The sequence below is a fragment of the Oncorhynchus mykiss genome, chromosome 3 (genome assembly GCF_013265735.2).
Source record: "Oncorhynchus mykiss isolate Arlee chromosome 3, USDA_OmykA_1.1, whole genome shotgun sequence".
Lineage (NCBI taxonomy): Eukaryota > Metazoa > Chordata > Actinopteri > Salmoniformes > Salmonidae > Oncorhynchus > Oncorhynchus mykiss.
This window is the reverse complement of record NC_048567.1, coordinates 18330572-18474750: the sequence shown is the minus strand read 5'-3', so window position 1 is coordinate 18474750 and position 144179 is coordinate 18330572. Positions and strand designations below refer to the sequence as shown.

General features: G+C 42.9%; 4 protein-coding genes across 7 annotated transcripts; 1 reads left to right on the top strand and 3 right to left on the bottom strand.

Annotated features, from left to right (window-relative positions):
* Nucleotides 1–87931: 87931 nt before the first annotated feature.
* Nucleotides 87932–115673, bottom strand: LOC110511603 (tRNA (guanine(10)-N2)-methyltransferase homolog). Its single transcript, XM_021592456.2, has 13 exons — nucleotides 115296–115673; nucleotides 115026–115091; nucleotides 113507–113580; nucleotides 113272–113353; nucleotides 113086–113178; nucleotides 112781–112915; nucleotides 112330–112486; nucleotides 112139–112219; nucleotides 111438–111602; nucleotides 111169–111250; nucleotides 110842–110976; nucleotides 102141–102261; nucleotides 87932–88459 (listed from the first exon to the last, which is right to left on the bottom strand). The coding sequence occupies exons 1-13, from the start codon at nucleotides 115371–115373 to the stop codon at nucleotides 88307–88309; spliced, it is 1422 nt and encodes a 473-aa protein (XP_021448131.2). The 5' UTR covers nucleotides 115374–115673; the 3' UTR covers nucleotides 87932–88306.
* A 63-nt stretch (nucleotides 115674–115736) lies between these two features.
* Nucleotides 115737–121230, top strand: LOC110511626 (actin-binding Rho-activating protein-like). 2 transcript variants are annotated; one of them, XM_021592469.2, is made up of 2 exons: nucleotides 115737–115996; nucleotides 119872–121230. In XM_021592469.2, the coding sequence occupies exon 2, from the start codon at nucleotides 119936–119938 to the stop codon at nucleotides 120449–120451; it is 516 nt and encodes a 171-aa protein (XP_021448144.2). In that variant the 5' UTR covers nucleotides 115737–115996; nucleotides 119872–119935; the 3' UTR covers nucleotides 120452–121230. The 2 variants fall into 2 exon arrangements, with proteins under 2 accessions (XP_021448144.2, XP_021448139.2); XM_021592464.2 differs by having other exon boundaries at nucleotides 115739–115992.
* A 201-nt stretch (nucleotides 121231–121431) lies between these two features.
* On the bottom strand, nucleotides 121432–125126 carry LOC110511644 (histidine triad nucleotide-binding protein 3). Of its 2 annotated transcripts, none has more exons than XM_021592478.2 (5): nucleotides 124750–125126; nucleotides 124321–124438; nucleotides 124114–124180; nucleotides 123435–123561; nucleotides 121432–122627 (listed from the first exon to the last, which is right to left on the bottom strand). In XM_021592478.2, the coding sequence occupies exons 1-5, from the start codon at nucleotides 124885–124887 to the stop codon at nucleotides 122580–122582; spliced, it is 498 nt and encodes a 165-aa protein (XP_021448153.2). In that variant the 5' UTR covers nucleotides 124888–125126; the 3' UTR covers nucleotides 121432–122579. The 2 variants fall into 2 exon arrangements, with proteins under 2 accessions (XP_021448153.2, XP_021448150.2); XM_021592475.2 differs by having other exon boundaries at nucleotides 124114–124183; nucleotides 124750–125115.
* A 779-nt stretch (nucleotides 125127–125905) lies between these two features.
* Nucleotides 125906–131424, bottom strand: LOC110511665 (nuclear receptor coactivator 7). Of its 2 annotated transcripts, XM_021592485.2 has the most exons (7): nucleotides 131289–131424; nucleotides 130634–130751; nucleotides 128954–129100; nucleotides 128429–128581; nucleotides 128187–128282; nucleotides 127916–127989; nucleotides 125906–127522 (listed from the first exon to the last, which is right to left on the bottom strand). In XM_021592485.2, the coding sequence occupies exons 1-7, from the start codon at nucleotides 131312–131314 to the stop codon at nucleotides 127387–127389; spliced, it is 750 nt and encodes a 249-aa protein (XP_021448160.2). In that variant the 5' UTR covers nucleotides 131315–131424; the 3' UTR covers nucleotides 125906–127386. The 2 variants fall into 2 exon arrangements, with proteins under 2 accessions (XP_021448160.2, XP_021448163.2); XM_021592488.2 differs by lacking the exons at nucleotides 130634–130751; nucleotides 131289–131424 and adding an exon at nucleotides 129824–130028.
* Nucleotides 131425–144179: the final 12755 nt, after the last annotated feature.

Below are 144179 nucleotides of genomic sequence, written 5' to 3'. Positions count from 1 at the left end.
ACGGGTGCCAGTGACGTGGGTTCTGCTGTGATGCTCTGGTTGCACAGCCTTTCCTCTACAGGGAGCCAGGTTTTCTCACTTATCCTGTACTTCGTCAAGGTTTTTCTAAGGTTTTGATCAATAACCATGGACATAGTTTACCATGGTGTACTGTCGATTTAGGGTCAGATAGCACTGCATTTTGCTTTGTGCTTGTGTTTCCCAATAAGTCATTTAGTTTTGTTTTGACTGTGTTGTAATTTGGTTTATTCTGATTGATTGGATGTTCTGGTCCTGAGGTTTCAGTGTGTTAGTAGAACAGGTTTGTGAACTCAGCCCCAGGACCAGATGGATGAGTGGACTCTTTTCTTTGCTCTTCTTTTGGCATTGCAGGGCTTAGTAATGATATGAGAGGGGTCACTGTATTATAGATGTTTCCAAAACTGAATTGCTTTTTTGTTTGTTTTTATTATTAGTGGATATTGGCCTAATTCTGCCCTGCATGCATCGTTTGTAGTTTTCCTCTGGACATGTAGGAGAATCTTACAGAACTTTGAATTCAGGATTTCAATAGGTTGTTAGTCCCATTGGGTGAAATGTTGTTTTGCAAGTTGATCCCACACCTCGCTGCTATAATGTGCAATTGCTTCAATGACACATTCAATTAGTTTTAGCCCAATTTTAATATGTATTTCAATTTGAATTCATTTTTTAATGGCATAGAATGTCCTGTGTGCTTTCTTTCTAAGTTCATTCACTGCCTCATTTAGGTTTCCAGTTGAGCTTTACTCTCTCTCTCTCTCTCTCTCCCTCTCTCCCTCTCTCCCTCTCTCCCTCTCTCCCTCTCTCCCTCTCCCTCTCTCCCCCTCCCCCTCCCCCTCTCCCTCTCCCTCTCCCTCTCCCTCTCCCTCTCCCTCTCCCTCTCCCTCTCTCCCTCTCCCTCTCCCTCTCCCTCTCCCTCTCCCTCTCCCTCTCCCTCTCTCACAGGGAGTGGCAATTGAATGCAAGCTTCCCACAAAAATGTATTGTTAAAACATTTCTAGCCTGGATGTATCTATGGGTAACAGGGTTGACGTGTTGTGCTCAACCCACCAGACAATGACCAAAAAGAGTAGAACTAGCTCACCTGCGTTTAGTCTATGATTTGACAATTAGATCTTCATTGTTTCTTTTGAAACAAATATTTAAAAAGGAATAGTTTCACCATATTAAAATGAGAGTTCAGTTCATGTAACAGGGTCAACCTTAAAATGAGAGTTCAGTTCATGTAACAGGGTTGACCTTAAAATGAGAGTTCAGTTCATGTAACAGGGTTGACCTTAAAATGAGAGTTCAGTTCATGTAACAGGGTTGACCTTAAAATGAGGGACACTAATCACATGAAATAAATAATCATCTTCAGAAATGACTTTATCAAAGCAGCAAAATAACTAGGTCTTTACAAATGTGGGTATCAAGTGGGTTAAAATCTTCCTAGAAGTGACGCAAGCTTGACAGAGGGATACAGTGGTTCTTCCTTTAAAAGTTGTGGTGTGCTGCAGCACAGCTTGCAGGGTGCCTCAGAATTCTATGGCATGTTATTTAAGTGTCAGCCATTGTTGCCAGAATGACACAATTTACCACAATCTGCCACCATCTACCACAAACTGTCGCGGCATAAGCTCAAAACTTATAAAGGAAGAACCACTGTATGTCAACATTCTGAATTTTGGCACTGTAGCAAGCCTTTTTCATATTCAAAATCAGATCTGTTGAATTCTCCATGTAGTCTATATTAAAGGACACTTCCTGTCACACTCTCACCTTAGTTCCTTTATTATGTCTTTGTGTTAGTTTGGTCAGGGCGTGAGTTGGGGTGGGTAGTCTATATTAAAGGACACTTCCTGTCACGCTCTCACCTTAGTTCCTTTATTATGTCTTTGTGTTAGTTTGGTCAGGGCGTGAGTTGGGGTGGGTAGTCTATATTAAAGGACACTTCCTGTCACGCTCTCACCTTAGTTCCTTTATTACGTCTTTGTGTTAGTTTGGTCAGGGCGTGAGTTGGGGTGGGTAGTCTATATTAAAGGACACTTCCTGTCACGCTCTCACCTTAGTTCCTTTATTATGTCTTTGTGTTAGTTTGGTCAGGGCGTGAGTTGGGGTGGGTAGTCTATATTAAAGGACACTTCCTGTCACGCTCTCACCTTAGTTCCTTTATTACGTCTTTGTGTTAGTTTGGTCAGGGCGTGAGTTGGGGTGGGTAGTCTATGTTCTTTTTTCTATGTAGTATTTATGTGTGTTGGCCTGGTATGGTTCTCAATCAGAGGCAGGTGTCATTCGTTGTCTCTGATTGAGAATCATACTTAGGTAGCCTGTTTTCCCCATTTTAGTTGTGGGTGATTGTTTTCTGTGTCTTCACCACATAGAACTGTTTAGTTGTTGTTTCTGTCTTTCACTTTGTTATTTGTATGTTCGTGTTCAGTGTCTTTTCATTAAAAATGACGAACACTTACCACGCTGCATATTGGTCCGATCTGTCATACTCCTCGTCAGAGGAAGACCATTTTTTTTACACTTCCATTTAATATAACAGGCTGTTCAATTCAATATTGGTGCACAATTTCTACTTGTCAAAGGGCACTAATTTCATGGCACTTATTTTGTGTAAAGTACATTTCTAGGTTCCATCCCAAATGGTGACCTATTCCCTATATAGTGCACTAACTATGAGCCCTGGTCAAAAGTAGTGCACTACAGAGAACAGGGTGCATTTGAAACCTAGTCTAGTCTAGAACAGAACAGAACAGAGCCCATAACTGTCCATCTCCGTCCATTGTTTTTCACCATATGAAAACAGAGAATGTTTTAGTGCAAACTAAACCCAACCGACACCAAAGTGCTGCCAGTTTTTGGTGAAAGCAGATACACCGTTGTGTTTTGTTTGGCAGACAACTCAACCCATGGCTCCATGGCCAAACATGTTCTGTCCCAGCCGAGAGAGAGAGAGAGAGAGAGAGAGAGAGAGAGAGAGACACGCGCGCGCACACACACACAGGCATGTGTTTGCACGCACACACTTTTTTCTCTCTCTCCAGAGTTCAGAACCCTGGGGAGCCTGGGCACACTGGGCTTCAGACTCACAGAGAAGTCTCCGTCTAAGGAGGACAAGAGAAGCGGAGACAGACCGAGGACATCCTTGTCGTTAAGCAGTAGAGTACATGTAAAACATGCCACTTAGCAAAGGCTTTTATCCAAAACGTGTACGTTGTACTAGTTTGAACCCGTGAACCCACAACCTTGGCTGGACCAGCAACTAGACTAGAAACCACCTACCTAAACACACACCCTCAGTACTCCTCACCCTGAAAGACATTTCATGTCATCCCAGCCATGCTCCCAGCAGATGTTGGGCAGGTGTCTCTTTCTTAACAAGCTGGGCATGAAACCACAAGCACTCTCTGAAATGTGTATGGCTAGCATGGAATAAATGATAAATACAAATTACCATGCAGACGAGAAAGGGGCTGTGGTTTGTTACTCACAGCAGCCCCATGGTCGAGACAAACTGAACACTGTACTTATGATGCTCTTCAGAGAGATGCATCCAGAATGTATTCTTTACAGCCTTGTTCAAAAAATGTATTAAACAGTTTTTTCCCCTTAAATTGTCCCCCCCCCCTACCCCAGGCAGCATGCCCTCTGGAGAGCCCTGCTATTGAGGACAGTGCAATTGCCATACCAGGTGATACAGCCCAGCAGGATGCTCTCAATGGTGCATCTGTAGAAGTTCATGAGGGTCTTGGGGACCAAGCCAAATTTATTCAGCCTCAGTCTGTGTGAAGGGACAATTTTAGGTTGTCAGTGATGTGCACGCTGAGGAACGTGAAGCTTTTGACCCTCTCCACTGTGGCCCTCTCGATGTGGATGGGGGGCGTGCACTCTACTGTCTCCTGTAGCCCATGATCAGCACCTTAGTATTATTGACATTGAGGGAGAGGTTATTTTCCTGGCACAACTACGCCAGGGTCCTCACCTCCTCCCTGTAGGCTGTCTTGTCATTGTTGGTAATCGGGCCTACCACTGTTGTGTCGTCAGCAAACTTGATGATTGAGTTGTAGACGTGTGTAGCCACGCAGTCATGGGTGAACAAGGAGTACTGGATTGGGTTGAGCACGCACCACTGTGGGGCCCCCGTATCGAAGATCAGCATGGCAGAGGTGTTGTTGCCTACCTTCACCACTTGAGGTCGGCCCGTCAGGAAGTCAAGGACCCAGTTCCACAGGGAAGGGTTCAGACCCAGGACCCTGAGCTTAGTGATGAGCTTGGAGGGCATTACTGTGTTGAAGGCTGAGCTGTAGTCAATGAACAGCATTCTTACATAGGTATTTATCTTGTTCAGGTGGGATAGGGCAGTGTGCAGTGCAGTGGTGATTTCATCATCTGTGGATCTGTTCCGGCGGTGTATGAACTGTAGTGGGTCTAGAGTGTAAGATGGAGGTGATATGGTCCTGAAATAGCCTCTCAAAACACTTCATGATGACAGAAGTGAGTGCTATGGGGCGATAGTCATTTAGTTCAGTTACCTTCACTTTCTTGGGTACAGGAACCATGGTGGACATCTTGAAGCAAGTGAGGACAACAGACTGGGATATGCAGAGATTGAATATGTCCGTCAGCGGAACCGCATCGGCGGCTCAATGTTGTTTTCCCCGAGGCAGGTTAAATAATGTTTTTAGTTTATCTGGGAGCGAAGTGTCAGTATCCGTGACTTGGCTAGCTTTCCCTTTATAATCTGTGACTATCTGGAGTCCCTGCCACATACGTCTCATGTCTGAGCTGTTGAATTGCGACTCCACTTTGTCCTTGTACTGCCGTTTTATCTCTGATTGCCTTAAGGAGGTAATAGCTGGTCTATTTCTACACATTCATGTTCCCGAAGGGAGGGCGGGTGGAGGGCCCTCCCTTCGGCAAGGGAAGTCCCAGAAGGGAGAGTAGCAATGATCAAGAATTTGTGATGCGCTTGTAGCACAGGAGATGTGTTCATGGAATTTCGGTAGCTTTTCCCTCAGATTTCCTTTACTAAAGTCCCCAGCTACAATAAATGCGGCCTCAGGATATGCGGTTTCCAGTTTGCACACAGTCCAATGTAGTTTCTTGAGAGCCATCGCGGTGTTGGCTTGGGGGAGTAATGCTGTCGGCATTTGATGGTGAGGTATTCCAGATCGGGAGAATAAAACGACTTGAGTTCCTGTACGTTACTACAATCACACCTTGAGTTGTTAATCATGAAACTAACCTCTCTGCCCCTCTGTCCGCGCAATAGACGGAGAACCTTGTTGGCTGAATGGATGGGGACAATATATCCGGACAGAGCCATGATTCCATAAAACAGTCCATTATGTCTTTCTGGAAGGAGATTCTCGCACTGAGCTCATCTACTTTATTGTCCAGGGACTGAACTTTAGTGAGTAATATACTCGGAAGCGGTGGATGGTATACATGCCGACTAGGGCCCCACTTCTTCTTCCTCTTCTCCGGTGTTGACGTTTTGGTGCAGCCCCGGGATGAATAGAGCTCCCTCGGAAGTTCAAACAAAGGATCCAGGTCAGTGAAGTTAAATTTCTGCTTGAATTTTCTGGTGAGTGACCGCCGATCTAATGTCAAAAAGTTATTTTCTTAAGGGCACTGTACTGCAGCGCTAGCTGTGCCACCAGAGACTCTGGGTTCGCGCCCAGGCTCTGTCGTAACCGGCCGCGACCGGCAGGTCCGTGGGGCGACGCACAATTGGCCTAACGTCGTCCGTGTTAGGGAGGGTTTGGCCGGTAGGGATATCCTTGTCTCATCGCCACCAGCGACCCCTGTGGCGGGCTGGGCGCATTGCGCCCTAACCAAGGTCGCCAGGTGCAGAGTGTTTCCTCCGACACATTGGTGTGGCTGGCTTCCGGGATGGATGCGCGCTGTGTCAAGAAGCAGTGCGGCTTGGTTGGGTTGTGTTTCGGAGGATGCATGACTTTCGACCTTCGTCTCTGCCGAGCCCGTACAGGAGTTGTAGCGATGAGACAAGATAGTAGCTACTAACAATTGGATACCACGAAATTGGGGAGAAATAAGGGGGTAAAATAAAAAAAAATAAAAAAATAAAGTTATTTTCAGCTCTGGGTAATAACACAAGAAACGTTCCTAGCAAATAATATAAGAGTTTTAAAAAACTAAAAAATGTAATGCTGAAAAGTTATCAAAGAGCTAGAAATAGGGTGACTGTGTCTGTTGGCGCCATCTTGTCATTATCCTCTGTCAGTGAGGTAGTGACCGCATTGTCTGTCTGTCCTATTTGCCTGCCTGTCCATCCGCCTGCCTGTTCATCTGCCTGCCTGTCTCGGCCTGGGCAACCTAACCAACAGGGCAGAACGACCAACCAGGCCGAGACATGGCAGGGGAGCTGACTTCTCTTCTCTAGTCTCTCTTCACATCTCTCTCCGCGTCGCTGCTGTTTTACGCCATTTAGTTGGAGCTTGGAGGAAGAGGCTTATAACTGCCAGACCCAGTCAGGGGCCATTGGACCCACAGTTTGTTTAGCCATGAGTCATCTTTAAACAGCGCTCAGGTGCTTGCCTTTCTCCTCCTCCTGTGCTTTACCCGCGCGGCACTGCATGGGATCTCTGCCAATGATGTCATGCGTATAGGCCTTGTATGCTGAAATGCCCCCACCAATTTTTTTTTTTTGTCAAAATAAATTAAATATGACTTTTTTTCTATGGTAACCAACAAGGGGTTTATGACACATTCACACCCACCTAACTGTGATACTATCTGAAGCCTTGGTGACTATACAGCACAGTTACTGTACATGTTGTTCTATTGTTGTGTTAAACATGGTGGCCAGGCTTCATTACTGTATGTGTCTTCATCAGGCAGTTTAATGTTAAAATGTTACTGCCAGAGACACAGATTCACTCTTACAGTGTCATCTGAATGTGAGGTGGCCCTGACTGTGACCTAAATTGACCTGAATCTTTAGCATTTCACCTGATATCAGCCCTGTGTCAAATCCTTATTTCAAATATTTGAAATACTTAATGTGCACTTGATTTAGTATACAGACGTCATACTTTTAGAATTATTCCATTGGCCTCATTGTGACTCACTCTGTAAATCAAGGTCACCTAAACTATTTCAAACATTTGAAATATGTATTTGACCAAGTTCAGTATGATATCAACAACAACTATTTAGTGTGTTGTTCTTTTGGCATACTGTAGTTCTAGAGCTTCTAAGATTCTAAAACTAGTTCTAAAGCTCCATAGTTCCATTGCTTCTACTCATTAATCATATCTGGGAACCTTAGTCAGAGTTACAGTGGGGCAAAAAAGTATTTAGTCAGCCACCAATTGTGCAAGTTCTCTCACTTAAAAATATGAGAGAGGCCTGTAATTTTCATCATAGGTACACTTCAACTATGACTGACAAAATTAGAAAAAAAATCCAGAAAATCACATTGTAGGATTTTTAATGAATTTATTTGGAAATTATGCTGGAAAATAAGTATTTGGTCAGCTACAAACAAGCAAGATTTCTGGCTCTCACAGACCTGTAACTTATTCTTTAAGAGGCTCCTCTGTCCTCCACTCGTTACCTGTATTAATGGCACCTGTTTGAACTTGTTATCAGTATAAAAGACACCTGTCCACAACCTCAAACAGTCACACTCCAAACTCAACTATGGCCAAGACCAAAGAGCTGTCAAAGGACACCAGAAACAAAATTGTAGACCTGCACCAGGCTGGGAAGACTGAATCTGCAATAGGTAAGCAGCTTGGTTTGAAGAAATCAACTGTGGGAGCAATTATTAGGAAATGGAAGACATACAAGACCACTGATAATCTCCCTCGATCTGGGGCTCCACGCAAGGTCTCACCCCGTGGGGTCAAAATGATCACAAGAACGGTGAGCAAAAATTCCAGAACCACATGGGGGGACCTAGTGAATGACCTGCAGAGACCTGGGGCCAAAGTAGCAAAGCCTACCATCAGTAACACACTACGCCACCAGGGACTCAAATCCTGCAGTGCCAGACGTGTCCCCCAGCTTAAGCCAGTACATATCCAGGCCCGTCTGAAGTTTGCTAGAGAGCATTTGGATGATCCAGAAGAAGATTGGGAGAATGTCATATGGTCAGATGAAACCAAAATATAACTTTTTGGTAAAAACTAAACTCGTCGTGTTTGGAGGACAAAGAATGCTGAGTTGCATCCAAAGAACACCATACCTACTGTGAAGCATGGGGGTGGAAACATCATGCTTTGGGGATGTTTTTCTGCAAAGGGACCAGGACGACTGATCCGTGTAAAGGAAAGAATGAATGGAGCCATGTATCATGAGATTTTGAGTGAAAACCTCCTTCCATCAGCAAGGGCATTGAAGATGAAACGTGGCTGGGTCTTTCAGCATGACAATGATCCCAAACACACCGCCCGGGCAATGAAGGAGTGGCTTCGTAAGAAGCATTTCAAGGTCCTGGAGTGGCCTAGCCAGTCTCCAGATCTCAACCCCATAGAAAATCTTTGGAGGGAGTTGAAAGTCCTTGTTGCCCAGCAACAGCCCCAAAACATCACTGCTCTAGGGGAGATCTGCATGGAGGAATGGGCCAAAACACCAGCAACAGTGTGTGAAAACCTTGTGAAGACTTACAGAAAACGTTTGACCTCTGTCATTGCCAACAAAGGGTATATAACAAAGTATTGAGATAAACTTTTGTTATTGACCAAATACTTATTTTCCACCGAAAATTTGCAAATAAATTCATTAAAAATCCTACAATGTGATTTTCTGGATTTTTTTTCTTTCATTTTGTCTGTCATAGTTGAAGTGTACCTATGATGAAAATTACAGACCTCTCTCCTCTTTTTAAGTGGGAGAACTTGCACAATTGGTGGCTGACAAAATACTTTTTTGCCCCACTGTATGTGTTCTGTCTGTGTTCTGCGGTATGTTAATGAAGTGGGACAACTATGAGAACATACTACAACTCTCTAGAACCCTTGAGAACTCTACATACTCTACACTCTACACTCTACACTCTACATATCCAGACCTCTGGAGTGTCGGTCGTTCAATTCATGGTCGCCGCTGGTTCAACCTTTCCTCAGGACTCTACTAGGCACTAGGCTAGCTAAGGTTCGGTTTGCTGTTAAAGAAATCCCAGATAGAGCCAACCTCTCTGTTCTTCCCTTAAAAATAGCCTTTAAACAAAAGGTCCTCTTGCCTGGCCAACATCAACATCCAATAAAGCTCAAAGATAAACATGGAGCAGGCTCCGTGGCAGAGTAGATTTCATCCCCTGGGAGCCACAGCCAAGTCTCCTCCATCTGCTCAAACACAAACCTGCTGCCTGCGTTGCATGGGCTTCACAGTGAACTAATCCAGTCTTAAATAAATGGTACCTGGACCTGAGTGTGTGTTAATATGTGCTCCAGGTTGGTGGAATTCTGTCTGGTCATGTCCAGGTTTAGGGTTGTACCTTACTAGATATTGTCTGGTCATGTCCAGGGTTAGGGTTGTACCTTACTAGTTATTGTCTTGTCAGGGTTAGAGTTGTACCTTACTAGTTATTGTCTGGTCAGGGTTAGAGTTGTACCTTACTAGTTATTGTCTGATCAGGGTTAGGGTTGTACCTTTCTAGTTATTGTCTGGTAATGTCCAGGGTTAGTGTTGTACCTTTCTAGTTATTGTCTGGTAATGTCCAGGGTTAGGGTTGTACCTTACTAGTTATTGTCTGGTCATGTCCAGGGTTAGGGTTGTACCTTACTAGATATTGTCTGGTAATGTCCAGGGTTAGTGTTGTACCTTACTAGATATTGTCTGGTAATGTCCAGGGTTAGGGTTGTACCTTACTAGTTATTGTCTGGTAATGTCCAGGGTTAGTGTTGTACCTTACTAGATATTGTCTGGTAATGTCCAGGGTTAGGGTTGTACCTTACTAGTTATTGTCTGATCAGGGTTAGTGTTGTACCTTACTAGTTATTGTCTGATCAGGGTTAGTGTTGTACCTTACTAGTTATTGTCTGGTAATGTCCAGGGTTAGTGTTGTACCTTATTAGATATTGTCTGGTAATGTCCAGGGTTAGTGTTGTACCTTACTAGATATTGTCTGGTAATGTCCAGGGTTAGGGTTGTACCTTACTAGTTATTGTCTGATCAGGGTTAGTGTTGTACCTTACTAGATATTGTCTGGTAATGTCCAGGGTTAGAGTTGTACCTTACTAGTTATTGTCTTGTCATGTCCAGGGTTAGGGTTGTACCTTACTAGATATTGTCTGGTAATGTCCAGGGTTAGTGTTGTACCTTACTAGATATTGTCTGGTAATGTCCAGGGTTAGGGTTGTACCTTACTAGTTATTGTCTGGTAATGTCCAGGGTTAGTGTTGTACCTTACTAGATATTGTCTGGTAATGTCCAGGGTTAGGGTTGTACCTTACTAGTTATTGTCTGATCAGGGTTAGTGTTGTACCTTACTAGTTATTGTCTGATCAGGGTTAGTGTTGTACCTTACTAGTTATTGTCTGGTAATGTCCAGGGTTAGTGTTGTACCTTATTAGATATTGTCTGGTAATGTCCAGGGTTAGTGTTGTACCTTACTAGATATTGTCTGGTAATGTCCAGGGTTAGGGTTGTACCTTACTAGTTATTGTCTGATCAGGGTTAGTGTTGTACCTTACTAGATATTGTCTGGTAATGTCCAGGGTTAGAGTTGTACCTTACTAGTTATTGTCTTGTCATGTCCAGGGTTAGGGTTGTACCTTACTAGTTATTGTCTGGTAATGTCCAGGGTTAGTGTTGTACCTTACTAGATATTGTCTGGTAATGTCCAGGGTTAGGGTTGTACCTTACAAGTTATTGTCTGGTCATGTCCAGGGTTAGTGTTGTACCTTACTAGATATTGTCTGGTAATGTCCAGGTTTAGGGTTGTACCTTACTAGTTATTGTCTGGTCAGGGTTAGTGTTGTACCTTACTAGTTATTGTCTGGTCATGTCCAGGGTTAGTGTTGTACCTTACTAGTTATTGTCTGGTAATGTCCAGGGTTAGTGTTGTACCTTACTAGTTATTGTCTGGTCAGGGTTAGTGTTGTACCTTACTAGTTATTGTCTGGTAATGTCCAGGTTTAGGGTTGTACCTTACTAGTTATTGTCTGGTCATGTCTAGGGCTAGTGTTGTACCTTACTAGTTATTGTCTGGTCATGTCCAGGGTTAGTGTTGTACCTTACTAGTTATTGTCTGGTCATGGTTAGGGTTGTACCTTACTAGTTATTGTCTGATCAGGGTTAGGGTTGTACCTTTCTAGCTATTGTCTGGTCAGGGTTAGGGTTGTACCTTACTAGTTATTGTCTGATCAGGGTTAGGGTTGTACCTTACTAGTTATTGTCTGATCAGGGTTAGGGTTGTACCTTACTAGTTATTGTCTGATCAGGGTTAGGGTTGTACCTTACTAGTTATTGTCTGGTCAAGTCCAGGGTTAGGGTTGTACCTTTCTAGTTATTGTCTGGTAATGTCCAGGGTTAGTGTTGTACCTTACTAGATATTGTCTGGTCATGTCCAGGGTTAGGGTTGTACTTTACTAGTTATTGTCTGGTCATGTCCAGGTTTAGGGTTGTACCTTACTAGTTATTGTCTGGTCATGTCCAGGGTTAGTGTTGTACCTTACTAGTTATTGTCTTGTCATGTCCAGGGTTAGTGCTGTACCTTACTAGTTATTGTCTGATCAGGGTTAGTGTTGTACCTTACTAGTTATTGTCTGATCAGGGTTAGTGTTGTACCTTAGTAGTTATTGTCTGGTCATGTCCAGGGTTAGAGTTGTACCTTACTAGTTATTGTCTGATCAGGGTTAGTGTTGTACCTTTCTAGTTATTGTCTGGTCATGTCCAGGGTTAGTGTTGTACCTTTCTAGTTATTGTCTGGTAATGTCCAGGGTTAGTGTTGTACCTTACTAGTTATTGTCTGGTCATGTCCAGGGTTAGTGTTGTACTTTACTAGTTATTGTCTGGTCATGTCCAGGTTTAGGGTTGTACCTTACTAGTTATTGTCTGGTCATGTCCAGGGTTAGTGTTGTACCTTACTAGTTATTGTCTTGTCATGTCCAGGGTTAGAGTTGTACCTTACTAGTTATTGTCTGATCAGGGTTAGTGTTGTACCTTTCTAGTTATTGTCTGGTCATGTCCAGGGTTAGTGTTGTACCTTTCTAGTTATTGTCTGGTAATGTCCAGGGTTAGTGTTGTACCTTACTAGTTATTGTCTGGTCATGTCCAGGGTTAGGGTTGTATTTTACTAGTTATTGTCTGGTCATGTCCAGGTTTAGGGTTGTACCTTACTAGTTATTGTCTGGTCATGTCCAGGGTTAGTGTTGTACCTTACTAGTTATTGTCTTGTCATGTCCAGGGTTAGTGCTGTACCTTACTAGTTATTGTCTGATCAGGGTTAGTGTTGTACCTTACTAGTTATTGTCTGATCAGGGTTAGTGTTGTACCTTACTAGTTATTGTCTGGTCATGTCCAGGGTTAGAGTTGTACCTTACTAGTTATTGTCTGATCAGGGTTAGTGTTGTACCTTTCTAGTTATTGTCTGGTCATGTCCAGGGTTAGTGTTGTACCTTTCTAGTTATTGTCTGGTAATGTCCAGGGTTAGTGTTGTACCTTACTAGTTATTGTCTGGTCATGTCCAGGGTTAGTGTTGTACCTTACTACAGTGCCTTGCGAAAGTATTCGGCCCCCTTGAACTTTGCGACCTTTTGCCACATTTCAGGCTTCAAACATAAAGATATAAAACTGTATTTTTTTGTGAAGAATCAACAACAAGTGGGACACAATCATGAAGTGGAACGACATTTATTGGATATTTCAAACTTTTTTAACAAATCAAAAACTGAAAAATTGGGCGTGCAAAATTATTCAGCCCCTTTACTTTCAGTGCAGCAAACTCTCTCCAGAAGTTCAGTGAGGATCTCTGAATGATCCAATGTTGACCTAAATGACTAATGATGATAAATACAATCCACCTGTGTGTAATCAAGTCTCCGTATAAATGCACCTGCACTGTGATAGTCTCAGAGGTCCGTTAAAAGCGCAGAGAGCATCATGAAGAACGAGGAACACACCAGGCAGGTCCAAGATACTGTTGTGAAGAAGTTTAAAGCCGGATTTGGATACAAAAAGATTTCCCAAGCTTTAAACATCCCAAGGAGCACTGTGCAAGCGATAATATTGAAATGGAAGGAGTATCAGACCACTGCAAATCTACCAAGACCTGCTGTCCCTCTAAACTTTCAGCTCATACAAGGAGAAGACTGATCAGAGATGCAGCCAAGAGGCCCATGATCACTCTGGGTGAACTGCAGAGATCTACAGCTGAGGTGGGAGACTCTGTCCATAGGACAACAATCAGTCGTATATTGCACAAATCTGGCCTTTATGGAAGAGTGGCAAGAAGAAAGCCATTTCTTAAAGATATCCATTAAAAGTGTCATTTAAAGTTTGCCACAAGCCACCTGGGAGACACGCCAAACATGTGGAAGAAGGTGCTCTGGTCAGATGAAACCAAAATGTAACTTTTTGGCAACAATGCAAAACGTTATGTTTGGCGTAAAAGCAACACAGCTCATCAGCCTGAACACACCATCCCCACTGTCAAACATGGTGGTGGCAGCATCATGGTTTGGGCCTACTTTTCTTCAGCAGGGACAGGGAAGATGGTTAAAATTGATGGGAAGATGGATGGAGCCAAATACAGGACCATTCTGGAAGAAAACCTGATGGAGTCTGCAAAAGACCTGAGACTGGGACGGAGATTTGTCTTCCAACAAGACAATGATCCAAAACATAAAGCAAAATCTACAATGGAATGGTTCAAAAATAAACATATCCAGGTGTTAGAATGGCCAAGTCAAAGTCCAGACCTGAATCCAATCGAGAATCTGTGGAAAGAACTGAAAACTGCTGTTCACAAATGCTCTCCATCCAATCTCACTGAGCTTGAGCTGTTTTGCAAGGAGGAATGGGAAAAAAAATTCAGTCTCTCGATGTGCAAAACTAATAGAGACATACCCCAAGCGACTTACAGCTGTAATCGCAGCAAAAGGTGGCGCTACAAAGTATTAACTTAAGGGGGTTGAATAATTTTGCACGCCCAATTTTTCAGTTTTTGATTTGTTAAAAAAGTTTGAAATATCCAATAAATGTTGTTCCACTTCATGATTGTGTCCCACTTATTGTTGATTCTTCACAAAATATATCTTTATGTTTGAAGCCTGAAATGTGGCAAAAGGTCGCAAAGTTCAAGGGGGCCGAATACTTTCGCAAGGCACTGTAGTTATTGTCTGGTCATGTCCAGGGTTAGTGTTGTACCTTACTAGTTATTGTCTGATCAGGGTTAGGGTTGTACCTTTCTAGTTATTGTCTGATCAGGGTTAGTGTTGTACCTTTCTAGTTATTGTCTTGTCAGGGTTAGAGTTGTACCTTTCTACTTAATGTCTGATCAGGGTTAGTGTTGTACCTTTCTAGTTATTAGATATAGCATTATTTTCTTTGTGTCACTAAAACACAGTTTTAGTTTGCGGTTTGAGTATGTGATTGTATTCATAGCATGTGTTACAAATCTCACCCACCACACTGATTTACAGTTAGGGAGAGTCAGATAGTGGGAGGTTTTAAAACGTCACTTTACGATCTCACTTTCATAATGTCTTTGACATTGAGCCAAGTGGACGCACAACAGGTGTTTTCTGTCATCACAAATAGTGGAAAACGGTTCCAAGGTAAATATACAAGGTTCATAAAGTAAAGTATCAGTTGAAGAGGAAAACATGAGAGGTCCATCTAATAACATATTAAACTCCAGCTACCAGCTGCCAACTGGAACAACAGCACCGTCTAAAACAATTTCATGTGTGTCCTGGAAAAATGTGATAACTTAGGGTTTGGGTTTACTCTGTACTAAACTCATTTCAATCTCACAGGATACAGAATGAGATTTTACATTTGGATTATTTTACAGTCCTTTTTATGGGTGAGTGCTGGGTGTTTGTGTTCAAGAAGCAGTCAGTCTGAAGGCAGGCATCCATGATGATTGCCAATAACTGACCCTGTTCTATATTATAATGACCCACTGCTGTAAGTGCAACTGCAGCTGCTGAGGCATATTACAGGTCAGCTGCATGTGTATGTGTGTGTGTGTCTCTGTGTGTGTTTGTGTATATATCTGCATGTGTGTGTGTGCGTGCATATGTGTGCATCGGTATGCATGCGTTGGTGTGCGCACGTGCGTCTGAGTGTGTGTGTGTGTGTGCGTGAGTCTGTGTGTGTTTGTTTCCGTGCATTTCACCAATCTGCTACTGACCTGTCGCTCTTTGCCAGCACACATATGTTTGGCTGCTGCCCTCTGAGACAAAGTCTGGAATCTGGTAAGATAAAAATAAAGGACGGTGCTACATGCTCAACAACAACTGTATTCTGTGGATCTCACAGATAGTATAGGGGAATGGTATGGGACACAAGTGAGAACTCTACTGTAATTGTTCAGTATTGATTCCCGTTTCCCCTCTCTCTATGTTAGACACTGAAAAACCACTACAGTAAATCCTCTGTTATTGCCTACATGGACACCAACCATGTGGGATGTGAGTCAGTGTATTCCCTAGAATGTTCTAAATAACAACATTATTCCATTCACAGTATTATAGTTGGTGACCTCACTGGGGAGCCCTACACACCTCCAGTGGATCTGTGTGCATCCCAAATTGCAACCTATTCCCTTTATAGTGCACTACTTTTGACTAGAGCCCTATGGTCAGCAGTAGTGCACTATATAGGGAACAAGGTGCCATTTGGGACGCATACTAACTAATGGTAGATGACATCACAAAGAAGGAGAATTTGATTACACTGTATATGGAAGCAGGCAGTGCAGATCTGTGAGCCCAGCGCTGCTGGCCATCTGGACAGAGAGAGGCAGAGGCAGTAGAAATAAAAGGGTCAATTCAATAACATGAATGTGTGTGCGTGCATACATATGTGTGTTTATGTGCGTGTATGTGCACGTGCGTGTGTGTACGGCTAGTCCAGCGCGCCCTGATAAGAAGTTAACCTGATGAGGGACCTGCACGAGGCCAGAGAGGTTGGTTGATAGATGGGCTGGGTGTAGGTATTTCCACAAATGGAAAAGAAGTGTGTGTGTGTGTGTGTGTGTGTGTGTGTGTGTGTGTGTGTGTGTGCGTGCGTGCGTTTTCGTGTTTGTGTGCGTTTGTAAGGGAAAAAGAGAAAAGAAGAGAGTGGAGGAGAGAGAGAAAGAAAAGGAAAGAGAGAGAGAGAAAGAGAACGTGGAGGGCAAAGAAAGGAGAAAGAGAGAGATAGAGTCTAGATTGATCTCCACTTCTGACCACAGAAAACAAAAACAGGATGCTCTAGAGTTACAATGGGTCACTCAGTGTTTTGTCATTGTTTGTTTGTGTCTCCCCTTTCACCCACCCCCCACTAAACCACTAAAACGCCAAAATATGCTTTGCAATGTAATTCAATAAAGCAGTATGAACATGTTTGTGATATGTTGATAACCACAAAGGGACGTTGACTGATCAGTGGATATGGAACCTAAAAGTAGAAGAGAGAAGAGAAGAAGATGGCGCCAGAGGGTAGAGCTGCCGTCTCGTATCTGCTCTTAACCAACTATGTTATTTTGTTTGTTTTTACGCTTTGTTTGCAACTTGTTTTGTACATAATGTTGCTGCTACTGTCTCTTATGTCTCTGGACATAACCCGGAAGCTTATAAGTTTTCACGCTATGCCCTCTGACGAACCATCAAACAGGCAAAGCGTCAATACAGGTCTAAGATCGAATCGTACTACACTGGATCCAACGCTTGTCGGATGTGGCAGGGCTTGCAATCTATTACAGACTACAAAGGGAAGCACAGCTGAGAGCTGCCCAGTGACACGAGCCTTCCAGATGAGCATAATAACTCCAATGCTCACTTCGAGGCAAGTAACACTGAAACATGCATGAGAGCATCAGCTGTTCCGGACGATTGTGTGATCACGCTCTCCGCAGCCAATGTGAGTAAGACCTTTAAACAGGTCAACATTCACAAGGCCACAGGGCCAGATGGATTACAAGGACGTGTACTCTGAGCATGCGCTGACCAACTGGCAAGTGTCTTCACTGACATTTTCAACCGCTCCCTGTCAGTCTGTAATCTCAACATTTTTCAAGCAGAACACCATAGTCCCTGTGCCCAAGAACACTAAGGTAACCTGCCTAAAAGACTACCAACCCGTAGCACTCACGTCTCTAGCCATGAAATGCTTTGAAAGGCTGGTAATGGCTCACATCAACACCATTATCCCAGAAACTCTAGACCCACTCCAATTTGCATACCGCACCAACAGATCCACAGATGATGCAATCTCTATTTCACGCCACACTGCCCTTTCCCACTTGGACAAAAGGAACACCTATGTGAGAATGCCATTGACTACAGCTCAGCGTTTAACACCATAGTGCCCTCAAAGCTCATCACTAAGCTAAGGACCCTGGGACTAAACACCTCCCTCTGCAACTGGATCCTGGACTTCCTGACGGGCCGCCCCCAGGTGGTGAGGGTAGGTAACAACACATCCGCCACGCTGACCCTCAACATGGGGGCCCTCAGGGGTGCGTGCTCAGTCCCCTCCTATACTCCCTGTTCACGCTTGACTGCACAGCCAGGCACAACTCCAATACCATCATTGAGTTTGCTGATGACACAACAGTGGTAGGCCTGATCACCGACAACGATGAGACAGCCTATAGGGAGGAGGTCAGAGACCTGACCGTGTGGTGCCAGGACAACAACCTCTCCCTCAACGCGATCAAGAAAAAGGAGATGATTGTGGACTACAGGAAAAGGAGGACTGAGCACGCTCCCATTCTCATCGACGGGGCTGTAGTGGAGCAGGTTGAGAGCTTCAAGTTCCTTAGTGTCCACATCACCGACAAACTAACATGGTCCAAGCACACCAAGACAGTCGTGAAGAGAGCACGACAAAACCTATTCCCCCTCAAGAGACTGAAAAGATTTGGCATAGGTCCTCAGATCTTCAAAAGGTTTTACAGCTACACCATCAAGAGCATCCTGACGGGTTGCATCACTGCCTGGTATGGCAACTGCTCGGCATCTGACCACAAGGCACTACAGAGGGTAATGCGTACGACCCAGTACATCACCGGGGCCAAGCTTCCTGCCATCCAGGACCTCTATACCAGGCGGTGTCAGAGGAAGGCCCTAACAATTGTCAAAGACTCCAGCCACCCTAGTCATAGACTGTTCTCTCTGCTACCGCACGGCAAGCGGTACCGCAGCGCCAAGTCTGGGTCCAAGAGGCTTCTAAACAGCTTCTACCCCCAAGCTATAAGACTCCTGAACAGCTAACCAATGATTACCCGGACTATTTGCATAGTCTGGGTAGCCATTTGAGATCGAGAGAGAGAACAACAACAACATACCTTAGTGAGAGAGACATAGAGAGAGAGGCCTTCCAATGCAATCCAATAACTAAGTAATCAAAGGCACCTGAATCGTGCTCCGTCTAATATCCCTTCAGAAGAGAAGGGTAATAATACAAGCTCTGTTATTAGAGGACAACCTCCAAGGAATTTACCATCATCATCCAGGGTCTGCCGAGGGTCACCGGGGTATAAACACTTGTTATTGCTACTCCTCCACAGTCTGATATGTTTTGTCTTTTTTTTCTTGTTGAAGGAATCAATGTCCTCTGAACCATTCAGAACCCTAATCCTGGCTTGGATCATGAAAGAGACGGCCTTTGATACTAGTAAACCCGTTACAGACATGGTGACAAGTAATTATATAAAAAACATTGCTATTGGGGCTCCCGAGTGGCACAGCGGTCTAAGGCACTGCATCTCAGTGCTAGAGGCGTCACTACAGACCTTGTTTCGATTCCATGCTGTTTCACAACCGGCCGTGATTGGGAGTCCCATAGGGCCCAGCGTCGTTAGGATTTGGCCTGGGTAGGCCATCATTGTAAATAAGAATTTGTTCTTAACTGACTTGCCTAGTTAAATAAAGGTTAAATATATATATATTTTAAATGGTATCGTCTCCCATGGTTCTCTTCAATGAAAATAATTTAGGAGAGTAAAGTAAATCCACTGTGAAGTATTTTGTACGGTTGTACCATGATCTGATCTCACACAGAGTCAGTGTGTTGCGGGATGGGATCCGAGAGAGAATGAGCCAATAGCAGGGTCTGTTCTAGGTGTGTTTATTTGGGTCTGATCCGCCCCGGAGCGTTTTACTAAGCTCCAGACGAAAGCCAGGTCATTGAGGGCATTGGCTTACACCATTACACCAGCAGCACATGATGTGGTCAAGCATCACAAGGCTTTACCTGGCTACGACCCATCCTCTCTATCCTCCTTGGCTTATGGAAAGACAGAGCATTGTGTTCCGTTTCTTTCTAATGCATGTCACACCCGTGTGTGACATAACAGTATGTTGTAACACAGGGAGGTGGGCAGCAGGCCATGGTAATACTGCTGACTCTGTGAAATGGACAAGAACGTTTAGACCTCTAGTTGTGATTAGCAAGTCCTCAGATCTATTACCTCCCCTCTCTCTTTTTCCCTTTCTTTCCCCCTCTCTGTCATTCCCTCCTTCCCTATGCAGTCCGTTTGACTGTACTGTAGCTCGCACTGTGGGCCAGCTGCCTTCCGAACACCATGTCCAATTTAAATTCTTCAGCGTTTTTATTCAGTTATCTAATTGAATCTGCACTGAGTGGGTCTTGGGCACTGGAAGAGTATTGTGGGTGGACAAGCAAAACAAATCGAGACCCCAGAAATGCCAGATTAGAAGCAGACCCTCCATGTGGCTTTTGTATGGAGCAGAGTAGAGTATAGAGGAAGGGGTGAAACATAATCCAAAGAGCCACAGATACTTTCTCTCTCTCCCTCTCTGTGTTGTGTGTGTGTTGCTGTGTGAGTGTGTGTTCTGCATCAGTATACATGTCTCTCTTCTCAGCCAAAAGGAACAAACCAGCGATGAGAGTAAAACCGAGCTGAGCAGAGCAGAGAGGTGGGCATTGTTAACAAAGTACCACAAAGGGTAGGCCTACAAACGCTTCAAGTGCAGGCAAAGTGCTGCCTGCTGACTGTGTGTATGTGCCCCTTCTGGATTGAGCCACTTCACCTTGAAGTGCTTCAGCACATATCCAGCTGTGTAAACACTGGATGTGTCAGATGAACCCTAGGACTTAGTGCCCTGCATAAGGGGATCTGCTAAGGAAACAAACAAACAACTGCAATTTTAACCTACTATCTGCTGTGGTGTGGGGGTGTAATCAGATTAAGTGTGATTTTGGGTTTTTGTGGTCTTTTTGTTCTCCCTCTCAGCCCCGTTACCTGTCACTGCACGGGGAAATCTTTCAGAGAAGTCTCAGGGATCAACTTTGATTTTCGTGCTAAGAGTTCAGAATGATTGACAATTCACGTAATAAAGTTTCCTATTTTATTTAACTTTTATCCAGCAAGTCACTTGAGATGAATTATATATATTTTTTAGAAAGACTTTAAAGCGTCCTATGAAGTTGTTATTTAGGTCAATTATAAGTTTTGGGATGTCATTTTGTGGAGTGTGGCTCATCTGTACACCCTATGAGCCGAGCATAGTTACACATACATAGGGATCTCTGTTATTTCCTTGCCGTTGTCTAATAGACCTAAAGCCTCAACAAGTCAAATATGACCAAAGACCTCCCTCAAGACTTCCTCAAAATCCCAACTATGACCAATGAGAACAGGGATAGAACTACAGTACACATGAGTCAGCAACTGATGCAATTAGACAAATACAAATACTTCTCCTAACAGTCTCACAAGAGACGAGATTTTATAATCTACATTAAATGAGGAAAAACAGAAAATAAATTCAACCTCTACAGGTCGAGTGGGAAATAGGAAAATACAGAATAGAACAGTCTGTACAGGACCTATGTAAAACCAGTGTGTCTATGTATGTGGATGACTCAACACTATACACGTCAGCTATTACAGCCACTGAAATGACTACAGCACTTAACAAAGAGCTGCAGTTAGTTTCAGAATGGGTGGCAAGGAATACTTCAGTCCTAAATATTTCAAAAACTAAAAGCATTGTATTTGGGACAAATCATTCACTAAACCCTAAACCTCTATTAAATTTTGTAATTAATAATGTGGAAATTGAGCAAGTTGAGGTGACCAAACTGCTTGGCGTAACCCTGGATTGTAAAATGTCATGGTCAAAACATATTGATACAACAGTATAATAAAGCGCTGCTCTGTCTTCTTAACAACACTGTCAACAAGGCAGGTCCTACAGGCCCTACATTTGTCGCACCTGGACTACTGTTCAGTCGTGTGGTCAGGTGTCACAAAGAGGTACTTGGGAAAATGACAATTGGCTCTGAACAGGGCTGCACGGCTGGCCTTTAAATGCACACTGGGTGCTAACATTAATGATATGCATGTCAATCCCTCATGGCTCAAAGTGGAGGAGAGATTGACTTCAATACTTTGTTTTTGTAAGAAGTGTTGACAAGCTGAATGGACTGAGTGGTCTGTTTAAACTACTAGCACACAGCTCGGACACCCATGTATACCCCACAAGACATGCCACCAGAGGTCTGTTTAAACTACTAGCACACAGCTCGGACACCCATGCAAACCCCACATGACATGCCACCAGAGGTCCCTTCACAATCCCCAAGTCCAGAACAGACTATGGGAGGCACACAATACATAGAACCATGACTACATGTAACTCTATTCCACATCAGGTAAATGAAGCAAGCAATAGAATCAGATTTAAAAAATGGAACAGCGGGGACTGTGAAGACACACACACAGGTACACACACATGCCAGCACACGCACTACACACAGGTACATTGTAATATTGTTGTATGGTGGTATTATACATTTTGTATTGTAGATACAGTATACAGTGGTGTAATAATGTTATATGATGTACTGTTTTATCTTTTGTTTAATGAGTAATGTAAGTGCCTCAATGTGTTTGGACCCCAGGAAGAGTAGCTGCTGCTTTGGCTAATGGGAATCCATAATAAATACAAATAAATACAAATAGAGACTTCACAAGAAATGGAGGCTCTGAGACTTTTAGGAATGGAAGGCTGTATGAATCATATCCAGTTGATCAATTCCAGTATTGGCTGTCAGTTGGTCACTATGGGGAGTCAACGATCAATCCTATTCACCTGAAACAAAGTGAAGTCACGCTCAACGGACCAATCGATGCCGAGCCTGCACTCGGAAGCCCTACCTTCCTGGCTATAATACAGGGGCTGACATACATTTCCTAAATTCTTCGCACTTCTGCTCGCCTGAAGGAAGAACGTGTCACGCAATTAACAACTTTTTAAGAACAAGAAGGCTACGAGATTCAGCTCTAACTTAGGTTTCTGTTAGTGGGGAGCGAGTACTCGTCCCCCTAGATGTTGCAAGTTTTGGGTCTTGGTATCAGTTTTTGTGTTTGCTAAAAGCAAACTACTTTCTGCTCTGCTTGTGTAGCCAGTGCTCCCTTACTTGAGTAAGATGGTCAGTGGTAAGAGTAAGTTCAAAAAGGCTGACTTGCCGAGTTTGAACTGGAGTTGATAGGGGTGTCATCCCATACGGTTTCTCTTGCAGTGTTCGTAGTCTGGATTCCAGGGATGACTCTGGTGGGTTGGCTCTGGTGGGTTTTCAGAGTGTGAATCAGATGACATCCGTCTGTGGGAGTCTGATGACCCGGCTTTGGATTTGGTGGGGGAGAGTGAACCATTCGTGTTAATGCGCCTTTGATGGAGCTGTGTCATAGGGCGTCAGATCACCTGGGGGTAGATTGGCTGTCTACTCCCCCGCAGCAGAGTTACTCCAGGTTTGGGGGAAGGTTTTTTACCTTCTGTCGCTGCAGCAGTGGAGCGCCGCTTACCCCTGCTTTAAAGATTTTGCAGATGAGCTAAAGGCAACCTGGGATTCCCCTCATTCAGCCATTTTGTTTGTTTGTTAGCACACTGCCGATGGATGGCGAGCTATTTAGCTCCAGAGGCTATCGAGTGGGCTAATCCTAGCACAGTGCTTCTGAGTAAACAGTGCTGGTTCTCAGCGGATCAGTTGGACGAAGTGTAGCAGGCTGAGGGTGAGGCGGTCCGGTTGTTGAATGTGGTCACCATGCTGCAAATGTATTATATCGATGTAGATGTACGCTGTCCCGGATTCCTGAGAGGCACAAGCAGATGTATTTTGATGAGCCAATTTCGCCAACAAGGGCAACAGTGCTCCCAAGTGGCTTGGTCAATGTGGGAAACTGGTTACTGGTTGCTGAAGTCCCCGAACCCCATGTGGGCCAGGTATCAGAACAGAGCATGTGCAGTTTCACCATCAGTGATGAGGACGGTGACGTGGGGGTATGGTTTACAGTTCACTGTGCGTCCTCCTCCTTTTCGTGGCATCATTATGTCAGTGGTCCCTGAGGTCCTAGCGCCTCTTGAGAGATAATATTTCCCCTCTCCTTCAAAAGCAGGATATTCGGGTGGTTCCCGTGTCAGAAGTACAGAGTGGTTGGGACAGTCGGTACTTCTTTATTCCCAAGAGAGATGAAACATTGCATCCCATCCTGGACTTGTGTTTAAAACAAGCAGCTCAAGGTTTGCAAGTTCAAAATGTTCACACTTCGCCGGCTATTGCACTCGGTTCGTCCCAGTGACTGTTTCATGCATATTTTCATGTGGCTATACATCCTCCCCACAGAAGGTTTCTGAGGCTACATTTCATGGGTGTGGGTTATTGCCCGCACCATTTCTATGGTGGATGGAGGTCAGAATATTGACCTATCTGGATGATTGGTTGGTCATAGCGAAGGAACAGGTGGAGCTCCACACTGCCACGCTGGTTTCCCATATTCAGTCTCTGGGGTTCATAGTGAATCACAAGAAATGTCGTATGACTCCGGCTCAGCGCATTCAGTTTTTGAGTGTCGTTCTGGACTCAGTTATGAATCATGCGTTTTTGTCCCAAAAGAGGTGGTTTGCATTCCGGCTCTGTCTGGCATGGCTTCAACTGGGGCACTCGGTGCCTTTTCACTTGTACCTGTGGTTATTGGATCTGATGGCCTCTATGATAGCTGTGGTGCCTCTGCACATTTTGTTGATGCGTCTGTTTCTGCTCTGGGTGATTGCTACACGTCTGGAAGCCTCTCGCCACTGCCATTGGTTGCTCAAGGTATCCCCGTCGTGCCTAAGGGCATTGACTCCTTGGTTCTCATGGCCAGGGTAGTGTCCCGCAGGGTAATTATGACAGATGCATTCTTACTGGGATAGGGAACGCTGTGATTTGGTCAACAGTGCAAATGGCATTGCATATCAATTACCGAGAGCTACTGACTGTTTTGCTAGTGCTGTGGTGTTTCCTTCCGATGTTGGAGGTGTTAAGGTCCGTTAATAGGATGGAGGTGGGGTACATCAACAGGGGTACATCAACCGTTATTTGCTCATAAGGACCAGTGTGCATTTCCTGACGCTCAGAGCGATGTCAATGTAGGTGCGGATCTACTTTCCATTGGGGATCCTATCTCTACGGAGTGGAGACTGCACCCCTCGGTGGTTGCCCAGATACTGTAAGGGACCGGTTCAGCAGGGACTACATAGAGCTTTACGCATTGCGAGAAACTGTGCATTGTTGACTCTTTTTCTCAATGAGGGATCTGGGAACTTTGTTGGCACGGATGCTTTGGATTATCAGTGGCCTTGGACCTTACTCTATGTGTTTCCTCCGGTGGACCTGATTCAGGCCACCGTGGAGAGGGTCCGTCAGAAGGGTCTGTTGTACTAAGCCTATGGCACCGACCTAGGACCTGGCTTTGGTCCTGGAGGCTCTGTTTGAGCCTCCATTTAATCTACTGGAGTCTGTGTACCTGAAGGTCCTTTCTTACAAGACTGCCCTGCTCATGGCCTTGGCATCGCCCAAGCGCATTTGGGATCTCCACTTACTATCAATACACCCTTCATGTTTGGAGTTTGCGTATGGCGACTGTATTGTATGTCCCCATAGTATGTTATACAGTGACCAACTGAAAAGGAACATACAGATATGAATATCCATGTACAGTTGAAGTCGGAAGTTTACATACACCTTAGCGAAATACATTTAAACTCAGTTTTTCACAATTCTTGACATTTAATCCAAGTAAAAATTCCCTGTCTTAGGTCAGTTAGGATCCCCACTTTATTTGAACCTCTCTTGGGCAGGGGGCAGTATTTACAGGTCCGGATGAAAAGCGTGCCCAAACTAAACTGCCTGTTACTCAGGCCCAGAAGCTAGGATATGCATATATTTGGATAGAAAACACTCTAAAGTTTCTAAAACTGTTAAAATTATGTCTGTGAGTATAACATAACTGATATGGCAGGTGAAACCCTGAAGACAAACCATCCACACAAAAAAAACATTCTGCCTACTACTGTTTTCAATGGCTGTCACTTTTATTATAAGGCGAAATCCTCCCAGATTGCTGTTCCTAGGGCTTCCACTAGATGTCAACAGTCTTTAGAAAGAGTTTCATGCTGATTTTTTGGAAAAATTAGCCAGAAATTGTAGTTTTTCTAGGTGGCTCCCATTTTGGCTGTAGTGGAAGAGAGCGCGTTCTTTGGTATTTTTCTCCGGTAAAGACAATAACGATTCCCCATCTTAAATTGTATCATTTATTTATGTATTAGGGTACCTAAGGTTTGATTATAAACATTGTTTGACTTGTTTGGAAAAGTTTATTAGTAACGTTTGGGATTCATTTTGTATGCATTTTGATGGAGGGAAACTGGGTGGGTTATTGACTGAAGCGCGCCAGCTAAACTGAGTTTTTATGGATATAAAGAAGGACATTATCAAACAAAAGGACCATTTGAGATGTATCTGGGACCTTTTGGAGTGCCAACAGAAGAAGATCATCAAAGAAAGGTAAGGCATTTATTATATCGTTATTTCTGACTTTCGTGGCACACCTGCCTGGTTGAAATATGTTTTTCATGCTTTTGTATGTGGGGCGCTGTCCTCAGATAATCTCATGGTGTGCTTTCGCCGTAAAGCCTTTTTGAAATTTGACACAGCGGCTGGATTAACAAGAAGTTAAGCTTTATTTTGATGTATTACACTTGTGATTTTATGAAAGTTAAATATTTATTATTCTGTAGTTTGAATTTCGCACTCTGCAATTTCACCGGATGTTGGCCAGGTGGGACGCTACCGTTGCACCTGCCCATAAGAAGTTAAGAATTTAAAATGTCAGGTAGCCTTCCACAAGTTTCCCACATTAAGTTGGGTGAATTTTGGCCCATTCCTCCTGACAGAGCAGATGTAACTGAGTCAGCTTTGTAGGACTCCTTGCTCGCACACGCTTTTTCAATTCTGCCCACACATTTTCTAATGGATTGAGGTCAGGGCTTTGTGATGGCCACTCCAATACCTTGACTTTGTTGTCCTTAAGCCATTTTGCCACAACTTTGGAAGTATGCTTGGGGTCATTGTCCATTTGGAAGACCCATTTGCGACCAAGCTTCAACTTCCTGACTGATGTCTTGAGATGTTGCTTCAATATATGCATATAATTTTCCCTTCTAATGATGCTATCTATTTTGTGAGGTGCACCAGTCCCTCCTGCAGCAATGCACCCCCACAACATGATGCTACCACCCCGTGCTTCACGGTTGGAATGGTGTTCTTCGGCTTGCAAGCCTCCACCTTTTTCCCCCAAACAGAACAATGGTCATTATGGCCAAACAGTTCTATTTTTGTTTCATCAGACCAGAGGACATTTCTCCAAAAAGTACGATCTTTGTCCCCATGTGCAGTTGCAAACCGTAGCCTGGCTTTTTTATAGCGGTTTGGAGCAGTGGCTTCTTCCTTGCTGAGCGGCCTTTCAGGTTATGTCAATATAGGACTCATTTTACTGTGGATATAGATACTTTTGTACCTGTTTCCTCCAGCATCTTCACAGTATCCTTTGCTGTTGTTCTGGGATTGATTTGCACTTTTCGCACCAAAGTACGTTCATCTCTTGGAGAAAGAACCCGTCTCCTTCCTGAGCGGTATGATGGCTGCGTGGTCCTATGGTGTTTATACTTGTGTACTACTGTTTGTACAGATGAACGTGGTACCTTCAGGCGTTTGGAAATGGGTCCCAAGGAAGAACCAGACTTGTAGGGGTGTACAATTTTTTTCTGAGGTCTTGGCTGATTTCTTTTGATTTATCCATGATGAGGCACTGAGTTTGAAGGTAGGCCTTGAAATACATCCACATGTACACCTCCAATTGACTCAAATTGTGTCAATTAGCCTATTAGAAGCTTCTAAAGCCATGACATCATTTTCTGGAATTGTCCAAGCTGTTTAAAGGCACAGTCCACTTAGTGTATGTAAACTTCTGACCCACTGGAATTGTGATACAGTGAATTATAAGTGAAATAATCTGTCTGTAAACATTTTTTGGAAAAATGAAGTGTCATGCACAAAGTAGATGTCCTAACTGACTTTCCAAAACTATAGTTTGTTAACAAGACATTTGTGGAGTGGTTGAGAAACAAGTTTTAATGACTCCAACCTACGTGTATGTAAACTTCTGACTTCAACTGTAACTACTGCTCCTTGAAGGAGGGAATGAGGTAGAATTGAGGAAATGTATGCAAGTATTATAGCCAGGAAGGCTGGGCTTCCGATGGCAGGCTCGGCTTACATTGGCCCGTTGGGCATGATTTCAATTAGCTTCATGTGAATAGGATTGGTCATTGACTCCCCATAGTATGCTACACCTCGTTCCATCTTTTAGGGAACAGTAGTTATATTCATAATTGTATGTTTGCAGAGAGTTGAGTGACATGTCTCCAGACCTGACACGTATGAGCTCAGATACATCACGAAGACAAATGGCTAAAATCACTGCGGCTGCAGTGTGTTAGCAATTGCCTGCTGGGTTTCAATGAACATTTCAACATGTAGAATTGTCGGGAAATTAACAGAAAATGACGTCTGCTATTGTGTACAGAGGTGATAGGACGGCCACTCTCTGCTTATGACCATTCATCTTGGTGTGTTTGAGCTCTATGTGTAGTGGTGCCCACCTGGTCCAACTTGATTCAAAGTGAGTGGGACTATGCCAATATGACGTGTGGAGGAGTTATAGTAAGCACCCACTGACTGCCCTGTTCTGTTCTTTCCATTAGGACTCCTCCGTACTGAATGACTGTGTGGTGTAGAGAGATTCACTGGACAGGCAGGCAGGTGGTAGGTGGGGTGGAAGGATACTCAGAATACATCTACCATACGTCACTCTCTGATGATGTCACCATCTCACACCTGAAAAGAGCCAGGGGTTGTGTGTAAGAGAAAGAGAGAGAGAGAAAGAAAGAATTAGAAAGAGAGAGAGAAAGAGAGAGAGACAGAGAGAGAAAGAGAAAGAAAGAAAGAGTTGTTGAAGCCAACTGCTGCCCTAGTTTCCCCTCATCATGCCAGTGACCCAAACTGGCATGCCTCTTAGTCCCCTCAGAGGTGGAAGTTCCGTTAGCTCACTGCTCTGTGACTCAAACTTCCCCTTACAGCAGAATTATGATTTTTAACTAATATAATAATATTAGGCCTCCCGATGGGATGGTAAAGGAAAGCAGTAAAAAACGAAGGTGGCAGATTTTTCTCTTTTTGACGGATATCTTTGGCGATCTCTGTGCCTGTGTTCCTAGCCTGCTCCTTCTTAGGCAGCTGGTCACTTCTCAATTCTCTCTTACACACTTTTTGCCACACCCTGATCTGTTTCACCTGTCCTTGTGCTTGTCTCCACCCCCCTCCACTGCTTTCCCCAGTCTCTCTTTTTCCTCGCCCTCCTGGTTTTGTCCCTTGCCTGTCCTGACTCTGAGCCTGCCTGCCGTCCTGTACCTTGGCCCCACTACTCTGGATTACCAACCTCTGCCTGACCTGACCCCGGGCCTGCCTGCCGTCCTGTACCTTGGCCCCACTACTCTGGATTTTCGACCTCTGCCTGCCTTGACCTGTTGTTTGCCTGCCCCTGTTGTTGCAATAACACTGTTACTTCAACACAGTCTGCACTTGGTCTTACCTGAAACCTGATAGTACGAACTGGCCGTGACTGACCCAGCAGACTAGGACCAGCTCTGCAACACCATCTCCTCCCAAGGAGCCCTCATTGGTAGACATGAGGAGATGCTTCGTGGTCTGATGGAAGGGTTCCAGGACGTGGCAGAACATCATGACCTAGCAATGACGCTTTGCGGGAGCAATTCTGTGGGTTGCCTACTAGGCAGTCTACCATGACTGTAACCTTCCAGTCCCTCAGTAACCCGGCTGGTAGCAGCGTCGTCACCCCGGAGTGCTACGATGGAGATTCCCGAACCTGCCTGGCCTTTCTCTCTTAAGTGCTCTCTCGTTTTCCAGCTGCAGCCTGCTTCGTTCCCCTCGGACTGCTCGACAATAGCGTACATTATTATGTCCGGGAGGGCACTTCAACAGTCTGCACTTGGGTCTTAGTTGATACTTTCTCCCTCTCTGTCTATCTCTGTCTCTCTCTCCATCCTGCGACATACCGTATCTCGCCTCTCTGTTCCACTGCAACCATATTTCACACAGAGGTACATCCACTTCATTCTACTAAAGAAAACACACAGATGGATGAGCTGCTCAAAGATGGAGATGTGAACTTATATTGTGAGTCTCTTTCCTGCGCTGCTGAATCTGACGATGGGGGTCATCATTAGAACTTAACTGATGGAATTCATAGAAGGCATTCTACAAACATTCAGTTCCTGCCGCACCTCCCCTGGCTCTCATTAGAAATGAAAAACTGGTTCAGTGCTGCACCATTTCATCTAAGTTGCCTTTTGATAAGATACATCTCTCCCCTAAAACTAATGCAGCTGCATATCCCCTAAACAGTTACAGGACAGATAAGGGATGTGATTTGTATGTTGGAGTGAGAGCTGCATGAGGGAGATCACTCTGTCTGTGACTTTGTAGATTCAGTACCATCGCCCTCTACTGGACATCTGATCTAGGATCAGTTTAGCCTTATACTGTAAATCACAATGAATAAGTTAACCTGGATCATTCTTCCAGGCCTACCTGCCTCTACCTCCCCACAGGTGAACAAACCCCACCCTCTAGAGCTGCCTCGGCTGCACAAACAATCGTGATGATGAGAGGTGAGGTGGATAGATAGCAAAGTAAGAAAAATCAAATACATAGGAAAAAATGGTGATACTTAAAGATAGACAGAAAAGAGAGGTCTGGAAAAAATAACATTCTTGTTTTTTTTTGGAATGTGTTATCAAAGAGGTGCTGGCTGGTTGCCCCTCCATGGTGAGGTCCAGGAGGCAGAGGTGTATACGTAGAGCAACGGAGGCCATGTTAGGTCTGAGGCCATGGGGGATCAACCCTTGACTGGCCAATTAGCATTGACAGTGGGATTAGGGTGGGATGACTCCCTGGTCATGTTGTCTGATACCGGTTTCCCCTGAACTTAGAGACATGGGATGCGTCCCAAATGGCACCATATTCCCTATGTAGAGCACTACTTTTGACCAGGACCCAGAAGTTCAAGGTCTGTGAACTATTTGAACTATGATAGACCTCCGTATGGAACATTTTCTAAAAGGAAAATAAAATAAGAAATTGTTGAACCCCGCAGGTGTAGAGCAGCCTCAGGAGAGGCACAATAACCATTTAGTTATAGGAGTATGGAATGACAAATATCTGACAAAACTTTACAAGGCTGGCCATCCAATACTTGCCTGTTCAACAGGAGAGTGAAATATTGTCTGACTGAACTCCCCTGTTTGAGAGCTGACTTGGTGAGGCATCTTAGAGATAATGACACCAGTGTTGTCAATGGCTCTCTGCCAAATATTTTGTTTTTCACCCGAGGAGAGGGAGGGAGAAGACACTTTGTACGGTTACTCAACCGTGTGTCAGAGTATAATGTATTACCCAAGCTGAGTGGCACAAATGGTTTATTAACAGGTATTAAGTAATAGGGGAAATCCAAATACATGCGGGAGGGTGAAGATCATTACTGTAGACATCCTGAACTGATACTGCCCATCAGAAAGCTAGTGTACACAGCACACTACACACACATTCTTCAGGCGTGAAATACCACTACAGGTTTTGAATAGAGCAATATTAGGGCTAGATTCAATCTGTAGCGCAAGATCCAGACTATAGCGCAATTGAAATGTAAAAGTAATTTCAGATTGAGCCGTGTTATGCAACATTTAGTGTGAACGCAGTCTCCGCGAATGCAGGAACATTGCCTTTCCATTTCATTTGCGCTGTAGCGCAGATCTTCCACGCTAGAGATTACATCATGGCCTTAGTGAATAAGAGTTCATTACTGTACTTCAACCCACCAATCCCCATTTCTGATTTAGCTCCCATTTCCTCATTCCCTATCACTTCATTTAGAAGTGTATTATTCCTCGCTCATTAATGTTCAATGCAAACATACACTATTTGTTTAATTTCAATGCAAACATATTTTTTTTGCACCGAATTACCTTTACTTTTAATCAAATAAGCCTCCCGTCATCATGAAATAGAAAAAAACTCTGTGTGTTAACTTAAAACATGCCTGGATCTCTGCTCAGTGTTAACGTGACTGATTTGGTGTGGGAACCGGGACCGTTCGGCCCGATGTTTAAATCTTCAGAGGCTAAAAAACACATTCAGCCCCATATCAAGGTGACTGACTTCCCGGGACCAAACTGGGCCAAGACCGAGATCGAGCCAGAGTAGAAGTGGAGGCCAAGCTAGAACAGCCCGGGCCAGAGACTCCAACTGATAGACAAGAATAGGAGAAAGCATATGAAAGCAATCAGATTTTCAAGAGCAATATAAAGAACTGTAAATACAGTTAAAAACCTGTTGGATTTTGTACCCTTGGATTAATTCATGGTTATTATGCAACAACAAAAAAATCACACAGATTTGTTAGCATTTTTTTTAGATAGATAATGTATTCATTAGCTTGTCAAACAATTAAAAAGTGTCAATGTAAATTAGGGTGATATACAGTGTTAAACTGTAATTCATGCATGTTGGTGACTCTTTTAAACCTTGGCAGGTACAACAGCAACTCAACAGATAAGACAAACATAAAAACCACCAGGAACTACAAATACCGGTCCAGAAGGATGGCTATAGATTACAGAACTGGGGCACACACTTGGGTGTGAGTGTACAGTAGGCCTAAGCATCAAACCAGGGCCATACTCGACAGGAGACCATGTTTGGTCCCCACATGCAGTCATTCATCTCTTGTTCTGATAAAACAAAGCCCAACCAGGGGGGACATTCCTAACGCTATGGAATGATTTACCTCGGGAATCCATCGTAATCAGTGCGCTAGTTCAGACACACAAGGGGCTATTTCTCATCCCCTGACAGAAGAAAAAAAGCATGTCCAATGGTGTGAAAAGCACTCGCTGGTGTGACTAGAGCGGAGCTGCTTACAACAAGCCATGGGAGTTCTAGAGCGGAGCTGCTTACAACAAGCCATGGGAGTTCTAGAGCGGAGCTGCTTACAACAAGCCATGGGAGTTCTAGAGCGGAGCTGCTTACAACAAGCCATGGGAGTTCTAGAGCGGAGCTGCTTACAACAAGCCATGGGAGTTCTAGAGCGGAGCTGCTTACAACAAGCCATGGGAGTTCTAGAGCGGAGCTGCTTACAACAAGCCATGGGAGTTCGAAAGAAGAAATATTTGAAATGCTAACAGGAGATTGGACATGACATTTTTTTATTTCTCCCATTAGTCTGGGCTTGACACTTTTCTAATGAGAGTTTTGATTGCAGAAACAGTGCATTGCTGAAGAAGCAATGCACTGCCCATGATTAAATTCATATGCACTTGGAAACCCAATCCAGCCAATCACTGAAGGGGTGCCCCTAAAGAGGAATGCAACGCAATGCTGCTGTCCAACCCAGAACATTCTTGGGTCTTGAGCTCAGACAAGCAGCATTATACAGAGAGACAGCGAGAAAAAGAGATGGAGGAGGAGAATAGTTTTTTTTTCCAAACGTGTTTTTGTAGCAGTAAAGAAACTAAAACACCAGAGCAGTTTTTAATCAGAGCTTCAACATTGTGATCCGACATGTTACCTACACAAACATGAATCAACTTCAATCTGAGAAAACTAGTCACATGCAACAGAGAGTGTAACGGCTGTTGGTGGAAGAAGTTGAGGACCAAGATGCAGCGTGGTAAGTGTTCATCATTTTAATGGTAAAAGCTGAACACTATCAAACAAAGTAACAAAAGAGAACAACCGAAACAGCTCCGTCAGGTGCAACACACACTAAACAGAAAATAACTACCCACAAAACCCATGTGGGCAAGAGCTACCTGGTTCTCAATCAGAGACAACGACAGACAGCTGTCCCTGATTGAGAACCATACCCGGCCAAAAACAAAGAATACAAAAACATAGAAAAAGGAACATAGAACGCCCACCCTAGTCACACCCTGGCCTAACCAAAATAGAGAATACAAAGCCTCTCTATGGCCAGGGCGTGAAAGAGAGTCAATGGTTGAGTCCAAAATTACACCCTATTCCCTATATAGGGTGCCATTTGGGACGCATCCCAATGACTGAACCTGAACCACCCATGGTCTTCAGACAGAGAGGTAGCTAACTTCATAGCTGTGTTATTCAGGACAAGCCCAGTGATATGGCCCTGTGTTATGGAGCCACTCTCCAGAGAAGGATCATCAGAGCTATATCCAAGAAGAAGCCTTAATGATGAAGCCTTAGGAAATGCACAGGACTGAGAGGCTAACGGGGGGGGGGGGTCTGGTAGAGACTATAAATCCAGGTCTCTGGTGTGTTAACCCCCCCCCCCCCCCCCCACACACACACACACACACACACACACAGACCCCCTACGAGCTAGCTGTGCCATTCCTCGCCTGCACCCTGGATTACACCAGGAAATTGTCTTATTTCCAGCGACTCATCCGTCTTATTGCAGCCTGTCACGAGATTCTGCAGTGCAGGGGGTCTGCAGACTGACTCTGCACCGGCGGTCTTTGAGTGCACCTCTACCTACCAGCACTGACTATGAGTTAATGTACATATAGGCCAACAGCAACACAGTACTGTATGTCATGCTGCAACTCTATTTACACACCCTTCCTAAAGTCGAGGTATTACGTCGGGGAACTAACAAAGGTCAGGCAAGGTTGCTCATCATGAAACCATGATCCCGAACAACCTCCGCTACTCCAGAAAACAGCTCAGCTCCTCAGTGATGTTGCCTCTATGTCCTCAGTACTCTAAATACTGCATGGAGCCGGTGGCATCCTGTTCCTGCTCTCCTCTCTGTCCACACAGGCCTTGTTCATGCTCTTGACTGCTGAGTTAATTTGGCTCTGGATGGAGTTTGATTTCAGCTCTTAGTCAAGTAAGGGCAATGGGCCTGAGTAGTAATATCTTTCTACCTCTTATTCAGGGTCCAGCTTGCTGTTTCAAACTGCATAATAATATCCACCCACCCCCCTTAACCAGAAAGAGGCACATAGCCCAGACACACAAGTATGTACACACACACACACACACACACACACACACACACACACACACACACACACACACACACACACACACACACACACACACACACACACACACACACACACACACACACACACACACACACACACACACACACACACACACACACACACACACACACACACACACACACACACACACACACACACACACACACACACACACACACACTGCAAGTGTCCAGAGCACTTCGGAACCCCATCCAAAAAGTTTTCCTAACAACACTAATGATTTCAACAGAAAAAAATCTAGCAGCTTTTCTTGTGCATCTGCATCATAGCCATTTAGGTGCAATTTAAATCTATGAATACCTCATTTTCATAATTGGAGGTCATCGCCGGGGCGTCTCCAACAGCTGGTCCTATAGCAGAACAGTGTCTTCAATGGAAGGAAAGCTGAGAGGCATGGTGGGTCTTCCATCATACCAGAGTTTAGCCAAAACCTAACAACCCGACTGAACTGATTAAAGGAGAGGTCCCTGTTCACCCTCTCTCTGTCTCAGTCTCAGTCTCAGTCTCAGTCTCTCTCTCTCTCTCTCTCTCTGGCTCTCTCTATCGTTCTCTCTCTCTCAGACATTATCAGAGCATGGAAACTTCAGAGCAGTAAAGCAGGAAAAATGGCAAGTGGCATTATGGAAAGAAGAAATGTCACTTTTCCCCAAATGCTGTTGTGTCCTGAACTTATAGAATGCAGAAGTGGTGTGAGCCATGGTCCTCATCCCACACCTGTACAATAGAGGAAACAGAACCAGTACCCCTGGAGCAACAGTACCAGCCATCCTCAATAAAGAACAACAAGGGAACAAATGGCTGCCTGTGAGCAATTACACAATTATGAAACACTAAACAAACAGAGCGGATTTAGTAAACTCTCATTAACCTGGGTGTGAATGATGCCCTGAGAGAGAGAGAGAGAGAGAGAGAGAGAGAGAGAGAGAGAGACAGACAGACAGACAGACAGACAGACAGACAGACAGACAGACAGACAGACAGACAGACAGACAGGCAAGCAGGCAGGCAGGCAGGCAGGTAGGTAGGTAGGTAGGTAGACGGGTGGGCATCAGTTACTGTGACCAAACAATACAGACAGGAGTAATTTGTGACTCCTACACTATCGCTACAGTTGAGGAGAAGGTTGGCCTGTCATCCAGTTCTAGGAGCACCAGGAAAGGGAAACCAGACACTTTCACGGCTTCCTTGCAGGATGCGGCGGATTGTTTTCATGTTCAATCAACCATCAAATTCTGTCGAGGCCATCTCAGTGCAGAAGGAGAACAAAAGGACTGCGTCAAGCCGCCACTCCACCCCTGAGTCTTGCGGCTTATAAACATTACGAGATGGTACAGCAGCACTCAGATGACTTCCATAGCTATTGCAAAGCATTGTTTCGACTGTGAGGTAGAAAAAGACTGACCCAATATTATAAGTCATACAGATGTGGAAACAAAATGTTAGTGGGGAGTAATGGATGTGAGGACTAACACTAGTGTTCAGTATTGTATAAGTACTGAAGGTCCTAAAGTCCACACAGGCAAACAGGGTCTTGGGGTACAGCCAAGCAGATGCTGACAGGGTTTCCTCTGCACAAGGGTTTAGTCAGGGTGTGGACATGAAGCTAGTGTTAGGGTTATGGCTAGGGTTAGGGTTGAGCCAGGGTGTGGACATGAAGCTAGTGTTAGGGTTATGGCTAGGGTTAGGGTTGAGCCAGGGTGTGGACATGAAGCTAGTGTTAGGGTTATGGCTAGGGTTAGGGTTGAGCCAGGGTGTGGACATGAAGCTAGTGTTAGGGTTATGGCTAGAGTTAGGGTTGAGCCAGGGTGTGGACATGAAGCTAGTGTTAGGGTTATGGCTAGGGTTAGGGTTGAGCCAGGGTGTGGACATGAAGCTAGTGTTAGGGTTATGGCTAGGGTTAGGGTTTAATCAGTGTGTGGACATGAAGCTAGTGTTAGGGTTATGGCTAGGGTTAGGGTTGAGCCAGGGTGTGGACATGAAGCTAGTGTTAGGGTTATGGCTAGGGTTAGGGTTGAGCCAGGGTGTGGACATGAAGCTAGGGTAAGGGTTGGGGTAATGGCTATGGTTAGGATTAACCCTAGCTTCATGTCCACATCCCAGCTCAACCCCCTAACCCTAATTCTAACCCTAATCCTAACCCTAAATCCTAGCTCTGTGGTTACAGATACGATCTTAATTTGATCACTGTTTTGTTGCTAAGAACTTTACTGCACCACAGGAAATGCAGATTAACTTCGTGATTTACATAAATTCCCTGAAAACCGACATTAACACACGGTTATATTAACAGTATTGCACTTTTCATGTAGCCTACTTTTGGCTGATCAAGCAACGTTATGGACTAATTGTTCAATTCCTGCTGCAGGATTATTTTGCTGTGACAATTCAGGTTACTAAAGAAGGAAATGTGCAGTAGCAGGAAGCTGCAGATCAAACCAGGGGAGTTCATACAGGAAGTCAGAAGAGGAGGATGAAAAGAGATTTCATTATTTCTCTCTCTTCCATCCTCTCTCTCTCTCTCTCCTCTCTTTCTCTCTCTCTCTCTCTCCCTTTTTATGACCTGTGGATTAGCCCCCTGTAAAGCCGCGGTGCACCATCCAGTCTGGGTTTCCGTTCACATTCCACCAGGGTCCAGACCTTCTCCACCTCCAGTTCTATAAAGTCCAGACAGCTACTTCACTCCGGTTAATTAGACCTCATTACCAAACAGGCGCACGTACGTCCATCTCTACCAGGCCACTTAACACTGCTGCTATTGTTACCATGATACGCCCACAGATACAACGCAAATACAGGCTACCATTGCTACTCTACATGGCATGCTCACACATCCACAGGTACGATGCACAGGAATGGACTAAGACATAGAGAGCAGGCCCCCTCTGTCTCTCTCTCCCTCTCACACAAGCACCATGTAACAAACACACAAACACTCTGTTTTGGGAACCTGATGACTAAGGCTGAGTTGTTCAGTGACACGTAAAAATAAAACTCACATAGACAATCATCTACACACAGACACACACACACCATGTGAACAGTTCAACATTTACTGCGACCACTTCAGACATGATGTGTCAATCAGCCTCATTATTTTCATCATGCCCGTCATTTCATCGGACACGCATACACACAGTCACCAAGCAATTGACTGTTGTGGAGTCCATTGTGAGGCCACATCCTGAACGCATTCCATTATTAGCACCAGGAACAGCAGTGTACCACCCTTTGATGTGTGTACGTATGTGAGTACATGCCTGTGTGTGAGCAGGATCCCCACACCAGAAAGCCTCTCTTTCAAGTAGATTTTTAAATCACGATGTCAATATCTCCACAAAACAAAAGTATATTTGTTGAGCACCTGTTACTGTTTATTGCTGTCATTAGCCAGCTATCTATACAGAGGTCATGAGTATATTGCATCTGGCAGAACTTAATGTAGCACGCCAACTACTGTAATGGCAAGTAACCATAAAACCACACATGTAGTACTTAATATCCAGCTCACTTTGTTCCGTTAAAAGCAGTTTAAGAAGTTCAAAAGCACCATTACAAACCCGGCCTTTCTTTATAAAGACAATAAGCCGTATATAAACATGCTGGTTGGGACTGTTGTGGTGTCTGTCTGAGCATTAAAGTGGTGAGAGCTGCTCTCGAACAGTACTGTAATTTACTGGAGAACAGAGAGACCAACTGGACCTCATCATCATCAAGACCTGGGTTCAACTACTACTGAAAATCTTTCTAATACTTGAGAGTTTTGAACATTAGTCTACCTGGAGTGCCCGGTGGGTGGGGTTTGCACATTTAGGACTTTTGTATTGGTTCTATTGCAACAAGCAAGCTGAACCAAGGACAGCTAAAGTATTTGAAGGGATTTCAAATAGTATTTCAACCCAGGTCTGATCATCATACCCTAGTTTCTAAAACACACAGGATGACTTTCAGATGGCAGGGCAGGGCCATGACACAGAAGCTCGTCACTCTGTCAGTAACACCAACAGACAGTGTGCCACTGTGGCAGGACTGGGTCATGTTCAATAGGGCACAACACACCAAAACATTCTCAAACCGAAAACGACAATCAGCATTCTTATTGGACAATATTTTTTTTTTCATAAATCTCCTCTCTACTGTTTTCTCTTACTGCACACAAGCCAGTGTTGGGGAGAGTGGGTTGAAAGATTTTTCCCTACACATTTCATATTACATATCACAGAAGGGCGAAACCTCCAGTCCTATCAATGGCTCTGATCAGCCTTGTAGTTGTTGGATAAGACTATCACAGGTAATAGACTGAGAAGTTAAATCCATGGTCCCCGACCAGCATCCTAAAAAGTGGGTTGAGGCAGCACACGTACATGCCATTGCTAAAATCCCCAGCTGCTTATACAAATCCATACAAATTCTATCTCACATTAACAGATGTTAGGCGGGTATTTCAAATTGCAGAGTCTTGCACCTGAAAATAAATTGAAACAGGTTTTCTTTGAAAACTACAGCATTCTTTTCAGTGGGAGCAACAGAAGAAAAAACAACAGCTAGGTATACTATTCTTTCTTGGTCTCCCAAAACGCAAAGTATGTGAAACATCTGCAAAGAATTTTCAGAATTATAATTTAATTAATTAATTAATAATAATGGAGCTGAAACATTGCCAGATCTTTGATTCCATTTTAATGGCACATGTTTCATGGTTTCTATTCATTTATCTGGGCTTTGGCAGTGGGCAGTGTTGTTCAAATGAAAGAGAGTTGCCTCAGGGTATATACATCATATTTACTAATACAAATATCAGTTCATCAGTTTGAGTCCTATATCATGGCGGTTTGAAGTGCAAATGTGTCTGTGGCAAGTAAGAGGCTAATTTTTAATAATTTCAAATCTTGTGATTACATTTGTATAAATACAAACCAAATACCTTTAATGGGTGACACTACATTTCTGAATTCTACACGCTTCACAACAACGTAATTGAACTCGTTTGGTGATGACCATAAACTTACATATTGAATCACTGAAATAATAGGATATCTACGGTGATGAGATCATATGAATCAGACAGAGGGCAGTCTGGGTAATATGTGATTAGTGGACCTAAGCCTTTATAGTGAGGCAACATTTTTGGGGGGTTCTCATTGGCGTTTCATGTGGCTAGATTTATTTTATAGGGCAGCAGAGAAGGGGGACCTGCCCTTTAATGAAGGCAATTTAAAGCACCACACATGGCATCACATATTTCAATGGCAAGGTTATGGAAATATTCAAAAATAGTTTTCTGTTTGGTCTAAAACAGAAGCAGATTGAACGGGTGGAAGCAAGTTGGCGGCAGCTGAAGGGCAATGCTATTGATACCAACACCAACTCAGAGATTGAAAGGTAAATTGATAATAGCACGCACATGGTAATTCATACGGTACGAAAATAAACTTTTCATGCTGGCTGTCGCAACATTTTCTTCACAGTATCACAACACTAACACCAAACTGGAAAGTCGTATAACTCAAAGATCATATGAGCCATTTTAAGTGACATCATTATTCTGAGTCAACTGTTTTCCTGAATAACTGTTCCACAAAACCATTTTGATAATTATCAAGTCATTTGCAGGCCACAACACATTTTTCCACTTTCTGTTGGGAAGTAATCCGGTCCTTGGGCTCACTAGGCGATCAAAGAGCTTTCATACATCATTAACCAGGAAGTGCTGCTACAACCACTGCATGCAGTTCAGCTTTACCACCCTCATCTTCACACTCTGCACACAATCCCTCCATTTCCTCTCTACCTACCCACTCCCTCCCCTCCCCCACCAAAAACTATTTGTTTGATTCATACAAATAAAAACAAAAAAAATCATTCTTTCAAGACTTTTGACAGTCCAGTCATTTAGATGTATATAGCAGAGACGTGATATCTTGTGCCATTTTTATTCAGAGTCCAAGTGAATGTTGATGAATATGGGGTCAGCCTATATACATGTTATGTTGTATTTCGTCCTCAGAAATAGCTCCCTAATCTTCAAGGGACTCTTCATAAAACGTACACGTTACAAATACTTCATAACACCAAAGATATTTGGAGCCGGCCAGAGGGCAGCACATAAAAAGACAACTGATAAGGTGCAACTGCAAACCCTCCTTTCTTCTGTATTGCAGGTGTTCTGTGAGGGTGGTATGAGGTGCACGCCTATTTCTGAATGGCTTGGTGTGGCCTAAATGTGTTCAAGCCATGTGAAAGAGTGGTGATTTTGTCAAAGCATGGGGGTCGTGATAACCTGTGAGACATTTCACCAATCTCCTCGAAGGCCTCTGTACTGGTCAAACTAAAGACCGCATGACACTTTTGGACAAGGTGATTGGTTAAATGTGTGACGAATGGTGTGCCTGGTCCAATCAGGTTTCTGTGAAGTGAATACCACCAGCTCTGTGACTCTCAACATGGGGTTTGAATGTATGTGTATGTGTGTGTGTGTGTGTGTGCTCTTTCAGACCTCCATCGTTGATAAGAAACCTAAAACAGAGGCAAAAAACGAAGGGAAATGGCAACCAGATTCACAGCTAGAATGTGTCAAGGGTTTTCTTGTCCCTGGTGAATATCAATACACTTCGGTAGGCTATACCATAATACCATAGACGCTGCACATGTGCGTAGGTGTGGGCATCGTTTGAATCATACACGTGGCAAAGAAGCAAAGAATTCAATGCGATTTCAGGACAATCATTCACACCTCAATATTTTTGATGTGGTGAGAATTTACATTCTTTATTTTGGCCTTGTGTGTGAGGGTGTGTGTTCAGAAACAATGGATATTAAGTCAAGATATGCTCTCACACAACCTAAAGTATTCATATAATGTTATTCCTTCAGTTTAGACACAAACAGTGATAGAGGCATTTTAGTTGGACTCTGAAGATGCCGCTCTGAAGATGCCAAGATGTGATTCAAGTCAGACTCAGAAGTCTGTGGTGGGGGTATACACTAATGTAAGTGAATGCATACTCTATATGTACACTACATATACAAAAGTATGTAGACATCCCTTAAATTTAGTGGATTCTGCTATTTCAGCCACACCCGTTGCTGACAGGTGTATAAAATAGAGCACACAGCCATACAATCTCCATAGACAAACATTGGCAGTAGAATTGCCTTACTGAAGAGCTCAGTGACTTTCAACATGGCACCATCATTGGATGCCACCATTCCAACAAGTTAGTTAGTCAAATTTCTGCCCTGCTAGAGCTGCCCTGGTCAACTGTAAGTGCTTTTACTGTGAAGTGGAAATGTCTAGAAGCAACAACAGCTCAGCCACGAAGTGGTATGCCACCCAAGCTCACAGAACGGGACTACCGAGTGCTGAAACACGTAGAACACAAAATGTGCCTGTCCTCGGTTGCAACACTCACTACCGAGTTCCAAACTGCCTCTGGAAGCAACGTCAGCACAATAACTGTTCGCCGAACAGCCGCACACAAGCCTAGTATGACTGTGCGCAATGCCAGGTGTCGGCTGGAGTGGTGGAAACTTACTGCCATTGGACTTTGGAGCAGTGGAAACGCGTTCTCTGGAGTGATGAATCATGCTTCACCATCTGGCAGTCTGATGAACAAATCTGGGTTTGGCGGATGCCAGGAGTACGCTACCTGCCCAAATGCATAGTGCCAACTGTTATGTTTGGTTGAAGAGGAATAATGGTCTGGGGCTGTTTTTCATAGTTCGGGCTAGGCCCCTTAGTTCCAGCGAAAGGAAATCTTAACTCTACAGCATACAATGACATTCTAGACGATTCTGTGCTTCCAACTTTGTGGCAACCGTTTGGGGAAGGCCCTTTTCTGTTTCAGCATGACAATACCTCCATGCACAAAGCGAGGTCCATACAGAAATGTTCAGTCCACATCGGTGTGGAAGAACATGACTGGCTTGCACAGAGCCCTGACCTCAACCATATAGAACATCTTTGGGATGAAATGGAACGCCGACTGCGAGCCAGGCCTAATCGCCCAGCATCAGTGCCCTACTAATGCCTCATTAATGCTCTTGAGGCTGAATGGAAACAGGTTCCAGCAGCAATATTCCAACATCTAGTGCTGTTTTAGCACTAACTCTTTTTGGTATTTTATTAGGATCCCCATTAGCTGTTGCAAAAGCAGCAGCTACTCTTCCTGGGGTCCACACAAAACATGAAACATTACATAACACATAACATTAATAGACTAGTACAGATCAAGGACAGAACTATATAAATAAATAACTTTTTTTTTTTACAAAAGGCACACGTAGCCTACATATCAATACATACACACAAGCTATCTAGGTCAAATAGTGGAGAGGCGTTGTGCCGTGAGATGATATTTTTTGAAACCAGGTTTGGTTTCTTGAATTGTTTAGGGATTGGGAGACTGTGAAAAGACCCTTGGTGGCATGTCTGGTGGGATAAGTGTGTGTGTCAGATGTTCAGGACCAGTTTATTACTGGCCACCCATTTCAAAACAGACTGCAACTCTTTGTTAAGGGTTTCAGTGAATTAATTAGATGTGGTTGCTGATGGGTATATGGTTGAATCATAAGCATACATGGACACATGTGCTTTGTTTAATGTCAGTGGCAGGTCATTGGTAAAAATAGAAAAGAGTAGAGGGCCTAGAGAGCTGCCCTGCAGTACACCACATTTTACATGTTTGAATTAGAGTAAGCTTCCATGAAATAAAACCCTTCGAGTTCTATTAGATAGAGAGCTCTGAATCTATGATTTGACAGACATCATCAACAGTACTCCTGCAGGCTTTGGTCTTTGTCATGTTAGCTAGCAACGTAGGTTACACTGTTATTCCTACCAGTTCCAGACAGGGCAGGTCACAGGGAAGATTGAAAACAACAAACAGCAGGGATCCAGACAGCCACAAACCCGGGACAATTCGCGGTCCCAGCCAAAAAGGCTAACTGCATCATGGGCTGTGTTCAAGCCCTCAAGAAACCCCTCTAGCTTGATAGGCAGCTAGCTAGCAGCTACGTTATCTGCTACGTCAAATATGTCCTCAGACCCGGCCTTGGTTGGCAGGATCACTGGACAGAGAGCAGAAGTCCTAGCAACCGATGCCAACTGTGTTGCGGGATCCAAACAAAAAAGTTAGCTAGCTACTAAGAAACTTTACAATAAACTTTAAAAACAAATAATTTCCAAAACAACAAACCAAGCTCTCCCTCGTTCCTCGTTCCGCGTTCAACTCCAATACCCATAATTTTGGAATGAGATGTTCGACAAGCATGCTTTTGGTCATGTAGTGTATGTTGATGGTATTCCTCTCTCAATGCGTATCAAATCAAATCAAACTTTATTTGTCACATGCGCCGAATACAACAAGTGTAGACTTTGCCGTGAAATGCTTACTTACAAGCCCTTAACCAACAGTGCAGTTCAAGAAGAAAATATTTAGACTAGTAGACTAAAATCAAAAGTTATAACAAAAAGTAACACAATAAGAATAACAATAACGAAGCCATATACAAGGGGCACCGGTACCGAGTCAGTGTGCGGGGGATACAGGCTAGTTGAGGTAATTTGTACATGTAGGTGGGGGTGAAGTGACTATGCATAGATAATAAACAGCAAGTAGCAGCAGTGTACAAAAGGGGATGGGGGGGACGGGGGATCTCAATGTAAATTGTCCGGTGGTGATTTCATCTCTCCAGGCAGGGAGCATGTCCTAGTAATCATGGCTCCATGTCTGCAGTCAGCAGAGGGTCACAAGAGCAGGGCTTCAAAAGATTCACCACTTATCAGGATGTATCGGGGAGAAAACATATTTTACTTGGGATTTTAAGAATAAATATTCTTTCATGTTAGTGTATGTATGCAGCCTTTACTGGGATACTGTTGGGCTATAGATCAAACATACACCACTTTTGACCTGAGTAGGGTCAAGACAAGAGCAAGATTGTAAGTAAAGGGATCGTCATCTCTTCCTGTCTCTCTCTCTCTCTTTCTCTCTCTTTTGCTTCAAACTACGGCTCTTGTCAAATCGTATAGTTTCATCAGAGAGGGAAAGGAGAGGAGAGAAGGACGGGCGAGAGGAGAGAGGGACAGAGCGGAGGAGAGAGGGATGGGGAGAGGAGAGAGGGATGGGGGAGAGGAGAGAGAGATGGGGAGAGGGTAGAGGAGAGAGGAATGGGGAGAGAAGAGAGGGGTGGGGGAGAGGAGAGAGAGAGATGGGGAGAGGGTATAGGAGAGAAGAGAGGGATGGGGGAGAGGAGAGAGGGACGGGGTGGAGAGGAGAGAGGGATGGGGGAGAGGAGAGAGGATTGGGGAGAGTAGAGAGGGATGGAGGAAAGGAGAGAGGGGAGAGGAGAGAGGGTTGGGGAGAGTAGAGAGGGATGGGGGAAAGGAGAGAGGGGAGAGGCGAGAGGGAAGGGGGAGAGGAGAGAGGGACGGGGTAAGGAGAGAGGGACAGGGGAGAGGAGAGAGGGACGGGGAGCTGAGAGAGGGATGGGGAGCAGAGAGAGGGACGGGGGAGAGGAAAGAGGGACAGGGAGAGAGGAGAGGAGAGAGGGACCTGGGAGAGGAGAGAGGAATGTGGAGAGGAGAGAGGGACGGGGAGCTGAGAGAGGGACGGGAAGAGGAGAGAGGGACAGGGTGGAGAAGACAGGGGTGGGGAGAGGAGAGAGGGACGGGGTAAGGAGAGAGGGACAGGGGAGAGGAGAGAGGGACAGGGGAGAGGAGAGAGGAATGGGGAGACGAAAGAGGGATGGGGAGAGGAAAGAGGGATGGGGAGATGAGAGAGGGATGGGGAGAGGAGAGAGGGATGGGGAGAGGAGAGGAGAGAGGGATGGGGAGATGAAAGAGGGATGGGGAGTGGAGAGAGGGATGGGGAGAGGAGAGAGGGATGGGGAGAGGAGAGAGGGATGGGGAGAGGAAAGAAGGATGGGGAGAGGAGAGAGGGATGGGGAGAGGGAGAGGGATGGGGAGAGGAAAGAGGGATGGGGAGAGGAGAGAGGGATGGGGAGAGGAAAGAGGGATGGGGAGAGGAGAGAGGGATGGGGAGAGGAAAGAGGGATGGGGAGAGGAGAGAGGGATGGGGAGAGGAAAGAGGGACGGGGGAGAGGAGAGAGGGATGGGGAGAGGAAAGAGGGATGGGGAGAGGAAAGAGGGATGGAGAGAGGAGAGAGGGATGGGGAGAGGAAAGTGGGACGGGGGAGAGGAGAGAGGGACGGGGGAGTTTCCCTACATTACCAGGAACATTCTTTATCTTGCTGCACGCACTTTTGTTAAGAGTCCAGCAGCAAGGGAATTTAGAGGTTTCCATCCCCCTAAAAGCGTGCAAGAGTGTGTGTGAGTGTGTATGCGTGTGTTTGTGTGGGTGTGTTTGTATATTAGAGCATGCGTGCATGTTTGTGTGTGTGTGTCTGTCTGCAAGCCCACCAATACAGTGATCTGTGTCTGTAAGTGGAATGAAAAAGGAACACACAGTATAAACTTTCATTTTACCGTACAAGGGGTTCATATTTTAGTGCCGGTAATCAGCTTAAGGAAAACAAGCACTGATGCAGTATGGAGTCTATAATTTTGGAACCCTCAGGGCTCGATTCAATCCGTATCGCGGAAGTTCCGCGCTATAGTGCAATTGAAATTTTAAGGTGAATTTTGGTTGAACCGGCATATGAAGAGCGTGCTGTGAATGCAATCCCAGCAAATGCGGGAACATTAAGTTTAAATTGAAATTGTGCTATACAGTGGAACATCCACAATTTGGATTGAATTGAGCCCTAAGTATGGAGTCTATCTTCAGACAGTTGAGACCGTGAGAAGGAGAAAGACCAGTCTGTCTAGCTGGAACAACAACACAGCTGCGAAAGCAAATCCCACACAGGCAGCACAATACTCCTCTAGTGATTAGGTCAGAGGTCAGGAGAAGTGTGACCCTAGGACACAGCAAATAAAACAGATTTACTGCACCTTCACTGGAAGCACTGCACTCTATAAAACTGTCCCGGCTCAATTTACGACCCAGGTAAAACACACACAAACATACACAAACAAAAACACTCCTTCTCTCCATCGTTCTCTTTCTCACCCCCTCTCTCCCTTTTAAGGGATGGAACATATCACTAGTAAAATGATAATCATCAGGAATTTTGGACTGAAATATCAGCAATAAAAAGAAGCTCAGGTTGTTCTCATTCAGGCTGCATCACAACCGGCCGTGATTGGGAGTCCCATAGGGCGGCGCACAATTGGCCCAGCGTCGTCCGGGTTTGGCCGGTGTAGGCAGTCATTGTAAATAAGAATTTGTTCTTAACTGACTTGCCTAGTTAAATAAAGGTTAAACAAAGAAAATAAAAAAAATAAAATCACGGATAGGTTGATCTGTGTCTGTAATAATACTCAGGTTGTTCTCATCATGGACAGGTTGATCTGTGTCTGTAATAATACTCAGGTTGTTATCTTCAAGGACTGGTTGATCTGTGTCTGTAATGATACTCAGGTTGTTCTCATCATGAACTGGTTGATCTGTGTCTGTAATAATACTCAGGTTGTTCTTATCATGGACAGGTTGATCTGTGTCTGTAATAATACTAAGGTTGTTCTCATCATGGACAGGTTGATCTGTGTCTGTAATAATACTCAGGTTGTTCTCATCATGGACAGGTTGATCTGTGTCTGTAATAATACTCAGGTTGTTCTCATCATGGACAGGTTGATCTGTGTCTGTAATAATACTCAGGTTGTTCTCTTCATGGACAGGTTGATATGTGTCTGTAATAATACTCCGGTTGTTCTCTTCATGGACAGGTTGATCTGTGTCTGTAATAATGCTCAGGTTGTTCTCTTCATGGACAGGTTGATCTGTGTCTGTAATAATACTCAGGTTGTTCTCTTCATGGACAGGTTGATATGTGTCTGTAATAATACTCCGGTTGTTCTCTTCATGGACAGGTTGATATGTGTCTGTAATAATACTCAGGTTGTTCTCCTCATGGACTGATTGATCTGTGTCTGTAATAATACTCAGGTTGTTCTCTTCATGGATAGGTTGATCTGTGTCTGTAATAATACTCAGGTTGTTCTCATCATGGACTGGTTGATCTGTGTCTGTAATAATACTCAGGTTGTTCTCATCATGGACAGGTTGATCTGTGTCTGTAATAATGCTCAGGTTGTTCTCTTCATGGACAGGTTGATCTGTGTCTGTAATAATACTCAGGTTGTTCTCATCATGGACAGGTTGATCTGTGTCTGTATTAAAACAAAACAATTCTCCTTTTAAAATGGATTGAGCAAATTGTCCTTGTAAATTAACATAGCCATCCTTTCTGTATTTTTAGAACTCGTATTCCATAATTGAGGTAAGGTGTGTGGGGGAAGATGGGATGTGTGTGTCTGTGTATTAGTGTTATCATGGCACACACATAGCCGGTCGGCAGTGCCAAGCTCCAGGGTTCTTGTGTAAGAGCACACACGCATCAAGTCCTTCCACATCAAACTGTCTCCACACAAATGTGTTTTAGCATGCGCAAAGTAGAGGTCTACCTCCCTTATCTGTCTTCTGACATGGCTGTATTGCGGAGCTACACTGCAGAGGCCTCTGATAGGCTGACCACGTCCATTTGCAGGTTCCCTGACCCCTAGCTGGCCGCAGATACTCTTCCTACCACCTCCTCTGAGTTTTTTAGTTTTTCAAATAGGATTTTGCAACATATTTTACATCAAAAGAACATCTTCCAGGTCTTCCTCGAAAAAAGATTATTCATCTCAAAGTATTTCCTGGATGATAAAGATGAAAATAATTGTAATTACCGAAGGAACATCTTGTCATTTTTTGTATAGAGTAGAGAGGGAATATTAGTACATCATGCCGTTTGCTTACTTCACAGTTTACCTCATGGTACTGTATAGTAAATACAGAGCTGGTTGAGGAGGGAGAGGCTGAATTGCACCTATTTGTCAGAGGGGGAAAATGACTTGCACAAAAGGCTAACCATATTTTCACTGCCGTTCAAGTTCCAAGTGGCCAAATCAGATTTGTGTGTGTTCAGACATCAGTTATTTGCTGACATGGCTACTCTAGTTGTCATAGTAACTACGGGTGTATGCACAGTGTTGTAGGGTGATTGATTGGTGGTGGTACTCATGCTTCCTATCACTCAGAAGTTATATAGCAAGCTAAGGTGACAACAATGCCTGCCATGGACACAGACCTGTGCCCGGTCCTCCGCACCAGTTGGAACTAGCTAGGATACTCCTCTCTCTCTCTCTCTCTCTCTCTGAGGAGAGAAAACAGAACCATCATCTCATGAGTTTAAATCAACTTACTACTAAACACTCCCTATTGTTATGTTCCTCTCTGCCTAACCAAGGACTGGTGAAGCTAAGCAGATGTGGACATTTTATCATCGTCACGCCGCTACAGAAGGCAACCCCAAAGATTCAGGAGGTCTCAGGACCCCTCCATTGTGGCTCCTGTCTGCTCCGACAGTTGCCTGATTAGTAGCTTGATTAATGGCAGCTGCTGGTGTCAGCCGGCTGACTCAGCATCATTATACCCTAACCAGGAAATAATGGGCTGGGCCATTACACACGTTTCCGGGTACACACCTGAGATCATCATGTTGAATACGTATCTGATTTAAAGATCTCTGGTTCAAATCGAGTAAAATCCTCCAACAGTCTATGCAGATTTGTTGGGTGTGGTTACTACTGTATAATTGTGTTGTTAGAACTCTCCAGACCTAACGCAGCATGGCCTGTGTGTGGTACAGGTTATAGACAGTGCACACATTGGGTCACACACACAAAACCACGCAAACAAACACAACCACACACGCACGCACACAAACACACACACACAAGCACACACATGATCTGGATGGTGGGAAGAACCTGTCTTTGTGTCCCAGGGAGGGACAGGGATTAGGATCAGGTGTGTGTGTCCCTCCCCAGCTGCAGCTATGAAAGCTGTGATCGGAGAGAGGTGGACCGTCCGGGATTAAACATTTTCTAGATGGTGGGAATGTTCCAGAATGCTACAACCTGGTGATTAACAGAGCAGAGGGATGGAAAGGGTTGTGTTATGTGGTGGTGGGAATGTTCCAGAATGCTCCAACCTGGTGATTAACAGAGCAGAGGGATGGAGAGGGTTGTGTTATGTGGTGGTGGGAATGTTCCAGAATGCTACAACCTGGTGATTAACAGAGCAGAGGGATGGAGAGGGTTGTGTTATGTGGTGGTGGGAATGTTCCAGAATGCTCCAACCTGGTGATTAACAGAGCAGAGGGATGGAGAGGGTTGTGTTATGTGGTGGTGGGAATGTTCCAGAATGCTCCAACCTGGTGATTAACAGAGCAGAGGGATAGAGAGGGTTGTGTTATGTGGTGGTGGGAATGTTCCAGAATGCTCCAACCTGGTGATTAACAGAGCAGAGAGATGGAAAGGTTGTGTTATGTGGTGGTGGGAATGTTCCAGAATGCTCCAACCTGGTGATTAACAGAGCAGAGGGATGGAGAGGGTTGTGTTATGTGGTGGTGGGAATGTTCCAGAATGCTCCAACCTGGTGATTAACAGAGCAGAGGGATGGAGAGGGTTGTGTTATGTGGTGGTGGGAATGTTCCAGAATGCTACAACCTGGTGATTAACAGAGCATAGGGATGGAGAGGTTGTGTTATGTGGTGGTAGGAATGTTCCAGAATGCTCCAACCTGGTGATTAACAGAGCAGAGGGATGGAGAGGGTTGTGTTATGTGGTGGTGGGAATGTTCCAGAATGCTCCAACCTGGTGATTAACAGAGCAGAGGGATGGAGAGGTTGTGTTATGTGGTGGTGGGAATGTTCCAGAATGCTCCAACCTGGTGATTAACAGAGCAGAGGGATGGAGAGGTTGTGTTATGTGGTGGTGGGAATGTTCCAGAATGCTCCAACCTGGTGATTAACAGAGCAGAGGGATGGAGAGGTTGTGTTATGTGGTGGTGGGAATGTTCCAGAATGCTCCAACCTGGTGATTAACAGAGCAGAGGGATGGAGAGGTTGTGTTATGTGGTGGTGGGAATGTTCCAGAATGCTCCAACCTGGTGATTAACAGAGCAGGGGGATGGAGAGGGTTGTGTTATGTGGTGGTGGGATAGCAGGACCAGCTCACTGAGGTGGTGGGATAGCAGGACCAGCTCACTGAGGTGGTGGGATAGCAGGACCAGCTCACTGAGGTGGTGGGATAGCAGGACCAGCTCACTGAGGTGGTGGGATAGCAGGACCAGCTCACTGAGGTGGTGGGATATCAGGACCAGCTCACTGAGGTGGTGGGATAGCAGGACCAGCTCACTGAGTGGACAGTGGAGCTACAAGGAAAGGTCATGGACAGAATGTCAGCTATGATTCAAATGTTCTCACCAGCCCCCCTCTCTTCCATTCTCTCTCTCTCTCTCTCACACACACACACACACACGCAAAAGCACACACACACCCCCACACGCACGCGCACACCACCACTAACACCACCCCCACCCCCCACCCCCAAAAAAACACCAGCCTGTCCTAGTCGTGTCTTCAGTTCCCCTGTATCTCCCCAGACTGCGCTCCAGAGGTCAATAAATAGCTGTGCTAATGCTGCCATTGTAATTACACAGACGTGGCTGTGGCTGGCATGTCGCTGCGTCACATGGTTCAGTGATGAGAATAAAACTGGAGATTCCTGGGGCTGATCCCCAGCCTATGTCCCCAGCGGAGGAAGGTGATCCTGGGGATTAGGGTGGTGTTGGTTTAGGCCAGCCCGACGGAGACAGACTGGGGCTGTCACTGTGCCAGTGCTCAGAGTCACCCAGAGGTGAGGGCTGCGGCCCGGGTCGGGAGCTGCCAGTGTTCCAGTATAGAGACAGACAGGATGGTAGGATGGTAGGGGAAGAGGGTCACCATGCTGAGAGAGAGGGGGAAGAGAGAAAGAGAAAGAGAGAAAGAGAAGGGAGAGAGAGAGAGAGAGAGAGAGAGAGAGAGAGGGAGAGAGAGAGAGAGAGGGAGAGAGAGAGAGAGAGAGAGAGAGAGAGAGAGAGAGAGAGAGAGAGAGAGAGAGAGAGAGAGAGAGAGAGAGAGGTGGCTTGTGCAAATTACCAGGGGTCACAGAGGTCAGTAGACATGTATTGTGTTGAACCACAATGAGGGCAAACAGTACAGTACTACATGGCTCAGTAATAGTACAGTACTACATGGATCAGTAACAGTGCAGAACTACATGGCTCAGTAATAGTACAGTACTACATGGATCAGTAATAGTACAGTACTACATGGATCAGTAACAGTACAGTACTACATGGATCAGTAATAGTACAGTACTACATGGATCAGTAACAGTGCAGTACTACATGGATCAGTAATACATGGATCAGTAACAGTGCAGTACTACATGGATCAGTTACAGTGCAGTACTACATGGATCAGTAACAGTGCAGTACTACATGGAGCAGTAACAGTGCAGTACTACATGGATCAGTAATACATGGATCAGTAACAGTGCAGTACTACATGGATCAGTAACAGTGCAGTACTACATGGATCAGTAACAGTGCAGTACTACATGGATCAGGAACAGTGCAGTACTACATGGATCAGTAACAGTGCAGTACTACATGGAGCAGTAACAGTGCAGTACTACATGGATCAGTAACAGTGCAGTACTACATGGATCAGTAACAGTGCAGTACTACATGGATCAGTAACAGTGCAGTACTACATGGATCAGTAACAGTGCAGTACTACATGGATCAGTAACAGTGCAGTACTACATGGAGCAGTAACAGTGCAGTACTACATGGATCAGTAACAGTGCAGTACTACATGGATCAGTAACAGTGCAGTACTACATGGATCAGTAACAGTGCAGTACTACATGGATCAGTAACAGTGCAGTACTACATGGATCAGTAACAGTGCAGTACTACATGGATCAGTAACAGTGCAGTACTACATGGATCAGTAACAGTGCAGTACTACATGGATCAGTAACAGTGCAGTACTACATGGAGCAGTAACAGTGCAGTACTACATGGATCAGTAACAGTGAGCTAATGGGGATCCTAATAGAAAACTAAATAATACAATAATGCAGTAATCCAGTATGATAAATCAACGATTGTATTCCTTTTCTCTGAAGAAACGTAACTGATCACTGTATGTCTCTGGTTGAAAGTCAGAGCGTTATACAATAGAGATTGATAAAGCACTGACCCAAAACAGCTTTAAAGTAGCCTACACACACAGACATGAAACGACTACAAACTCTCACCATACCTCTAAGGCAGACAGAGATGAAGAAGAATAGACATTGATGAGGGAAATAGAACAACTATGAACCGTTCTCATATGACAGTCATCCTGTGATATCATATGATATTATTCATGAGGTTAAGTATGAACAGAGATTAATATCAGATAATATGGGATCTCTCCCAGGTGCAGGTAGGGCCTATTCTGTTTCAGACAGGAACCATTGTCAACCCTTTGGGGGGATGGACAGGCCTCGTCAGCACCTCGCTGACCTGACAATGAGCTGCTTCTGTCCACCTAAATGGTGTGTGTGTGCGTGTGTGTGTGTGCGTGTGTATGTGTGTGTGTGTGTGTGTGTGCGTGTGTGTGTGCGTGTGCGTGTGCGTGTGTGTGTGTGTGTGTGTGTGTGTGTGTGCGTGCGTGTGTGTGTGGACGGAGAGGGGGATGTTACCTCATGCAGTCATTTATCTTTCTTTCCTCTGTGCTGTGACCTTGCCCTGACCCTTAGCTGTATCTAGTTCACCTGTCCACAGTCAGAGGGGAGGAGGGAAGGAGGATGGAGGGGTGGATGGTGAGAAGGGATGGTTGGATGAAGGGGTGGGGAGCCAACAACCTAGGCTCGTCATCTCGATTTCTTCTCCAACTCAAGACTGAACTATAGGATTGGCCGTATACAGAGCAGATGGTGAGATAGGGAGTTGTTGACCCTCTGACTCCCTCATGTGGACAGATCAGTCAGGTATGACTGCCCTAGTAATGGCACATTGGCCAGAACTGCTGAATTGTCCCATTAAGTCAATTGGCTTATAGTATATGTTGAAGAGGCCACCAAACCCCATTGTTTACTTGCACTTGGCCTTGGATTGTTGAGAGTGAGTTAGACTAAGAATACAAGTCTGTAATGTTGATATGAGGGCCACATTTCTTCAGAGCTTGGGAGGGTGACTTGGTCTTGAGACAGAGTGTGGAAGAGAGTTGTGCAGAGTAAGGTTCAGTGTTACTTCACACAGAGTTTATTTTATTTTTTATTTCACCTTATATTAACCAGGTAGGCCAGTTGAGAGCAAGTTCTCATTTACAACTGCGACCTGGCCAAGAAGAAAGCAAAGCAGTGCGACAAAAACAACAACACAGAGTTACACACGGGATAAACAAACGTACGGTCAATAACACAATAGAAAAATCTGTATACAGTGTGTGCAAATATAGTAAGGAGGTAAGGCAATAAATAGGCCAATAGTGGCGAAGTAATTACAATTGAGCAATTTACACTGGAGTGATATATGTGCAGATGAGGATGTGCAAGTAGAAATACTGGTGCGCAGAAGAGCAGAAAAACAAATATGGGGATGAGGTAGGTAGTTGGTTGGATGGGCTATTTACAGATGGGCTGTGTACAGCTGCAGTGATCGGTAAACTGCTCTGACAGCTGACGCTTAAAGTTAGTAAAAGAGTTATAAGTCTCCAACTTCAGTGATTTTTGCAATTCGTTCCAGTCATTGGCAGCAGAGAACTGGAAGGAAAGGCGGCCAAAGGAAGTGTTGGCTTTGGGGATGACCAGTGAAATATACCTGCTGGAGCGCGTGCTACGGGTGGGTGTTGCTAAGGCGGCCAGTGAGCTGAGATAAGGTGGAGCCATACCTAGCAAAGACTTATAGATGACCTGGAACCAGTGGGTTTGGCGACGAATATGTAGCAAGGACCAGCCAACGAGACCATACAGGTCGCAATGGTGGGTAGTATATGGGGCTTTGGTGACAAAATGGATTTGGAGGCTAATTTGTAAATGACATCGCCGAAGTCAAGGATCGGTTGGATAGTCAGTTTTACGAGGGTAAGTTTGGCAGCATGAGTGAAGGTGGCTTTGTTGTGAAATAGGAAGCCGATTCTAGATTTAACTTTGGATTGGAGATACTTAATGTGAGTCTGGAAATAGAGAGTTTGCAGTCTAGCCAGACACCTAGGTATTTATAGTTGTCCACATATTCTAAATCAGAACCACCCATAGTAGTGATGCTAGTCGGGCGGGCAGGTGCGGGCAGCGATCGGTTGAAGAGCATGCATTTCGTTTTACTAGCATTTAAGAGCAGTTGAAGGCCACGGAAGGAGTGTTGTATGGCGTTGAAGCTCGTTTGGAGGTTTGTTAATACAGTGTCCAAAGAAGGGCCAGATCTATTCAGAATGGTGTTGTCTGCGTAGAGGTGGATCAAAGAATCACCCGCAGCAAGAGCGACATCATTGATATATACAGAGAAAAGAGTCGCCCGATAATTGAACCCTGTGGCACCCCCATAAAGGCCCCCCGGACAACAGGCCCTCCGATTTGACACACTGAACTCTATCTGAGAAGTAGTTAGTGAACCAGGCGAGGCAGTCATTAGAGAAACCAAGGCTATTGAGTCTGCCGATAAGAATACGGTGATTGACAGAGTCGAAAGCCTTGGCCAGGTCGATGAAGACGACTGCACAGTAATGTCTTTTATCGATGGTGGTTATGATATCATTTAGGACCTTGAGCGTGGCTGAGGTGCCCCCGTGATCAGCTCGGAAACCAGATTGCATTGCGGAGAAGGTACGGTGGGATTCGAAATGGTCGGTGATCTGCTTGTTCACTTGGCTTTCGAAGATGGATATAGGTCTGTAATAGTTTGGGTCGAGAGTGTCTCCCCCTTTAAAGAGGGGGATGACCGCGACCGCTTTCCAATCTTTAGGAATCTCAGACGATACGAAAGAGAGGTTGAACAGACTAGTAATAGGGGTTGCAACAATGGCGGCCGATAATTTTAGGAAAAGAGGGTCCAGATTGTCTAGCCCAGCTGATTTGCAGGGATCTAGATTTTGCAGCTCTTTCAGAACATCAGCTGTCTGGATTTGGGTGAAGGAGAAGCGGGGTGGGGGCTTGGGCCAGTTGCTGCGGGGGGGTGCAGAGCCGGGGTTGGGGTAGCCAGGTGGAAAGCATGGCCAGCCGTAGAGGAATGCTTATTGAAATTCTCAATTATCCTGGATTTATCGATGGTGACAGTGTTTCCTAGTCTCACTGCAGTGGACAGCTGGGAGGGGGTACTCTTATTCTCTATGGACTTTACAGTGTCCCAAAACCTTTTGGAGTTAGGGCTGCAGGATGCAAATTTCTGTTTGAAAAAGCTAGCCGTTGCTTTCCTAACTGACTGTGTGTATTGGTTCCTGACTTCCCTGAAAAGTTGCATATCGTGGGGACTATTCGATGCTAGTGCAGTATGCCACAGGATGTTTTTGTGCTGGTCAAGGGCAGTCAAGTCTGGAGTGAACCAAGGGCTATATCTGTTCTTTGTTTTTTTTTATTGAAAGGGGCATGCTTATTTAAGATGGTAAGGAAAGCACTTTTAAAGAACAACCAGGCATCCTCTACTGACGGGATGAGGTCAACATCCTTCCAGGATACCCAGGCCATGCCGATTAGAAAAGGCCTGCTCTCAGAAGTGTTTTAGGGAGCGTTTGACAGTGATGAGGGGTGGTCATTTGACCGCGGACCCATAACGGACGAAGGCAAAGAGGCAGTGATCGCTGAGATCCTGGTTGTATTTAGAGGGCAAGTTGGACAGGATGATATCTAAGAGGGTGCCCATGGTTACGGATTTAGGGTTGTACCTGGTAGTTCCTTGATAATTTGTGTGAGATTGAGGGCATCTAGTTTAGATTGTAGGACGGCCGGGGTGTTAAGCATATCCCAATTTAGGTCACCTAGCAGTACGAACTCTGACAATAGATGGGGGGTAATCAATTCACATATGGTGTCCAGGGCACAGCTGGGAGCTGAGGGGGGTCTATAATAAGCGGCAACAGTGAGGGACTTATTTCTGGAGCGATGGATCTTTAAAAGTAGAAGCTCGAACTGTTTGGGCATAGACCTGGATAGTATGACAAAACTCTACAGGCTATCTCTACAGTAGATTGCAATTCTGCCCCTTTAGCAGTTCTGTCTTGACGGAAATGTTGTAGTAGGGGATGGACATTTCTGAATTTTCTGAAGCCAGGATTCAGACACGGCTAGGACATCAGGGTTGGCGGAGTGTTCTAAAGTGTTGCAGAAGTCAACAAATGAGAGTGCCTGGGGGGACACATGGCCTGGGTTAACCTCTACATCACCAGAGGAACAGAGAAGGAGTAGGATGAGGGTACGTCTAAAAGCTATAAGAACTGGCCGTCTAGTGCTTTGGGAACAGAGAATAAAAGGAGCACATTTCTGGGCGTGGTAGAATAGATTCAGGGCATAGTGTACAGACAAGGGTATGGTAGGGTGTGAGTACAGTGGCATTGAGTGACGATGAGAGAGGTTGCATCTCTGGAGGCGCCAGTTAAGCTAGGTGCGGTCTCCGCATGTGTGGGTGGTGGGACAAGGGGGCTATCTGAGGCATGTTGAGTAGGACTAGGGGCTCCACAGTAAAATAAAACAATGAGGGCTGCCCTAAACAACTGTATACAAGGAATATTGACATTAGAGGGTAGGGTTCTGTGTTACTCCACACAGAGTAGGGTTCAGTGTTACTCCACACAGAGTAGGGTTCAGTGTTACTCCACACAGAGTAGGGTTCAATGTTACTCCACACAGAGTAGGGTTCTGTAGTACTCCACATAGAGTAGGGTTCAGTGTTACTCCACATAGAGTAGGGTTCAGTAGTACTCCACATAGAGTAGGGTTCAGTATTACTCCACACAGAGTATGGTTCAGTATTACTCCACATAGAGTAGGGTTCAGTGTTACTCCACATTGAGTAGGGTTCAGTGTTACTCCACATAGAGTAGGGTTCAGTGTTATTCCACACATGGTAGGGTTCAATGTTACTCCACACAGAGTAGGGTTCTGTATTACTCCACATAGAGTAGGGTTCAGTAGTACTCCACATAGAATAGGGTTCAGTATTACTCCACATAGAGTAGGGTTCAGTGTTACTCCACATAGAGTAGGGTTCAGTGTTACTCCACATTGAGTAGGATTCAGTGTTACTCCACATTGAGTAGGATTCAGTGTTACTCCACATTGAGTAGGGTTCAGTAGTACTTCACACAGAGATTGACTGACCAGACCACAGTATGACATCCATCCAATGATAAACAGAAGAGTGAAACAGGAGCAGCATGGAGCACAAGCTAACAAAAGACCACTGGAGTGGTTTGACGACACACTCACCAAAACAAAGCCAGTGAGATATGTGTGTGTGTGTGTGCTCTGTCCTTGTGTGTGTCTGAAATGATGAAGATGTCCTGGGCCTACTTGGCCCTTGTGGGTCCTGGGTTCTGAATTCTCACGTTACCCTTTCAACTCCCACAGGGGGCTGGATGGTGGACATCAAAGGGTGAAGGCTTATAGAGCCTGTCACTACTACTGCTAACCTCCACATACCTGCAGACCACAGACCTCAGACCGTAGGGCTCAGTATCTATCCACTGCTGCCGTTTCCATTCAACCAGGCTGGAGGCTTTAACTGTATTCTGTCAGATGGAACAATAGCAGCTCTTCCAAAGGACAAGGCTGCTCGCTGACTGGCGGATGGATGTGTTCAGACATCTCTGCTGAGCGATCGGGATGGATCGGGATGCAACACAACAGTGATGACTGACCGGTGACTATGGACGTTCATATTAATGAGTATTAGACATTTATATATGTTTGACTGACCGGAAATCAAACCCAGGTATCCTGCATGCCACGTGATTGTGTAAACCAGCTTGTAGTAGCTAACGCAAGTCATCAGGTTTCAGGTGTCAAGATTAGTCATCACGCAAGCTACGTAACTTCTTCTGTTACTTTTGGGTAGCAGGCTTAGATAAAAATGCAATTTTCAAGTTCCCCCCTTAAAGTGCATTCAACAGTTGAAACAATAACAAAGTGTTTTCTTTGCCCCTGTTTCAGTAAAAAGCTGAGGGATGGGGCTGGAGAAGTGGAGGCACTCTCAAATTCATAGACAGAACAATGGATGCAAGGACTGACCATCCATGAAATCAAAATGATAGTTTAAACCATGTATATAAAGTGTTTGTTTACATTTATTTTGTTTACATACATTGGTATAAAATAAGCTTGTATTTTGGGTTCTGATATGGTACGACAGTTGAACAAAGCTTATGAGGCATTTATAAGTTATATTCTTCAAGAATCAATGGGTACATATCATACTGTACATTTTTAAGTCCAACAATGGATGTAGCAACTGCAGATTGCCCCTTTAAAGGGGCATTGCCATTGACTATAAAAATAAGTTACTATATGGTAATTCAGAGTTCAAAGATGCAATGATGTTCGTATAGTTAACATGTCTCTCAGAATGGGGCCTCCTAGACATGAGGGGAAATGTTCATTCGTAATGTGTAGTGTTTGATATAGATTAGAATAGTCTCGGATATAATATAGAAATTAATGTACGGAAATGAAGGTTTTAACCTCCTCAATTCCAATAGTTCACTTTTTACTTCTACTGACGATATCAGGGCTACAAACCAACAAATCTTACCGAAAATGCTGGCATACAGATTTCCTTGTCTTTATTTATTGAGGTGAAAGGTTAAACCTGACAGGACATAAATGGAATGGAGTGATGGGTTGAAGGAGTGAATAACACATATTAAGTGCCATGTGGTACATACCGCTACCATAGACTTAGGCCTGCAGAGTTCTCATTGATGGTCACAGCAAGTGTACTGATCACAGGAGGTTGGTGGCACCTTATTTGGGGAGGACGGGCTCGTGGTAATGGCTAGAGAGAAATTAGTGGGATGGTATCAAATACATCAAACATGGTTTCCATATGGTTGATGCCATTCCATTGACTGCATAATTGTGAGCCGTCCTCCCCTCAGCAGCCTCCTGTGGTACTGAAGTACGTAGTATGGCAGGCTATTATTTTGGATTTCAGTCATATCTCTGTAAGTTCAACATCAATCTTGCGTTAACTTGGGAGTGGATGGTGCTTCACATTTTCACATGCATCGCATCCTCTACCATATTGGTCAAATTCTAGCTAGGTAGGTAACCACTTCATGCTTGAGCTGAATCACTGCAAGCCAGACACTTGGCATTCAACCACAACACCACTCAAAGATCACAGCTCATATGTCAGGGCAAGAATAGAAAAAGCACTAATAACCTGCCAACTCATCATCATTTTAAGGCACATCTAAGAGCCTGTTCCCCAGCTGGAGGAGGATGAAGCAGTGCTGTCAGGCCCTGTTAGCAGACCAGGGAGGTGGGCTGGCTAGTCCATCCAGGTGCTACTAGGAGCCAGCAGGCTGGAGCCCTCCTCACAACAACCACCAGACAACCACTAGAGCTGCTTCCCAAATAGCACCCTATTCCCATTATAATGTACTAGTTTTGATCAGGTCCCGTAGGGCTCTGGTCAAAAGCAGTGCACCAAATAAGGAATAGGGGGCCATTTGGAATGCGTGCTTGCTAACTAGCTACAGCATTACAGAATCTGAAACATTAAGTTAGAAGAAGGTATAAAAAAGTTTACAGATGGACAAAAAAACAAAATAATGAAAGATTGAGTCCCTTGAATGTTCTAGTCAACGTCCGCTTGGCTTTGTCCATGTACTGTAGGTCTTTAGTAAAAAGACGGTTAATCGTAGTAATGCATCCTGTGGTTGTGAGGGTACATGGTGGGTTTTCTGCCTTGCTTTGCATAGGCTAGCTAGTTCGCACCGAGGTCAAACAGAACAAACAACACTGTAAATCTGCAGCACGTAGGGAAGGAATGGATGAGCTATATAAAACATAATGAACACTACGTTACAGGAAGGGAACAGAGAGACCTAACCTCTGACCTATGATTCATTCCAGTCTGAAAAACAATGCCACAGTCCAGCTATGGTGGGACAAAACAGAGCATATTAAAAAGATGTGGTTTTTAAATGGTTCCAGCTATGGTGGGGGAAAATAGGGCATATTAAAAAGCTATGGTTCCAGCTCTGGTGGGGGAAAACAGAGCATGTTGCAAGGCTATGGTTCCAGCTCTGGTGGGGGAAAACAGAGCATGTTGCAAGGCTATGGTTCCAGCTCTGGTGGGGGAAAATAGAGCATGTTGCAAGGCTATGGTTCCAGCTATGGTGGGGGAAAAGAGAACATGTTGCAAGGCTATGGTTCCAGCTCTGGTGGGGGAAAAGAGAACATGTTGCAAGGCTATGGTTCCAGCTATGGTGGGGGAAAATAGAGCATGTTGCAAGGCTATGGTTCCAGCTCTGGTGGGGGAAAAGAGAACATGTTGCAAGGCTATGGTTCCAGCTCTGGTGGGGGAAAATAGAGCATGTTGCAAGGCTATGGTTCCAGCTATGGTGGGGGAAAATAGAGCATGTTGCAAGGCTATGGTTCCAGCTCTGGTGGGGGAAAAGAGAACATGTTGCAAGGCTATGGTTCCAGCTCTGGTGGGGGAAAATAGAGCATGTTGCAAGGCTATGGTTCCAGCTCTGGTGGGGGAAAAGAGAACATGTTGCAAGGCTATGGTTCCAGCTCTGGTGGGGGAAAACAGGACATATTAAAAAGCTATGGTTCCAGCTCTGGTGGGGGAAAACAGGACATATTAAAAAGCTATGGATCCAGCTCTGGTGGGGGAAAACAGGACATATTAAAAAGCTATGGTTCCAGCTCTGGTGGGGGAAAACAGGGCATATTAAAAAGCTATGGTTCCAGCTCTGGTGGGGGAAAACAGGGCATATTAAAAAGCTATGGTTCCAGCTCTGGTGGGGGAAAACAGGACATATTAAAAAGCTATGGTTCCAGCTCTGGTGGGGGAAAACAGGACATATTAAAAAGCTATGGTTCCAGCTCTTGTGGGGGAAAACAGGACATATTAAAAAGCTATGGTTCCAGCTCTGGTGGGGGAAAACAGGGCATATTAAAAAGCTATGGTTCCAGCTGTGGTGGGGGAAAAGAGAGCATGTTGCAAGGCTATGGTTCCAGCTCTGGTGGGGGAAAAGAGAACATGTTGCAAGGCTATGGTCCCAGCTCTGGTGGGGGAAAACAGAGCATGTTGCAAGGCTATGGTTCCAGCTCTGGTGGGGGAAAAGAGAGCATGTTGCAAGGCTATGGTCCCAGCTCTGGTGGGGGAAAAGAGAGCATGTTGCAAGGCTATGGTTCCAGCTCTGGTGGGGGAAAAGAGAGCATGTTGCAAGGCTATGGTCCCTATTGTCTACCGGTTACTTCTACATGGTTATACATGATTAATAAATAATTTATTACATAATAGAGATGCATGTTGATGTTGTTGTTAATGTTAGCAGCTTTCATGGCTCAGACTAGTAGTGAGCGTACAGATATATGATGAAGCCTTCTAGTCCAGATTCTTCCCTGAACTCATTTAGTGATCTGAAACATATCTGTAATATCGTCAATGCAAAAAAACGTTAGATTTATCACTGGGATGGACATTTCTATTAAACTATAAAACTGGGAGCTATTTAATGTCAAGCATTGTTGATGTCCCTCCCTGTCGGGACGGGATGAATTAACAATCTACAAACAACAGCCTACTTACGGTGCTTATAAAATATCCAGTATGTATCCCAAATGGTAACCTATTCCCTATTTAGTGCACTACTCTTTACCAGGGCCCATAGGACCCATAGAGAATAGGGTGCAGTTTTGGACTCACCCAACCTGATTGGAGCAATAAAAGCGGTGTAGATGATGTTAATGTGACATATGTGGAGGGGCGGGAGGAGTAAACTGCATAGTTGAGCGAGCAGATAAACTGAGCCATATCTTTAATGAGAAAGTGATTGTGTGATTCATCATGTGGGTTTACTGAGTGCCGTTATGATATTCTCGTAAATCACTGACCACCGGGCCAGCGTTTAAAGATGCAATACGTTAAAATACCCTCTCCACTCTGATATTAAATATCATTTTAGATGTGAACCAAAGCCATATTAGATTTAGGGCCGGTTTCCCTGAAACACAGATGATTTATTTATCTTTATTTTATCTAACCTTTATTTAACCTTTATTTAAAGGCCTCCAGCGGGGCCGGGGGTCGGGGATTAAAATAATGAATAAATACAATATAAATATAGGACAAAATACACATCACAAGAAGAGAGACAACACAACACTACATAAAGAGAGACCTAAGACAACAACATAGCAAGGCAGCAACACAACACTACATAAAGAGAGACCTAAGACAACAACATAGCAAGGCAGCAACACAACACTACATAAAGAGAGACCTAAGACAACAACATAGCAGGGCAGCAACACAACATAACAACACAGCATGATAGAAACACAACATAACAACAACATGGTAGCAACACAACATGGTTAAGATTAAGCCTTGTCCTGGACAACATTTTTAGTCCAAGACTAGGCTTAATCTGTGCCCAGGAAACCAGCCCTTAGTGATCATAAGTGTGTGGCCATCGTAAAGTCATTGTGATTGGTTGGTTGTTTGTTCTGTTGGTTGGTCTGCTAGTTGGTTGGTTGTGTGACCAGTAAACACTAATAATCGGCTCTCTTCTCTGTCTCACCTGTCAGTAGCATCTCGTTGGCAATTAAGGTCGGGGGCTTTGTGCTCATTCCCTGACTTCTCTTGCTGTGTAAAGGTTGGCATGCCCTGGGGGAACGGAAGTGGATACAATGTTTTTCCAAATATAATGGTCTGAATTAGGGTTGCAAAGCTAACGGTAATTTACCAAAGTTACCAGAATCTTCAGTATTATTGGTAATTAGCAGAAACTCAATCCATCGTAACTTTGGTCATTTATACTTGAACAACTTTTAAACATTGTATTCATATATAGTATTAATGTATTATATCTGTGTCCATATTGTCCATGAGTTCCTAGTAGATAGACTATAAGGTTCAACAGAAAATAGACTAATTAATGACCAATAACATCGAATCAACAATGAAATTATTTTCAATTATCGCTGCAACACAAAACGATTGCCTGTGTTCACAACTACCACCAGTTTGACACCAAAACGATTGCCTGTGTTCACAACTACCACCAGTTTGACACCAAAACGATTGCCTGTGTTCACAACTACCACCAGTTTGACACCAAAACATTGACAACAAACACATATTATCATAGTCAAATAAATAAGTGTGTACAAAAAAAATATTTTCACATTGAGAGCTTCGTATTAAACACCAATGGTATTCACTAAGTTGATGGTTTATATTTAGGGTAATGTTTTACAGCTTTGTCTTTCTATTTCATATATTTTACGTGATAATCTGAAGTACAGAAAAGGGCCACTAGATGTGATTGATTACATACAATCCTTGAACGATACCAACATTCTGGTAGTTTACTGGGAAATGCACAAAGTTTCCAGTAATACATTATAACCTCCCTTTGCAACCTTAGTCTTGATACCTGTCGGTGTATGCGTTCTGTGCGCCTTAGTGCATTGAAGATCCATTCTCCTTCTCCCTTGGGACGCCAACCTCACCTCTTTAAACCAGGTAGTGTAAATCGGCTGCAAACTTTCATAGAGTTACAGTCGGTTGGTTGATGCCAAGGAACACCTGCTGAACCAAGCCAAGGTAAACTTCTTTATGTCAAACCTTAGACGGATTCAACCTGAACAAGGGTCATGGTGATTAATCTACTGTAACTGATTATCTGTCTCAAAAAGACACATCCAACATTCTTCAACTCGTAAAATATGCGAGAGGTAAGATGCAGTGAGGTATGAACCTCAGGGTTATGGACTTGCTGGTCAACCGAACTGACAATATCAAACCTGGACATGAATGAAATGGAAAAACACAAACTTCTGTAAGCTACAGACAAACTGGTAATACTGCTCCTTCTAAAATGAAAATGCATCATTACTGCCTTTCTGAGACCTAGACGTACAGTACTGTCGTCCCAGATCCAAAACCGCCTTGGCTTTTCCAGGGCAGTGGTATTGATGGTGTTTCTTCATTGTGTTGTGTTACTGTGTGGAGGGATGTGAGTTTACATAGTTTTCTTGATTTTCCATCCTTACTTTAACACCCATAGAACAGAAGCCTTTTCTTCTCCTACACCAAATGGGTGATGTCATCTCAATGTGCTTGTTATTTCTCTAATGTTCCACATGGATGATTTGATATGATGGATGGTGTGTGTGTGTGTGTGTGTGTGTGTGTGTGTGTGTGTGTGTGTGTGTGTGTGTGTGTGTGTGTGTGTGTGTGTGTACACTGTATGAGATATGCCAGCTTTTTTTTCTCTCTCTCTCTCTCTCTCTCTCTCTCTCTCTCTCTCTCTCTCTCTCTCTCTCTCTCTCTCTCTATCCCTCTCTCTATCCCTCTCTTGCTCTCTCTCAATTCAATTCAATTTAAGGGCTTTATTGGCATGGGAAACATATGTTCAGTGTAATAGATAAGAAACAAAACAAAACAAATGAACAGTAAACATAACACTTCACAAAAGTTCCAAAATAATAAAGACATTTCAAATGTAATATAATGTGCATATTGTTAATTAAAGTACAAAAGAGAAAATAAATAAACATAAATATGGGTTGAATTTACAATGGTGTTTGTTCTTCAATGGTTGCCCTTGTGGCAACAGGTCACAAATCTTGCTGCTGTGATGGCACACTGTGGAATTTCACCCAATAGATATGGGAGTTCATCAAAATTGGATTTGTTTTTGAATTATTTGTGGGTCTGTGTAATGTGAAGGAAATACAGTGGGGCAAAAAATAATTTAGTCAGCCACCAATTGTGCAAGTTCTCCCACTTAAAAAGATGAGAGAGGCCTGTAATTTTCATCATAGGTACACTTCAACTATGACAGACAAAATGAGAAAAAAAATCCAGAAAATCACATTGTAGGATTTTTAATGAATTCATCTGCAAATTATGGTGGAAAATAAGTATTTATTTGCTAATTATGGTGGAAAATAAGTATTTGGTCACCTACAAACAAGCAAGATTTCTGGCTCTCACAGACCTGTAACTTCTTCTTTAAGAGGCTCCTCTGTCCTCCACTCGTTACCTGTATTAATGGCACCTGTTTGAACTTGTTATCAGTATAAAAGACACCTGTCCACAACCTCAAACAGTCACACTCCAAACTCCACTATGGCCAAGACCAAAGAGCTGTCAAAGGACACCAGAAACAAAATTGTAGACCTGCACCAGGCTGGGAAGACTGAATCTGCAATAGGTAAGCAGCTTGGTTTGAAGAAATCAACTGTGGGAGCAATTATTAGGAAATGGAAGACATACAAGACCACTGATAATCTCCCTCGATCTGGTGATCCACGCAAGATCTCACCCCATGGGGTCAAAGTGATCACAAGAACTGTGAGCAAAAATCCCAGAACCACACGGGGGGACCCAGTGAATGACCTGCAGAGAGCTGGGACCAAAGTAGCAAAGCCTACCATCAGCAAGGGCATTGAAGATGAAACGTGGCTGGGTCTTTCAGCATGACAATGATCCCAAACACACTGCCCGGGCAACGAAGGAGTGGCTTCGTAAGAAGCATTTCAAGGTCCTGGAGTGGCCTAGCCAGTCTCCAGATCTCAACCCCATAGAAAATCTTTGGAGGGAGTTGAAAGTCTGTGTTGCCCAGCAACAGCCCCAAAACATCACTGCTCTAGAGGAGATCTCCAAGGAGGAATGGGCCAAAATACCAGCAACAGTGTGTGAAAACCTTGTGAAGACTTACAGAAAACGTTTGACCTCTGTCATTGCCAACAAAGGGTATATAACAAAGTATTGAGATAAACTTTTGTTATTGACCAAATACTTATTTTCCACCATAATTTGCAAATAAATTCATCAAAAATCATACAATGTGATTTTCTGGATTTTTTTCTACTCATTTTGTCTGTCATAGTTGAAGTGTGCCTATGATGAAAATTACAGGCCTCTCTCATCTTTTTAAGTGGGAGAACTTGCACAATTGGTGGCTGACTAAATACTTTTTTGCCCCACTGTATGTCTCTCTAATATGGTCATACAATTTTCAGGAGGTTAGGAAGTGCAGCTCAGTTTCCACCTCATTTTGTGGGCAGTGTGCACATAGCCCGTCTTCTCTTGAAAGCCAGGTCTGCCTATGGCGACCTTTCTGAATAGCAAGGCTATGCTCACTGAGTCTGCACATAGTCAAAACTTTCCTTAAGTTTGGATCAGTCACAGTGGTCAGGTATTCTGCCACTGTGTACTCTCAGTTTAGGGCCAAATAGCATTCAGTTTGCTCTGCTTTTTTGTTCATTCTTTCCAATGTGTCAAGTAATTATCTTTTTGTTTTCTCATGATTTGGTTGGGTCTAATTGTGTTGCTGTCTTGGGGCTCTGTGGGGCCTGTTTGTGAACAGAGCCCCAGTACAAGCTTGCTTAGGGGGCTCTCGCTCTCTCAATCTCTCATGCTCTCTTTCTCTCTCTCTCACTCTCTCTCTCTCTCTCTTGCACACACTTTCCTGTTCTCTCTTGCTCTCTCTCTTACTCTCTATCTCTCTATATACCATTATTGCCCACCCCCCCATTGTCTAACTACTTAACTCCCTTGCATGACTGGGGAAAGAGACCACAGTATCTAACCGCAGTAGTTTCACTTGATAATTGACCTCTTTTACTATGAGTGAGGTCACACAGCGTGCAGATAGAGACCACCTTGTTTCCCTAGACTGTGTAAAGGGTACTGTCTGAGCCCCCTGCCGGGTGCTGACATAGTGCCTGCTCTCCCTATGGAGAGGGAAAGGGCAAAACTCATCCAGTCTAAAACCTTTAGAACAGCAGGGCCTTGCCCTTGGCTCTGTGTGTGTGTGTGTGTGTGTGTGTGTGTGTGTGTGTGTGTGTGTGTGTGTGTGTGTGTGTGTGTGTGTGTGTGTGTGTGTGTGTGTGTGTGTGTGTGTGTGTGTGTGTGTGTGTGTGTGTATGTGTGTGTGTGTGTGTGTGTCTGTCATGTCTATGAGTCAGCTCATAAAGTCCAACAAGGATCATTTAAAGTGGCAATCAGCAGTTACTACATCAATGATTGGACTTATAAATTAATTATACTGCATGTACCCATTAATTCTTCAAAAATATAACTTATAAATGGATAATGAGCTTAGTTCAGCTGACGTACCCCATCAGAACCCAAAGTGGTTGACTGGTGGTTCTCTAGCCCCATACCCACGTGTTTTACCAAAACAGTGGTGGACAACGCTTTGGTATTGTTTTAAAGTGGAACTGACAGCATTTTAGCAACAGGAAATATTATAAAACAATCTGTCCATATACACCCCAGGAAGAATATGACACTTTTTAAAATATGTTCTGACAAGCGAGCACTTAGATATGGTCATTTTCACGTTTTCATAAATTCTTAGAATGTTTGGCAATTACGTATACTAAGGCATTTGTGAAAATTCTATAGCGATATAAAGTAGGACAGTGGCCGTGCATTTGGGCAATTAACTTCTTATGGCTGGGGGGGCAGTATTGAGTAGCTTGGATGAATAAGGTGCCCAGAGTAAACTGCCTGCTACTCAGGCCCAGAAGCTAAGATATGCATATTATTAGTAGATCTGGATAGAAAACACTCTGTGTCAGATTTCAAGTAAAAACTTTACAGAAAAAGCAAACCATGCAATAATCTGAGTATGGTGCTCAGAGACCCTACAAGCCAAAAAGATATCCGCCATATTGTGCAGTCAACAGAAGTCAGAAATAACATTATAAATATTCACTTACCTTCGATGATCTTCATCAGAATGCACTCCCAGGAATCCCAGTTCAATAAATGTTTGATTTGTTCGATAATGTCCATCATTTATGTCCAATAGCTACTTTTGTTAGCGAGTTTGGTAAACAAATCAAAACTCACAAAGCGCGTTCATGAGTTGCAGACAAAATGTCAAAAAGTTCCGTTACAGTCTGTAGAAACATGTCAAACGATGTATAAAATCAATCTTTAGGATGTTTTAACATAAATCTTCAATAATGTTCCAACTGGAGAATTCCTTTGTCTTCAGAAAAGCAAATGGAACGGGAGCTACCTCTCATGTGAATGCGCGTGACCAGCTCGTGGCTGCGGGCAGACCTCTGACTCATTCCCCTCTCATTCAGCCCCCCTTCATAGTAGAAGCCTCAAACAAGTTTCTAAAGACACATCTAGTGGAAGCCTTAGGAAGTGAAACATACCCCACTGTATCTTCAATAGGGGCTGAGTTGAAAATCGACCAACCTCAGATATCCCACTTCCTGGTTGGATTTTTTTCTCAGGTTTTTGCCTGCCATGAGTTCTGTTATACTCACAGACATCATTAAAACAGTTTTAGAAACTTCAGAGTGTTTTCTATCCAAATCTACTAATAATATGCATATATTAGCAACTGGGGCTGAGGAGCAGGCAGTTTACTCTGGGCACCTTATTCATCCAAGCTATTCAATACTGCCCCCAGCCATAAGAAGTTTTAAGAAGTTTATCTATAATTCCATGCATAACACTTGTATATTTTATCAATGTTTATTATGAGTATTTCTGTAAATTGATGTGGCTATCTGCAAAATCGTCAGATGTTTTGGAAGCAAAACATTACTGAACATAACGCGCCAATGTAAACTGAGATTTTTGGATACATGTAATTGTGTAACATGAAGTCCTATGAGTGTCATCTGATAAAGATCATCAAAGGTTATTGATTCATTTTATCTCTATTTCAGCTTTTTGTGACTCCTCTCTTTGCCTGGAAAAATGGCTGTGTTTATCTGTGACTAGGAGCTGACCTAACATAATCGCATGGTACGCTTTCATCGTAAAGCCTTTTTGAAATCGGACACTGTGGTGGGATTAACAAAGTTTATCTTTAAAATGGTGTATAATACTTGTATGTTTGAGGAATTTTAATTATGAGATTTCTGTTGTTTGAGTTTGGCGCCCTGCACTTTCACTGGCTGTTGTCATATCGATCCCGTTAACGGGATTTCAGCTGTAAGATTAAGACTGCAGTAAATAAAACCTAGTAAAAACATCTGTCTCATCCAGGACCGGAGTCTACGCAGACCAGTGCACTACAGCCAATTAGAGCTACAGCCTCCAGTTCAAAGTAAATGATAGCAATCCTGTGTTGCAAATGCCTTGCTCAGTTGTGCACAGGGGCCTCCCACTCCTCTTTCTATTCTGGTTAGAGACAGTTTGTGCTGTTCTGTGAAGGGAGTAGCACACAGCGTTGTACGAGATCTTCAGTTTCTTGGCAATTTCTCAAATGGAATAGCCTTTAAGTCGTAAGTTTACATACACTTAGGTTGGAGTCATTAAAACTCATTTTTCAACCACTCCACAAATTTCTTGTTAACAAACTATAGTTTTGGCAAGTCGGTTAGGACATCTACTTTGTGCATGACACAAGTAATTTTCCAACAATTGTTTGCAGACAGATTATTTCACTTACAATTCACTGTATCACAATTCCAGTGGGTCAGAGTGTTACGTACTCCTCTTGGAGGAGGGAACGCAACACACTGCTACAACTCAACTCCCCGTGGAGTGAAAAAAAGTATGTGATTGTAGGTGCGGGTAAGGATGACAGAGGCAGAGAATATTACCGTTTACAGGGAATTTATTCTTCCTTCACATGGTAAGGTGGGAAAAAGGGGCAGGACGGAACCAAAACAAAGAAAGTAAAAGTTCCCCCTATCCTACCTTACCTGCCTACCCACTGGTTACCTATTCTTAGCACCACCTGGTGCGCTAACCAAAATACAGGGGGTTGTCCGCCCAGGTCTTACCTAGTGTGCCTAGACATAGTAAATACTACGGGTATATGTATGCCCGCAGGCCTCTTGCCTAAACACTCCCAATGTGCCTTCCCCTTCCACCCTGGGAACAAATGAAACACTATAATTAAAACTTAGTGAACAATTTGAATAAACCAAAAACACTAGGTACTATGGTATACACATACACACCTCTACAGGAGTGGCTACAAAACACTTTCAACAAATTTACCAGACCAACAACCAACACATGACATACAAAGAAGCTCTCTCGTAACAAAGGAACACTGGCTTTTCAAGCTGCAGGAGGAGTCGGTAATTGATGAGCCAGCTGTTTCCCCTGGCGAGAGGGCGGGGTCCGAGCTCCAATCTGCAGTGGGGCCAACTAATCAGCTGCTTGGAATCCAACAAACCATCCTGAAACACACACATACAAACCCACAACAACACAGAAACTGGGGAATGAAACACAGAGGTTTATTTCAAGGCCTACCTTCAAACTCAGTGCCTCTTTGATTGACATCATGGCAAAATCAAAAGAAATCAACCAAGACCTAAGAAAAAAATTGTAGACCTCCACAAGTCTGGATCATCCTTGGGAGCAATTTCCAAACGCCTGAAGGAAGCACGTTCATCTGTACAAACAATAGTACACAAGTATAAACACCATGGGACCACACAGCTGTCATACTGCTCAGGAAGGAGGCCCTCCTAGAGAAGAAAATACTTTGGTGTGAAAAGTGCAAATCAATCCCAGAACAACAGGACCTTGTGAAGATGCTGGAAGAAACAGGTACAAAAGTATCTATATCCACAGTAAAATGAGTCCTATATCGATATAACCTGAAAGGCCGCTCAGTAAGGAAGAAGCCACTGCTCCAAAACCGCCATAAAAAAGCCAGACTACGGTTTGCAACTGCACATGGGGACAAAGAAAGTACTTTTGGAGAAATGTCCTCTGGTCTGATGAAACAAAAATAGAACTGTTTGGCCACAATGACCATCGTTATGTTTGGAGGAAAAAGGGGAGGCTTGAAAGCCAAAGAACACCATCCCAACCATGAAGCACGGGGGGTGACAGCATCATGTTGTGGGGGTGCATTGTTGCAGGAGGGACTGGTGCACTTCACAAAATAGGTGGCACGATGAGAAAGGAAAATGATGTGGATATATTGAAGCAACATCAAGACGTCAGTCAGGAAGTTAATGCTTGATTGCAAATGGGTCTTCCAAATGGACAATGACCCCAAGCATACTTCTAAAGTTGTGGCAAAATGGCTTAAGGACAACAAAATCAAGGTATTGGAGTGTCCCTGACAGAGCCCTGACCTCAATCCCATAGAAAATGTGTGGGCAGAACTGAAAAAGTGTGTGCGAGCAAGGAGGTCTACTGACTCAGTTACATCAGCTCTGTCAGGAGGAATGGGCAAAAATTCACCCAACTTATTGTGGGAAGCTTGTGGAAGGCTACCCGAAATGTTTGACCCAAGTTAAACAATTTAAAGGCAATGCTACCAAATACTAATTGAGTGTATGTAAACTTCTGACCCAATGGGAATGTGATGAATGAAATAGAAGCTGAAATAAATAATTCTCTCTACTATTATTCTGACATTTCACATTCTTAAAATAAAGTGGTGATCCTAACTGACCTAAGACAGGGAATTTTTACTAGGATTAAATGTCAGGAATTGTGAAAAACTGAGTTTAAATGTATTTGGCTAAGGTGTATGTAAACTTCTGACTTCATCTGTAAGTGCCATTGAAACACAGGAGTGATTGGTAGCTGATAATAGGCCTCTGTACGCCTATGTAGATATTCCATTAAAAATCAGCCATTTACAGCTACAATAGTCATTTACAACATTAACGGTGTCTACACTGTATTTCTGATCAATTTTATGTTATTTTAATGGACAAAAAACATGCTTTTCTTTAAAAAAACAAGGACATTTCTATGTGACCCCAAACTTTTGAAAGGTAGTGTATGAGACAATAGTTTCTCACTTTTTACTTTGATTCCTTTGAAATTGAAAAGGAACATTTCCAAACACTTTAATTTATTGTTTTTATTTTTTCCCCAGCCAATGAGGCAAGCCAGAGCTCTGAAGTTTAGAATCAGAGTGGAGCTTGGAGGAGGACGCAGCTAACAAGCGTTACATCAACTCATGCAGATATAGAGAAAAGAGGCTGCCAGAGGTAAACTTGCAACTGTAAAATGTATAATGCTCAATAAATAACAGGACCGATTAATTCCATTCCATTAGTGTCAGTTAGCTGGACGGTAAATCAGACAGACTTCATGGACCCATATGCGTCAGATCAGATGTTCTGCTACAAAGGTGTTGAGAAAAAGACCAGATTATTAAAAACTTTTCCATGAGCCAATATAATTCAATGGTTGATTTAATATCCATATTTTATTGTTCAGTTAATTAAGGTGGAGCTGGTATACAGAAGTTCAGTGTGGGGCAGCAGTCAGGGTGAAAAAATAACAATTAGGAGCATCTAACTGCCTTGCTGCATTCAAACCTTAATTCATTCCTTATAATGTAAAGTTTCCCCACCAACCAGCTCCCCCACCTCAGGGGAACTCTGGCAGCGAATGAAACAGCCTCTCCGCCTCCTCATGCTGCTTGGCATGTCTGTTTTTTATTACAGGTTGAACTCGTTTTGCTACGTTTAGTTTTTTCAACTTTCATTACACAAACTGTTCATTTTTTGGAAAGACGTTATTTGTGATAAATGACTGTTGGAAGCACACACTGTATTTCACCACTGGACACCACTGGGGAGGAGTGGCTGCTGCCTGTGGTCCTGTGTCATGATGGTAGCTATGCCACCGGCAGAAAAAACACCCACCTGCCATGGCTGGAGCAGCTCCAAACTCCATGTTTTAACTACCCCCGCCTGAAGGTCGGCTGATGAGGTGCTAAGTGTCTAATAACGGCAGATCAACACTCCTTAAATGAGGACATTTCTCCTATAATACATCACCAAGACTGCCCACTGGCCATCCCTCTAAATGGGAATGAAGTACTGTAAATTCATCTCCAACTGATGTGAAACGGATCAGGCCTTCTATAACATCATCTGAAAAGTGGATAAAATACCCTTTTTCAAAGCACCCTGAACTTTATAACAAGCTTTTTTCTCTTTCCTTCCGTGCTTCCAAATGAGAAATTCTTGAATAAATATTAGTGTTTCAGATTTGTTTTCCAGAGATAGTTCATCTAACCCTTGCAGTTTTGGCCTCGATACTCATTATGCCTACAATATTGCTACTGCACATGAGATCAGTTGAATATGGGCACTATCATAACAACTGAGCAGCAGCGGTAGAGGTATCCCAACCCTACCAACACTATAAATCTATAGTTATGCTCTTCTGAACCTAGCCACCAAGGTTTCAGACAAGGACGTATGGGTATGACAATGTGAATCTATCTATACCTTTCCTTATCTCTACTTAACTGTATCCTTATCTGTTCTGATCCTAGATAACCTTTGTCTCTCTTGGTTTCCCACTGAGTTCCTGGCACTGGTTCTATAGCTCTGGCTCAGGCCTGTGATCCATGTCAAATCATGTGATGTGTGGAGAGCATGGAGCCGCAGGGAAGCGCTTCACACAGCAGAGCTGTAAACACCAGATTGTATGGGGGGAGAGAAAGAGATAAACACGCTTGTAGGTTTGGGAAGCCTGGGTGGATAAATATGCTAGGCTTTGGGACTATAAAGTTCTATCTGACATTTTTTTTAAATTACATATTCCGACCCGAGTTAAGCGAGTGTAAATGGAACCTAATTCAGTTTTTATGCATTTTTCCTTGACCTTGAACTTAAGCATGAGAATATTGTACTATTCACATGCTGCTGGTTTTGGGTGGAGCTCAAATGAATGAAGGTGTGGCGGAGGTGTGTCTACAGAAACAGCATATTAGGACTTTGACTTTATTCCCTAATAATTCCACCTCCTTTATGCGTTCGGAAACCTAGAATAACGTCTAGCAAACCTACTGGCTCCAAGAGGAAAAACATCTAGGCCTACTTTATTTTTATGATAGAAATAACACCATTCTCCATGCACTGTAATAGACAAGTGCTATCAATAAGAGTTAGATAAATGTGTAATCAGTTTGGATAAGGGAATTGTAGCCTAAATATAAATGCTACTTGTTTTAGATCTATTTTACCTTATAATCGCTGGAGACAAATGTCAAACCAGTCACTTTTTTCCACAGTAAAATACTGCGCATTTATGCAGAATTTAAATTCTACGGCCTTTTAACTTGCAGGGATGGGCACTCTCGAAAGTCTTAATTATAGGCTACCCCAACTTTCTCTCTCTCTTATTTCTATCATGTTAAATATTAGCCACTATCAGTACCGACCGTCAGTAGACCTAATAACCACACATATTCAACTGCCAATTTACTGTTAGTTCCTTCAGTTGGTATAGTCTACATTATCATTCCATTGAATTACATTGTTTTGTTAACCTTCATTTGCTTCCTCTGTAAACGCCACCACGGCCATGTGGTTGTTTCTGAGGATCATCAGTAACAGTTGATAATATTTAAAAAGACATGAAGGCTAAATAAATCGTTATGAAGTGGAGTGTAGACCAAGCCTAAGAGTTTGAACCCGATACATGGTGCAATACTTGGCTGTCCTCACACAGTTCCATGGTTAGTGCAGGCAATAGACGAGAGGACAGCCTACTATTGTACACTATTATCCCTATTATAATTATATGTACACTAACCTGCCAACATTATCATGGGTGGAAGAACTGAATGTCGGAATATTCAGAATGAATCAAACCGGTTTTCTTTCTTTTGTGCAAAAGGCTATCCAAACCTGTTTTTTTTTTATGATTCATAAATATTTTTCTTCCCCTATATAATAAAAACAGTTATCTACCAATTGGTGCTGAAACAGAGATTAATATGCATATATTTAGCTGCCATTCTTTCATTGATCCCTAATATTCTCAACCTGTTCTCTTGATGTATTCTAGTGTGTCTGTTGACAAAATTATAACTACAGGGTACACCGTATTTAAAGGGTTGGCTTTTTATAAACGTACTCGAAACCCTAATGAATGAAAACTACACAAGAAAATCTGTTGGTTAGCAAGAGGAACGTTTTTCAGCTGTTAAATTACATTTATGCAGCGCACACAAGGGAACCATGACTGCAAAGCCTGCTATGCACCTTCATAAGGGAAGTCTGAATAGCAACTACCGAGAAGTGCATAGGAAAGGTGTGTGTAAGAAATATGTAACTTCCTAATTTGGAATAGGGACCATAGAGTTACTCTTTAGTTGTTCCTTTTCATATTTGGTCCTTTAAATATTTCAGAAGGATGAAAAAAATGAAATATCTGAAAGTTCTATTTGTGCAAACACCTTTGAACTTGGTGCTATAAGGTTCTATCTGCAATCCAATCACACAATGCTGGTTTGTCGATCACAAATAATTGTATGTAAGGTGATATACTTAGAGTCATGAAAGAGGAAGACATCACAAAGCAGTTCTGAGATCTGGGACTTATAACATTATGATCATTATCTCAAAACTATACATTTTGCAGTTAGAACTTTATAGTCCCAAGTCCGTGATTATTCATATCTTAGGTTCTGGTCCTCTTTTTCAATTCATTACATTTGTTTCACCACTTTTTCAGAAGATAGCTATAACGTCAACTCTTTATGGTAAAAATAAATCAATACAGGTTCCTTAGAGCATGTTTTATTCCCTTAGGAGAGGCATTGTTGTTTTTGTCTTGTTCTACATCAATACGGAAACCTACTTGGACGGGGGTATTTCACAAACATTACAATCTTACTACATTTTATTGATTAATAGCAAGTATTTGACTGACTTTGGGTGTCAGAGACCAGAAAGATATATCCGTGTACTTATCCAGAGCTAAGCTTTAGCAATGTTGCTAGTTATCCATAGGATATAAGGTGCATTCTGAAAGTATTCAGACCCCTTGATTTTTTCCACATTTTTTTCCATTTCAGCCTTATTCTCAGATGGATGAAATTGTTTTTTGTTCTCATCAATCTACACACAATATCACATAATGTAAAAAAGCAAAAACAGGTGGTTACATTTTCTTTCACCTTTACTCAGTACTTTGTTGAAGCACCTTTGGCAGCGATTACAGCCTCAAATCTTCTTGGGGATGACGCTACAAGATTGGCACACCTGTATTTGGGGAGTTTCTCCCATTCTTCTCTTCAGGTCCTCTCAAGCTCTGTCAGGTTGGATGGGGAGCATCACTGCACAGCTATTTTCAGGTCTCTCCAGGGATGTTAGATCGGGTTCAAGTCCGGGCTCTGGCTGAGCCACTTAAGGACATTCAGAGACTTGTCCCGAAGCCACTCGTTGTCCTGTTGGAAGGTCAACCTTCGCCCTAGTCTGAGGTCCTGAACGCTCTGGAGCAGTTTTTCATCAAGAATCTCTCTGTACTTTGCTCCGTTCATCTTTCCCTCTATCCTGACTAGTTTCCCAGTACTTGCCGCTGAAAAACATCCCCACAGCATGATTCTGCCACTACCATGCTTCCCCGTAGGGATGGTGCCAGGTTTCCTCAAGATGTGACGCTTTGCATTCAGGCCAAAGAGTTCAATCTAGACCAGATAATTTTGTTTTTCATGGTTTGAGAGTCCTTTAGGTGCCTTTTGGCAAACTCCAAGCGGGGTGTCATGTGCCTTTTACTGAGGAGTGGCTTCAGTCTGGCCACTCCACCATAAAGGCCTGATTGGTGGAGTGCTGCACAGATGGTTGTACCCTTCCCCAGATACGTGCATCGACACAATCCTGTCTCTGAGCTCTACGGACCATTCCTTCAACCTCATGGCTTGGTTTTTGCTCTGACATGCACTGTCAGAGCATAGATAGGTGTGTGCCTTTCAAAATCATGTCCAATCAATTGAATCTACCACAGGTGGACTCCAATCAAGTTGTAGAAACATCTCAAGGATAATCAATGGAAACAGGATTCACCTGTTAAATTTCGAGTCTCATAGCAAAGGGTCTAAATACTATATAAATAAGGTATTTCTGTTTGTTATTTTTTATAAATTTGCAAACATTTCTAAAAACCTGTTTTTGCTTTGTCATTATGGGGTATTGTGTGTAGATTGATGAGGATTATTATATATTTTTTTATCCATGTAACGTAACAAAATGTGGAAAAAGTCAAGGGGTCTGAATACTTTCTGAATGCACTGTAGTGTATTTGTCATTTTAGGGAACTATCGCTTTAACAAATGTGTGATGAACATAAATGAATATATTTGATTATGTGATTAGAAAGAAGGAAGTGTATTCTCTTTATTTCATTATTAAATGTCTGTACGTTTCTATTGAAATTATTTTAACATTGTGTGCCATATAGCCTTATGGCTGAACCCAGATTGACAATTCTATCTGTGATTTCACCCCCCCAAAAAAATAGTGTAACGATCATCATAGGTGGAAGAAGGAGAGGACCAAGGTGCAGCATGGTACGTGGTCATGATCTTTTAATTACCCTGAGCACTAGAACAAAAATAACAAAACAGAACAAACTAAACAGTCCTGTCTGGTACAGAGAAAGAAAACAACTACCCACAACTCAAGGGCGAAACCAGGCTGCCTAAGTATGGTTCTCAATCAGAGACAATGATTGCCTCTGATTGTGAACCATACCAGGCCAAACACATAGAATTACAAACATAGAACAAAACATAGAATACCCACCCACATCACACCCTGACCAAACTAAAAATAGAAACATACAAAGCAATCTACGGTCAGGGCGTGACACTTAGGATTTTTTTTTAAGGTGAGGACCTTGGGTTATGAAAGAAGAATTCACTACAAAACAGTTCTGCGATCACAACCTGGGATGTGAAAACTTTGATGCTCAATATCTCAGAACTCTGCTTTGTGCAGATAGAACTGTATAGTCCCAAGGTCTCGTATTGTTACTTGGGAGAGTCGGCCATGTGTCTAAGGGACACGTTTGGGGTTCTAAGTCTCAGACAGGGCTACGTCTTCATGAGAGCGTGTTTCCAAATCACCTCCACTACACTATGTACTGTATTGTAGGTTTGGTTTGTGGAAGCTTGGGTTCACATGGTCTCAGGTTTGAATGAAATACCTAATTCAAGGTAGGCTAGTATTACTGAACTCTGCAGAGTAGTTACGTTGTAGTTACTGTACATTTTTATTCTGATCCAACACCTTTTTATAGGATTTATCCTGAATGGATGATCCAACCAACAGAAACATCCACAAAATCCCAGAGGAACAAAGGTACCACCTGAACTACAGTGGGGTTTGATGTATCACAGTCTGTGCTGATTCACTATATTACCTTCAGAGGTGAAACTAGATAGTCATCAAGAGAGAAAAGAGAAGCACATTTCAGTGTGGGCAAGACAAAAGTATCAAGCACAAGTTTTGGAAAACCCGACACATAACCGCAAAGATATGTTAATCTCTCTCAATCTCATAAAACACAAACACACAAACGCATGCACCGCACACACACACACATACACAAACTGATGCACTCATGTACGCAAGCACAAACACACACACCAACAAACAATTTGCCTCAAACAATCCACACACATCCACAAATTTAACCCAATCAACCCCGATACACATAACAAATATTCACACACAGCCCAGATGAAAGCTGTCTTTAACCACGGTGAGTTTGTACCAGGAGGGTAGCTACTGTTCACATCCGGTGTACAACCCATTTCCAACCACCCAGACCCAGACCTGACAACCTCCAGCAGCACTGCAGGCTAGGCCTCACTGCTTCTTTGTGGTTTATAACAAAAAGGGGTAGCATGGCAACATTTTTTAATAACAGTAAAACTGAAAAGAGCAAAAATAAACAGAATTTCTGGCAGTAGCTTGAAATCAGTTGTAAACCTAAACTTGTTAACCTGCCCATAACACTTGATTTTACACAAGCCATTTACAGTGCCTGAAGTAGCTACTTTTCCTTCTGTCTCTAGAGAGGAAAATACAGCACTGTGGTTTTCCTTATCAGCCCCATCCAAATATGTTTATTAGACAGATCGAATTCCAGATAAGGTAAGTGAATGGATGGAGGGGCTGGAAGAGAGAAATATTCCCTCTTTTTCCAAAGGCTGTCTGATAAACTTGTTACATTGCCACATCGAACCTTTTGTCCACAGAGAAACTGCACTGAAGGCCTGTGGTTCAGAACCACTCATATTTCACAGATTCAGCAATCTAAATCGCAACAAGTTCAGTTACAAGCTACAGTACAGTAAACCTCAGAGCACTTTGTTTTATTTTCTGGCTCGTACAGCTACAAGATGTTTGATACTGAATGCCCACGGTACTTTATCATCATGCTGACAATCACCATCATGTCCAGGCAATGTGCATACAGTACAGTACATAGCCCCTCACCAGTTTAATGGAGGTTTGATCTAACATTCACCATGGATTACAACAGTAAATGACACAACTGTCTTTGCTGGGTTCATTGCGTATGAGCTGAGCTCCATCCAGTCATTGGCAGCCAGTGTTACAGTTGGATCAGCCTGGGATAAGGCTGTACCTGAGTTGAGGAGCAACTGAGGGAGGGAGGCATTCAGCAGGCTCACCTGTACACCAACAGACAGGTGTGTCTGCAGCCTGGGCCTACCTGTACCTATAGCTCCTCAACACCCAACACCCATCAGCCGGCACAGATTCCTCTATCCGCCCCAATAGGGGTGACTGTCTCCAAGGTCCCAGGCAGGCAGAGAAAACAACATTTCAGCACCATGCGTACTTCCTGGCCCCTGCGAACGTAGACCCCCATGGAAAACACATTCCAGTGATCAAGGCAGCCGTGAGAGCCCCCCCGCCCCCAAATCCCCTCTCCACACACACACCCTCACACCCCAATCACACCCTCCCCACGCGCACTCAGGCGCATCGCCGAAATTCAAACCCAACGACCCTCACAGGCAACACTCCAGTTCCTGGAGAGACAAGAGGCAGAACATCTCATCCTGAAAGATGTAATATGTCCTCAGAGTGAGATGAGTGTGAGGGCTGCAAACACCGTGTAGGCGGGGATGGAGGTACATATGGTTCAGACAGGAGTTGAAGTTAGGAGCAATTTAAGTACTTATTGCCTGAACTCTAATAGATTCATTTGATTCTATCAAATTAATTGATTCCACTTTATTCTAATAGATTATATTCTAATATATTCTATTGATTCAATCAGAGAGGATCCTTCCACTGTAGGCCCTATTTTCGCAAAACAAAGAGAAGCCTTAAGGTTGAAGACTATAATACTCACAATATCTGTTATGAAATCTATTTCGAAAACATTTAACCGATTCAGTCTTGCAACTGTTGCATACCAAACTCACACGCCAACTGTTTGAACAAACATGGTGCATTGCCATCTTGATATAAAGCATAAAGACTGAAGAGGCTTTCTGATTTGAAGAAAACATATACTTATTCCACACACAAGAAGCCCTGACTGAAATACAACTCTGCCTATAGTATACATTCCTATTTGCTTTGTTAAAAACCATTAGCACTTCTCGTCTTGAGTCCCCTGACGGACTGGAAAAGGAAATGTGTTGTGGATGGTGTCACCGCCGTCCTGGTTGCCCACTTGGCACCTCAGAGTCATTATACAAGGGCTGGGCCATTGTGAGCCCGGTTTGCCTTGTTAACGAACCAGGAGCTGAGAAGCATGGAGCAAACTGAAAGTTTACCCACTTTTTCCTCTTTCTGAGTCCTTCTCTCTCTTCATTGCTCTCGCTCTCGTCTCTTATCTCCCCCCTATCCTTATCTCTCTCCAACCCCCTCCCTAGCTGAGCTCACCCTCCACTTCACTCTGGTTCTTCTCCCAGTTGCTCTGTATATTACACTTTCTCTGTAGAAACCTGTCAAATAAAGTGATGACCCTATTAACACACTGCATGCAAATGAACAAACAGTCATGAATGCAGTCTTTACTAGGGTGAGAAAAGGGGCCATTGAAGGCTCTTTCCACAGTCTCATTCAGGGGCCACAGTTATATAATGGCAGTGATTCACTTTTTAATATTTGTGTAATTACATGTTATTGAGGTTGAACCAGGTTAACAAACTGATTATTTAGTACACTATAAAGGAAATAGGGTGCCATTTGGGATGCACCCTAGGCCTTAATAAGAATAAAAGGCACTGAGGGAAGGGGGGTGTGTGGCAGTGTGGAGGGTGAGTTTGGTGACAGGGCGGTCAGTGCCCTCTTGTGCTTCCAGGTCACTGACCCGCTCCACGTCCAGTCGTGTATCTTTAACAGCATGGCGTGTGTTCAATGGTCATCTGCCTTTTTTCAAAAGCAACTCATCTAGACTATTCACCATCCAGGGCGAGGCACGATACAGCAGGACTTGTTGGTTGGTGTATCCTTTACTCAAGGCTGCCACCTAGTGGTTTATTTTTTAAAGAATATACACTCTTTTGTTTGTTTAAAGGTTAGACAGATAGTTTGAGGGCTGTAGCCTGTCCTTGATGTTGAGGCAGTAGCCTACAATGTTTTAGTTTCACACAGCTGTATAAAATCAGGCCATGGTCTCCTGCAGTGATTTGTGGCTCTACAAATCTTTTTTTTGTGGCTCCATAGCTGACTGCCAGAGGAGAGGAGGGTAGAGGAGGGGAGGCCAGGTCAAGGTGGGGTGGAAGGGGCATTGGGGTGACCTGGGGGCAGAAGTTAGAGGTGGGTGGGGAACCTGCAGGTGTGTGCGCGCTGCTAAGTCCTCTGGCTAGGGACAAGTGCACTGCACCTGCACCACATATGCTCAATCAAACCCACACTCATTCGCATTCCAACATCCGCAATGCAAATGCATACACACGGACAACAATATAGTGTTATATATTGTGTTATAGTGTTTGTGAGTGCGTGATGCCTTGTTTTACAGCATAAAACACCCCTCTCCCCCAACACACGTCATCAGTCAACAACAAACATATGTGGGACAGTCTGACTTGGTAAGAGACATCACCATGATGAATGTCTTCTTCTCCCTAGACCTGGACTCCCTAAATCTCTGGTGGGGTGTGGGGGGGTGATACTCCTCATTTTCTACCTCCTCCTCCTCCTCCTCTTGCTTGCTGGCAAATGATGCTAATCGCGGTCTGGTTACCTTGATTGACTCAGCAGTTTGGAGGGCTCTTTCACACGCTGGAGAAAGTCATCAGGAGTACGCAGTGTTCTGGAACAGCGGGCCTGGAGGGGCAGCTAGCTTCCAACCCCTCCCCCAGGCTAGCAGTCAGGCCTCCAGGATCTAGGGATGCAGAGGAGATGCCTTGACTGATATGATGGCATGGACATTGACTTTCTGGTCTCACAGGGTATGTGACTTGTAATGGTAGTACCCTGGACCTTTGTGTTTCCTGCCACTTCAACAATATCTCTATCAGGTTATATAGACAATCCCTCAGTATCCTGCAAATGATCACATTTTAGAGGACATTTTAGAGTGGCAGACAGACAATGAATCACCACAATCAACACAATCATCTATTCCCAATAGACAATGTGCACAACAAAGATATGACTGTATGCAAGAAGAGTGAATACACAAAATTCCCTTCTGGTCTAAGAGAAAGGAAACAACAAAATCCACTGCAGGGTCGTTCCATGTCATTTCTGCAAGCCATGACACCCACAATCTCAGATTGCTCTGAAATATTTTCTGTTGTTAGAAACATAAAATAAACAAAATAAAATTTCTGGAATGCTTAAATATAATTTAATCTCTGTGAATTTAAGCTAATTTATTGCACCCAAATTGGCCATTTTAATTTATAGGATTCAAATAATATTCAATAATTACAAGTACTAAGGAGCAGCTCAGAGTATTGTTCACCCCCATGTTTTAAAGGGATAGTATATAGCATCAGCTCTCTGTTTGACAGGTAGCATGGAGCTGCGGCTCAGAGAATTGTTTCTTCATCCTATGTAATGTATTCACAGTGAATTTGGTGATGTTCTTTTCCCGTCATTGAAGTTCTTAGGTTTATTTTTTGGTAATATCAGGATGTAGGATGGGACACAAACTTAACAACGTCAATGACTGATTTCTCTGAACAGAGGAACAAAACATCCCCAAATTCACTGAAAATGGGGATCCTCAATAAATACAAATACAAAAATACCTAGGATGAAGAAATAAAAACTCCATTCCGCAGTACCATACTACTTTAGCGTGGGTTCTGGGAGGTCCGTGGGTGATTTTTGACCATTCCTTTGGATTCCTCATGTATAACTCATTGTTAGATGTTAGGTACTGTATGTATTGAATATTATATGAACCCTATATATTAAAATGGCCAATTTGGGTGCAATCAATTAGCTTAATTAAAAATTACATTTCAACAAAATAATGTTTCAGGAATGCTAATCTTTCTAACAACAGAAACGATTTCAGAACAACCTGAGAAGGTGGGTGTCAAAATCCTCTTTCTTGTGCTTTTTGAGGTGGAACAACCCTGTATCTACTTGTGTCTGGACAGCATCAGAGAGAGTGAGAGCGAAAGCGAGAGAGAGTGAGAGTGTTCATGTACACCACACGTCCAAAGAAGGAAGGAACCCCCTCCTAATTATAGTCTCCAGCCACACACTGGAAGTTTGAGTAAACTTTTTCTCACTACGTGGTGGCAACACTCCATAGAGAGACCAGTAAAAATAACAAGCCTGAAAAGCTCTTCTGTTTCTTCATATAAATTGTTTGTTTACACGTGATGAAGGGGTGAGGAGGAGTTTGGGGGGGATAGAGGGAAGATGGGAGGTCTGTGTGTCGTGTGGTAGGGTAGAGTTTCCCCTGATGGGCCAAGGCATGTTGGGAAATCTAAACGATATGCACCACAAACGATGCAACTGGCGATCGTGTGATCATGTTTTTGCCCTTTTTCTCTGGGGAAATTGGGGGGAATTATGGGTGCAGCTGAACCCCGTTGATAAACAGGCTGAGGAGTAAAGTATATAAATGGTCGCTACGTAGGCTTTGGAGATGAAAAATGACCCAGCCACATGTAAACTGTGGTCGGAAAACACAGAAAGCTGCTGACTAACTGCAGTGGGGTAAAAGGTGGGGGCACCCTGTTATTTGGTCTGGGCCTGGGCTGCCTGACTGAGAGTGCCTCACTCATCTAAACATGTCCTCTTTAGTCTGGGTATACCAACCACCCAACCAACCCACCAAACAGGGCTGTATTTTTTGCCACCATCTGTATCACATAAATAAGTGCTCATCACCTTCCTCCTCCCATCCAAAATAGCCCTGCTGTTAAATAGAGACCTGTTGCTGTTATTGTTTTAGCCCTTTATCAGTTTATTAAAGGCCTGTTCTTGGACACCCAATTTAAACAACACACCTAATTTAAAAACATAGGAAATGAGTTCACTAACTGCAGTTTATTATTACTTACTTTCCTTACAGAGGATAAAGAAACACTTCAATCTGAGGAGTTTTCCTAAGTCTTCAAGTGACCTCAATACAGAGGCCATTTAATCGGCTCAGGGACTAGAAATCATATCTCATTGGGTTCATAGCTCTAGTAAATGTGTGCGTCTTTTACTGGGTTGACAGGCATCATACTCAGAACCATTCTACAACCATTAGTGCAAATTCTACAACCATTAGTGCAAATCAACACATCATTAAAAAAAGAAAATAAACAAGCATAACCATATCACCTTGGAAACAGATTTACAACAGGTTTCCTACTGGACTAGAAGCTGGTCAGTGGACTGGTGCTGCCCTCAAAATGCCACTCTCAGGGCTCCAGTGTAATGTTATTTCAGCCCAACACGCTGACAGGCCCTGTCCAGAAACAAAACCTATCCCCTACCCCCCTAACAAGCCCTAGACACTTGGCCTCCACCTTACCACCAGCACTGAGAGAGCTCAGCCTCTCAGGTCATGGGTTTATTCATCTGTCTCAGTTCAAAGGTCACAGTTCACCAACAGACAGGGTAGTAGTATTCCATCTTTATTACAGGAAGGTGTCAACGCAGCCCCTGCTAAAAAACAAGATCCCTGATTGATTTATGGAATAGTAATAACAGGGTTCCAGGAGGAACCTCAAGTGGGGTGACAGGCTCGTGGTAATGGCTGGAGCAGAATCCGTGGAATGGCATCAAATACATTGTTTACATGTTTGATGCCTTTCCATTTGCTCCGTTCCGGTCATTATTGGAATTTCATGACTTTTCCATGACTTTTAAACCAAACTTCCATTACCAACCATTAGCGGTGTCTCTACGTAGATAATGTATAAAAAAAGTAAGTGTAATGTGGTATTGACACTGGCAGGATGCTCTCTGATCCCATTTACAATCTCCTGTAGTTGTGCAAGCACTTAACCCCCCCAAAGTAAAATACCAGATAGGCAATTGCAAAAAACACGTGGTCAACCCTCAGTTTGTAGAGATACTGGGTGTGCAGGCATTTGATCAAGCCTCGGCTGAGCAGATCATTTCCAAAACGTGGTTTGTTAAATGGGGACTGTAATAAAATCCTGCACACCCACTAGCTCTCCTGGCGGATGGTTGACCACCCTTGATGTATAACATTTAAAATACGTTTTATGTCTTTGGAAATAATTCACTGATTTAATATTTCAAAGAGCAAATGGCTTTGGTAGGCTACAAAGTTTTTTTTTTATTCAGCAGATGCAACTCCACAACTTTTCTTCAGGAAAGTACCTTTTGTAGTCATATTTATCTTAGCTGCCTTAGAAGTGTTTACTTTGCAGGCTGACTAGTTATCTGCTAGATGGGCTGGTCCACTTTTAGCCTAGTTGGCCTGCCTAACTAGTTGTTTTTTTGCGAAAAATGATAATTATCTGGACTAATAATGGGGGCCTCAAGGGAAGAAAACGGGCCGGTTTGGGGGCCTCATGGAAAAAAATTGCCGATGTGTTACAAATGCCAGGGACGATTTCTGGTCCCAGTCCGCCCCTGCTGACTAGTATCTATTGAGTTGCAATGTCCTATACACTGGATGCCCAAATCAACAGGAAGTATCTACAAAACTAGTTTTGAAGCCAAATAATCCAAAAGAAAGGCTACATCTAATATTTTTTTCCTAAAATTACTGTTCGCGATTCACAAAATTATTTTGATTCACATTCGGTTCGAATTTACAAACACAGACGCGCTAATGCATCATTCCGATCTTGGCGATATGCAGATTTTTTGGGGGATTGATAAAATATGTAAAACCTGTGCCTAAATATATTTTATTATCAAATTATTAAATACATTTCCATGACTTTTCCAGGCTTAGGAAACACCATTACAAAATCCATTACTTTTAATGACCATAAAAACCCTGTAATAACTTTGTATTATGTTATTATGGTTGCTTAACCCTTTGAAAGTAGTCAGATTTGATAAATTAGCAGGTAACATTTAGCCAGTTGGAACCAGACTGATCGCTGTGGCTAGGTAAAATGAACCTCATCTAAAGTTATTCCTCACTGATTCAGCGGTGACAAGAGTCTAGATTTCTGACAGAAACTATAGACAGTTAGGTTGCTTCTCATCTTTCCAAATTGTCAAAGGTAGACTGGTATGATTCAGTCTGCGTCACAAATGGCATCCTATTTCCTATATAAACGCCAATAGGGCTCTGGTCAAATGTAGAGCACTATACAGCACAGTATAGTATAAGTGTGTGCCATTTAAGACATACCCACCGTCCTCAAAAGCACTGCCCCCCACAAACACCAGGCTCCCTCCACAAAAGTATTTCCTTCAGTCACACAAACATCACTTCACACAACACCCCCAAGGCTTGGACCATGCAGGGTGGCCAAGATGATGGCATCACTTCTCAAGAGCCAACGTTAGATAAACAACACCTTCACTAAAAGAACACAGTTGAGCATTTCCCAGATTCTGCCAATGATGGCAAAACAACAAACAAACCATGGCTGGCACTTCAGAAACTTATTCTGTGTCTTTACAATAAGGAACCGTTCGTTTCTTATAATGTCCGGATATAAAAGCTTGAGAAACGACTTGTCTGAAACAAGTTTGTCCCTGGTCTCATCTGGAATCTTGCAGGGATACTGTCAAACTGTTATCTAAATGCCCTCTGGTACATGAATACAGCTGCCTGAAAGTAAAGCCCTTTAACAGTTCTCTGGACACTTAGGGCCCTCTTGAATCAAATCTGATAATGTGCTTGCTGGGATAAGACAAAAATAACACAGAAAGATGTAGAACATTGAGAGCCCTTAAATCTCCTGCCTCCAATAAATAAATAAATACATATTTTAAAATGGTGTTTATTCGTTCACAATTCACACTTATTACACAAAGGGCAATAAACATCAAACAATAAAAACATATTTGAATAGAAAATGAGACATTTAAAACAGGGAGCCCTATGTCCCCATGGAGTCCATTGTAAACCATAGGCAGGTGTCGGCCCAATCCTAAATGGACCCCTAGAACCTTCACCTAATGCTCTTGTGCAGATCTGTGAGGATTCAATTTGTATATGCAATATGGTGAAACTTTCACCTAGCCTATCAAACAGCAAGGTGGAGTTATTACCATATCGATTGCACCGGTGAAATCCTCTCCACAATTGCATACTGGCTTAGGGGTCCATTTGGAATTGGGCCATCGTGTGATCCTTACATTACTCCCCACCGTTGGTGGCCATCTTGTTGGTCTCCTCCTTTCCTGTCAATGTCCTCTTGCTGATGCCGCTGAAGTACTTTTCCCTGAAGGCGTTGTGGCCTTGGTACGGGCTAAAGTGAGGGTCTGACAGGTGGGCCAGCGCATCTGTCTCCTATAGAGAGAGAAAATACAATTTAGCCCCATACACCAACAACAGAAAGTTCTTAGTACAATTATACCTCTTAAATTTTCGAAAAAAGTGAGAGGGTTTGCCTTCACAAAGCGGAACCAATTCACCTACAACATCGGTTAAGTAAACAAATTTAGCGTCATAAAAATGCCTTTGAACACAGGTGAAGGAAGAAAGAAATCAGATGATATCAGACCTCTGCCAGGTATCCCATTAAACTAACCAAACAACCACAGGATAAAATTCTCACCTTGTTTTCCACCTTGCCGTCACAAGCTCAGTGTAACAATAATAAAATGTTAGCAGAGTGTTAAGTTCCTCATATTGTCCTGGTTAGGGCTTTGGCCAGGTCGTTAGGCAGTGTTTGGCAGGCCAGCAGGCAAGAATGTGCCGGGGTGGACAGAAAGTTGGATGGAGCGGGAGGGATGGTGAGAGGGATGAGGAGTAATGAGGTGTCGGGGATGCAGAGTGCTAGAAGGGATGACTCCACAGCTGGCCTGCCATTCGTCAACACAACCTCTCTCTGTCGGCCCTGGTTACCACTGCCAGGCAACCTGTCATGGACCTAGAGATAGTTTCCTTCAGTCTCCACCACATCCAAGAGCTTAAAGAGCAATCCCAGATATGAAGCTCCTAATACTTCCTTAGAGCAGGGTATTCAATAACCACAGAGGTCAAAGTTTTCCAGGTTATATTTTCTACCTGGTAGTCATTGATAGGCCTAGAGTTCACACACCTGTCCCAAATCTGAACATTTCCCAACACAACCATACACCAAACCATTCAACACAGAATATAAAAGCTCAGCAACTAACTTCAAAGTGCTCCGTGGTAGGAGTTAAAAACACAAACATCACTTCTGAATGGAAGCAGTTAAATTCACACAAACTGACACTGCATACTCTCTCAAACACACACACACAACCAACACTGCTGTCCCATGAAAGAGACATTGAACCACTGGACACTTCCCAATCTACACACAATATCCCATAATAACAAAGCAGAAACAGTTTTTTTTAAATGTGTGCAAATTTACAGAAATACTTTATTTAAGTATTCAGACCATTTGCAATGAGACTTGAAATTGAGCTCAGGTGCATCCTGTTTCCATTGATCATCCTTGAGATGTTGCTACAACTTGGAGTCCACTTGTGCTATATTAAATTGATGGGAAATTATTTGGAAAGGCACACACATCTATATAAGGTCCCACAGTTGACAGTGCATGTCAGAGCATAAACCAAGCCATGTGGTCAAAGGAAATGTCCGTAAAGCTCCGAGACAGGATTGTGTCGAGGTACATATCTGGGGAAGGGTACCAAAACAGCGTTGAAGGTCCCCAAGAACACAGTGGCCTCCATCATTCTTAAATGGAACCACCAAGACTCTTCGTGAGCTGGCCGCCCGGCCAAACTGAGCAGGGCTTGGTCAAAGAGGTGACCAAGAACCCGATGGTCACTCTGACAGAGCTCCAGAGTTCCTCTGTGGAGATGGAAGAACCTTCCAGAAGGACAAGCATCTTTGCTGCACTCCACCAATCAGGCCTTTATGGTAGAGTGGCCAGACGGAAAACACTTCTCAGTAAAAGGCACATAACAGCCCGCTTGGAGTTTGCCAAAAGACACGTAAAGGACTCTCAGACCATGAGAAACAAGATTCTTTGGTCTGATGAAACCAAGATTGAACTGTCTGGCCTGAATGCCAAGCGTCACATCTGGCACCATCCCTACGGTGAAGTATGGTGGTGGCAGAGTCATGCTGTGGGGATGTTTCTCAGCAGCAGGGACTGGGAGACTAATCAGGATTGAGACAAAGATGAACGGAGCAAAGTACAGACAGATCCTTGATGAAAACCTGCTCCAGAGCGCTCAGGACCTCAGACTGGAGCGAAGGTTTACCTTCCAACAGGACAACGACCCTAAGCACACATCGAAAACAACGCAGGAGTGGCTTCTGGAGAAGTCTCCGAATATCCTTGAGTGGCCCAACCAGAGCCTGGACATCTCTGGAGAGACCTGAAAATAGCTGTGATAACAATGCTCCCCATCCAACCTGACAGAGCTTGAAAGGATCTGCAGAGAAGAATGGGAGAAACTCCACAAATACAGGTGTGCCAAGCTTGTAGCGTCATACCCAAGAAGATTTGAAGCTGTAATTGCTGCCAAAGGTGCTTCAACAAAGTACTGAGTAAAGGGTCTGAATACTTATCTAAAATGTTGTTTTACATTTTTTATAGATTAGCAAAAATCTGAGGATAGAAAACAAAGGAATAACAATAGAAACTGAAAGACTAAAAATCACCCTAAGGAAAAGCTGAGCTAAAAAGGTGTGTTTTAAGATCTCTTTTAAATATGTCCAGTTTTGTCCCCCCTCAGGTTCTCTGGCAGGCTATTCCAGAGGCTGGGGGCATAATAACTAAAAGCTGCCTCTCTATGCATCTTGGTCCTGAGCTTTGGAACAGTTAAAAGGCCAGTACCACGGGACCTGAGGGACCTACTGGTTACATAACTAAAAAGCATGTCTGACATGTATTGGGGTGCACAATCATTAATTATTTTAAGAACCAATAGAATAATCTTAGCATTTATTTCAAAAACGCACATGCAGCCAGCGCAGAGACTTTAAAACCGGTGTAATGTGCGCTCTTCATATGGTCTTGGTCAGTACCCGTGCTGCAGCATTCTATATGTTTTGCAGTTGACCAATGGCTTTCTTGGGTAGACCCGACAGAATAGCATTACAGTAATCAAGCCTGCTTGTAATAAAAGCATGGATGAGTCTCTGTATCATTGTGTGTGTACTTGTTTGACATTGTACTGAATTATAAGGAGCTGGTAACATAACCATTTCACTGCACCCGCTATATAATCTGCTAAACTGTGTACGCAAACAATAAACATTGATTTGATCTCAATATGAATGGTAGCCTACATTCTCCAGCTTTCTAGCTATTGCGAATCCTTACCTCCGATTGGATAAATAGCAATTTCAGTTTTGAGCCAACATCGCATCACAATTTATGGAGGACGGGGAGAAGGGCCAGGTTCACGGCCCAGTCAGGCAGGAATGCCCGTCTTGATTAGATTTTTACCACTTCAGCCTGTAAAGCAGAAGCCTTTGAAGAGTGGGTTGAGCAGCATTGCTGGATACAGCCTGCCAGGAGGAGACTACGGAAATGTGATAAACAGTTGGGTCCCAAATTGACACCCTTGATAAAAAATGTAAAAAACAATGACAGTATAAAATACATTTTTCAAGTACTCCAAACTTCGAAGCATTTGCAGTTACTTTTGGTTGTTTCAGATTATTTTGTGCACAACATAAATTAATAGTAAATAATGTAGTGTGTCATTTTAGAGGCTCAGTATTTTATTTATTTTACAGTCATTTTGCTCATCTTTATCAAGGGTGTCAATAATTTGACACCACTGTACAGTGTCATCAGAAAGTATTTACACCCCTTGAGTTAGTCCACATTTTGTTGTGTTACAGCCTGATTTATTTGTCTGACCCATCATACACACAGTACCCCATAATAACAAAATGTTTTTAGAAAATGTAGCAAATGTATTGAAAATGAAATAAAGAAATATATAATTTACATAAGTATTCACACCCCTGAGTCAATACCTTTGTAGAAGCACCTTTGGCATGTTCTTCTATCTTAGCCAAGGAACTCTGTAGTTCAGTCAGAGTGGTCATCGGGTTCTTCGTTACCTCCTTGACCAAGTTCCTTCTTGCTCAGTTTGGTCAGACGGCCAGCTCTAGTTCCATATTTTTTCAATTTCCCAATGATGGAGACCACTGTACTCTAGAAAACATTTTATTCTTCCCAGGTACAGTGGGGCAAAAAAGTATTTAGTCAGCCACCAATTGTGCAAGTTCTCCCACTTAAAAAGATGAGAGAGCCCTGTAATTTTCATCATAAAAAATCCAGAAAATCACATTGTAGGATTTTTAATGAATTTATTTAATTATGGTGGAAAATAAGCATTTGGTCAATAACAAAAGTTTCTCAATACTTTGTTATGTACCCTTTGTTGGCAATACTTTGTTATATACCCTTTCCTCCAAGCAGATCTCCTCTAGAGCAGTGATGTTTTGGGGCTGTTGCTGGGCAACACGGACTTTCAACTCCCTCCAAAGATTTTCTATGGGGTTGAGATCTGGAGACTGGCTAGGCCACTCCAGGACCTTGAAATGCTTCTAACGAAGCCACTCCTTCGTTGCCCGGGCGGTGTGTTTGGGATCATTGTCATGCTGAAAGACCCAGCCACGTTTCATCTTCAATGCCCTTGCTGATGGAAGGAGGTTTTCACTCAAAATCTCACGATACATGGCCCCATTCATTCTTTCCTTTACACGGATCAGTCGTCCTGGTCCCTTTGCAGAAAAACAGCCCCAAAGCATGATGTTTCCACCCCCATGCTTCACAGTAGGTATGGTGTTCTTTGGATGCAACTCAGCATTCTTTGTCCTCCAAACACGACGAGTTGAGTTTTTAACCAAAAAGTTATATTTTGGTTTCATCTGACCATATGACATTCTCCCAATCTTCTTCTGGATCATCCAAATGCTCTCTAGCAAACTTCAGACGGGCCTGGACCTGTACTGGCTTAAGCAGGGGGACACGTCTGGCACTGCAGGATTTGAGTCCCTGGCGGCGTAGTGTGTTACTGATGGTAGGCTTTGTTACTTTGGTCCCAGCTCTCTGCAGGTCATTCACTAGGTCCCCCCGTGTGGTTCTGGGATTTTTGCTTGTGATCATTTTGACCCCACGGGGTGAGATCTTGCGTGGAGCCCCAGATCGAGGGAGATTATCAGTTTGAGGTTGTGGACAGGTGTCTTTTATACTGATAAGTTCAAACAGGTGCCATTAATACAGGTAACGAGTGGAGGACAGAGGAGCCTCTTAAAGAAGAAGTTACAGGTCTGTGAGAGCCAGAAATCTTGCTTGTTTGTTGGTGACCAAATACTTATTTTCCACCATAATTTGCAAATAAATTCATTAAAAATCCTACAATGTGATTGTGTACCTATGATGAGAATTACAGGCCTCTCTCATCTTTTTAAGTGGGAGAACTTGCACAATTGGTGGCTGACTAAATACTTTTTGGCCCCACTGTATATAGCTCTACGGACAGTTCCTTGGACTTTATGGTATAGTTTCTGCTCTGGCATACACTGTCAACTGCGCGGCATTTTATGAACAGGTTTTTCTTTCTAAATCATGTATAAATAATAGAATTGACCACAGGTGGACTCAAGTTGTAGTGACATCAACGATGATCAAAGTAAATTGGATGCACCTGGGCTCAATTTGGAGTGTCTTAGCAAAGGGATGGATACACCTACTCAAAATATTTGTACTATTTTCTACATTGTAGAATAATAGTAAAGACATCAAAACTAGGAAATAACACATATGGAATCATAGAGTAACCCCCCCCCAAAAAAGTGTTAAACAAATAAAAGTATATTTCATATTGAAATTATTAAAAGTAGCTTGCCTTGATAGCTTTGCACAATCTTGGCACTCTCAACCAGCTTCACCTGGAATGCTTTTCCAACAATCTTGAAGGAGTTCCCACATATATTGAGCACTTGTTGGCTGCTTTTCCTTCACTTTGCAGTCCAACTCATCCCAAACCAGGTCGGGTGATTGTCGAGGACAGGTCATCTGATGCAGCTCTCCATCACTCTGCTTCTTGGTCAAATAGCCCTTACACAACCTGGAGGTGTGTTGGGTCATTGTTCTGTTGAAAAACAAATGATAGTCCGACGAAGCACAAACCAGATGGGATGGAGTATCGCTGCAGAATGCTGTGGTAGCCATGCTGGTTAAGTGTGCCATGAATTCTAAATAAATCACTGACAGTGTCACTAGCAGAGCACACCCATACCATCACACCTTCACGGTGGGAACCACACATGCGGAGATCATACTCAGTTCACCTACTCAGCATCTCACAAAGACACAGCAGTTGGAACCAAAAATCTGAAATTTGGACTCATCAGACCAAAAGTACAGATTTTCACCGGTCTAATGTCCATTGCTCGTGTTTCTTGGCCCAAGCAAGTATCTTCTTCTTGTTAGTGTCCTTTAATAGTGGTTTATTTTCAGCAAATCAATTCACACAGTCTCCTCTGAACAGTTGATGTTGAGATGTGTCTGTTACTTGAACGCTGTGAAGCATTTATTTGGGCTGCAATTTCTGAGGCTGGTAACTCTAAGGAACGGATCCTCCACAGCAGAGTAACTCTGGGTCTTCCTTTCCTGTGGCGGTCCTCATGAGAGCCAGTTTCATCATAGCGCTTGATGGTTTTTGCGACTGCACTTGAAGAAACTTTCAAAGTTCTTCAAATGTTATGGATTGACTGACCTTCATGCCTTAGTAATGATGGACTCTCGTAATGATGGACACTCGTTTCTCTTTGCTTATTTGAGCTGTTAATTCACTTAATTCAAATGCATTCCAGGTGACTTACCTCATGCTTGTTGAGAGAATGCCAAGAGTGTGCAAAGCTGTCATCAAGTCAAAGTGTGGCTACTTTGAAGAATAGAATAGCTCATATATATATATATATATATATATATATATATATATATATATATATATATATATATATATATATATATATATATATATATATATATATATATATATATATATATATATATATATATATAGATAGATAGATATAGACTTGTTTAACACTTTTTTGGTTACTACATGATTCCATATGTGTCATTTCAGAGTTTTGATGTCTTCACTAGTATTCTACAATGTAGAAAATAGTAAAATAAAGAAAAACCCTTGAATGAGTAGGTGTGTCCAAACTTTATACTGGTACTGTATGTAAATGAGATATTTCTGTAGACAATTGAGAGAAAGAAAAAAAAATCGATGTAATCCATTTTGAATTCAGGCTGTAACAACAAAATATGGAATAAGTCAAGGGGTATGAATACTTTAACGGAACTGTATCTATATATAGTAGCATGCTATGAGATATGTTCCAGGTTTGGGGCGCTGGGAGTCAGAGGCAGATTCTAGAGTGTGTGTGTGTGTGTATGCGGTGATTCGCGCAGGGCTTTCCTTTATGGGAACAATTTGGTGTTTTGAAGTGAAGAGGTTGTCAAATCCAAAGATGGATTATTTTCCATAAAATGTGTGATTAAGTCATTTAAGTGCTGTATATAAAAAAAGCCAAACATAGCCAGATGCTGAGGTTTACTGCAGACCTCGAGAGAAGCACCATCGACATCCCCCTTAACTGTAACTGTTGTATTGCACGTGAACGTTTAAAGAACACACACAGACTCAAACTCATAGTAAACATTAAAAAAAGAAACGTCCTCTCACATGTCAACTGCATTTATTTTCAGCAAACTTAACATGTGTAAATTTTGTATGAACATAAGATTCAACAACTGAGACATAAACTGAACAAGTTCCACAGACATGTGACTAACAGAAATTGAATGTGTCCCTGAACAAAGGGGGGATCAAAATCAAAAGTAACAGTCAGTATCTGGTGTGGCCACCAGTTGCATTAAGTACTTCAGTGCATGTCCTCCTCAAGGCACCTGCAAGTTCCCTGACATTTCTGGGGGGAATGGCCCTAGCCCTCACCCTCCGATCCAACAGGTCCCCGACGTGCTCAATGGGATTGAGATCAGGGCTCTTTGCTGGCCATTGCAGAACACTGACATTCCTGTCTTGCAGGAAATCACGCACAGAACGAGCAGTATGGCATTGTCATGCTGGAGGGTCATGTCAGGATGAGCCTGCAGGAAGGGTACCACATGAGGGAGGAGGATGTCTTCCCTGTAACGCACAGTGTTGAGATTGCCTGCAATGACAACAAGCTCAGTCCGATGATGCTGTGACACACCGCCCCAGACCACGTCGGCCCCTCCACCTCCAAATTGATCCCGCTCCAGAGTACAAGCATCGGTGTAACGCCCATTCCTTCAACGATAAACGCAAATCTGACCATTGCCCCATGTAAGACAAAACTACGACTCTTGCCAGTCCTGTCTGGTCCAGCAACGGTGGGTTTGTGCCCATAGGCGAAAATGTTGCCGGTGATGTCTGGTGAGGACCTGTCTTACAACAGGCTTACAAGCCCTCAGTCTAGCCTCTCTCAGCCTACTGCGGACAGTCTGAGCACTGATGGAGGGATTGTGCGCTCCTGGTGTAACTCGGGAAGTTGTTGCATCCTGTTCCTGTCCCGCAGGTGTGATGTTCGGATTTATCGATCCTGTGTAGGTGTTGTTACACGTGGTCTGCCACTGTGAGGACGATCAGCTGTCCATCCTGTCTCCCTGTAGCGATGTCTTAGGTGTCTCACAGTACGGACATTGTAATTTATTGCCCTGGCCACATCTGCAGTCCTCATGCCTCCTTGCAGCATGCCTAAGGCACGTTCACGCAGGTGAGCATGGACCCTGGGCATCTTTCTTTTGTTTTTTCCAGAGTCAGTAGAAAGGCCTCTTTAGTGTCCTAAGTTTTCATAACTGTGACCTTAATTGCCTACCGTCTGTAAGCTGTTAGAGTCTTAAAGACCGTTTCACAGGTGCATGTTCATTAACTTCTTTGGGACTGGGGGGCAGTATTGAGTAGCTTGGATAAAAAGGTACCCAGAGTAAACTGCCTGCTACTCAGGCGCAAAAGCTAGAATATGCATATAATAGTAGATTTGGAAACACTCTGAAGTTTCTAAAACTGTTTGAATGATGTCTGTGAGTATAACAGAACTCATATGGCAGGCAAAAACCGGAGAAAAAAATCCAACCAGGAAGTGGGAAATCTTTAGGTTTGTAGTTTTTCAAGTCATTGCCTATCAAATATAATGTCTATGGGGTCATATTGCACTTCCTAAGGCTTCCACTATATGTCAACAGTTTTTAGAACCTTGTTTCAGGCTTCTACTGTGGAGGAGGAGAGAATGAGAGCTGTTTGAGCCAGAGGTCTGGCAGAGTGCCATGAGCTGATCACGCGTGCGCACCCGTGAGAGGTAGCTGCGTTCCATTGCATTTTTAAAGACAAAGGAATTCTCCGGGTTGGAACATTATTGAAGATTTATGATAAAGACATCCTAAAGATTTATTCTATACGTCGTTTGACATGTTTCTACGAAATATTATTTAACTTTTTTGACGTTTCGTCTGAACAAGTGATCGCGCATTATGCATTTGGATTACTTGGTTAAAAGCGCGAACAAAAAGGAGGTATTTGGACATAAATGATGGACTTTATCGATCAAAACAAACATTTATTGTGGAACTGGGATTCCTTGGAGTGCATTCCGATCAAGATCATCAAAGGTAAGTGAATATTTATAACGCTATTTCTGACACCTCTCCTTCTTCGGACCATGGCTGGATGTTTTTCTGTGACTAGCGCTGACCTTACATAATCGCAAGGTGTGCTTTCGCCGTAAAGCTTTTTTGAAATCTGACACAGCAGTTGCATTAAGGAAAAGTGTATCTATATTTCCATTCATAACACTGGTATCTTTTATCAATGTTTATTAACTGTTTATTAGCTAACTGCCAGCCCCTGCTAAATGCTTGCTTGGTAACCCGGTCTGCTAACTGCTAGCTCGTTTAGCCGCGGCCTACTAACTGTTAACATCGGCCTGCGAACTGTCTGAATCGCCGTGCCCCCAATCAGCCCGACCACTTACTGGACCCACTGGACTGGACGCATGCCTCTTTCTAATATCAATATGCCTCGTCCATTACTGTCCTGGTTAGTGATTACTGTCTTATTTTACTGTAGAGCCTCTAGCCCTGCTCAATATGCCTTAACCAACCATGTTGTTCCACCTCCTACATATCCGATGACATCACCTGGTTTAAACGTCTCTAGAGACTATATCTCTCTCATCATTACGCAATGCCTAGGTTCACCTCCAATGTACTCACATCCTACCTTACCTTTGTCTGTACACTATGCCTTGAATCTATGCTATCGTGCCCATAAACCTGCTGCTTTAACTCTCTGTTCCGAATGTGCTAGACGGAAACAGTTCGTATAGCATTTAGCCGTAACCTTATCCTACTTCTCCTCTGTTCCGCTGGTGATGTAGAGGTTAATCCAGGTCCTGCAGTGCCTAGCTCCACTCCCACTCCCCAGGTGCTCTCATTTGTTGACTTCTGTAACTGTAAAAGCCTTGGTTTCATGCATGTTAACATAAGAAGCCTTCTCCCTAAGTTTGTTTTACTCACTGCTTTAGCACACTGCCAACCCGGACGTTTTAGCCGTGTCTGAATCCTGGCTTAGGAAAACAACCAAAAACCCTGAAATCTCCATCGCTAACTATAACATTTTCCGCCAAGATAGAACTGCCAAAGGGGGCAGAGTTGCATTCTGCTGCAAAGATAGTATGACAGCCTGCAGAGTTCAATCGAGGTCTGTGCCCAAACAGTTGGAGCTTCTACTTTTAAAAATCCACCTTTCCAGAAATAAGTCTCTTACTGTTGCCGCTTGTTAGACCCCCCTCAGCTGTGCCCTGGACACCATATTTGAATTGATTGCCCATCATCAATCTTCAGAGTTCATACTGCTAGGTGACCTAAACTGGGATATGTTTAGCCCCCCAGCCGTCCTACAATCTAAACTAGATGCCCTCAATCTCACACAAATTATCAAGGAACCTACCAGGTACAACCCTAAATCCATAAACATGAGCACCCTCATAGCTAGCATCCCGACCAACTTTCCCTCTAAATACAACTCTGATGTCTTCAACCAGGATCTCAGCGATCACTGCCTCATTGCATGCATCCGTGATGGGCCAGCGATCAAACAACCACCACTCATCACTGTCAAACGCTCCCTAAAACACATCAGCGAGCAGGCCTTTCTAATCGATCTGGCCCTAGTATCCTGGAAGGACATTGACCTCATCCCGTCAGTAGATGATGCCTGGCTATTCTTTATAAGTGCCTTCCTCTTAAATAAGCATTCCCCATTCAAAAAATGTATAACTAAGAACAGATGTAGCCCTTGGTTCACTCCAGACTTAACTGCCCTTGACCAGCACAAAAACATCCTGTGGCGTTCTGCATTAGCATCGAATATCCCCCGCCGTATCCAACTTTTCAGGGAAGTCAGGAACCAAAAATACTCAGTCAGTTAGGAAAGCTAAGGCTAGCTTTTTCAAACAGAAATTTGCATCCTGTAGCACCAATTTCAAAATGTTTTGGGACACTAAAGTCCTTGGAGAATAAGAGCACCTCCTCCCAGCTGCCCACAGGCTAGGAAGCACTGTCACCCCCGATAAATCTACGATAATCGAGAATTTCAATAAGCATTTTTCTATGGCTGGCCATGCTTTCCACCTGGCTACCCCTACCCCGGCCAACAGCTCTGCACCCCCCGCAGCAACTTGACAAAGCACCCCCCCCCCCCCCCCCTCTCCTTCACTCAAATCAAGATAGCTGATGTTCTGAAAGAGCTGCAAAATCTGGATTCCTGTAAATCGGCTGGGCTAGACAATCTGGACCCTCTCTTCCTAAAATTATCAGCCGAAATTGTTGCAACCCCTATTACTAGCCTATTAAACCTCTCTTTCGTATCGTCTGAGATCCCTAAAGATTGGAAAGCTGCCCCAGTCATCCCCCTCTTTAAAGGGGGAGATACTCTAGACCCAAACTGTTACAGACCTATATCCATCCTGCCCTGCCTTTCTAAAGTCTTCGAAAGCCAAGTTAACAAACAGATCACCGACCATTTCGAATCCCACCGTACCTTCTCCACTATGCAATCTGGTTTCCGAGCTGGTCAAGGGTGCACCTCAGCCACGCTCAAGGTCCCAAATGATATCATAACAGCCATAGATAAAAGAGTACTGTGCAGCAGTCCTCATCGACCTGGCCGAGGCTTTCAACTCTGTCAATCACCTCATTCTTATCGGCAGACTCAATAGCCTTGGTTTTTCAAATGACTGCCTCGTCTAGTTCACTAACTACTTCTCAGATAGAGTTCAGTGTGTCAAATCGGAGGGCCTGTTGTCCGGACCTCTGGCAGTCTCTATGGGGGTGCCACAGGGTTCAATTCTCGGGCTCTTGCCGGTGTTGATTCTCTGATCCACCTCTACGCAGACGACACCATTCTGTATACATCTGGCCCTTTCTTGGACACTGTGTTAACAAACCTCCAAACGAGCTTCAATGCCATACAACACTCCTTCCACTCCTGCCATACAACACACTCCTTCAACCAATTGTTGCCCGCACCTGCCTGCCTGCCCAGCATCACTACTCTGGACGGTTCTAACTTAGAATATGTGGACAACTACAAATACCTAGGTGTCTGGTTCGACTGTAAACTCTCCATCCAAACTCACATTAAGCATCTCCAATCCAAATCACTCATGCTGCCAAACAGATCCTCGTAAAACTGACTATCCTACCGATCCTTGACTTCAGTGAAGTCATTTATAAAATAGCCTCCAACACTCTACTCAGCAAACTGGATGTAGTCTATCACAGTGCCATCTGTTTTGTCACCAAAGCCCCATATACTACCCACCACTGCGACCTGTATGCTCTCGTTGGCTGGCCCTCGCTACATATTCGTCGCCAAACCCACTGGCTCCAGGTCATCTGTAAGTCTTTGCTAGGTAAAGCCCCACCTTATCTCAGCTCACTGATCACCATATTAACATCCACCCATAGCACGCGCTCCAGCAGGTATATCTCACTGGTCATCCCCAAAGCCAACACTTCCTATGGCCGCCTTTCCTTCCAGTTCTCTGTTGCCAATGACTGGAACGAATTGCAATAATTACTGAAACTGGAGACGTATATCTCCCTCACTAATTTAAACATCAGCTGTCAGAGCAGCTTATCGATCACTGTACACAGCCCATCTGTGAATAGCACACCCAACTACCTCATCCCCATACTGTTATTTGTTGTTGCTCTTTTGCAGCCCAGTATCTCTACTTGCACATCATCATCTGCACATCTATCACTCCAGTGTTAATGTTAAAATGTAATTATTTTGCCACTATTTATTGCCTTACCTCCCTAACCTTACTACATTTGCAGACACTGTATATAGATTTTTCTATTGTGTTATTGACTGTACGTTTGTTCATCCCATGTGTAACCCTGTGTTGCTGTTTTGTCACACTGCTTTGCTTAATCTTGGCCAGGTCGCAGTTGTAAATGAGAACTTGTTCTCAACTGGCCTACCTGGTTAAATAAAGGTGAAATGAATAAAATAAAAGTGGTTCATTGAACAAGCATGGGAAACTGTGTTTAAACCCTACAAATTATCTTTTTAAGATGGGGTCCTGAAAAAGGGAAGTTTATTTTTTTGCTGAGTTTATGTGCATGCTCGTACATACAAACACAGCACAAACATATTCAGTGGCACGGGTACTTTACTCTTTAGATACATGTAATTCATAGTAAGCGCAACACGAAAACCTACAATTATATGGTGTTGCAATCATATTCACAAAGGGATACATCTACCTTTTCGAAATGGGTGACGTTCCACTCAAATGCATACACACGCTCGTAACAGCACAGTCAGATGCACACACACAGGGTAGTACAAAAGGAAAAGCACACACACACACGGATGGGCGGAGAGACAGACATATACAGATGGAAGCCCAGACAGACACCCACCTCTGGTTCCTTGATCTTCTCCATGGTGATGAGACGTCTGGAGGTGTGGCTGGAAAGGGTCTGTTCACAGTTACTGACCAGTCTGAGACAGGCATTCAGGGGCACCATCTCTTCACAGTACCTACAAACACAGACACACTCTACTGGTGAATCATTATGGTTGAGTACATTTTTAAACAGCTGTTCCTGTACTGTAGCATGAACCAACAAGTCTAAAGGGTTGATGGGTCCAAAATATCATCCAAACCACAATATCTGCATCTCACCATACACTCACCTGCAGAGTAGACCAGCCTTAGCCTCCATGTAATCCCCTCAAAATGACATTACATCCAGGCCAGGTCAGCTCTCTCTCCGTTAAACTCAACCCAGATCAGCTCTCTCCTCCCTCCCTCTCGCTTACTCTCTCTCTATCCTCTTTCCTGCTCCCAACTCCAGAACATTTCTCTCTCAGCTCCAGGCCTTTACTGACCATGTCATGATCTGACTGAAGTGGACAAAAGCCACTGTGAAAAAGGTGAACTAGATTAGATTTAAGATATCGGGAAAAACATAGTCTTGTCAGGAGTGCTGTGTGTGTGTGTGTGTGTCAAAAATGTTATAAATTGATTTGCATTTTAATGCAAGTGCCAGCTTCTGATCCTAACCACAGATCCTAAACACTAGATATAATCTCACAAAATGTGGAACCACCTGTGTCCTTGGTTCTCCCGTTTGACGTCAATACTATTCATAATAATAATGTGATTAATAGATGCTATTGATTGCAAGTGCCTGTAGAATACAGGCCTCTAGTGTGTGTGTGTTTGTCAGCACTGTGACCAAAGCAAGGCATTCCTTCTACCTGCCAATCACATCTTATTACTGGGTAGCTGGACCTTCCACATGGGCCGTTTGGATGGTAGACTAACACACTGCACTATACCTTAGTGAACACTTTAAGGGCGGTAGAATGTAACACACTGCACTATACCTTAGTTAACAGTTTATGCGCAGTAGAACACAGCAATTGTTTGGTTTAGTTCATTTTTATGCACTAGACAGGGCGAAGGACGTAAGTTACTATGAATAGTATTGACGTCAAACTGGAGAACCAAGGACACTTGTGGTTCCTAATTTTGTGAGACTCTCGCTAGTGTTTACAGAACAACTGGTTCTGAGAGATTAGGATCAGGAGCTGCAGTTGTAACAGTAAGCAACTAACTGAATGGATGACTGCAGTGTAGCCGTTATTATGAGTACAGGTAGATTACGAGAGAGTGTTTGTTTGCATATGTAGCACTTTCTCCTACCAGCACCACACTGACACTGGGCCAGATTTTCACCCTACTGTTTGTCTCCTGGGTTGCCATGGCCACTGTGGAATACTCTCTAATGTATTGTGGATGGTGCGTGTGTGCATGTGCGCGCGAGCTTCGGTGAGCACCCTGAACAAGGCGGGCGTTAATTCTTCCTGCCAATCACCTCTTATTACTGGGTAGCTGGATCTGCCACATTGGCCGTTTCATTTAAAGATGGGTGGGGCTGGGCCTTTCACTTTCAATACAGCTTTTTCCATCCTCAGACAAAGAGAGTTGAAACCTCTGTGCAGATGCTTATAAGCAGCACAGGAGGCTGCTGAGGGGAGAACGGCTCATAATAATGCCCGGAATGCAGTGAATGGAATGGCATCAAATACATCAAATCAAAATGCATGTCACATGCGCCGAAAACAACAGGTATAGGTAGACCTTACAGTGAAGTGTTTACTTACAAGCCCTTAGCCAATGCAGTATATAAAAAAATATATAAAAAATACCCCCCCAAAAATAAGAATAAGAAATAAAAGTAACAAATAATTAAAGAGCAGCAGTGAAATAACAATAGCGAGGCTATACACAGGGGGCACCGGCACAGAATCAATGGAAACCATGCGTTTCATGCATTTGATATGATTCAAAAAATTCCGCTCCAGCCATTACTACGAGCCTGTCCTCCCCAATTAAGGTGCCACCAACCTCATGTGATAGGCAGGCAGATAAGGGGTCAGGTTAGAGGCCATTTAAGCCCAGTAGGCTGAGGTGCAGTAGACTAGCCCATATCTTCTGCCTTTATTTCCAGGTCAGGGCTCTATACTGATTTTTTTTTTTTTTTTGACAAGGGGCAAGTGTGCGCCTAAGTTCAAAAATGTAGGAGCACACAAAAAAATTTAGGAGCACAATGAAATATATTTGACGTAACAAGCCGTTTTCTTTGTAGCAATGGTGACGGTCATGAATCTGTACTAATCCATTCCTGTATATTTAGGCGCATATGCAAGTAAAATGGTTGCACTGTACAGCCCTAATGGTATACTGAAGGTCAGAGACACGGGCATTAAGCACAAGGATCTGTCTCTCAGTAAGGCAGCAGCAGGAGTGTTGTAGACAAAAGGAAGTTGATAACCCGGTAAAACCAACCATGGAGATTCAAAACCCATCAGCTTCCTGTTAGCTTTGCACTCTGCTTCATTAGCGCTGTCTGGCTTATGACTTTAATCCATAGAGAATGATAGACACCTCTAGTGACCAAAAGGCTATTTTAGCATGGGCAGCGCCATTGAGGGCTTCCACCATGCTTCAGCCATTTTAAAGTAGTCAACTCGGTGGCGATTCCTATGGGTTGTAGCCTCCATGGCGCTGCCCATGCTGTCACAGATGCCATAATAGCACAGATATAAAGATGAGTCCTCTATCTATCTCTATGCTTTAGCCTCAGAGATAATGGGTCTGGTCCCTGCCAAGGCGCTGCGGCAGAGGAAATGGTAACAGACCCCACCGCGACTGGAAAAGTTTTGAGCTAGTTCAAACTTAAACACATCAGAGGGGGGAGAAAGGGGGGAGTTAATTGAAACACTGAAAGGCAGCTGAGGCACGGGGCAAGGCAGTGCTCGTCATGACGACGGCGGAAATGTTTTAATTGGCCGGCTTGGGGGACCTCATCACTCAGGCCTGTGACCAGTGTTAGGGGACCCCGTATTGGCCTGCGTCTGGTCCGACCTCGGCCCAACACAACAATAACACAACATAGCAAATATTTTTTTCCTACAGCAGCTGCACTGCAACCCCCCTGTGACACCAGTGTTTACAAACAAGCATGTTGCTACACAGTCCTGTCCCCTTGGACCATTTAGTCACCCTGTTCTATGTCAAAGGTCCACTGCAGTAACAGTCATTGGTGATTGGCGACATCTAGTGGTGTAGTATATCTCACTCTCTCAGGACAGACTTCAGACCACCTAAATCTAACCAGCTTAGACATCTACTATTAATGTGTCAACAGTGTTGAACTGATCAGGACCTGGAGACAGGCTGTGTTTGGTCAGTGTCAGCCAATCAGCATGTCTGGCCTCATGGGTTAATTTTGGCACTCTGCCCTGAATGATACAGGGTCAGGAACTGCTAGGGGCTACACACCCGGAGTGAGGAGCAGAGCAGAGCACAGGCACACACAGAGGCACAGAGTCAGTCAGACAGAGGCACACAGACACAAACACAAACATACACACTCTCTCTCTCAACCACCACTGCTAAGGGCTGTAGCCCTCTCTCCATTTCCTTGTCTTATCCAGTCAGTGTGGGGAACTCCAGTTTGTGTGTCACAGACAGTCAGGGGGAACTGCTGGAGGTGAGTGTGAGGTGTTATAGAAACATCACAGGGCTGTGGTGCATGGTCTGGTCTCATCTTCCTGATGCTCAGACCCTGCCCTGTAATCAGTGGCCAGGAGTCCCAGGGCCCAGGGGCCTGTATCCTGTCCACACAGTAAACCAGCTGTATGGAACAATACACCCAATATACCTCAGGACACCCGCACACTGACCAGAACACCACTAACCCCAGGCCTGAAGACTTTATGGGACAGAGAATGAGATGTGCTGATGGGAATAAACACCTGGTCCTGACAGAGAATGATGCTTATGAGGGGAAGAGGTGCAGGGAGAAAAGCCTGTATCTAAACTAGAATGCTTCGTTAAGCAGATCTAGTACAGTAGCAACACTTCATCAGGGTGAAGGCTAAATCACCAGTGTGACTGTTGCCCTCTAGTGTATTTTTTTTATTATTTTTATTTCACCTTTATTTAACCAGGTAGGCCAGTTGAGAACAAGATCTCATTTACAACTGTGACCTGGCCAAGATAAAGCAAAGCAGTGCGACAAAAACAGCAACACAGAGTTACACATAAACAAACATACAGTCAATAACACAATAGAAATATATGTACAGTGTGTGCAGATGTAGAAGAGTAGGGAGGTAAGGCAATAAATAGGCCATTGTGATAGAGAGATAGATGTGCGGACTAGAGGTCGACCGATTATGATTTTTCTACGCAGATACCGATACCGATTATTGGAGGACCAGAAACGCCGATACCGATTAATCGGCCGATTTAAAAATATATATATATTTGTAATATTGACAATTACAACAATACTGAATTAACACTTATTTTAACTTAATATAATACATCAATAAAATACATTTTGCCTCAAGTAGATAATGAAACATGTTTAAATAATGCAAAAACAAAGTGTTGGAGAAGAACGTAAAAGTGCAATATGTGCTGTGTAAGAAAGCTAACGTTTCAGTTCCTTGCTCAGAACATGAGAACATATGAAAGCTGTATGAAAGCTGGTGGTTCCTTTTAACATGAGTCTTCAATATTCCCAGGTGTATTACCTGTTTTAGGTTGTAGTTATTATAGAACTATTTCCCTCTATACCATTTGGATTTCATTAACCTTTGACTATTAGATGTTCTTATAGGCACTTTAGTATTGGCTTCTCCCTGGGCTCGAACCAGCAACACAACGGCAACAGCCACCACATTGAAGCAGCGTTACCCATGCAGAGCAAGAGAAACAACCACCCCAAGGCTCAGAGCAAGTGAAGTTTGAAAGCTATTAGCGCGCGCTGCAATGCTTGACGCACAACGAAGAGCTGCTGGCAAAACGCGCGAAAGGTGCTGTTTGAATGAATGTTTAGCACCTGCTTCTGCCTACCACCGCTCAGTCAGATACTTAGATACTTGTATGCACAGTCAGATTATATGCAACACAGGACACGCTAGATAATATCTAGTAATAGCATCAACCATGTGTAGTTAACTAGTGATTATGATTGTTAACTGTAAGGTTGCAAGATTGCATCCAACGAGCTGACAAGGTTAAAACTCTGTCTTTCTGCCCCTGAACAAGGCAATTAACCCACCGTTCCTGGGCCGTAATTGAAAATAAGAATGTGTTCTTAACTGACTTGCCTAGTTAAATAAAGGTGTAAAAATTGTTATGACAACTTGAAATCGGCCCTAATTAATCGGCCATTCCGATGAATCGGTCGACCTCTAGTGCAGACTATGTACAAGTAGAGATACTGGGATGCAAAAGAGCAAGAGGATAAGTAACAATATGGGGATGAGGTAGTTGGGTGTGCCATTTACAGATTGGCTATGTACAGGTACTGTGATTGGTAAGCAGCACTGACAGCTAATGCTTAAAGTTAGAGAGGGAGATATGAGACTCCAGCTTCAGTGATTTTCACAATTTGTTCCAGTCATTTGCAGCACAGAACTGGAAGGACAGGCGGCCAAAGTAAGTGTTGGCTTTGGGGGTGACCAGTTAATATACCTGCTGGAGCGCGTGTTACGGGTGGGTTTTGCTATGGTGACCAGTGAGCTGAAATAAGCCGGGCTTTACCAAGCATAGACTTAAAGATGACCTGGAGCCAGTGGGTTTGGTGACGAAAATGTAGTGAGGGCCAGCCAAAGAGATCATACAGGTCGCAGTGGAAGGTAGTATATGGGGCTTTGGTGACAAAAGGGATGGCATTGTGATAAACTACATCCAGTTTGCTGAGTAGAGTGTTGGTGGCTACTTTGTAAATGACTTCACCGAAGTCAAGGATCGGTAGGATAGTCAGTTTTACGAGGGTCTGTTTGGCAGCATGAGTGAAGGAGGCTTTGTTGCGAAATAGGAAGCAGATTCTACATTTGATTTGATTTTGGATTGGAGATGCTTAATTTGAGTCTGGAAGGAGAGTTTACAGTCTAACCAGACACCTTGATATTTGTAGTTGTCCACATATTCTAAGTCAGAACCATCCAGAGTAGTGATGCTAGGCGGGTGGGCAGGTACGGGCAGCAATCGGTTGAAGAGCATGCATTTAGGATTACTTGCATTTAAAAGCAGTTGGAGGCCTCGGAAGGAGTGTTATGGCATTGAAGCTCATTTGGAGGTTTGTTAGCAGTGTCCAAGGGAGGGACGGATGTATACGGAATGGTGTTGTCTGCGTAGAGGTGGATCAGAGAATCACCAGCAGCAAGAGCGACATCATTGATATATACTGAGAAAAGAGTTGGCCCGAGAATTGAACCCTGTGGCACCCCCACAGAGACTGCCAGAAGTTCGGACAACTGGCCCTCCGTTTTGACACACTGAACTCTGTCTGCGAAGTAGTTGGTGAACCAGGCGAGGCAGTCATTTGAGAAGCCAAGGCTATTGAGTCTACCGATAAGAATGCAGTGATTGACAGAGTCGAAAGCCTTGGCCAGGTCGATGAAGACGGCTGCACAGTACTGTCTTTTATCTATGGCGGTTATGATATTGTTTAGGACCTTGAGCATGGCTGAGGTGCACCCATGTCCAGCTCGGAAACCAGATTGCATAGTGGAGAAGGTACGGTGGGATTCGAAATGGTCGGTGATCTGTTTGTTAACTTGGCTTTCGAAGATTTTAGAAAGGCAGGGCAGGATGGATATAGGTCTAACAGTTTGTGTCTAGAGTGTCTCCCACTTTGAAGGGGGATGAATGCGGCAGCTTTCTAATCTTAGGGGATCTCAGACGATACGAAAGAGAGGTTGAATAGGCTAGTAATAAGTAATAGGGGTTGCAACAATTTTGGCGGATAATTTTAGAAATAGAGGGTCCAGATTGTCTAGTCCAGCTGATTTGTAGGGATCCAGATTTTGCCACTCTTTCAGAACATCAGCTGTCTGGATTTGGGTGAAGGAGAAGCGGGGGGGGGGGGGGGGGGGGGGCAGCCAGGTGGAAAGCATGGCCAGCAGTAGATTTTTTTTAGTGAAATGATCGATTATCGTAGATTTATTGGTGGTGACAATATTTCCTATCCTCAGAGCAGTGGGGAGGAGGTGCTCTTATTTTCCATGGACTTTACAGTGTCCCAAAACTTTTGGGGAATTAGTGCTACAGGATGCAAATTTCTGTTTGAAAAAGCTAGCCTTAGCTTTCCTAACTGAATGAGTATATTGGTTCCTGACTTCCCTGAAAAGTTGCATATTGCAGGGGCTATTCGATGCAAATGCATAACGCCACAGGATGTTTTTGTGCTGGTCAAGGGCAGTCAAGTCTGGGGTGAACCAAGGACTATATCTGTTCTTAGTTCTACATTTTTTGAACGGGGCATGCTTATTTAAGGAAAGCACTAAGGATGGAGGAAAGCACTTTTAAAGAGCAACCAGGCATCCTCTACTGACAGGATTAAGTTAATGTCCTTCCAGGATACCCGGGCCAGGTCAATTAGAAAGGCCTGCTTGCTGAAGTGTTTTAGGGAGCGTTTCACAGTGATGAGGCGTGGTCGTTTGACCAAGGACCCATTACGCACGCAGGCAATGAGGCAATGATCGCTGAAATCCTGGTTGAAGACAGCAGAGGTGTATTTAGAGGACAAGTTGGACAGGATGATATCTAAGAGGGTGCCCATGGTTATGGATTTAGGGTTGTACCTGGTAGGTTCCTTGATAATTTGTATGAGATTGAGGGCATCTAGCTTAGATTGTAGGACAGCTGGGGTGTTAAGGGCACAGCTGGGGGCTGAAGGGGGTCTATAACAAGCGGCAACAGGGAGAGACTTGTTTCTGGAGAGGTGGATTTTTAAAAGTAGAAGCTTGAAATGTTTGGGCACAGACCTGGATAGTATAACATCCTGAAGAGTTCTATCTCTGCAGAAGATTGCAACTCTGCCCCCTTTGCAGTTCTATCTTGTCGGAAAATGTAATAGTTAGGGATGGAAATGTCAGGATTTTTGGTGGCCTTCCTAAGCCAGGATTCAGACACGGCTAGGACATCCGGGTTGGCGGAGTGTGCTAAAGCAGTGCATGAAACAAACTTAGGGAGGAGGCTTCTAATGTTAACATGCATGAATCCACGACTTTTACGGTTACAGAAGTCAAGAAATGAGAGCGCCTGGGGAATGGGAGAGACTAGGTGCTGCAGGGCCTGGGTTAACATCTACATCACCAGAGGAACAGAAGAGGAGTAGGATAAGGTCTAACAGGGTAAAGGGAAAAAATAACAGCATTTATCAGCAGGAAAAACAGCTGACTGGTGAGGTTGACCCTGTGTGCAATAAGGTCTTATCAAATGCTGTTTGTATCTATTCGACATCACAACAGTTGATGACAGTGCTATTTGGTTTACACATAGAGAAGAGGGAGACTGTGTAGACAATACATCTGTGAGCTCAAACCCATGTAAACACCATTACGATACATTAGACTGAACAACACCAGATGTGAATATTTGACAAATTCAAACTAGAGCTTTAACAGGAAGTGCTGTATCCAGGGACCACAGATGGATATTAACCATGTACCTGTATGTAGATAACTCTGGTGCAATACTGGGGTTGTTGTGAATGGTCCCTGACAAATAAACACGTCAATACTCACTCTGGCCTGTAGATTGGTAGCCAGTAGACTAGCCGCCCCCCGATGACCAGGTGGTGAGCTGAGAAGTTTAACAGGTCAGTGAAGATGTCACTCAGGTGGTAGGCCATGGAAACGGGGACATGGCTGTCTCCAACACTGGATGAAAGATAAAGAGTCAGTTACTGCAGTGAAGATGCCTTTACACAATTTATCATCATCTGAGAGGACTTTATATATCTCTAGTGTATCTATTGCTTGCTTGCAAGTTTTATAGGCCGTCTTTTTCAAAACTGAGCAAATATACAAAGCACTATAAACAACACAGACTCAAGGAAGATGAAGACGTACTAGTCTTCAGATGGCTTCACACTGTTTACACTGTCCTTCTGAGAGCCTGTTCTCCTGGTTGACTCCCGAATCCCATAGGGGGCTGAGAATTAAAAACACAAAAATGAAAGACAAGAAATTTGAACAGATTTAAATCTGAACAAATCACAAAGAATGTGGACTTCAACAGACTAAGACGTTTTACTCGTGTATGACTGTACAGGAGACATTACTGGATGCAGGACCCTACATGAGAAGAGAACACACAGAGCTCTAGGATAAGAACGTACGGTCAGTGATGATGGCGTCAAAGAGCACTCCGTCCCTCCAGATAGGCTTGGAGGCGTCAGACACAAGGACGTCCACATACAGCTTCTCTGAGCCGTACTGACGCAGGTTGGCTCTGATGTTCTCATCTGGACCCCTCCACTTCTGGTTCTTACGACTCGCTTTGCCTGAAAAATAAACCAAAATAATATTATACAGCAATGCACTGGGTTGTAATTAGGGCCGGGACGATACCAGTATCGCGCTACTCCTTAGTATCGTGGCAAGGAAACAAAACACAAAGTGGATTTACTTCTTTAGGAAAACAGCCCTAATGTTGGAAACATTATATTGTCATCCAGATTCATATTTATTTATTTTCCAAGCTATAGCACACAATATTTTACATGCACACAGGTGTAAAAGGACCAGTAGAGTTTGATCTACTTCTTGATTTCTTTGCCATGTAAAAAATAGAGATTGTGGTTATCGTCCCGGTCCTAGTTGTAATCATATCACATATCAAGTGTTAGGCCTATAGGACAATACAATTGGATTTTTGAGTTTATATGAGCACAGGAAAATGTGAAGTATTTAAAAATATGATAGAAAGAGCATAACCAACATAATGTTCATCATATAAATGGATTAACTCGCTTTCCAAAGCACAAGATGTTTAGCTCTGGGTAAGAGGAAGTAAACAAGGCCATTTATAGTATATTACCTATCCCATGGATGGTGTTGTAATCAATATCTGTTCCACAGACATATGCACCAAAATGAGAGCATGCAACCAGGAGGCTACCTGAGAGAGAGAAAAAATATCCAATAAGCACAGACTAGCCTTGGGTTCAGCTAAATGCAGTGTATTTCTGCAAGTGTCAGTTCAAAGACCAAAAGTAACTTTTCTCTTACCAGTCCCAACGAAGGGGTCGTAGACCAGGTCGTAAGCTTTGACCCTAGCATGGTTGGCCATGATAAAAGACAACCCAGCATCCATACTGGTGTTACCTATGAAGTGCCTGTTCTTCACACTGTGAGAGCGAATCAACTCACGCTGGCCATCTGCAATCTAAGGAACATACAGTTGATAAGACAAGATCAAATATAGGCTTACCTTTATCACTAAATGAAACAGTGCTTCTCAACCTGGTACCTGGCTTATACACGGGGGACTTGGGAAGACTCATAAGGACATAGGCCTCATAATAAGTTTCACAAGAGGGAATACTTCAGGCAGACCAAAATGTGATTGGCAACCAAAGAAGGTTAACAACCACTGCGGTAAATAACATTAATGAGTTACAGTAATTACTCATTTGTATAATGACACAGAAATTAAGGAGCACACAGCACACTGACTCACCCATCTCCCAAAGTAGATGTAGAGAGGCTCGTCTGGGATGTCGTTAGGGTCAGTTCCATAGTCCTCCAAAAGACAGAAGATGTGTTTAGGGTTCCTTAGATTGACCCTTCCCTCGAAGGAGAGATATTCCATTGCCTTGGGGGAGGAAGACCACAGGGTAACTTGTCCAGGTGTCATGGTGCATACTGCATATCAGTGCCTCCCTTTAACACAATAGTGCAGTACAAAAGGTAGAGTAAATTGACTTTTCTGGGCTCAATCTTAAGTACAAATTACTGGGACCAAGTCAAGTGTATCATACTCACATCTATCTTCTTAATTCTATCTTCGAACTCTAGAGTCTTGTTGAAAGTGTAGACATTGATTTTGTATGTGGAGTCTTTTTGTAGGAAGGGTGACTGTTGGGAGAGGTAAATTTACACACATTAGATACTCCACATTAGTGGAGTAGTTTGCCCTCTATTTAGATAGTAATGTAATTTCTCACAAACCATGTTCTCTGTTGGATATTTCAAGAGCGAGTTCCTGAGTTCACTGTGCGTTCTGCCATGACCCCACAGCTCAAATGCAGACCTAGGTGATAAACAAATAACCACAAAAAGGTCATTACAATTACTGTGACATTCAAGTTGAGAATCACCTCAGAAGAGAAGGGCTGATGAGCAATGCTGCAGTACCCATCTAACTATTTTCATTGCAACTCCATTGTTGATCTGTCTCACTTACTTTGCACAAACAGTTCTGGCCATGATGCTGTTGACATCTTCCTCTGACAAGCCATTCAGGCGCCAGAATGGAGACTGGGGAGAAGAATAGAAGATTTTAGGATTTGAGTAGCCTATGCATGGACACATGGCCAACTTATCCCTTCATTATGGGCCGGCAAAGGATTATTGGTGTCTCGGAGGGGCCTTTGGCCTGGTTTGCTAACTACCTCTCTCAAAGAGTGCAGTGTATAAAGTCAGAAAATCTGCTGTCTCAGCCACTGCCTGTCACCAAGGGAGCACCCCAAGGCTCAATCCTCTTCCCAATTTACATCAACAACATAGCTCAGGCAGTAGGAAGCCCTCTTATCCATTTATATGCAGATTCATTTTGTGTTAAACGCTCTACAACAAAGCTTTCTCAGTGTCCAACAAGCTTTCCCTACTCTTAACCTTTTTTTAAACACCTCCAAAACAAAGGTCATGAGGTTTGGTAAGAAGAATTCACCTCTTCCCACAGATGTTAATACTACCTCTAAGTGTTTAGAGCTTGAGGTAGTCACCTCATACAAGTACTTGGGAGTATGGCTAGATGGGACACTGTCCATCTCACAGCACATATCCATGCTGCAGGCTAAGGTTAAATCTAGACTTGGTTTCCTCTATCGTACTCGCTCTTCTTTCACCCCAGCTGCCAAACTAACCCTGATTCAGATGACCATCCTACCCATGCTAGATTACGGAGACATAATTTATAGATCGGCAGGTAAGGGTGCTCTCGAGGGGCTAGATGTTGTTTACCATTCAGCCATCATATTTGCCACCAATGCTCCTTATAGGACACATCACTGCACTCATCTGTAAACTGGTCATCTCTGTATAACCCGCCGCAAGACCCACTGGTTGATGCTTATTTATAAAACCCTCTTAGGCCTCACTCCCCCCTATCTACTGCAGCCCTCATCCTCCACATACAACACCTGTTCTGCCAGTCACATTCTGTTAAAGGTTACCAAATCACACACATCCCTGGTTCGCTCCTCTTTTCAGTTCGCTGCAGCTAGCAACTGGAATGAGCTGCAACAAACACTCAAACTGGACAGTTTTTTTCTCAATCTCTTCATTCAAAGACTCAATCATGGACACTCTTACTGACAGGTGTGGCTGCTTTGTGTGATGAATTGTTGTCTCTACCTTCTTGCCCTCTGTGCTGTTGTCTGTGCCCAATAATGTTTGTACCATGTTTTGTGCTGCTACCATGTTGTGTTGTCATGTGTTGTTGCCTTGCTATGTTGTTGTTGTCTTAGGTCTCTCTTTATGTAGTGTCTCTCTTGTTGTGATGTGTGTTTTGGCCTATATTTATATTGTATTTATTTTTAATCCCAGGACCCCGTCCCTGCAGGAGGCCTTTTGCCAGGCCGTCATTGTAAATAAGAATGTGTTCTTAACTGACTTGCCTAGTTAAATAAAGGTCAAATAAAACAAATAAAATTGGTATGGCTATCTGGCAAATAATACATATGGACACTAACTTATTTTACCTTTTCTTTGAAGTTTTCACCTGGATCAAACGGTTTGCCCCTGAGTGACAGCAGCGCCCTAATCTCCTGTAATGTTACGATGTACAAGAAATAAAATCAGAACATTTCTGAAGAATTCAAACATGACAGCTTGCAGCATGTAACGTTACTAGCTTAGCAAGCTAATGTATGGGGAGAAATGCTGTAATGAGACACCCAGATCTTTAGAGATGGAGAGAAATAACACAACATGTACAGTTTGACAGAGAGGTACGACATTGATATGCATACCGGTAGCCTGAAGTCAACATTGTCGTGGGCCAAATGTATCAAATATTGTAGGCATGTTCTGCTACAGTGGATCGCCATGTTCGCGTTCCCACGCAAAATACATCCGGCTAGAAACCGCCTCCCCGCGAATAGTGGTTCCTGTCAGTTCCAAAAATAAATACCACTTTACCAGCAATGAATGTGCATTGCATGTATTTTGGCAACGCAAATTTAAAAAGAGTATGTTTCAGTTTTGTCATTAACGTCCAAATAATTGTGTGCTTATTATTCTGTATAGCTGCTACATAACTGCTTCATAAATTAGGGTGAATCATTTTACTGTAGAGAGAGCTAATGATCCACCAACTAAACATATCCCAAAGTTAAGCAGCTTTACTTCAGAACATTGCTCACTGACAGGGCACGTGACACCAACATTTAGCTACTTGCGTCACCACCACATTGTCATTGGCTACTTTGGATGCCGATCAGTGTTTTTCACTGCAGGTAGAAAAATAATCCGATTCAGCACTGTTCTAATGTAAAGTTCCATAGCATGGATACAATGTTGCTAACATACACATGTTCCTCCGGCTATGTCAGTGTTCGTGACAAGAAGTGTAAGATACCTAAAATTCGACACGGACAGAAGAAGAAAATCTCGGAATAAGCAATACATCGATTTTGACATTGTTGCAGTGACACTTGTCACCTTACCGTATGTATGTCACTTTCAGTTTACAGATGTGTGCTCACCTTGCATTCCTAGATTTCTTGTAATGTAACATTTATTTGTGCGAGATAAATTAAATGTTTTTCATGTCTGGAACAGGAGCCTAACAATCTGAAGGGGCACAAAGTAAGTGAGGATGGCAGAGGGGTGGTCCCATTCCTGAAATTGGCAAATTTAGTCTGAAAAAATATGTATATTCTTCTGCATATCTAAGCATACCTCTTGAGCTTATTTTTTTTTAAGAAACTAAATATGCTTCTCTGCATCTCTACTAAAGTCTAGGTAAAATATTCAAAGGAATGTGGGTCTTATTCAGTACATTTAGTAATTGCTAGCTTTTCAAAAGACTACCAACCTTGCCAGCAGGCTTGCCAACTAAGATAGTTAGACAAGCTAGCTACTCTAGCTTGATAAATAGCCTGAAATAGCTTCTTGGTAGCTAGTTATGAGGTTGGGAGATTGGGAACCTATCTGGACTAGCTATAGCCAACTTCATAAAATTGCTACAGTAGGTGGCTAGTAGTATTATTGAGAAACAACAAAAGATTTAACAAAAAATGTAAATAATATATACACACTGAATACAAATATAAACACAACGTGCAACCATTACAAAGATTTTACTGAGTTACTAGTCATAGATACCTTCAAAATAAAAGTAGGGGCGTGGATCAGAAAACCAATCAGTATCTGGTGTGACCACCATTTACCTCAAGCAGCGCAACACATCTCCTTCTTAAAGAGTTGATCAGGCAGATTGTGGCCTGTGGAATGTTGTCCCACTCCTCTTCAATGGCTGGGCGAAGTTGATGGATATTGGTGGGAACTGAAACACACTGTCATACACATCAATCCAGAGCATCCCAAACATGCTCAGTGGGTGACAGGTCTGGTGAGTATGCAGGCCATGGAAGAATTGGGACATTTTCAGCTTCCAGAAATTGTGTACAGATCTTTGCGTCATGGGGCCGTGCATTATCATGCTGAAACATGAGGTGATGGCGACAGATGAATGACACAATGGGCCTCAGGATTTCGTCACGGTATCACTGTGCATTCAAATTGCCACCGATAAAATGCAATTGTGTTAGTTGTCCATAGCTTATGCTATGAAATGGAGAAAGGAGAAATTCTCACTAAGAGGTACAGTATAAGTCAAAAGTTTGGACACACCTACTCATTCAAGGGTTTTTCTTTAATTTAACTATTTTCGACATTGTATACTAATAGTGAAGACATCAGAACTATGAAATAACACATATGGAATCATGTGGTAACCAAAAAAGTGTTAAACAAATCAAAATATATTTTATATTTGAGATTCTTCAAAGTAGCCACCCTTTGCCTTGATGACAGCTTTGCAAACTCTTAACATTCTCAGCCACCAATTGTGCAAGTTCTCCCACGTAATTTTCATCATAGTTACACTTCAACTATGACAGACAACATGAGAAGAAAAAAAATCCAGAAAATCACATTGTAGGATTTGTAATGAATTTATTTGCAAATTATGGTGGAAAATAAGTATTTGGCCAATAACAAAAGTTTATCTCAATACTTTGTTATATACCCTTTGTTGGCAATGACAGAGGTCAAATGTTTTCTGTAAGTCTTCACAAGGTTTTCACACACTATTGCTGATATTTTGGCCCATTCCTCCATGCGGATTTCCTCTAGAGCAGTGATGTTTTGGGGCTGTTGCTGGGCAACACAGACTTTCAACTCCCTCCAAAGATTTTCTATGGGGTTGAGATCTGGAGACTGGCTAGGCCACTCCAGGACCTTGAAATGCTTCTTACGAAGCCACTCCTTCGTTGCCCGGGCGGTGTGTTTGGGATCATTGTCATGTTGAAAGACCCAGCCACATTTCATCTTCAATGCCCTTGCTGATGGAAGGAGGTTTTCACTCAAAATCTCACGATACATGGCCCCATTCATTCTGTCCTTTACACGGATCAGTCGTCCTGGTCCCTTTGCAGAAAAACAGCCCCAAAGCATGATGTTTCCACCCCCATGCTTCACAGTAGGTATGGTGTTCTTTGGATGCAACTCAGCATTCTTTGTCCTCCAAACACGACGAGTTGAGTTTTTACCAAAAAGTTATATTTTGGTTTCATCTGACCATATGACATTCTCCCAATCTTCTTCTGGATCATCCAAATGCAAACTTCAGACGGTTCTGGACATGTACTGGCTTAAGCAGGGGGACACGTCTGGCACTGTGGGATTTGAGTCCCTGGTGGCGTAGTGTGTTACTGATGGTAGGCTTTGTTACTTTGGTCCCAGCTCTCTGCAGGTCATTCACTAGGTCCCCCCGTGTGGTTCTGGGATTTTTACTCACCGTTCTTGTAATAATTTTGACCCCACGGGTGAGATCTTGCGTGGAGCCCCAGATCAAGGGAGATTATCAGTGGTCTTGTATGTCTTCCATTTCCTAATAATTGCTCCCACAGTTGATTTCTTCAAACCAAGCTGCTTACCTATTGCAGATTCAGTCTTCCCAGCCTGGTGCAGGTCTACAATTTTGTTTCTGGTGTCCTTTGACAGCTCTTTGGTCTTGGCCATAGTGGAGTTTGGAGTGTGACTGTTTGAGGTTGTGGACAGGTGTCTTTTATACTGATAACAAGTTCAAACAGGTGCCATTAATACAGGTAACGAGTGGAGGACAGGGGAGCCTCTTAAAGAACAAGTTACAGGTCTGTGAGAGCCAGAAATCTTGCTTGTTTGTAGGTGACCAAATACTTTTTTCCCACCATAATTTGCAAATAAATAAATAAAAAATCCTACAATGTGATTTTCTGGATTTTTTTTCTCATTTTGTCTGTCATAGTTGAAGTGTACCTATGATGAAAATTACAGGCCTCTCTCATATTTTTAAGTGGGAGAACTTGCACAATTGGTGGCTGACTAAATACTTTTTTGCCCCACTGTATTTGGGCTGCAATTTCTGAGGCTGGTAACTCTAATGAACTTATCCTCTGCTTCAGAGGTAACTCTGGGTCTTCCTTTCCTGTGGCGGTCCTCATGAGAGCCAGTTTCATCATAGCACTTGATGGTTTTTGCAGCCGCACTGACTGAACTTCTTGTCTTAAAGTAATGATGGACTGTTGTTTGTTTCTCTTTGCTTATTTGAGCTGTTCTTGCCATAATATGGACTTGGTCTTTTACCAAATAGGGCTATCTTCTGTATACCACCCCTACATTGTCACAACACAACTGATTGGCTCAACACATTAAGAAGGAAAGAAATTCCACAAATGACCTTTTAACAACGCACACCTGTTAATTGAAATGCATTCCAGGTGACTACCTCATGAAGCTGGTTGAGAGAATGTCAAGAGTGTTTAAAGCTGTCATCAAGGCAAAGGGTGGCTACTTTGAAGAATCTCAAATATAACATATATTTTTATTTGTTTTTTGGTTACTACATAATTCCATGTGTTATTTCATAGTGTTGATATCTTCACTATTTTTCTACAATGTAGAACATTTAAAAATAAAGAAAAAACGTGAAATTAGTAGGTGTGTCCAAACTTTTGACTGGTACTGTATATATATATTTTTTTTAATTACATGACAAATTTGAGGGGGCACGTGCCTCTGTGCATCCTATGGGCATGATACCTCTGATCTGGAAGAACTCTCACCTTCATCAGAGCATTAGTAGGATGACCTGTTATTATAACTTTATTATAACTAATATAGTTTACCATAACTTTATTCAGGGTGTAATTAATGGTTTAAATAGGCTATTTCTGAGGATTAATTTGTGTCTTCATAAATTAGAAATAGGCCTAGGCTACCATACAGACATGTAATTGTGCTCTCAACAGTTGGTAATTGAAACTTTTATTACACCCACAGAAAAGGAACTATGCCTAAAAGTGGACAAACCACTTAATACGTACAAGACATCTGAAACACCACCATGGAGAACAACGATGCACCTGTCGAGTTTAACGATGACAGGACAGTGTGTGTGACGTCAGTGAAAGGGTTAAAGGAGAACTGGCAGAGATGGTCCAATAAGCACCAGGAGTACCAGAAACACAACCCCTTCAGTAACAACCGGGGGGCTATGGTGAATGTGACTGCCCAGCAGCAGAGGCTCCAACGGGACCAGGATGGCTACGGGAGGCCCCTGGAGGGCTCCTTGACAGAGCAGAGGGGCAGGGACGCCCACGTCCACATCACCCGGGAGGTGGAGGAGCTCTGCCAGATGATCAGGGACATCGGGGAAAGCCGTGGCGGTGGGGACGGAGGCAGCGAGGAGAGACCTGTGGTGACAGTGGAGTTTGGGAAGCTGTTTGAGCACTATGTGAACATCTCCAACAAGGTGGTGGGGATCCTGCTGAGGGCCAGAAAACAAGGCCTGGTCAGCTTTGAAGGGGAGATGTTGTGGCAGGGACAGGATGACCGGGTCCTCATCACACTGCTACAGTGACCAGGATGAAATGACAGGGTCGCCATTATGCTGCTTCAGTGACCAGGTTTATGCAGCCGACGGACAAGACAGTAACCAAGGCCCTGTCCAGAAACATCCCCTAGCCCTTTAGGCATTTGTGTAGTTGTGAAAGGATTGGCTAGGTCTAAGCAATATGGTGAAAATTACATTAGGTAGCAAGGTGCAGCAACACCTATCCAATTCTTTTAGGTTTACACCTGCACCTAGCAAGGGTAGTTGTTTCTGGGCAGGGCCCAAGAGAACTAACCTGTGGCAGCAGTGACATGCAATATGGTGCTGTAGGATGAACCTGAGCTTATTGGCCTGAATGGACTTTGCGTTGCATTCCCAGTTACACCAGTACACTAATCTACACAGCGTTTACAATGTTCCTTAGCAATCTTTGTAATTAGACAGAGGAAAGGTGTGCTTTCTATGGCACAAATACAACACACTGACACTGTAGGCTTATGTTAGAAATCCTGGAAGGAGGCTATGAAACTGTATACATGGTTGACAATGTAGCAAAATGCATCACAATTATATTTACATTCAGGAGAAATAGCACATCACTTTTTGATCCACTGGCATTTGTGGAATTCACACTGTACTATATGCACATTGTTCAACCTAACAAGGGTTGTTTGAGGAATGCTTTTTCAGCTACTTGCACTTATGAAATATACTGTAACACTTGACTAATTTGAAAAATAATTACTGTATTCCAAACATGTTTGTTTAGAAAGGAAAGCACTGATGTTTATCAATAAAGTCTTCCAAAAAAATCAACAGACTAATTCATGATAAATTGCATTAGAATGACAGGTAACACTTTATTTAAAGCCTGCATAACATACTGTTTAATAAAGGCATTAGAAAGGGTCATATTAAGTCATACTGCCTAAGTCATACTGCATACTTTACAGTAAGTGTTACTGAATGATGTTTCCCATTAATAAGAGACCAGGAAGGAAATCTGATACACTTGGAGGCAGCAATGCATCATTTATTTAACCATGAACCACCATTATTATTTTACAGCGACACGTCAACCAATAAATACAAACACATGACGCTCTTAATTTCATGCAGCAGCATACACTAAACATACATTACTTTGTTGAGTCTTCCATTGGGCTGTAGTGCATAACAAAATTAAGAATCACTCGCCAACATTCATAATAAAATAACACAATTAATGCAGAGTATTGTGTTAACAGAATGTGACTAAAGAAACAATTGTTTATGGATGACTGAGCTCCTATTATGCATCTTGATGAATAAGTAATGTAGGTATTATTCAGTGAATATATTAAACCTCCACACTCCAGTGTACACTTCCATTTTACTCTTTGATCGTGTATGATTGAATACCATTCATGCAAAACAGTTGCTTTTCTGACCACTTGACTGAGGCCTAAAAGAGCTCATACTTCTCATCATATTTCTCCGCTTTCAGTTATTATACCTCATAATACGGGATACTGTTGACAGTGACTGCATCGCAAATGGCACACTATTCATTACACTACTTTTGAGCCCTATAGGAAAAGGTGCCATTTGGGATGCCAGCCAGTGGCACAATGCACATGCATTAGACATCTTTATCAAAGGTATCCTGCAATGAGACTTACTGTAGGTTTCCCAGTCCCAATACATCCCATTCTCAGGTCTCCTGGTTATGATCACTTAGGAATGCCTTTACGTTACTAATCATTCTTTACATTAATACTAGAGCCTAAACACAAACATGTATCACTTTTGATATCTTTCTATACCAACAGAAATTGACCCCAAAATCATTCCAGTCATTACTATTTAATATTCTGTGGTAAAAAATAAAGAGTAACTATTGGTCATTTTCAAAAAAATTAAATTAAATTAAAATAACAAGTAAGGAAAACACATTTGGCTTAATTTCTGATTTGGCTGTTCAGCTTGATACTAGAATTAAAAACCTTAGTTGAGTTGATTTGAATCATCATCACTAGTCTCACTGTAACCTGCTGGGGAGTACAGTACACTCACACAGAGAACCACGGAGGGAGACCAGACCTGACCTGCTCACTTCACTACTAGTAAGGTAACCCCGTTTCTCACTGGACCAGCCCAGACTGCAACCCACTCCTCAGTTGGTCTCTCCCTTAGAGTTCAGCTGCTGAATCAACTGGTCAGCCTGCAGGAGACAAACACAAATAGTACAAGAATAAATAAAATGACAAGTCATGGCTTCTTCATGTCTTTTTGATGTCTGAATTGCCAGTCCATTGTCATGCTCATGTATTGAATCTAAAGGTAGAAAAACAAAGGCTCTTGCATGAGGTGCATGCCTGCAAACCAACCTGATGGGAATAGACTGATAGAAGTGAGTGTCCCTGACATACTGTATAGATGGCCATCCTTTAACCTGGGAAGACCCATATACACACTGAAGGCAGACACAGGAAAAAAAAAACAGGTTTCCTAGTCCAGTGTATTTGGGGCTTTAGTCACCTTACTTCATCCCAACAGATTTCCCCAGCCCAGTAGTCTCCACAGGGAGTTAATTGACCATGAAAGCTGGCAGTGATAATGCAGTGAGAGATCAGTGTTGGCTGACTGGCTCTTAACAGATGACACACAGTCAGAGTGGCAGAAAATAGCTGCTGGAACAGTGAGGAACAATGGAGCTGTTCATCAGCTGCCAATCTAGAATGTCTAACTATGTTTTTTTTTTTTTAAAGAGCCCTCTTTCCCAAACACAATGCTAACAAGCTACTCTGACAAGTCTAAATGAGTGGAGTTGATGTTTGGGAAATTATTGTTCTATCCCGACTTTGGTACTGTACGAACACTGAACTCAATAGGTGGATAATATTATCACAGAACAGACTTTTTATTTGATTTATTTCACCTTTATCTAACAATGTGGGGGGAATTGTGAAACATTTATCACAAATTCTGACAGCTACCGTACTACAATGGCCATTTGAAAGAGACTTACAGTGACAAACCAATAAGAGTTGGGTCTGTAGAAGAGGCGGGACATGAAGCCCATCTGACTGGCAGGTGACAACACATGTAGGTGCAGGTGAGAGACAGAACAGAATGGGGGCCAGTGGAAGCCAAACCTGTAGAAAAAAAATTACAATAATTGTCTGCTTCTTTGTCTCTGCATGATCTGCTATGACAACAGCAACATGTTCAAAATGCTAAATTCTACAGACTGCTGAATGTGATTTGCCATTGTATGCCATTTCATAAAGTCAAACCAATCAACTATGCATGTATAGCAAAAATAAATAAATTGGCCTTTACAATTGGAGCCACTTGTTAAAAGGGCCGGGACGATACCAGTATAGCGGCTCTCGTCAGTATCATGGCAAAGAAACAAACACACAACACGGATTTAACTTACTTTGGAAAACAGCCCTAATGTTGGAAACAGACATTATGTCATCATCTAGTCACATTTGTTCATTTTTCAGGCTATATCATACAATAGTTTGCATACAGCAGGTTTTTAAAGAACCAAAGAGCTGTCTGCTTTCTATTAATTTTTTTCCCCCATGGAAAACATCTCAATACGGGTATTGTCACAGCCCTAATAACATCTGAAGATTGAAAAACACTCCTTCATTTGAATCATGTGACATTGACTGGAGAGAATGTTGTGGTCATACCTAACGTCACTGAGGTCTAAGACATTGTTCTTCTGAAGGATCTCCATCCCTATCTCCACCATCTTCTCTACTGATCACAGACACAGCAGGATAATCAGTTAACGTTAACACACACACATAATCAGTTAACGTTAACACACACACACACACACACACACACACACACACACACACACACACACACACACACACTTTAAAGTTGCATACCTAATGACACATGCTCTTTACTGAGTGATTTACAGTTTCCAACATGTCTCGTTGGCACAACCAGGTAATGATGGGGAGCTCCAGGCTTGATGTCCCTGAAGCAAGAGACCTCCTCGTCCTGTCGTGCAAACGAAGTCAAACACATGGGGTGGTCACTAGTTGGTTCAGCTAGGACGTCAATCACAATCAGCATTGTTTTCAGTTTGGAAGCTAACCTGTCTAAAAACTATTTTTGGGATCATTAATGTATATTGTTTCCACATAGCTATGGAAATATGATAATGGATTAGCTCAAATGAGCTGTCGTTAACTGTCAGTGGTAATCAACGTCGCTGTTTTCTGACAGCTAAACTAGCCAGCTAACGACGTTAGTTAACGTAACGTTAGCCTAGCTAGCTAGTTTAGTGTCAATAATTCCCTCATACTTACAACATGAAGAATCTCCGTGCCCATCTCATTGTTGACAACCTTGCAGAATATGCATTTCTTGTCGTATCCTTCGCCTTGACCTTGGTTTATTTTAGAAATATATACATTTGCAGGTTCAGAACCCTCGTTGGTTGCCATATTTATTGATCGACACTAGTTACCACAGCCACAAAGTCATAAACCCCGCCCATTTCAACAATGTATTTAAAATGCGATTTTAAACCTAACCTTATCTCTAACCTTAACCACCCTGCTAACCTTATGCCTAGCCAATTTCCACTTTGTGGCTGTGGTAATTAGTGGAAATCATATTGTCGAAGGAACACAAGTGGATCAAGCGCTTATCGTTGGTGAGTCGAAAGGTAAAGCAAACAATTACCCAACTTGGTAGTGCGAATGTCCACCTGCAGGTGGCAGTGAAACACCTCTCTCACTGAATCGTCTAGATAAAATATTTACATTTTGGTCATTTAACAGATATGCTTTTCTATTTTCTGCCTCTTCTTCAACATGTATATGTCAATGCTACGGTTATATTGCATTGTTGTATTTGCCTAAATTATTTAAAGATGGGATTTTTTAAGCCGTTTTCGTGACCTAGGAAAATAACGATAAAGATTAACTTCTCGATTTTTTTTTTACTGGTCATAGCCTATAACTTAAAAAAAAATCTAACTCCTCCTTACTGTTTACAGTAATAAAGATGGGCTCAACTTAGGTATTTTGTATCTTATTAGGATCCCCATTAGCTGTTGTGAAAGTACATTAGGCTGCATCCTATGTAGGCCTTGCTTTTGAGATTGCAGGTGTAATTTTCATTAAGCAAACATACTTTCTTTGACAGTACAGCAACATGTAAATTAATGCTGTGACATTTTATAATTTCTTTCAAAACCAATCATACGATGAGTGATTACTGATGTGGCCTTAGGCTACCTATTGCTAGCTTAATTTCAACATACAGAAATGACTGGGCATCTAGCATGATCATTCAAAATACTGGGTAAATCTAAAACATGTCATATGTCCTTTTGTTATCATGAATCTTGCTTTTATATTGTTGTTGATGAGATTACTATTAGTATTACTATTTCAGGCAATGATGCTTATTGATCTGAAAACAATCCGTCACATAATCACACAAGTTTAAAGCACATTTTTTGTCACCTGGAAATGCAGAATTTTAATAAGGAGCCATTAACAGTGCCAGCACTGTACAGCACACATACAGAAAAACAAAACAAAATACTTCACTGGATAACATTTCTTTAAATATATCTGTATCTTTTTTTTATAGCAAATATAAAAAACAAAGGAATGTGAAAAAGACGCCAAACTAAAACAATTGGTCCATCTTATATCCTGTTTCTTTCTTTTAAACAAATGTCATTATTCTCTTTTAGAAATGTAAGAAAACATTTAACATGGATTTAAACCCATACCTTTAGTACAAACCATTAGAGGCCACTTTTAGCAGCTCTAAGAGACAGTACTCTGCCGTGGCTGTTTCTAGACCTGAGTGTTGTGTGTGTGAGGAATCCCTACGGGGCATCTGATGTTGTACCCTTGTAACACAGACACAGAAATAAATACAAAATAGTTGGGTAGTACAGTAGTGTGTTCATCTTAGCCTCTATAAAGTTTAAAGCTTATGAGGAAATTGTAATGAAAATAGGATATTACTCTAAAATGGGCTTTGGTTTGTAAATGCTGTCCATAACAAAGGATTGATGGAGGGTTTACAGCTTAGATGTCTAGAACCAGTTGTAATGCTCGTATTGGACAGAGCTTGTTCAGTAGCAGGTATTGAGCAGCAAACAGTAGGACACTGTATAAACAGCCTGTCTATCTCTCACCATACAATCCTCAGTTAACCAGGCAAAACACAGATACAACCTGAGTTAATGCTGGTATAATAGGTTACGCGCTGGTAAAACACAGGTAAAACCAGCCTAAAAGTCATTAGACCAGGTTTTACACGTGACAAACCCAGGGGTGAATGACTGCCCCCTCTCATTCAAGGCCAACCACAGTACTGCAGGCATTATTTGCCAAACACAGAATCCCCAGTACAGTGAATGGGAAGATGGTAATCTTCATGGTCAATCTTCGTATAAATATAATAACAAATAAAAACAAAAATGTCTTATTACCCCAGATGTATGTGCTTAAACCGATTATTTTAAAATCGCACACAGAAGAAGTTACTATCATAATTTAGTAGCTAATGGCAGCATGCCCCATTCTGCCTTTAACATGAAATACTCAATGAGATGGGGCAGCACTGAACTAGCCTGCAACGTCACATCCTGGAGTAGCTCAAACTAGCATGTAATGCCTACGTAAATCTCCCACATGAGACGCCATCTTAATGGACTTCCTTGGCTTCAAATGCACTATTGAGTTTTCACATAGGAATGACTGGTGTCACGTGATCGATGGCGTTGTCCATTCATATATACAGTCATTGGACAAACCAAGCTTACTATATTAAGCTTACTGTACTTTAACAGCTTGAACACAGGCTAAACCTCACTGAACACAAGTAAAGCCATGTTGTAAACCATAGATAGACATGGCTCTGGCTTTTTTCTCTTTCTCTTTTCCGCTTCTGAGTCTCTCAGCGTCTCGCTCTGTTTACTGGACAGTCCAGACCTCCAGGTCCTGCACTGTGAAGTCTTGCTGGGTGGACAGGGGCTGGTTGTTGAAGGTGTGACATGGGAAGCTGGCACCGTAGTACAGATCAGCATCCAGCCACAGGCCAAAAAGCCCCCTAGAGGTCAACAAGAGAAAGATACAGTGGGGCAAAGAAGTATTTAGTCAGCCACCAATTGTGCAAGTTCTCCCACTTAAAAAGATGAGAGAGGCCTGTAATTTTCTCATAGGTACACTTCAACTATGACAGACAAAATGAGAGAAAAAAAATCTAGAAAATCACATTGTAGGATTTTTAATTAAATTATTTGCAAATTATGGTGGAGGACTTGCATAATTGGTGGCTGACTAAATACTTTTTTGCCCCACTGTATATATCAGACCAGAGCCAAAGGATGCGGTTTAGCCAATCTGATCTGTAGACATCAATGAGTTTGTGGAAGCTAACTAGATTTACTTTTAGATGATAAAGGCTTCGGTATTTCTGATAAAGAAAATTCTGAACACTTACCCTCCTCCACCAATCTGTAGAGAGTCCATATGGCCCCTGATGAAGTAAGAGTTCTCACCACTCCACCTGTAGGCCTGTGTGAAGAGAGAGGTGTCAGATTAACTCCACCCATCACGACAGTCAAGAGACAGCCTATTAACTACAACGACAGGGGCTGTATCTGAAATGACACCCTATTCCCTATAGTACAAAGGTAAGCTCTGGTCAAATGTATATAGTGAATAGGATGCCATTTTGGACAAGCCGTGCACACAACAGTATGCAATGTTACCTTAAATGCAGGGTCGAAGCTGTAGACAAAAGTCTCTCCTGTTCCGTAGCAACAGTCACTCACTCTGAAGGGATGGGAGGAGAAGGCACCAAACACCTGAGAGAGAGGAAAACAAACCTATTAGCATTTTACTGGGATCGTATGACCCATTCATAATGTAATAACAATGTAATAGCAGTACATGGATGTAACAGTACGTTAAATGTCAGTCATATAGAACAGTGCGTTGTTGAGATGTCTACCTTTTTTTCCATGTCTTTGATGACCAGAAGCACAGGACTGTCGATGTGGGCCATTTGCCTGTACAGAGTCTTCAGGCTGGTGCCATGAATGGCTGTGCTGTAGACCAGGTTCCATGGATACCCCTGTGTCCTTGCTGGTATGTGATTGGCTAGCTGTGGGTTTCAGAAACAGAGGATGAGATGGATGATGAGAAAATATCCCATTTAAATTCACATGTCAAAGCTGTGTAATGCTGATATGAGTATGTGCACTTTATTTTCCAGGAACTCAGTATAAATTGAAGAACCAAAAAAAAGTCCCATATTTAGCTTTGTACATATCAAACAAACCAAAGCACTATGTTATTCCCATGAGCTGGCTGTGTAGCCTATATAGTGCTGGGAGATGATTGCTTTACTTTTCCTTTACTTCATTAGGTTTATTTGATAAGTACAAAGCACCTTCATCAACATTTCTGTAAACATGCCAGAAGTGACTGTATTAGCCACAGTGTTTTGTTGTAGTGTAGTTTAACAGTAACTCACACTCTCGATGTGTTGGTCGTTGAGGAGCTGGCTGTGGTTTCGGAGAACAGGAAGTATGTCCTCAGGCTCCTCGCCCTCAGAGCGGTTACCCTCCTCTGAGCTGCACACGCTCCATCGAGGCATTACTGAATCGTTCCCTGTGATAATCTGCAAGGAAATAACCACAAACTCTGTTAAGGGGAAAGTTCACCAAAATTACTTATATGTCCCAGGTATTATAATTTTTCACTTTCATGTTCAAATTATCTTCAAGTAACTTTATTAAGGTACAAAATCCATTTCAGTCACTTTGGGATGATTTGGACATGAAATCACAACTCTGTTAAAACACATTCTCCTTTTCGCTCTGTGAGTTTCTCAGCCACATCTCTGTTAAAACACACTCTCTTTTTCTCTCTGTGATTTTCTTAGCCACATCTCTGTTAAAACACACTCTCTTTTTCTCTCTGTGATTTTCTCAGCCACATCTCTGTTAAAACACATTCTCTTTTTCTCTCTGCTGTGAGTTTCTCAGCCACATCTCTGTTAAAACACATTCTCTTTTTCTCTCTGCTGTGAGTTTCTCAGCCACATCTCTGTTAAAACACACTCTCTTTTTCACTCTGTGAGTTTCTCAGCCACATCTCTGTTAAAACACATTCTCTTTTTCTCTCTGCTGTGAGTTTCTCAGCCACATCTCTGTTAAAACACACTCTCTTTTTCACTCTGTGAGTGATTATTATTGCACACCACCCTAAAACTACTCTTCACATATTTGGATCATACTAAAGGTATTTCAAAAAATACAAATAAAAATGGCATTCATACTAGTACATTATCTCACACTAAACATTACAATTCACAAAAATAAGAGTATATTTAGCAACCCACCACTACATATGGCTCCAGACATTTGTTTGCAAAGTAAAGCACCTTGATGTTCTCCTGCATTGGTCTCATGTCTACTAATATTCCTCCCAAACACAACTCATGTATACTAATAATGTAACACAGTTGCCTCAGTATATGATACTGTATGTACCACAGGCACAGGCAAGAGTGTGAACTGATAACCTATACCCAACCATCAAATGCTCTCTCTTACTTCATTCAACTTCCATCCCCCTAAATCTCATTGGCTGATAGCAGACCTGCTTGTGGAAACCGTATTGGCCACCTCAGTTTTGTGTTTCAGATTCCTTTCTCGAAAAACAGGATGGCACTTGTAGTAAACTGAATTATGGGGCATATGTCCATATATGGGGTGTCCGGCAGGTTTGAGCTAACTGTCAAAATATCTCATTGTTGCACTCATGGCAATGAGCCAACAATTCTGTAGCCTGGGTACTAGTCTGTGTCTCCTAACCTTCCACTCCTTGTACTCCGTGCTATTTGCCAAACATGTTTAGCATATGAGAAGAAGTGGCAGGGAGTGGAATGTTAGGAGAAGAAGACTGGTACCCAGGCTAACAAATATGTGCCTTAAAGCTACAATATTTCATAGATATTTCATCACAACAAACCTAACCTAGATGTATAAATGTCAAGTAAAAATAGTTTCAAACTTGCTTAAATCTATTATTTCATACTTGTTTAATTTGTCTAATCCATTCTTTATAATGAGAAACCGCTCTCATTGTTTTAGAGATAGAGGTCGTTGAATGCAATGCCACGTCTTTAGATCCTTGAATCAGAACTCACCTCCCAGTTTATGGCAGCACAGCAGCACAGCACAGCTAGCTCGTATTTCTCCACTACCAGACGGCAGGGATGCTTGTGGTGTCTCGTTTTGTTGTCCTTGGTTTGGATCAGTTCAACCCTGAGGAGGCAATCACATACATCAATATATTGTTTATGTACTTTAAATTATGTAATACGTTTCACCAAAAACCCACACACTCCTCTGAAATATGATTGAAACACAATCTAATCTAGCAACCACAAGCCAGAAATCTTTAAACAAGCCTAAAGTGAACCAATTTCTGCATGGAAAAACAAGTCTTTCAGCTACTTTTCAGAAATAGCTCTTAGAGGAAAAAGCTCATTTAGGGTCCAAATGCATGACTACAGCCCATTGGAATGCCACTATCAGATCATACATAGCCTCTGGTCTGCATGAATAATGACTAAAGCACACACAAGACCTGAAGAGGCTGGAGCTGAAGCTGACATAGGCCTAGCTATTTTCCCGATCAAGAAAACCCCCAAAAGCTGCAATACCAAAATCGCTCCTACTGCCCTTGTTAAATTAAATTTTTAACCTAGCAAAGAAAGGGCAAGATTTGTCTTTACAAACCCCTTATTTCTCAAAATCAAGTGTCCAGGTTTGGTATCCATGGTAAGTATTGTCACTTACTCTTCAAAGCTGTAATTTACTCCCATGCTGAATAGTAGCTGGGGTAGAAAGGAGGAGCAGGAGATGGAAAAGGAGGTGAAGAAGAGAGGATGATATGGTGAAAATTAGAGCGGATTGTCTGGAGGCTCAGTGCTTTAACAGCATGTCTACCCCATCTCAGCCATCAGGCATCTTATACTCCAGCGTTACAGCTTAGATAAGCCCCTTTCACCATAAAACCCTCCCTTAAGGTCCTTCAAGGCCGCCTGACATGGAGGATTTCACAATGGCGTTAGATAGCCTCTGTGACACATTATCTTTACTTGCTACAGTATGCCTCCCTGGGCTGAATCTGGGTCAGAAAATGACAGTGTCAATTCACTGTCGCAGAGACGCTAATTTCCAAACAAATAAAGGTCTGGCTGACAGACACTGTCTTTTTCAATCTGTCTCTTTTCCTGATACTTTTGTTTTATTGCAATCTGCACTTTATTGTGTGAAACACAGCCAGTCCCAATTGACTACCTTCCTTACCCTTCAAGGTGTGCCGATCTGTGAGGTGGAAGCTCCTCCACTACATTGCGTATACCTATCCAGACCCTGTACAGAGTCTTTAAATCTCCAAGAGTTAGTGGTCAAGAGGAAGGGGTAAGGAGCAAATTGGAAACTCTGTCTAAATAAAGCCAGGGGTCACAGAGGAGGCCAAGAGGTTACACAACAGTAGCCAACCATAGGATGGAAGAAATCCATATCAGACTGTGTGGGGGCTGATTATACAGACACACATGGAGGATCGATGGTGTTGCACATTTACATGACTATGTGAAATATATTTTATTGAGTTAAATATAAATGGACAACTTTTCCATGAGTGAAAAACATGAATCACATCCAATTAAAGATCTACTGTAATCTACTGGTACTATATATAAATAAAAAAAATTAGACTGAGCTATCAATCTGGTATAGTGTGTGCCCTTTCCAGGACAATTGCTTAATAGTTACAGTTTGTACTGTACCTGTTAGACAACTTTCACTTGGCAGTGAAGCATCTAGTAGTTGCTTCAACTCTCCTCCAACTCCTGCAAATCCGCTCTCTGCCTCAGCACGTTCCAGATGAGTCATGGGAAAATCCCACATGGACCTGGACATGCTAAATGCATCCTTAGTGCATTTAACTATTAAATGCAACTAATTGAATGGCCGCTTTGGGAGTGTGTACAAAATGCTAATCAGGCAATAAGTATTTAAGGAAAATGTGTATATTTAGATGGGGGATGGGGAAGAAGGCCATGGCATGTCTTTAGTTTGGTTTGCAGTGGTAGACTGCTGTAGACCCTGTTGCAGGCCCTCTATCAGAAGGATGAGGAATTATCATCCAGAATACAAACAGTTTGACACTTCATCAGACCATTATCACAGAGACTTTGACTGGACCTAGGGATATTACATGTAAGAACCACTGAAACGTTGTATAGCGCAACCCCAATCTATGAAACCTATTGATTAAAAAAAACGTACTTGTTTCACACAGATGTTATCATTCCATATTGTGTGTTTTCATGTCAATAGTGGTGCGTATCTGAGTGGTAATAGACAGTAGAAAACATTTCTTTATCACCCCAAACTTGCGTCAGTTAGTCTTACCTGCTGTAAACCGTGTACGTGACGAATAACAGTTGATTTGGGATGGGAGAGCTACAGTAGGGTTCTACAGTAGGGTTCACACATAGGTCACAGACTCTAAAGAGGTGTCAGGGCACTAATAGGATTACTAGGCTACCATGTGAAAACAAAACTGTGAGGAGAATATTGACTGTTCAAAAGGTTTTGAAAGAGTAAACAGCATTCACTGGTAAAGGGCAAAGCTGCAGGTGTCAGCCCTCTTTAAAGATGCCTGATGTCCACCTGTTCACTCACAGATGTTGAGAAAGAGGAACTGCCTTACTGTAAAACAAAACTTTCCTACTATATTTATCATCCTCTGATAGGGAGTTGTCTCTTCCTCCTATATACCCATTTTATGAGGATTGAATGAAATGCAGAAGCACTATCCACCTAAAAGCACACAGCAATTCAACTGTCAAATACAAACAATGACTACATTCATTTGTATGAGATGAAAACGGATTATTTCCTTAGGGAAAGGGGATATCTTCTCAGCTTCACAACTGAATGCATTCAACCGAAATGTGTCTTCCTCATTTAACCCAACCCCTCTGAATCAGAGAGGTGCAGGGCATGCCCTAATTGATGTCATCGGTGCCCGGGGAGCAGTTGTTGTTGGGGTTAACTGCCTTGCTCAAGGGCGGACTGACAGATTTTTCCACATTGTCGGCTCTGGGATTCGAACAAGCAACCTATCGGTTACTGTTTCAACACTAACCGCTAGGCTCCTTCACCAGCCAGAGGTTCCAGTCCAGTCAAACGAACTACATGCAGTAACAAATGCATTTTATTAGCAGCTAAACATGCATAACTCTCTCTCTGATTTTCATGCGTAACCTTTTGCTTTGGGATCAGTACCCATTTAGAGCGTATGCAAAAAGTTTAACATTTGGGCCAAGTGATAAAGTTTGTATTTTTTCTTCAGTAGGCCTTCAGTCGGCCTAAATATAGTTTTGCTGCAGCAATGGGAACACTTTTCATTACAAGTCAACTCTGGGTCCATTATAGAGAGGAGTCACCCTCACCTGTCCTGCTATAAGGCACAAGAGAAGAACTTGTTGGGGTTGAACCAGTTAATTTTGGGTGACATAGAACTGCACGGCTAGTGTCCTAGGCCCCACAGAGCAGCAGTAAAACGACAACAATAGCAGCCACATCCTCCTGACCCGGTTACCTTAAACTCACTCAAATGACACTACACTACATATCTCAATGAGAGATCCAACCACTTTCAGCAGTTATTGAATAAGAGAGTTGACACAAAAGGACCATGATGTAGAGAGCATTCAGATGGCTGTGCAAATAAACTTGGCAATACTGTATTCCTTTTGCCTGGCTGGTTGAACCAGACTTGATAAGTAAAGAGGTAGAATAATGGTGTGGGCAGTGTTCATTCTGGTTCAACTAGGCAAGTAATGATGTATTATCTTAATTTGATCACTCTGTGGTTACAGAGAATTTCCCTTCACCTGAGGAAATTCAAATGTGCCTCTTGATTTACATATATTTACTGAAAACCTGCAGTTTTCTTTCTTTCTCTATCGCTCGCTAAACACTAAAGAACCAGACAGAATAAATGTGCTACTACTGTAGGTCGTACTGCTGTGACATTCAAATGTACATGCAGTTCAACAACCGTTGTTTTACATAGCTTAATAACACAAGATAGATTTTGTTCTCCACTATGCCATAGAAGTGTATATGAAATGCAGCTGTAGGCTACACCTAAACTATAGCCTACTGTAGCCTATCCAAGACTAATTTCCCAATAAAAAATATCACATTTTTAAATAATCAAGTCCTCCTGCTGCAGGATTATTTTACTCCTGTGACGAAACTGGTCAAATGAAGATCTGACACCTGTATTTCTTCCCTTCATACACTAAACCACAGCAAACTGTTCCCATGGAAAAGCAAGTCTGCTGCAGTCAGCATCAAATATACTTGTATTTGTCACATGCTTCATATATATAAATAGTGACATGAGGAAAAAATACACAGTGAATAACGAATAACAAAAACGAGTAAAAATAACATGGCTATGTACAGGGAGTACCAGTACCGAGTCAATGTGCATGGATACGAGATCATTTAAGTAACTATGTAATTACATACAGTGAGTGTACTAAACATTAGGAACACCTTCCTAATATTGAGTTGCACACCCTTTTGCCCTTAGAACAGCCGTAATTCGTCGGGTCATGGACTCTACAAGGTGTCGAAAGCGTTCCACAGGGATGCTGGCCCATGTTCACTCCAATGCTTCCCACAGTTGTGTCAAGCTTTTGGGTGGTGGATCATTCTTGATAAACTGTTGAGTGTGAAAAACCCAATTCTTAACACACTCAAACCCAGTGCACCTGGCACCTACTACCATATCCTGTCCTAAGGCACTTAAATGTTTTTTCTTGTCCATTCACTCTCTGAACGGCGCACATACACAATCCATGTCTCAATGGTCCCAAGGCTTAAACATCTTTCTTTAACCTGTCTCCTCCCCTTCATCTACACTGATTGAAGTGGATTTAACAAGTGACATCAACAATGGTTTATATCTTTCACCTGGATTCATCTGGCCAGTCTATGTCATGGAAAGAGCAGGTGTTCCTTGATGGTAGGGATAATGTGAATAGTTAACAGATAGACAATAGACAGTAGCAGCAGCATATGTGGTGAATGTGAAAGTGTGTATGAGTGTGTTTGTGGTGGCAGTATGTTGTGTGTGTGTGTGTGTGTGTGGGGGGGGGGGGGGGGGGGGGGTTGGTACATAGCATCAGAGCATTACACAAGATGAATAAATGTGTTTATGACCAAGCCAAATCTCAAAGCTCGCTGAGACAGTTTGGTCTGGAAAAAGAATGTCTAAGTAGCTTGTATTCATTTTATTGTCTTATTATTGTTTTTGTCCTATACTCTTTCATGTACAGTGAGTGTCTGTGGGTTTTTCAAAAAGTGCATTATCCCATGTATTATTATTATTATTATTGTACTGTTGGCAAGTAAAGTTTGTACATTTTGGGAAGAGGCCTGGGTAGAATGGGGACAACATATTCTCCTCATGCTATTAGTGTTTATCATATATATGGTCATTATCTGAAATTGAATTTAATAGATGAGAGGGCAATGAGAACAAGAAAGGAATCTAACTTCACTACAGACTGTTCAAATAGATTGCAATTCATCAATACCACATCTCTCTCTCCCGTTATCTCTCACTCTTCCCCTCCTTCTGTCTATATCTAGCAATAATATTATGTCACTGGTGCATTGTCTGGTGTAATGCAGAATAAAATAGGGTTTTATGCTTTTTACCCCTTTTTCTCCCCAATTTCGTGGTATCCAATTGTTGTACTTTAGCTATATTGTATCATCGCTACAACTCCCGTACGGGAAGTTGAAAGTCATGTGTCCACACAACCCAGCCAGCCTCACTGCTTCTTAACACAGCGCGCATCCAACCCGGAAGCCAGCCGCACCAATCAAAACTATCACATTTTATATCAGTACATCTGCAGACCTTTTTATGTGTTTTATGGGTCGTTCTGCCATAAAGTCACCATTTTCTTTTGTTTCAGCGGCCCATAGTATGGAGTGCAGCATTGATACATGAAGGGGGCAAGACAGCATTGTGCCGTGGGAATTAAGGGAAAAAGAGGGCCAGCCTTATCTGCAGGGGACATGCAAGGGGGTTTTACGTAACTGTATTAATATAAAAACAATCATAAAATTCAGTTCAAATTCAGGGCATACACATTAATATCAGTGCCCTCATACACAAAGCGGTCTTTTGACTGGGTTAAGAAACTTAACTTTCATTTTTCCACAGAAATGTCAAAGTAAAGGGTCAAAGTGTGTGTGAAGAACCCTGTAACATTGTTATAATGTAAAACAATGATTTTGAGTTAGGGGGTCAACCAGCTTGTGATATTCCCACTAATGCAGTCAGTGTCCCACTGCCGTTCAGTTCAACACGTAGCCCTTTAAATTTGCACCGCTCTGTGGTTGGCATGAATCTGAACCACAGCCAACCCACAGTCAGTGACTTTCTGTCACTTGTATTAGTCAAATTAAAGCTGGGACTTTAATTTAAACAATAACAATGTGGGCACCCCTCCTCTGTTTTGGTAAAAAGCTGAGGGAAGGGCCGAGAGAAATTCAAGCACTTTCAAATTCATTGACAGAACTATGGATGCAGGGACTAACTATTCATTATACAAAATTATAGTTTTACCATGTTTTGAGACTATATAGTATTTGTTTACATTTACACTGTTTACAAACCCTGGAGTAAAACAAGCTTATTTTTTAGTTCTGATGGGGTATGACTGTTGAACTAAGCTCATGAGGCATTTTTAAGCTACATTATTCAGGAATCAAAGTAGGTAGCAAAAAAGGATTCTAGCATTAAAACTAAAACATGCAATACAACCAAATTAAAAAACATTTAAAATATGTATTTATATTGCCAAATTGCATGAAATTACTATGGATGCTGTTTCTGCCATAATACCAAATAACTGTCAGGTAGGGTAGACAGCTCTGTCCACCAATTTAACTCTAGGGAGAGAGAGTAGTGAGACACAGACCCCCCAACTCAATCCATTGCAAAGAAATGGGAACCAGAAGGCAGGTTCACTCAGAATGCATCAACAGGCTTCCATGGAAACTAACCAGCGACACCATCATGACTTATCAAACAGAATCTTCACATGTTTTTCTATTTGCTTCACTTTTACCCATCACTCTAAGAAAGGTGTGGGGACAGCTATGGCTTGTGGTACTGGAACCAGCCTGTATCTAACCCGACCTCTGTGGCTGCTCAGTGGGTGAGGTTTCTGTCACAGTGGAATGAGTAGCAATTTGAGTAAGGGGACTTTCATGTGGAAACTCATCACCTACATTAATCTTCCAGCAAGACAATAACCCCAAGCACACATCAAAATCCACAAAGAAATGGTTAATTGTCCATAAAAATCAACATTTTGCAATGGCCATCTCAGTCTCCGGACCTGAACCTCATTCATTCCGGACCCCACTGTATATGAAATGTTGAAACATATAGTTTACTTATGTTATTACCTAACATGACTGTAAAGAATAAGTAGTAATAAAGAGCTTTACTTTGTTGAAGGGTTAAGGGGTTTATAAATCTAATCACAACCTAGATTACAAAATAACCTTTAGGGGACACATTTCAGTAGGAAAGGAGCTGAGAGCGCAATTGACGGAACCAAACATTGAGTTGAAAAGGAGAAGATAACTGAAATAAAATGTTCAGCTGCGGGCCGTGCACAGACCTTTGATGGGGCTACGTCTTTGCTAGAACCTCTCCTGGGCTGGGTAGGAGGCTATATCAATTGATAATCGCGAATGTAGGCTAGATTAATCAACTAGCTAGCTAGTCTATGCTGTCAACTACGGCAAGAGAGCATAGTGCTGTGGGATTTAAGAAACGTTGTACAACGCAACCCCAATTTAAATCAATGATAACCTATTGATTAAAAAAACTGTATAACACTGGTTCACGCAGAGGTTATCATTCCAACTCTTATTGTGTGTTTTCATGTCGATAGTGGTGCGTGTCTGAGTGATAATAGGCAGTAGAAAACATTTGTCTATCACCCCTAACTTGTCAGTCTTACCTTCTGGAAACTGTGTACGTGAACCTCACCATAATTTGGGATGCTGCACAACTGCACGGCTATGCTACGTGACAGAGGTCGTGTTCCCCTGATCAGGCGAGGCGACACAACAACCAATAAACACAATGAAACAATGGAAAGGCCACGGACGACGACAACCCCTCTACTGAGATACCAGCAAGAATAAGCCAGACCTGGCAAGAATAAAGCCGTTACCTCGGCAGTTTCCATTCTAAATATAATACCCGCAATGAAGATCGTAAGAATAAATACAAATGGTCGAAATTCGTAAAATGTTATTAGGAAGCAGACTTAAAAATATAATTATGAATAGCCTTAATAGCACAAATAATATTATAGCATTAACAATACTGTTAACAGCAATAAGAGTAATGATTACTATTAAGTTATTATGGTAACAACAGTTAAACAAATAACACATTATTTATAATGCTTCTATTAATATTATTGTTATTAATACTATTAATGATATTATAATAATCGACTTGTTTTCTTCTTTTTATCTCATTGTTATTTGGTCCATTATTACTTAAGTGAGGTGTTTGGAGGATATATTAGCACGGGTGTTCGTCGAGGGCCAGAAAACAATATATAGTCCCGACCAAAACTAGGGATGCTACCCAAACTGGCTGGTCGTTCGATCTATCTGTTTGGTTGCCATGAGACCGACCCAGTCATTCGTATTTTTGTTCATTATCTATGGACACGACCCAGTCTTTCATTCTAAACGTTCCATTGCCATACTGGCTGGCAACGTCCTTATCCCTTGCTCGCTAGCTAGCCAACTACGGCTAACTTACAGTCACGTCAAAAAGCCAGAAGAACAGCAAAGTAGCTGCATTTGCGTTTGTTTAAAATGTTTTCTAGTGACATTTATTTGGATACATCCAGAACATTATTTCGCCTGGCATAGAAAATGTGCTCTCTCGTCAGGACACTGTTGTTCTGAGGAGCTAGCCAACAACACAACTAACACAATCTCTTCAAACTGAAGCTGGAAAGACAGCAAACCAGCTGCACTTTGTTTAGTTTGACCGGTTTTCTATTGATATTTCTTTGTTTATATCAATACAAATTATGCTGATTCATAATTTCGAAAGTCTGAAAAAAGCTGAATGCCTGTCTGTTTTATCCCGACACCTTGATTACTAAAGGACAGCTGGAGATTGAGTTTGAATATTGAAACAATGTTGTAAATGTCGGAGAGATAGACAGCAAGGTTTATACAAATCTCCACTGTTGAAAACTAAATATTAGTCTAAAGGAAATGTGAGATACAGTGCCTTTCAAAAGTATTAAAGAAAAAATTATTTCACCTTTATTTAACCAGGTAGGCTAGTTGAGAACAACTTCTCATTTACAACTGCGACCTGGCCAAGATAAAGCAAAGCAGTGCGACACAAACAATAACAGAGTTACACATGGAATAAACAAACATACAGTCAATAAGCAAACACTCTTGGTGTTCGCCAAAAGGCATGTGGGAGACTCCCCAAACATATGGAAGAAGGTAATCTGGCCAGATTAGACTAGAATTTAGCTTTTTGGCAATCAAGGAAAACGCTATGTCTGGTGCAAACCCAACACCTCTCATTACCCCGAGAACACCATCCCCACAGTGAAGTATGGTGGTGGCAGTGTAACAGGCGTAAAATATACTTTATGTATTTCACCAAAAATCCCTCATATCTATTTTCATTTATTGTTTTAAGGTTATTTTAAGATATATTAGATTACTTTCAAGAGTGAATATTTTATAGTATTTATTTTCTAAATTGTGTTAATGCTGTGTGATGTTATCAATGGGTGCCCTGCTCTTACTCCTCAGTGCCGCTTTGTTCATTTTTGGCGAACACTAGTAGTTTGCTCAGTGCGTGATGAGGAGAGGTAGGTGTTATGTATGCTCCGGTCTTTTGAATGCACATGTTCGCAAATGTTCACAAATTCACAAGAAAAGACAAGCAAAAGTTATATCGTCACTGATTTAGTGTTGCATCCTGTTTATAGGAATATATATTCAGGTGAATGGGGATAATGTTTGAGTGCAACTTTGCAGGGCTAGCCCAACCACTATTAGCTTTGTTGCGGGAGAGGGTCTCTTTCAGGTGCAGACATCGTGTAACAGCTGTTTGAAGAAGAGGACCAAGGTGCAGTGTGGTACGTGTTCATGATTTTTAATAAAACTGAACACTAGAACAAAAATGAACAAAGCGGCACAAACGAAACAGTCCCGTCTGGTGCAGACACACAAAACAGAAAATAACTACCCACAAAACACAGGTGGGAAAAGGTTACCTAAGTATGGTTCTCAATCAGGGACAACGATAGACAGCTGTCCCTGATTGAGAACCACACCCGGCCAAACACACAGAAATAGAAAACATAGAACACAAAACATAGAATGCCCACCACAACTCACGCCCTGACAAACCAAAATAGAGACATAAAAAGGATCTGAAAGGTCAGAGCGTGACACATTGTGAGTTTTAAAATTATTTTCTCATGGGTTTTCTGCACTGTCTTTTGTCTTTTATCAGACAAATACTTGTTTGGAGTGACGATTTTGTATTTCATGTTTAATGTGCCTTAGTTAACTCTCGTTCATTTCGTTACTTGCCCGGGCATGTCAAAAATGGCGTTGTGCTTCATTAGTATGCCTCAGGTATAATGGTACAATAGTACACTCTCTAAGAAATATTTAGCACTATTTGCAAATTATTAGTGTATTGGTGTACAACATTTATAAAATGTAATGAGTCGGGGTTAATAGTTATGCACGCTCAAGTTCTGTTTTTTGTTGTTGTTATTTCTTGCTTGTTTCACAAGAAAACATATTTTGCATCTTCAAAGTGGTAGGCATGTTAAGTAAATCAAATGATACAAACCCCTTAAAAATACATTTTAATTCCAGGTTGTAAGACAGCAAAATAGGAAAAATGCCAAGAGGGGTGAATACTTTCGCAAGCCACTGTAACTTGGAGATCAAGTTTGTAAATTGCCTGGCTGGGCTGATGAGACAGTGGATTAATAAGCAGTCAGATGGAACAGAGAAAATGGGCATTTTAATGTCCTAGATTTAACCGGTGATTACTTGTGGAATAGACACTGGTTGGAATGTGGTTTTAGCCAATCAGCATTCAGGGTTAGACGCACCCGTTGTATAATGAACTGTACACAAGGTTCTGTCATTCATATTTCACTACACATAATTTCCTGTACATTGTGTCACAGTAAAAGGGAGTCCATTTCACTCAGGAGCACCACTAGTATCCAAATCCATGGCGTTTACACTCCCAAGGCCGCCACTGCTACTATTGTGGCCCTCTAAGGCTGCGTTTAGACAGGCAGCCCAATTATGATGCTTTTTTCACTAATTTGTCTTTTGACCAATCAGATCAAGTTTGAAAAATATCTGATGTGAAAATTCTAATGTGATTAATCAAAAGACCAATTAGTGAAAAAAATATCAGAATTGGGCTGCCTGTGTAAATGCAGCTTAAGAGTGGGAAATCAGCTTAAATCCAAATATTTGCATATTAGATGTATAGTTTTTTTTTACACAAATAGATATGCAACAATGGAGCACTTTTTCAGTTTATAATAAAACTGAATTGCAGTGCAGCTTACATAAATATAAGAAATTGACATGATTAACCCTTTGTTGTCTTTAAGGTAAAAAATGACCCGCCACTATGTTTAACAGCAGAGAAAACCCCCTAAATGATATTTTTTCAACTTGAAATTTGATACCTTTTTCTAGAGTGACCCCAACATTAGAAAAAGTGAAACATCGCCTTTGTTCATATTTCCATGAAAGCTGTACACCACCAGTGTACAAAGATTGTCTTAGGGTCATTTTTGACCCGGCAGTTATAAAATCATTTACACACCACAAAAACCACAAAGACACACACACAAGAAATTGAGATTATGTGTGCTACTGATTGAACTCAGTCAGCAGCTCCTGAAGAGGAAGAGGCACAGTTAGAAAGAACAAGCCTGAGAGAGAGTCCTTCTCATCAAAGTTTGCCTTCACCCCACCACCACTCAAGTTTCTTACCTCTCAAAGAGGAACAAGAATCTGGTCCTCCTGAGCACACTGCACAAAACGGCTGAGATCAGTGATCGTGAGGACAGGAAGCCAGCCATCATCCTGGACTACAACCACAACAAAGGAGGCGTGGACAACCTGGACAAGGTGATTGGAACTTACATCTAGCTGCTGGGGGATGACTGCCTGCTGGCCCCTGGTCATCTTCCATAACATCATTGATGTGTCCTCATACAATGCCTTTGTGATATGCAAAAAGATCAACCCTACCTGGATGCCTGATAATCGGAGGGTGTTCCTGGAGCAGCTGGGAAAGCCACTTGTAACCCCACACATTCAAAGAAGGGAGCACCTCCCCCGTACAGCAGCCTCTGCAGCGCTTGTGAAAGCTGTTCTTGGGGTTGATTCCTGTCCTGATAGCCTCAGGTGGATCACGTCAGCCCGGGACCTCCATATTCGACCAGCCACCCAGACAGCTGATGAAACTGAGGAGTATTTCTGTGTGTAATAAAGCCCTTTTGTGGGGAAGAACTCAGTCTGATTGGCTTGGCCTGGCTGCGCATTAATAGCATTTAGGGACTTTTCCCACTCAATTCTGCCGATTGTGAGAAGCTGTCTGCAACAGCAACGGGACCGCAACTGTGCCGCAGAATGGCAAATTGGTGCTGTGGCGCCGTTGCGCTAATGGCAAAACGTCATCTAGTGACTTCTAGCAACAGATCAAGGAGCCAATAGTGTTTCACACTACAAAATAGTTGATAACACTTAAACCAGTACTTTTTTGGAAGAACTGTATACACCGTGCGTAACGACATGTCTATAGTTGCTCTGCGAAACTCCATATTTTGGTGAGCACCGCACATATTTTGACATAACATTTGCAGAGCTGGCAAATGGGACTTTGTGATGTTGTAGTTGAGTGGGTTGAGAGCTTCAAGTTCCTCGGTGTCCACATCACTAAGGACCTATCATGGTCCTAACACACCAATACAGTTGTGCCGCCTGAATGACAACACCACTCCCCTCTCAGGATGCTGAAAAGTTTTGGCATGGACCCTCAGATCCTCAAAAATTTCTACAGCAGCACCATTGAGAGCTTCTTGGCTGGCTGCATCACCGCTTGGTATGGCAACTGCTTGGCAGTTGGCGCTACAGAGGGTAGTGTGTACAGCCCAGTACATCACTGTGGCCAAGCTCCCTGCCATTCAGGACCTCTATACCAGACGGTGTCAGGAAGGAAGGCCCCCAAAATTGTCAAAGACTCCAGCCACCTAAGTCGTAGACTTGTTTACGTGCTGCTGTGCGGTTTGTTGTTAACCTTACTTTACAACCTGCCAAAGTTACGTTTTTTATTTTTTAATTACGTTTATTTATTTATTTTTTCTCTCCCTCTACTTTTTTCATTACATTTTTTTCACCACGGACGTGGTTCGTCAGGACCTCCACCAGCCGAAGCTAAGTAGTAACATTAACATGATGACTTCAAATTGCAGTCTCTGTACTCATAATTTACAGGAGAACAATCGCCTT

Excerpts from the sequence above, each read along its gene's own strand:
- LOC110511603 (XM_021592456.2), bottom strand. The coding sequence starts at position 115,373 with ATGGCGATCCACTGTAGCAGAACATGCCTACAATATTTGATACATTTG. Across the intron at positions 111,603-112,138 it reads CAACACCATCCATGGGATAG|GCAAAGCGAGTCGTAAGAAC; the intron begins GTAATATACTAT and ends TTTATTTTTCAG. Across the intron at positions 110,977-111,168 it reads GTGAAGCCATCTGAAGACTA|TGTTGGAGACAGCCATGTCC; the intron begins GTACGTCTTCAT and ends TCTTTCATCCAG.
- LOC110511626 (XM_021592469.2), top strand. The coding sequence starts at position 119,936 with ATGGAGAACAACGATGCACCTGTCGAGTTTAACGATGACAGGACAGTG.
- LOC110511644 (XM_021592475.2), bottom strand. The coding sequence starts at position 124,887 with ATGGCAACCAACGAGGGTTCTGAACCTGCAAATGTATATATTTCTAAA. Across the intron at positions 124,439-124,749 it reads GCACGGAGATTCTTCATGTT|GACGAGGAGGTCTCTTGCTT; the intron begins GTAAGTATGAGG and ends TTTGCACGACAG. Across the intron at positions 122,628-123,434 it reads ACTCTTATTGGTTTGTCACT|GCTGACCAGTTGATTCAGCA; the intron begins GTAAGTCTCTTT and ends TGTCTCCTGCAG.
- LOC110511665 (XM_021592485.2), bottom strand. The coding sequence starts at position 131,314 with ATGGGAGTAAATTACAGCTTTGAAGA. Across the intron at positions 130,752-131,288 it reads GTAAATTACAGCTTTGAAGA|GGTTGAACTGATCCAAACCA; the intron begins GTAAGTGACAAT and ends TTGCCTCCTCAG. Across the intron at positions 127,990-128,186 it reads GCTTCGACCCTGCATTTAAG|GCCTACAGGTGGAGTGGTGA; the intron begins GTAACATTGCAT and ends CTCTTCACACAG.